General features: G+C 49.5%; 7 protein-coding genes across 11 annotated transcripts; 2 read left to right on the top strand and 5 right to left on the bottom strand.

The window, feature by feature from the left end:
• Positions 1 to 22,774: 22,774 nt before the first annotated feature.
• On the top strand, positions 22,775 to 33,967 carry PICK1 (protein interacting with PRKCA 1). Its single transcript, XM_064155269.1, has 13 exons — positions 22,775 to 22,905; positions 23,872 to 23,961; positions 24,685 to 24,796; positions 25,272 to 25,400; positions 25,524 to 25,590; positions 26,850 to 26,939; positions 27,327 to 27,380; positions 27,464 to 27,526; positions 27,858 to 27,991; positions 28,750 to 28,842; positions 29,748 to 29,798; positions 31,652 to 31,796; positions 32,051 to 33,967. Exons 2-13 carry the CDS (start codon positions 23,921 to 23,923, stop codon positions 32,296 to 32,298), a joined length of 1,227 nt encoding a protein of 408 aa, XP_064011339.1. The 5' UTR covers positions 22,775 to 22,905; positions 23,872 to 23,920; the 3' UTR covers positions 32,299 to 33,967.
• Positions 33,968 to 36,185: 2,218 nt separating this feature from the next.
• Positions 36,186 to 41,789, bottom strand: SLC16A8 (solute carrier family 16 member 8). Its single transcript, XM_064154794.1, has 4 exons — positions 41,561 to 41,789; positions 40,511 to 40,654; positions 39,162 to 40,025; positions 36,186 to 36,961 (listed from the first exon to the last, which is right to left on the bottom strand). Exons 1-4 carry the CDS (start codon positions 41,787 to 41,789, stop codon positions 36,567 to 36,569), a joined length of 1,632 nt encoding a protein of 543 aa, XP_064010864.1. The 3' UTR covers positions 36,186 to 36,566.
• A 5,033-nt stretch (positions 41,790 to 46,822) lies between these two features.
• On the bottom strand, positions 46,823 to 58,517 carry BAIAP2L2 (BAR/IMD domain containing adaptor protein 2 like 2). The gene is made up of 14 exons (XM_064155268.1): positions 58,163 to 58,517; positions 57,186 to 57,261; positions 56,798 to 56,884; positions 55,725 to 55,786; positions 55,069 to 55,140; positions 54,411 to 54,527; positions 53,862 to 54,008; positions 53,284 to 53,436; positions 52,889 to 53,027; positions 51,619 to 51,844; positions 50,699 to 50,770; positions 50,226 to 50,406; positions 48,366 to 48,406; positions 46,823 to 47,616 (listed from the first exon to the last, which is right to left on the bottom strand). The coding sequence occupies exons 1-14, from the start codon at positions 58,199 to 58,201 to the stop codon at positions 47,541 to 47,543; spliced, it is 1,488 nt and encodes a 495-aa protein (XP_064011338.1). The 5' UTR covers positions 58,202 to 58,517; the 3' UTR covers positions 46,823 to 47,540.
• Positions 58,518 to 59,596: 1,079 nt separating this feature from the next.
• Positions 59,597 to 75,885, bottom strand: PLA2G6 (phospholipase A2 group VI). Of its 2 annotated transcripts, XM_064155264.1 has the most exons (16): positions 75,185 to 75,885; positions 74,522 to 74,737; positions 73,558 to 73,738; positions 71,929 to 72,116; positions 69,869 to 69,965; positions 68,758 to 68,940; positions 68,437 to 68,545; positions 67,713 to 67,862; positions 66,006 to 66,096; positions 65,138 to 65,301; positions 64,499 to 64,649; positions 64,183 to 64,319; positions 63,399 to 63,553; positions 62,540 to 62,707; positions 61,352 to 61,425; positions 59,597 to 60,833 (listed from the first exon to the last, which is right to left on the bottom strand). In XM_064155264.1, the coding sequence occupies exons 1-16, from the start codon at positions 75,391 to 75,393 to the stop codon at positions 60,692 to 60,694; spliced, it is 2,415 nt and encodes an 804-aa protein (XP_064011334.1). In that variant the 5' UTR covers positions 75,394 to 75,885; the 3' UTR covers positions 59,597 to 60,691. The 2 variants fall into 2 exon arrangements, with proteins under 2 accessions (XP_064011334.1, XP_064011335.1); XM_064155265.1 differs by lacking the exon at positions 67,713 to 67,862 and having other exon boundaries at positions 75,185 to 75,884.
• A 175-nt stretch (positions 75,886 to 76,060) lies between these two features.
• Positions 76,061 to 79,681, top strand: MAFF (MAF bZIP transcription factor F). The gene is made up of 3 exons (XM_064155266.1): positions 76,061 to 76,444; positions 77,518 to 77,571; positions 77,657 to 79,681. The coding sequence occupies exons 2-3, from the start codon at positions 77,536 to 77,538 to the stop codon at positions 78,068 to 78,070; spliced, it is 450 nt and encodes a 149-aa protein (XP_064011336.1). The 5' UTR covers positions 76,061 to 76,444; positions 77,518 to 77,535; the 3' UTR covers positions 78,071 to 79,681.
• Positions 79,682 to 81,029: 1,348 nt separating this feature from the next.
• TMEM184B (transmembrane protein 184B) lies at positions 81,030 to 111,652 on the bottom strand. Of its 2 annotated transcripts, XM_064155262.1 has the most exons (10): positions 111,476 to 111,652; positions 98,978 to 99,238; positions 96,426 to 96,591; positions 92,304 to 92,394; positions 91,166 to 91,241; positions 88,054 to 88,145; positions 87,588 to 87,757; positions 86,199 to 86,393; positions 85,318 to 85,341; positions 81,030 to 84,295 (listed from the first exon to the last, which is right to left on the bottom strand). In XM_064155262.1, the coding sequence occupies exons 2-10, from the start codon at positions 99,176 to 99,178 to the stop codon at positions 84,054 to 84,056; spliced, it is 1,257 nt and encodes a 418-aa protein (XP_064011332.1). In that variant the 5' UTR covers positions 99,179 to 99,238; positions 111,476 to 111,652; the 3' UTR covers positions 81,030 to 84,053. The 2 variants fall into 2 exon arrangements, with proteins under 2 accessions (XP_064011332.1, XP_064011333.1); XM_064155263.1 differs by lacking the exon at positions 85,318 to 85,341.
• Positions 111,653 to 113,767: 2,115 nt separating this feature from the next.
• Positions 113,768 to 136,581, bottom strand: CSNK1E (casein kinase 1 epsilon). Of its 3 annotated transcripts, none has more exons than XM_064155260.1 (11): positions 136,305 to 136,581; positions 131,517 to 131,604; positions 125,526 to 125,636; positions 125,216 to 125,364; positions 124,302 to 124,530; positions 118,590 to 118,760; positions 117,158 to 117,306; positions 116,458 to 116,650; positions 116,224 to 116,363; positions 115,807 to 115,872; positions 113,768 to 114,803 (listed from the first exon to the last, which is right to left on the bottom strand). In XM_064155260.1, the coding sequence occupies exons 2-10, from the start codon at positions 131,590 to 131,592 to the stop codon at positions 115,840 to 115,842; spliced, it is 1,251 nt and encodes a 416-aa protein (XP_064011330.1). In that variant the 5' UTR covers positions 131,593 to 131,604; positions 136,305 to 136,581; the 3' UTR covers positions 113,768 to 114,803; positions 115,807 to 115,839. The 3 variants fall into 3 exon arrangements, with proteins under 3 accessions (XP_064011330.1, XP_064011331.1, XP_064011329.1); XM_064155261.1 differs by having other exon boundaries at positions 113,768 to 114,597; XM_064155259.1 differs by having other exon boundaries at positions 113,768 to 115,312; positions 136,305 to 136,580.
• Positions 136,582 to 139,630: the final 3,049 nt, after the last annotated feature.

Genomic DNA, 139,630 nt, shown 5'->3' with positions numbered 1-139,630 from the left:
AGCATCCTCTGGAAGACGTGCAGCGGTGTTGGGATGGACTCCTCCACCCTCTCCCTGCTGTGCGTACCACCACCGCCACCGCCACTACCACCGCCACAATGAGCCTGCCTTGTTGTAGAGGGGTTAATGAATGATGCAAGAAAGGAGCTCTTTAATGCACGGCGACCTTTGGCCTTTCATAAATCACAGTGTTGGGCTGAAAGTGCGCGGGGGGCAAGAGGAGGTGGGGGGAGAGGATGGGAGGGGGTCCATGCAGCTGCGCCACGGAGTTGACATTGTTCCCACCATCACTAAAGTGCAACAAATCCCTCTATTGTGTTCCTGGTTTATCTGGTTCCTCTTGTTTATTAGCAGAGGTTGTTTGGCGCTGGCTCCAGCCCTGGGCGGGTGGAAAGAGCGTTGGCACGCACCAGAGGAGGGGAGGGAGGGAGTACGGGGCGGGGGGGGGGATCGGGACGGGAGGACGAGAGTAGTTCATCAATGGCTGTATTGTCCCATCTTTTTTGTTGCTCCTGTAATGATATGTTCGAAAAAAAAGGGGATTAAATTAAAAAAAAAAAAAAAAAGGAAAAAGAAAAAGAGAAGGAGGCTGGTGTGGGGGGTGGAGATGAGAGGGGGAGAGAAAGACAAACGGCACAGAAAGGCTTGGTCAGAATGGCTGGTCCGGGCCCACGGCGGATGCTGCTGCAGCTGGGGAGGATGGGTCGGGACAGAGCCGCGACGGGGCTGCTCTGTGCCTTTATGCTGCTTGTTCAGGCCGGGAGTCGTGAGCCCCAGTGGCTCGGCTCGGGCCCACCCGTGCCAACTCTATTCACGGGGACCACGTGCGCATGGTGGAGAGCATGAGGTGGTGGGAGCGAGGGGCTGGGGCTGGTGGGGAAGGGGGAAGAGGCTATTCATCACGTTCCCCAGAGGCTGAACCTGCCTTGGTACAGAAGAGGCAGCTGGGGGGCTCAGCATCTTCTCAAAGCAATAGCAGTGTCCTTCATCCTGCTTGGTCATCATCCTCCCACATACTCACCCATTATTCAAAGTACCATGGCACCTTCTCAAATTAGCAGAGATTTCCTTGCATTCAGATCTTGCTTAAGCTTGCCTTTTTTTCCCTTGGAGCTGCCTCCAGACACATGTCCGTGGAGATCTTGCCTGGTTTTCACAGTGATCAGCAAGGCAGCGCCAGGAGATGATGGCACTTTGGTTGCCACTTTGCCTCAAGCTATATGACAACACAGGTAAAACTGCCACAGCCACAGGGGCGTTGCTCCTCACTGCTCTGCCCGTTGCTGAACAGATGCAAGCACTCCTAAGAGGTGCACATCACACCATAAATAGCCTCACTAACATATAAGAGTCAAATTCTACCTGGGATCATAGAATAGTTTGGCTTGGAAGGAACCTTGAATATTATCTATTTCTGCCTCCATCCCCACCATGGGCAGGGACGTCTTCAACCAGACCAAGTTGCCCAAGGCCCTATCCAACCTGGCTTTGAACACCTCCAGGGAAGAGGTATCCACAACCTTCCTGGGCAACCTGTTCCAGTGTCTCACCACCCTCACTGTAAAGAATTTCTTCCTAATCTCCAGTCTAAATCTGTCTTCTTCTTTGAGCTTTAATCCATTCCTTCTCATCCTATCACTACAAGCCCTTGTAAAAAGTCCTTCCCCAGCTTTCTTATAGGTCACCTTCAAGTACTGGAAGGCTGCTCTAAGGTCTCCCTGGACCTTTCTCTTCTCCAGACTGAACAGCCCCAGCTCTTATGGCCTGTCCCTATAGGGGAGGTGCTCCAGCCATCTGGTCACCTTTGTGGCTCTCCTTTAGACCCGCTCCAGTTTGATATCCTTCTTGTACTGGAGGCATCAGAACTTGGCACAGTACTCCAGGTGGGGTCTCACAGGAGCAAAGCAGAGGGGGAGAATCACCTCACTTGTCCTATTGTTCACACTTCTTTTGATGCAGTCCAGGACACGGTTGGCCTTCTGGGCTGCAAGTGCACATTGCCTGCTCCTGTTGAGTTTTCCATCAGGTGGCAGCCCTAAGTCCTTCTTCTAATGACCCTTTGCTCAAGAATGCTATTTTCTAGTTCATCTCAGGCTGCTACTTGGCTGGTTCTATCCCAGCCACACCATCCATTTCTGTTCCAGTGTCTCCTTCCCCTCAGAGATGTCACATGGGGACATACTGATCTGGACACACACAGGAGCTCTGCAAAGGACACAACTCAGAGACTGAAACATTCTATTGAACTGGAAATATCAGGTTTGGGTTTGTTGTTATTAAGCTCTTGTGTCTGACCTCTCATCTTTCAGCCCAGGTCAAGTTTTAAATGCAAAATGCTGGTTTTAAATGAAATGTCAGAAATTCCCTTTGAAAATGCCCATTCACAACAGTTTGGCATGTAGAAAGCAGAATAATTCAGGAAGATTGCCTTGAAATTAAGTGTCTTGGTATGTTAAAAATCCCCCTCTCAAACTCACTTTCCAACTAAAAGAGCTTCTTGAATCGGGTCTAGATCTGCATCTGGTTTCATTCCCCTGAAGTCTCATTTCTTGGTAAATTATCTTTAACACAAAATCTTCCCTGGTGCCAGTTGTGCCCACCCTCAGATGATGCCACATCCTTGCCATTCTTGGGAGGGCTCAGGATCTCCACAAAGTGCTGCTGATTCTTGGCTTCCTCACGTCCCACCTTAGAATCATAGAATCAGCCAGGTTAGAAGAGACCTCCAACATCATCCAGTCCAACCTAACACCCAGCCCTACCCAGTCAACCAGACCATGGCACTAAGTGTCCCACCCAGGCTTGGCTTCAACACCTCCAGGGACAGCAACTCCACCACCTCCCTGGGCAGCCCATTCCAATGCAAATCACTCTCTCTGCCAACAACTTTCTCCTAACATCCAGCCTAGCCCTCCCCTGGCACAGCTTGAGACTGTGTCCCCTTGTTCTGTTGCTGGTTGCCTGGCAGAAGAGACCAACCCCACCTGGCTACAACCTCCCTTCAAGTAGTTGCAGACAGCAATGAGGTCATCCCTGAGCCTCCTCTTCTCCAGGCTGCACACCCCCAGCTCCCTCAGCCTCTCCTCACAGGGCTGTGTTCCAGGCCTCTCACCAGCTTCATTGCCCTTCTCTGGACACGTTCCTTGCTGCAGGTGTTCTTAGGACTTGTGGCAGGCCTGCCCTCAGTCTGTGCCACCCACTCCCTGAAGGTCAGATGAGAAGCCCAGAGCTGGCCTGAAAAACTAGAGGCACACATCATATTTGTGAGGCTGCTGTTCAAGGTGTTTTTAAAAGGACTGTGGCAGGGCTGTGAAAATCTGAAGCTGCAGGAGAATTGGGGAGGGGAGAGGAGGGGACAGGATGGACTCTTGGTTATCACAGGGGTGCACAGCAATGCATGCAGAGGGAGCCCTTTTGACCTGAGTGGAAAACAAATTGTGAAAGGTGAGGAATATTGCTGAATTGATTAAAGCTGACATTTTTCATACCCTCTTCTCCCATGTAAGCACAAAATGAGTGAACTATCCCAGTAGCCACACAGAGATGAGCCAGGTGACAGTGACAGGATGATATAGTTGTCAACAGCTTCCCAACCCTGCATTTCAAGAGTGGTTCAGCTCCCCATTTCCTCCTCTGCCTATCACACACCTTTTCCAACAAGCTCTCTTATCAGCATCTCCACTACAGGAAATTCTCAGACTGAATTCTGCCTTCCTCTCATCAGCTACTGCTCCACATTCAGCAGGTACCTCTCTACCAGTGTCAGCCAAAGCATCTTCATGTAACCTCCAAAATGAAAGAATGAGTATCACTACCTGTTCAGATAAAACATCTAGGTTCACCTGTCCTTCCCTTCCTCCAGTCTAGTGAGATGAGACTTCATGGGACTTCTGGACTGCAAACCCAAAGAGATTTCCTTCAAAAAAGGTGGTCACACAAAGCTTAACAACAGCCTGAAAAGAGCACAGTTGGCTTATGCCACCTTGAACTGGTGGCAACATCAACCCTACACCTGAGCTGGACAGTCACAGCAATGTATCAAAGCCACGTCCCTCTTTGAGACTCTCCTGTCTTTCTTTTATCTTACAGGCATTCTTAGATGCCTAACCTAAGGCTAGCTACCAATCTCACATCCACAGCACATGGCACTGGTGGCTTTGAAGGAGATGCTCTTGTCTGCCCAGAGAGGGTCACCACAGAATGTCAGGGGCTGGAAGAGACCTCAGAAGATCATCCATTCCAATCCCCCTGCCAGAGCAGGATCATCTATAGCAGATCACACAGGAACACATCCAGATGGGTTCTGAGTATCTCCAGAGTGGGAGACTCCACAACCCCCTAGGCAGCCTGCTCCAGTGTTCTGTCACCCTCACAGAGTCATATCACACGAAGGGCACAGCACTGGGACCTGCATTTGTAGCAAAGTGCACCCCTACGTGTCTTCAAAGTCAAAGTCTAGTCTGAGCTTCTTCCCCTGAGAGCAGCATCTGGATCACACCACAGATGTCTCCAGGAGCATTCAGTGGGGCAGTGGTGAAGACCAGTCAGGCTGCCTCAAGGCTGTGCCTGCAGAGCACTGCAGTTTGCAAGGAGCATCTCTCTCCATCATCAGGTAATGGAAGAGAAACCAAATTCTCATCATGCACATGAAGAGGCCATCTCAGCCCAGACAGTGTGGAAACTGCTGCTTAGACACTGAGGTCTCAGCTGTGCTGAGGGTGGGCCTGATGACTGCTTTCAGAGGCATCTCCTGTGGTAGTGACAGGACTGTGAACCCCACAGTGTGAAACCTGAGCACAGGTGACCGTGGCTGTGCAGCTCACGCTGCCGCTTTAGACTGGGGGTCCCAGGAGTGTCTGCCAGCACGGTGAAGGACTGCAGCAGGTCTTCTTCTCACAGCCCTTGTAGCTTTTCATGTTTAGGGGCCAGCTTGCAGGTCTCACTGTGGAAACAGGCTTTATGCCAGAACTTATTAAGGCAGTTCACCTTCTCGGTGAGGTAGACAACCTAACTGCAGTGAGCACAGCTGGGATCTGTGGCTGGGTCAAGGATCTTACCATTAGGATGTGCTTTCTGAACCCCATGGAAGTTCAGGGAATCACTTGTCTGCCAGTGATGGCCTGGGAGGTTTCAAATGGGTATCCAGCATTAGGCTGAAAGTTTGCAATAAGCCCAGAACAAGTTCCTAATCCAGAGGTACATCTGGGACAAGTTAAACCCAGGGAGCAGCACAGGCCCTGCACCTCTGCAGAGCTGCACCCTGCACATTTTGCTCTGAAGGAGCAGAGGAGTCAGAGCCTGTCGCCCCCCGGGACGCACCACACGGTGACTAGAGCAGCATGGCACTGCTTGCTGAGCATCCCAGCCCAGATGGCACAGCTGAACCTGCCGGGTGGCAGGACTCCCCGGCACCGCCGGCTGCACCAGTGCCTGCTCCCGCGCTGTCCAGGGCACAGCTGTCTCCCGTGCCCTCCTTTCCCTACCCCCCGGGAGACTGCACAGCATCCGTGGTCCCCCCGGCCACCAACGTGGCCCCTCCATCACGGATGCCCTTGCTCAGTGGTCAGCTCTGTTTGAACCGAGGCATGAGAATTTCTCCCTCATTCTCATAATCATCTTGCCTTCCCCCCAAGCCATCAAAATCCTCCTTCCCTGCCTCCCTCCTTCTCCTTCCCGCCGCCTCCCCCCTCTCTCTCCCTGGAACTTCCCTGCAGCTGCAGAGCTGGCCAGACAATCGGGTGTTTTAGAGAAATACATTTTTGGGCTAATTTGCCATGCATAAGTGTTTCTCTTACCCTTTAAAGGCAGGGAACAAAGAGCACATTCTCCGGGAGCTCTGCCCTGTTGTGAGCAGCCCTGCAGCTGTACAGTGCTGTGCTACTCTCTTCTCTCCTGCTCCACTCTCTGCTGGCTGTGTAAAGAGATGGGGCTCTGCTTTTCCCCAGGACCACACCATCACCTACCCATCTCCACACATCCATCACCTACCCATCCCCACACATTTTTTTTCCAGTTGTTAAAAGCAGAGCCAGAACAAGTCAGCAGGGAAGCAGGTTGGCAGCACTGCCACCTAAACTGACTTACCAGATCATCCAGGTACAGGCTTTTACGTTGGGACATCATTTATCTGGAAACAATCTGAATTTTCCTTTATTTGGGGCTTAACCCCGTGTCCAAGTTAACCATTCATGGCATCTACTTAGTAGCAACACTGTGGCAATGCACCACACACACCATTATTAGTCTGCTTGAAATTTTGTGCTATCAAGGAAACCTAGACTGAAAAAGTCTTGTGCAAGGATTTCAGATCCTGTTTTCTCACTTCAAACAGTGGTAGCCATCCCTAGCTGGGGAATTTCTCCCACAGGAGGCTTTTCCTTTTTCAGGCTAGGATGTTGAGTGCTAAACAGATGTGACCCAGTGGACCAGACTGGGAAGAAGAAGCAGATGTTCTGGCATGAACCACTCACAGGCTGTGGAGAAGGAGGTGGTCTGGAGCAGCTGGACACTGAGGAACCAAAAAATGTTGTTAGCTTTTTGGAGATCACACTTGCTGAATAATCTTTTTCCTATCCATGAGAAGTTGGTCCAGCAAACAGCTTCCTAGACGGGGCTACAGGTCTGGCATAAGCTGACTGAGGTTTTTAAAGCAGCCACAGTGAAGTCACATAGCAGCAGCACTGTATGTGAGGTATCTGGGCAAACTCTTCCCATCAGCTTACTCTCATCCATTGTGTAAATATTAGCTCAATCCAAACCCAGTCCCATTTTCAAACTCAACACAGTCTAAGGCAGCTGCCCTGTCAAATCAAGTCTATCCAGAACAATCTGTCACCTCAAAACTGCATTCAGACTGCAGTCAGTCCCTGTAGGTACAGCTCAGTTGGATCAAAGGCAGCATAACTCAAGCCAAGACAGCCATACCCAGGCCATTCATTCTAATTCAAGCTATGTTTCCTTCAGGAACTAGCATAACCTAGCCTGCTCAGTTGCCCTCAAAGTCTAACCCAGTAAGGGGATGAACCAGGATGTGACAGAAACTCATTTCTGAGATGTTTGAAGTGCATTTTCAGGTAAAAATGTCTTGATCTTTCAGAGGTCATCACGGCTTTAAGAGTTTGTGGCACTCAATTAACAGCTTTTGTCCCTCTGAAATGCCCTGCACATCACACTGAAACAGACACTCCTACTTCGGTTCTCACCCACACCTTGAACCCTATTGTTTTGCCTCTAGCAGATCCTCTCGACTCAAATCCAGATGGATCCCTTGCAAAAGTAAGACTTTGCTTTAAAAGTCTTCCATTTGTTGGAGAGGAGAGGGGAGGAGAGGAACGCAATCAGCAGGAATGCATTTAAGACAACATGTAATTCAGGAAAAGGTGAAGGTCTTACAGACTGAAGACCAAACTTCTGAGTGGCTAAGCTAGGAAAGGCCAACTTGGAACACATTATAGCAGGAGGAATATGGAGTAGAAGAAAATGTAATCAGCAACACCGGCCAAGTGGTGACAGGAGGACAGACTGAGCCTCACCTGGCACAGCTCACTACATCCCTCGCTTTCTTTCTCGCTCCAAACTCTTTGCACTCAGCAGGGTCAGGAGGGATATGCACATAAGAACTTAGTTAAAATAGAGTCTATTAGTGGAGGCAAGGCTGAGACACATGCATTTATTGAGTCTGGTGGCACTTGCTCTACACAGAACCCCATCTGGTCTTAGCTTGGCTGAGATCTTAATGCTCTGAGACTCTCCTGCCTTGTTGTGCTGTTGTGAATGAGTTGTCTGAGGGAGCAGTGGAGAGCTTGAAGTTTCTTAGTTTCTGAGCTTCCTTCAAACTCCAGAACTCTCTCCACTGACCTTACGAGTGTCTCCAGTATGTGCCAGGCAGGTATTAAAACCCTAGTGCGAAGACAAAGTCAATTTCTGCTGGACTCGGAGCTGTGAGAGTGAAAAGCCTGTTGAGCAACAGGTTTAATCATATTTTGCACCCCCTCTGGGTAAATGTCCTTCAATCCTCTTAGAAAACTGAACTTGAAAATTTCCCTGGCAGGGCTGCAGGTGACATCATACAGCGCAGGTGGTCCAAGTGGCACAGGTGGGTTGGAGGCCAAAACCAAGTGCCAACACAAACACCCCAAAGCCCAGGATGAGCTTAGCAGGAGTAAAATTCAGCTCCAGTCTTTGTGGTTACCATCTCAGTCAGACAGAAAGGAGAGCAAAGGGAGGAAGAAGGTTAGGGAGTGGGGGAGGGCTGGGAGCCTGAAGACTCCAGCTGCCACATGATTTTGCTGGCTGTTTGCAGAGTGCTGCCCCAACACACGCGCAGGAGTCCATGTGACAGCTGACTGACGAAAGCTGATTGACGAAAGCACAGCCCTGCGTGGCGCATCCGCTCGGTGCCCACCTGACTGCACCAGCCAAGGGCCATGGGTCACCCACGAAGGCTGGGCACTCCTGCTGTCCCGATGAGGCAGGGAAGCAGAGAGGAGGGACAGATTTCTGTTTCCTGACTTCTCTTTACTTCCCTTTGCTTGGCACTACGTGAAGAGGCTCCAGAGGCAAGGTGCTGCCCCTTCTGCACTGTCAGATCTGGCTGCTTCATCTCCTTCAATTTGCAAAGCACCCAAAAGCAATCTCAGACACAAACTGACCTGGCGTATGCTGATATCCCACATGTGATCTCCAAATAGGTATAGATTCTCTTTCCTTGAGTGGAACTTCTTTTTATGTCATCATCACAGAAGTCCTCTTTCAATCAAAGATCCACTTAATAAAAGAGGAAGCCTCCTTAGAAAGGGCAGAAGGGAGACTAAGGCAGATAGTTCACGACGAAATAATGATGGTTGTTTCTCTGAGGATGGAGGACTTAGCCTGTCTTCACCTCACTGATGTAGAGAACTCATTGATATAGAGAACTGCAGTAAAATGATTATTCTCAGCCAGAGGAAGACCTAAGACATTAAGCAAGAGAGATGAAGTGTGTGAGAACAGAGTTTTCGAAGACCAACAATAGGAACTGAATTCACAGAGGCTGAGATGGGACAAGATTATGCTGTGGGAAATGATATGTTTTAGGCATGGTGTTTTTCTTCCCTTTCTCTACAGTGCTAGGTGCTAGAAAAAGTATCAATGGGAAAGAGTCCATTGCTCATAGGCTGCAAAAAATCCTTCAGTGACCTTTGCCAAAACCAAAGCTCCTATGAAGAAAGGACATCTGACATTTTAAAACTTTGGTATGGTCAAACCACCCAACGTCATCCCTACCTCCTCTTCCCAGACAACCAATCCTCGGCTGAAAGTGCCCAAGAGCCAGAGCTGCTACCTCAGATTACACCTCCCATGGCCATGCCTCCTTCCTGCATGCTCAGCGACTGCCTCCATCAAGGGTTAATTCAACCAGGGCCTTTTACTCCAAGTTGTTTTCCAAGTAGCTGAGAGAATAGGGCTCTTGTTACAAACATGGCTTCTGGGCATTTGGTGATGCTTTCCCTTTTCTCTCTTTCTGTACCACAAAAGAATCTTTTGTTCTTGTCCCTCTGTCTCATTTACTCTCCCCCACCCCGCTTTCGCCTCTTCCCTCCATTGGCTGCCAAGTGACTAAGGAATGGCAAAAAATGACCATAGCTCAGTCATGGCAAATATTTCTTCAGCTATTATCTGATGGAGACCTTGAGCATCTATGCGAAGGGCCCTCTGCCTTCCCTCAGGCTTCTCCTAAAGATGAGGAAAAATGAGTCAGACACAACAGGGCAGGATATAAGTTGAATCAGCCAACATGCTAATGGAAATGTCTTGCAAATGGAGTCATGGTGCCTGTTTCAGGAAAATCAAATGATAGGGACCCAGAACTGGCAGGAGTCCAGTGGCAGCTCCAGTGGGTCTTAGATTCTCATAGGATTTCTGAATTTATTAGAAAATGCATCAGAGGCACCCAAAAAAGAAAATCTCTTTCTTGCCTTCACACGAACTGATTCAGCTGTCTGAGAGCTGCAGCTCTTTGTTGGACGGGTTGTAATGTCACATAGTTTCTCTGCACCATCGCTGCAAATCTTCTTCTGCATTGCCTCCTACTACAGAAAGGCCGTGGCAAATCCCCATGGAAGTCGTGTCTTCCCACACCCCACTGAAATTACACCTCAGGCATTCCCACAGACGTCCTTCCAGTTATAGTCTCCTTGCGCATGCTGCCGCACTGAGTCATTTCGCACGTACATACACAGACACGCAGAAGTTCACATGACACTAAAGTCACAGCCACTTCCACAACGACCTCTCTGCAACAGAAAAAAAAAAGCCCCTGCCAAATTCCCACCTCCCCTGTGCTTTAGAGCATTTGGGCATGTTCTTCACTGATAACTGTCTTCTGCGAGAAAATGCAATTCTCCAATCTCAGCTGAAGCAAAAATGTTGCTCTTTCTGCTTGTCTTCTTCTCTACTGACCCTCTTGAGTCCTCTGAATACCATCTCAGTCCATGTCACGCTTTAGGTGAACGTGGCATATGCTTCCTGGCTCCATCTGCCAAGCTTTTTGCACTCTTCCCCCACTCAGTGTCTTAACTGTTTTGGAAGGCCCTTGAAAGAATCGTTGCATTTCAGCCGCGGAGACTTGCCATGCACAGGCACACGAAGCCATGGACGTTAAGGCGTTACTTAGAGAATTTTTATTGCTGTGGAGAAGGGGCATGGGCCATATGGATAAAAGGTCCATTATATTCCCACATTAGAAGGACTTCTTGTCTGGTAGATTTTACCCAAGCTGGTTAAAACATCATGAGAATGCTACACTGACCAGCTCCTTCCATTCGTATGACTGTGCCCACAGTAAAGATTTGTGCCAAGTCAACCAAATCAGCTCCAAAACTGCATGCAGAGCAGTTTTCATTGGAAAGCACCAAAACCCCATCCAAAATGGAACAATTAAGGAAGATATAATAATCCTCTTCCTGCCTCGTGGCTTGATAGCATCTAAATGAATCCCAATGCAGACACAGAGATCCTTGCTGCAATCCCTGCTGTGCCCCACTGCTCCCACAGTAGCTCTATCAGACAGGGTGCTCGCCAGGAGTGTACGGTCAGCCTTAGTAGATCATCTTCATCACAAAGGACAAAGGGACCACCCTGAGATGAAGAGTTTTACCCTTGTCAAAAAAAGCAAGGCCCTGGCAAACCCAGAAACTCACTAATTCGTATGTTGTCTGCCTGATACTATAATCACAAACCTCCCCACCATGCAATGCCCTCGATGAAGCAACACATTGTTGGATCCTCTTAGATGCCTCCACCTAGCAATAGTGAAACATGGAAAAGGGGTTGCTTCTGCCTGGTTACAATTTCTCTTTACAAGATGGGATCCCACACTCCTGCTGTGGAGCCTACTGCAGCCAAAGGCATTATGCTGCCTAGAGAGCCCCGTGGGGGTCATCTTCGCTCCCTGTAGAGACCAAGAGGTCAGCTGTTGAAGTCTCTTTGGAAAAAAGAATCCACTATCACCTCTTTCACAGACGAGGAGCTCGAGGATGGATTATGGATTCTTACTTAGATAATTTTGGATGAATCAAGAAAAGAGAGAAGGAATAGCTGGATGGCTAAATAAAGCCAATGAGATCACATGTTCCGCCTCTTTATCTGCTTTTCTCTTGCTGCTTTTGGACGACAAAGCTCCCTTTGATATGAAAGAAGGGGGGGGGAGGGTAGGGAGGGTGGGGAGAGGGGGTGCCAGAGTCACCCCAATGGCCCCTGGTCACTTATCCACACTCCTTAATGTGATGTTCCCACTGGCACAAACAGAAAAAAACAGTGATCTCATGATTCCAGAGACGGTTCATGCAAACAACTCTGGGATGGGGGGTGAAGAGGACAGGAAAGAGGGGTAAAGGATGAGTGAGGAAAGGCAAGAAAGGCAGAGGAAAGGGTAGGAGCGACAGGGAGAGAACACACAGGAAGCAAGACCTTGCAGGAGAATTGGGGTTAGAAACCAAAGGTCCAAATATAATGAGGCCGTAGGTAAAAGGCAAAGAAAGAGGCATCTTCAGACCACGGGTGGTAGGACCGGTGGAAGAAAGTTAGGTGTGACACTGCATGGAAGGACTGAGGGCAGGGTCAGGGATAAGAGTTGACTGAGGTGTAGAGTGTGTAGGAAAAGGAGGCTGGGCTCAGAGACAGTGTGGTGGGATGAGGAACAAGGGCTTGATACAAATGTGAGAATGGAAGGAGGGGTTAGGAGCAGAAGGAGTAGGACTTACTAAAACTTGTTACTGCTGCATTCTGCTTACACAAAACCAGGTCACCAAATCTGCCAAGAGAATAATCTTTAGTAGCCCCAGAGCCAACAGGTGCCAGGAATACAATGGGGAGAGAGATTTATTACCTGAAGCATTCAGCCATGTCCAAGGGAGGCAGTGCTGAGGCAGTCGAGCTGGAGAAAGCCCCACTTTGGTTGGGCTGATCTCTCTGCAGGAGGCCTTCACACCTGCACAGAGGAGCATTGTGTGCATTGCACCTCACCCATCAGAAGCCACTTCCTTCAACCTTCTTCCTCGGCTTTCCTCTTGCCCTTTCATTCTTCCTTCCCTCCCTCCATCCTTCCTTGCCTCCTCCCCACCGGGAGACAAGAGCTCAGCACAGTTGGCAGACATCCTACCTTCTTCTCCATCCCTGCAAGGGGATATGCCATGCCAACAGCCCTCTTCCCTAACCAGTGAAGCAGACAGGACTCAGCACTAGGATTCTGAGCCCACAAGGCTCCTGATGGAGCTGCGACAAAGAGAGGGATGAAGGACTTGGGAGAACAACCAAAAGAAAAAGTGCCTATGACCTGACATCTACACGTCCCATGGCTTTCCTTGACACTGGTCTCTCCTGGGGGCTCATCATGTTTCCCTCCTCCTCTTTCTGTTCGGTGGCAGCTAATCGGTGACCCACTGACAGTCTCTGTCTATCACTCCTCTCTGCACACAATAGGGTAATTAAACCCTGACCCTCCACTCCTTTTATCCATTTCCTCTGCACCCTCACTCCCTGAAAGAGCAGAGGAGAGGACCTGCTGTGGAGGTTTCTGCCCCAGTCTCCAGCTGTAATGAAGATGTAAAGCACAGGAAGGACTTGCTGTGAAAAGAAGCATACTGAAGGGGCAGCCAAAGAGGTATTGAGTGGTACAAGGCTTCCCATACACTTAGGCTGAGCTCTGCTGACCTACCTCCATCACAGACATTTGTAAATCTTCAACTGCATCATCACGCACAGAGGTTGTTCAGAATCCTTCCCCTACCCATGCATACCTATGGCAAACCCACTGCTCCTCTATATGTCCTCAAAGCAGCATTAAGAACGAGTTCCTAGCTCAGGTGTCCAGCAGTCTCAACTTGTCCAGCTCTGGGCTTGCTTTTCCCAGCTTTGTTGATGTGCCCCAGCCCAAATCTTCTGCACTCCCTGCAGAACGAACCCATTGCCTCCACTCAGACTAAGCCCAGTGCCTCAGGCTTTCCTTATTAAACTCCTCCTGAAAGGGAGACGGAGCTCACAGTGCCAAGGTGCATGCCACGGACCACAGTGGATAGAGCTAGGAGCTGGCCGAGGTAGGGTGATGTTGCTCTTGCCTGCATCACAGGATGGTGGAGGATGTGACAGACAAAAGCCACGAAGTGCCAGGAAGTTCTTTCTCTTTCTTCCTTTTTGAATGGCTTTCTGGCACTCCACAAAATGTATTACACAGATTGATGAACAGCCAGAAATGATGCCGAACAATCCACATTCTGCTTCCTTCTCCCTGCCCTGAGTGGGGAAGCTGCCTCCCTCCCACGCATGAGCAAGAGGGGCTGGGGCCACCCGGGGAAGGGCACGACGGGTAAAGCAGTGCCCCTGAACAATTAAGCACTGTCCCAAGCCCTGCACACCCCTGTCCCCGGAACAAAAGAGTCACACACAAGAGACCTGACTGTGAAGCCTCCATCCGCTTTCATCACTGACCCCCGGGGCAGTCAGGGCACAAGGTCAGCCCACTTAAACTCCCAACTCGGACAGAAATAGAGCTGGGAAGTGGGCAAGGGTGGCCAAGTGCAGGGGTCCCCAACCATTTGAGGGGTTCTTTGACTAAGCCATTTAATTTCATCAAAGACACATATTTTTCTGGAAGGAAAATGGAGAGCAGCGGGTGTGAAGGGAGTAAGGGGGAGGCAGGGTGCTCACCGTGAATTATGACCACTCTCAACAAGAGTCTTTCACATCATGGAGGTGAGGAGAGGATGGGGTAATTGGGCATGTTAGACCCATACATAACGAGGGCAAGTCTCTGCCCATTTCTCTTTCTCTGCTCTGCCACTGCTCACAAGATGTGGTCACCCATATGTCCTGTCGCTGCTCCATTGTGAGGCTCAACACTCCAAGGGCTCAACCCAAGGTCCACAAGGTTTTATAGCACCTTTGCTGTTTGGCAGTCCTCCTGGGCTGTTCCCTTGTGTGTGGTCATAACCCTGGTGTAGAAAGGCTGAAAGTTGCCTTATCAGCCAAGCCGAGGCTCATATTTTCCACCTGCAGGGTCTCCAAAAATCCATTAGACTTTAAGTTGCTGAGTTTTGAGGCTGTAAATGCTGCCTTTGTGTGTGATGCTTCATATCAGTAACAGCTCTACCTTCTGAGAGTCGCCACTGACCACTGTAATTGTGGTAGGTAAGAACAGATTACATTCTGGGCTGCATCAGAAGCATGGCCAGCAGGCTGAGAGAGGTGATTCTGCCACTCTGCTCTGGTAAGACCTCACCAGGAGTACTCTGCCCAGTTCTGCAGTCCCCAACACAAGACACAGGGACCTGCTGGAGCTGGTCCAGAGGAGGGCTGGAGCACCTCTCCTGTGAAGACAGCCTGAGAGAGTTGGGGCTTTTTAGCCTGGAGAAGAGAAGGCTCCAGGGAGACCTTATTTCAGTATCTGAAGGAGACCTGCAGGAAGGCTGGGGAACAACTATTTAGAAGGGCTTGTTGCAACAGGACAAGGGGCAATGGTTTGAAGCTGGAGCAGGGTAGATTTAGGTTGGACATAAGGAGGAAGTGCTTTGCTAGGAGAGTGGTGAAATACTGGCACAGGTTGCCCAGGGATGTGGTTGAGGCCCTCTCCTAGGTGACATTCAAAGATCACTTTTGATGTGGCACTGGGCAGCCTGATCTAAGTGGAGGTGTCCCGGCTCACTGCAGGGGGTTGACTAAAAGGGCTTTTGAAGGTCCCTTCCAACCCAATGCAATCTGTGAATCTGTTATCTCCTTGACCAGGAGGAGAAACCTGTGGGGACCAAGTCAAGCGGAGATGAAACGTGATTGGTGAATGCAGAAGTAGAATGCGTTTATCACAGAGCATCGTTGATTTCATCAGGCTTCTTCCCTCTGGGTAAGCTTCTGATAATCCTAAAAGCATGAAATTTCAGAGGAAGGACAACAGAAACACACAGCAAGGAAAAACAAACAAACAAATTAACCAATGTTCAAAAATGCTGCTGTTCACCCCCAAAAATATGGATTTTTCACCATCCAAACTAACTCAGCCTGAACTCCAAAGGACAGCAGCACTGTGCTCTGCTGAAACTCCTGTTTTGTTGGCCCCACAGGATCAGCTGCAGACACACCTCATTCTGGCAGGAGTCTCAATACAGCAGTGAGATGTACAGGTTAGGAAATAAGCAGACAAGTCATTTGTAGCCATGTTTTCAATGTTTCTCTTTGAGTAGTAGCCCCAGGATGCAAGTGCTAACAGCAAACACATTCTGGAGTGTGATAAAGCACCCCTGCATATGACTGTCACCTGTTCCACATCAATGGGGTCACCCCTGCCTCACACCTGCAGTTTGCAGAGGCCTCTCCATGGGTCTGGAGCACTCAGAAAAAGCAGGGACAGGGAAGGGCAGGCAGGTTGTGAGCCAGCAATACAATCCCCAGACTTGCCTGCTGGAATTTCCCCCAAAACCAGACAACACAGCTCGAGGAACAGCAAGGAGGATGTTAGCTCAGCATCGGTTGTGTTGATGGTGAGAACTAGAAGCAAAGCAGCCAGAAACACGAGGTTCAGCACTGACCCAGTACAGAGCAACGTTTCTGAGTGCCAAGAAGCTAACTAGTCATGTGATGTGTGATCTGCTTGCAGGCTCCTCATTACACATGATGAAAGACAAGCAGAAGGGAGTTTAGCTCTCAAAGCCTGGGCTGACTTTTCATGAGTTGTCTATTTGGGGGTGGAAAAATGTCTGTACTTGCAAACTTAGGACTCTTGACCCAAGCTGTACTAGTGGGCTGTAAGCAGTGAGCCCACATTTCAGGGTAAAGCTGCAAGCCAAACTTTTGATACAATAGTTAATCAGATGTATTTCTGATAACAAGAAGCTTCCTGGGACTTCTTTATATGTTGGCTAGCCTTAGGGTTTTTTTGTTAGGGTTTTGGTTTTTTTTTTTTTTTGTTTGTTTCAATTTTAGATAACAATTTTCATCAGCATTTCATTACTTTTTCCATTGGCAGGAGGTGATCAGCTGAATTTCTGCTATTGAGATAGATGTGGCTTCATGAAGAGTCGATCTGGGACATATTGGAGCAAGTGTACACAGAAGGCAGGGTCAGACAGCACACGTGTACAAAGGCTGATGCTTCAGGAACATGCTGGCGGACACACACATCACCGGAGAAGTACAAAAGCAAGGTGTATCAGACCTACAGATTTCTTCCTTGTCAGTGTCTGTTTTGTATTTTTTTTTTACCTCAGGCCAGATCTGCCTCCTGTGTTTCTTCCTAACAGCAGAAGCTGCCAGAAGGGACACGTTCGCTGCTTGTTCTTTTGCCTTTGGGCTCTAGGAGTGGATGCAGGAGAATCGAGGTCCCACGACCAGTCTGTTACCCAGCCATGCAGAAGGCCTTGAGCAATCCCTGAATTATTTACATTGCGCAGGTGTGGGTGAAAGCACACAGTTCCCCTGCGTGGTGGGGAAACCTTTCTTGCCCCTTGCAGCAGAACAGGAGAAAGAAAGATCGCAGCGTTGCAAACTCAGGGCGCCTGAATCCAGGCTTCTCTCCTGCAGCATTTCCCCGCAGTGTCCACACGGTGGCGCTGCCCCCTCAGGAACGAAGCCTGCCCGCAGGTCCGGTGCTCGCCTCCGCGGTGACCCTGCACAGCTCACGGCCAGCAGCCTCGCTGAAGTCATAGAATCATGGAACCAACCAGGTTGGGAGAGACCTCCGACATCATCCAGTCCAACCTAGCACCCAGCCCTGTCCAGTCAACCAGACCATGGCACCGAGTGCCTCATGCAGTCTTTTCTTGAACACCTCCAGGGACGGTGCCTCCACCACCTCCCTGGGCAGCCCATTCCAATGCCAATCACTCTCTCTGCCAACAACTTCCTCCTAACATCCAGCCCAGACCTACCCTGGCACAACTTGAGACTGTGTCCCCTTGTTCTATTGCTGGTTGCCTGGGAGAAGAGACCACCACCCACCTGGCTACAGCCTCCCTTCAGGTACTTGTAGATAGCAATGAGGTCACCCCTGAGCCTCCTCTTCTCCAGGCTAAACAACCCCAGCTCCCTCAGCCTCTCCTCATAGGGTTTGTGTTCCAGGCCCCTCACCAGCTTTGTCGCCCTTCTCTGGACACGTTCCAGCACCTCAACATCTCTCTTGAATTGAGGAGCCCAGAACTGGACACAGCACTCAAGCTGTGGCCTGACCAGTGCTGAGTACAGGGCAAGAATAACCTCCCTTGTCCTACTGGCCACACTGTTCCTGATGCAGGCCAGGATGCCATTGGCTCTCTTGGCCACCTGGGGACAGACAATGTCCACTGTTCTCCCCTCATCTGTCCATCCACTCACGCCTTTGTAGAGGGCTATCAGATTAGTCAGATATGAGTTTCTCTCGGTGAATCCGTGCTGACTACTTCTGATAACCTTCTCCCCCTGCACACGCTTTGAGATGACACCCAGAGCAAGCTGCTCCAACACTCTCCAAGGGATGGAGCCTGACAGGCTTCTTGCCCTTTTTGTAGACTGGAGTGACATTGGCTTTCCTGCAGTTCTCAGGCACTTTGCCTATTTTTCATGACCTCTCAAAGATGATGAAGAGAGGCCCAGCAATGACTGCTACCAGCTCCCTCAGTGCTCACAGGTGCATCCCATCAGAACCCATGGGCTTGTTTAACTGATCTCTAATTTGATCCTGCCCAAACAAGAGAAAGTCTTCCTTCCTCCAGGCTTTTTCTGTTATCTCCAATGTTAGGGAGTCCTGAGCAGTGAAGACTGAAGCAAGGAAGGCATTCAGTAACTCCACCTTCTCTGCATCCTCTGTCACCACGGCACTGCCTCATTGAAGCCCAAGCCCTTTCCCTTTGCCTCCAATATACTTGAAGAAATCCTTCCTGTTGACCTCGATGTCCCTTACCAGGTTCAGTTCCAAGGAGGCCTTGGCTTCCTTGTTTCATGCTTCTGCACACTCTGACAGCATTCTTGTGATCTTCCCAAGTGTGACGTCAGTCCCTTCCTGCTCTGTACACTTCCTTCTTCCACCTGAGCTTTTTCAGAAGCTCCTTGCTCTGCAGGTCTGTTGCTTCCTTTACCTGATTGCTTACTCTTAGGGATGCACTGCTTCTGAGCTGGGAAGGAGTGGTTCTTGAATATCAACCAGCTCTCCTGAGCCCCCCTACCTTCCAAAGTTCTAACTACTAACTGTCAGCTCGGGGGAGGGCGATGCAGGATTTCCAGTGTTGGGCACTGCCCCACTGGCCAGGGACTGGACTTCAGTGGGGGGCCCCAATGTAGCTGCATCACAAATGACATCAATCCCTAGCTGTCAACAGTGAAGTTCCATGTGCTGAGGAGGACAAGGGACAGACTTTTTTTTTCAAGTGTGCACTTCAGAGTGAGGGTTCTAAAACAACAACAACAATAAAGAAAGATATTGGCAGTTGTTTTGATCCACGAATTTGAAAGAGAATTAGACAGAAAAACATTTCCAGATTTTCCAGGTTCTCTTTCAGGATCCCAGCATTGCATAATCTGTCCAGTTACATTTTCAGCTCTCTGGGCTCCTGCAGCAGTGCTTGCCCACTCTCATAGTCCCTCGGGTTGTTTTGGTTTTTACCTTTTATCTGACTGGAATTTCTATGTTGCCACTAGTGACCTCTTGCCTTTTGCTTTTTGCTGTGCAAAAGCCTTGGGAAGAGACTGGCACTGTCTCTGTCATCCTCAGCCACAGCCAAATGCCATTGTACTGCTAAGCCCCAGAAAGCTCCTTCAGTACAGAGATCAGGGCTCGGCTCATCAATTCTAGTGCTTCACTGATGTAAAACTCCTGTCAATGTCCAGGGTCAGGATGTCAGCTTCCCCTCTTCAGAGAGAGCTCCCACTTGAAGGATAGCATTTCTCATTCAGCTCCTCCTCATAAATAAATCTCCTCTTAGCTGCAGGACTTTGAAGTGATTATTAACAACATGATCTTGCCCTCTCACTCCAGCATTGTGAGTTTTGATGTCTGCAGTCAAGAGGTTCACGGCAATGCAAGTCGCAAACACTAACCAACCTCTTAGCCAGCAAGAGAGGTCACTGTCATCAGCCAGTTCCTGACTTCTTGTTCTTAGTCACAAAGGATTTTTCAATTCAAAGACTGCAACTTTTAGGGTTTCTTTCTCTGCATCAGTAAGTCAGGTTTGGCAGCCTGGTAACTGGTTAGAAGCCAACAGCAGCTGCAAGAGATGACACATAACACAACTGGCCATCACATTCTTCTGGGAAATCAAAGCATTCTCTCAGTGATGGTGCTCTTGATGGAGGCAGAAAATTAATTTGAACACCTAACCACTACCCACAGACATGCTGCAGAGCAGAAAAATGCATGGAAGCTGGGGGATCCTGCCACACACAGGGCAGCATGGTGGGTTTGCATACAGCTGCGCTGACGGGCTTCCAAGTCACTGCTTTCACAGGTCGGCAGTAGGGGAGATTGTGCCAACAAGTTTCAAAGCTCTCTGTGTCCCTGCTGTCATCTGAATCATCCAGCCAGGATGTGTGCATGTTCACAAATGTCTTTCTGAGATATGGCCTCCTGTGGGAGGCTGGTGCTGAGTGTGTTTGTGCAGGGCACATCACCTTCCACAGGTAACACTCTGTTATTTTTCCAAGTGACAAGCACAAGAGTGTCTTTTCCTCCCAAAGGGCACACTTTGAGTGCCCCTCTTGGTGACTGAACAGCCAATAGCTCACCACAAGCCACTAATAACAGCAGGATAAGACATGGTGCTTCTGTTTCATGCTGTACCATTAAGCCTGCTCAACTCAGTAGCTCACATCCTCTTCTTCAGGTGTTGCTACCACTGCAGTTCTCCCTTTGTCACTTAGTGACCCAAAGGGTCTACTTCCCTTGCAGTGCTGGATGTCCTGATTTTAATGGGGCAGAATCATTGGCTAGCCAGATCATTGCCAGTTTCAAGTCAGCCAGGATATCATGGAATCATAGAATCAACCAGGTTGGAAGAGACCTCCAAGCCAAGATCATCCAGCCCAACCTAGCACCCAGCCCTGTCCAGACAAATAAACCATGGCACTAAGAGCATATCCAGGCTTTTCTTGAACACCTCCAGGGACGGTGACTCCACCACCTCCCTGGACAGCCCATTCCAATGCCAATCACTCTCTCTGCCAACAACTTCCTAACAACATCCAGCCTAGACCTACCCTGGTGCAACTTGAGACTGTGTCCCTTTGTTCTGTTGCTGGTTGCCTGGGAGAAGAGACCAACTCCCACCTGGCTACAGCCTCCCTTCAGGTAGTTGTAGACAGCAATGAGGTCACCCCTGAGCCTCCTCTTCTCCAGGCTAAACACCTCCAGCTCCCTCAGCCTCTCCTCATAAGGCTGTGTTCCAGGCCTCCCACCCAGCTTCATCAGGTGGGGCACCAGCCCCAAGCTGGTTTACAGATATATCCCATATTATAAGCATGCTGCTCATGATGAAGGGGTAAGTTTGGTGAGGATAAAGGCTCCTTTCCTCAAGAGCTGCTATTCCTGCAGGATCTTGCTTGCCTAATATTGTGATTGCCATACACTCTTCTCTTTTTCCTCTTGTCTAGGGAGGGATCATAAGGTGATAGAAAGACTGTTATAGCTTAACCCCTGATAAGAGGTAAACATGGCCACTGGGGTGTATTGGAAACCACAAGTGGAGTGGGGAATCTTCAAGGTCTTTGCTAACTGAAGCAATTCCTCAGCAAGTTTGCTGAGCACACCAAGCTGTGTGGTGCAACAGACAGGTTATAGGGCAGGGATGCCATCCAGAGGGACCTGGACAGGCTGGAGAGGTGGGCACAAGCCAACTCCGTGAGGTTCAACAAGACCAAGTGCAGTGTCCTGCATCTGGGTCAGGGCAATCCCAAGCACAAATCCAGGCTGGGCAGTGACTGGCCAAAAAGCAGCCCTGAGGAGAGGGACTTGGGAGTGCTGGTGGACGAGAAGCTCAACATGAGCCAGCAGTGTGCACTTGCAGCTCACAGGGCCAACCACATCCTGGCTGCTGGCCAGCAGGTATAGGGAAGTGATCCTCCCCCTCTACTCTGCTCTGGTGACACCCCACCTGGAGTACTGCATCCAGTTCTGGAGCCTCTGTTACAAGAGGGATGTGGATGTGCTGGAGTGTGTCCAGAGAAGGGCCATGAGGATCATCAGAGGGCTGGAGCAGCTCTGCTATGGGGACAGACTGAAAGAGTTGGGGCTGTGCAGGCTGGAGAAGGCTCCCAGGTGACCTTCTTGTGGCCTTCCAGTATCTGAAGGGGGCTACAAAGAAGCTGGGGAAGGACTTTTGAGGCTATCAGGCAGTGACAGGGCTAGGGGGAATGGAGCAAAGATGGAGATGGGTAGGTTCAGTCTGGATGTGCGGAGGAAGCTCTTCACCATGAGTGGTGAGAGCCTGGAATGGGTTGCCCAGGGAGGTGGTTGAGACCCCGTCCCTGGGGGTGTTTAAGGCCAGGCTGGATGAGGCTGTGTACAGCCTGATCTAGGGTAGAGTGTCCCTGCCCGCGGCAGGGGGCTTGGAACTGTCTGATCCTTGTGGTCCCTTCCAACTCTGACTGATTCTATGATTCTGTGATTCCATAACTCTAACACATGAGCCTCTCCGCACGCCGCGGTGGCCGAAGGTGCCCAAAATCCTCGGAGCGGGGACACACAACACACCCAGAGGGCATCTTCCGAGAGCAGCTTTCCGCTGCCCCAACTCCCTGAAGCAGCCGCCCGGGAGGCCGCTGGCTAGGCGGTGGGAGGGCGGCCCCTGCCCCTCAGGCTGAAAAGAGCCGGGAGAGCAGGAGGCGGCAGCGGCGCCGACACCGCCGCCTCGCCGCCGACACCGCCGCCTCGCCGCCGACACCGCCGCCTCGCCGCCGACACCGCCGCCTCGCCGCCGACACCGCCGCCTCGCCGCCGACACCGCCGCCTCGCCGCCGACACCGCCGCCTCGCCGCCGACACCGCCGCCTCGCCGCTCCCAGGATGGCGTCGGGGGGAGCGGGCGCAGCCCCCAGCGCCATGGCAACCAGCGCCAGCGGAGGGGGCGGGGCTCCGCCGGGCGCTTCCGGGCTGGCGGCGGCGGTGCCGTGTCCGCGGTGCCGGCGGTGCCGTGTCCGCGGGGCTTGCGGTACCGTGTCCGCAGAGCTGGCCGTGCCGGCGGTGCCGTGTCCGCAGGGCTGGCAGTGCCGTGTCGGCGGGGCTGGCAGTGCCGTGTCGGCGGGGCTGCCGGTGCCGGCGGTGCCGTGTCGGCGGGGCGGGCGGTGCCGGCGGTGACGTGTCCGCGGGGCTGGCAGTGACGTGGCCGCGGGGCTGCCGGTGCCGGCGGTGACGTGTCCGCGGCGCTGGCGGTGCCGGCGGCAGGTGGCGGCAGGGACCACGCGCGGGAGGCCACTTCCGGTGAGCCGCGGGACCCCCCCCGGTCTCACCCCCCCACCGCGCCCCTCGGGGCCGCCGCCCCGCGGTTGCCCTGGCAATGGCTTCTGTGGGAGCAGGGGTCGGGGTTGTGCCGCTTTCCGGGCCCTGTCAGGGAGACTCCCCGCAGACGCTTGGGCTGGTGCCCCGTGCCCAGTTCCCCGCGGCTGTGGCTGAGGCCTCGGCTTGCCGGCACACTCCGCTGTCAGGGCCCAGCTAACCTCCCGTGCCAGGCCCTCTCCCTGTCGCCCCCGGGCCCAGTCCAGTGAGCGAGGGGGAGGGCCCGAGCGGGAAAGGGCTGTGTCCGAAGTGCGAAGCTGCTGCCGTGAGCGACGCGACAGGGCGAGTTGTCTGTGAAGACCTCTCCCGTCTGTGGCTTGTGAAGTCAGATATGACGGTAACGACCTCAGGAGGCTGCCACCGCGGCGTGGGCTAGCCTGTGGTGCTGCCGAAGCTTGAGTGAAGCCAAAGCGTGTCTGCTAAATGCTGTCCGAAATCAAACAGAACACCAAAGAGGAACTTGTGCATAGGGAAACATAGAATCATAGAATCAACCGGCTTGGAGGAGACCTCCAACCAGGGGGAGTTTCGTGAAAGTAAGGTGCAAAAAGTTACCTGACTTGCTATGAAATGGAGGGCAAAATGAAGATGTTTAATGCTCGTGGGGAATAAAAGTTCAAATTAGCAGCCATTTAGCAGGTAGAGTGTGGGAAGAAGTAGCTTCCAGAAGGGATCACATTTTGGTGTGTGCCTCAGAAACAGTGCGTGTGGGGGGTTTGAAACGTGCAGGAGGACTTTCTCCTGTCTCATGCAGAGAAGATAATCAGACATTTGATGTGATTTTCGTCTTGGATATGATGAAATGATAAAGGATATTGACAGGGGTGGCAGGTTTTCTCTGCCGTTTTCTGTTGAGCTCACTGGTTTATGTGGGGTGTTCTTTCCTCCCAGAAACTTTGGTAGAAGAAGTATCAGACAAAGGCTGCACCTAACTAAAAGAATGTTTGCAGATTTGGACTATGATATTGAGGAGGATAAGATGTGAGTATTTCACTTGTCTTTTCCTGCATTTTGCTAACAACAGAATTAGTCTTTGCAGCCAAGACCTAGTGGGAGTGGGAGATTTTACCTGCTTCTGTTGCTGTGTGATGAAAAGTCAGACCTCATTTGTTGCTTGCTCTGGGGGCTGAGGATGAGGCATTGCTGTGCTGGTGAGCAAAGGAGAATGCTTTCTGTCACTCTGCTGTGACTACACTGCAAAACAGTGCTCTCAAGTCTGTAAATCAGTGACTTTAGCCAGAGTTAAAAATACTTATAACAGAGGAAAGATAATAAAAGGCAAGACTTGGGGAAAAACGTTGGACTCCCTAAGTCTGTAAGGAGGAGAACACTGGCATTTCTTGAGCAAGTGAAAGATTTTATGAGATTAGCAGTTAATTTAACATGGAGCACTAGTCTTGCATCTCATTTATGCTGTGCAAGTTTTCCTTTCACTCCTTCACTAAGAGTAAATGAAACACTCTTTAAAATATGATAGTGCCTAAGAATGGATGAAGGTGTCTCTCTCTCTCCTCTAATCCTTGTAATCTCTGAAGTGATGTCCCAAAAGGTGTGTGCTAATAGACTCTTGTCGTGATGATGTGATGAATTGCAATGTGCAGTGCCTGTTACATTTTCAATTTGTATTGACATGGATGCTGGAGCTGCTTTAGACACTTGCAGCTCTGGCTGACGTGTTCATTCATTCCTCTTTTCTCATCCTAGGGGGATCCCCACTGTACCTGGGACAGTGACCCTGAAGAAGGACTCTCAGAACCTGATTGGGATCAGCATTGGGGGAGGAGCACAGTACTGCCCCTGTCTCTACATTGTCCAGGTGGGCTCTTGGGGAGGAGGAGTCAAACCATCTTTGTAAAATGCCTGAGAAGTGGGAAGTGTGGAGAGTCCTATGTGTTTTTGCTTTCTCAAAGTGAGAGACATCACCTCCCTTCGCAGTCAATAACGTTTCCTTACCCTAGTGCCTAATAGGTGTGGAAGAGTTAAATGAAGGCTTCTGAAGTTACCTTTGTCCTTGCAGAGCATGTTAGAATTTACAGGGCAACAGTGTGACATTCTCAGTATCAGGAAATCCTCTGCTTGAGGAGGTGTATCCTGGAGGCAAGGACTTCCTGAGAGAGCAAGGTGGTCAGCTCACCTTTTAGCTAGGAAAGAGGAAGAGCTGTGGCTTCACCATGAACCAAATACAACTGAGTTAAATTGGAGAAATATAATTGTTGCTTTTTTGCTCTTTAGCCCTGCATTCATCTTTCTCTTGTCTGGAGACTACCTGTGCTCTTTCTCTTCTCTGGTAGGTATTTGATAACACTCCAGCAGCCCTGGATGGCACCATAGCAGCTGGTGATGAAATCACAGGAGTGAATGGGAAGTCTGTCAAAGGAAAGACCAAGATGGAGGTGGCCAAGATGATACAGATGGTAAAGGTGAGAGGTAGGAGGGGGCCACTGGAACTTCTGGGTCATAGTTTACACTTTACTGCTCATTGGTAAAGGAAGCCACCGCTACTTATTCCCAGCTCAGTGGTTTTGGATCTGCCCTTTCTGCAGGGAGAAGTGACCATTCACTACAACAAGCTTCAGGCTGACCCAAAGCAGGGCAAGTCGCTGGATATCGGTAAGGCTGATTTCCTTCTAAGGAGTTAAAAGTGACAAGGAGGCGTGAAAGATTTGCCCTAGCTGAAACCAAAGTAAAATTCTGTGTCTGTTCTTCCTCTTAAATCAGTCATTTTCAAATGGATTCTGCCAAAGAGAATTGCAGGTTTAAATAAATCCTTACCTGACTTGTATAGTCTTGGAAGTTAAATAGAGGCTTGGCTGTTGTTGTTAAAAGCTTTTCTGCACTGTGTTTAGCATAGATGATGAAACTCAACTAGATAATAATTTCTCTACTTTTAATACATATGAGTTATGCTGACCTACTGAGAATTTCAGCTGTACACAAAAATGTGGCTATCAAAAAACACTAGTTGCATTTCCTCATCTTGGAGAGCAGTGTTAACATGTCTGTCTACTACTGAGTTTTGCACAGCCATACATTTTATAGGAGGCAAAGATGTTTTTTTCATCAAAAAGTGTGCTTTGAACTAAGAGTACACAGCTGTTTCTTTTATATGGTCTACTTTTCTCACTTTCCTAAAATATCTGTTCTTTTTGCTTTCATTTCTGTTCGTGGCAATTAAGGGACTAATAACAGGGGCTCAGGAAAATCATGAGAAGTGAGATGAATTTGTGGGGAAACAGAACTGCAGTGAGAATATGTTGTCCTCTAGACATGCTGAACACTGTGGCTCCAGCTGAGCTCTTGTGAGCTGCAGGCACTTGGCACCCCTGCAAGTTTGCCTCTAAATAAATGGAGCTGAATCATCTGATTCCAAAGAGAACATAACTGGATAGTAATTTGCTCTGTACGATCACCAAAGATAGAAACTAATTCTATCAAGGGATAACAAAATTGTTTAAGATTCAAAAAAAGATAAAAACAAACAAGGGGATAACCTTGAGCATTTGTCTTGCTTTCAGCTTCATCTCCTGACTTCAGTTGAAGTAACAAAGCAAGTAGCATAAGCAAAATGTAGTTCCAGACATTATGGGTAGCTGAAAGAAAGTGATGTATTGGAATAGTCTCGCACAATAAGTGCTGGAGCTCTGTTGATTGATGTGAAAGCAGGACAGACAGGCTAAACAGAAGATGTGCTATGCACCACTGGACCAAACGTCTAGTTTCTGTGGTATTCTTCTGCTCACTGCCTCAACAGCAAGTCAAGTTCAGCTTTTCAGTGCCTGAGAAACCAGTGAAGTATGCTGGTGAGCTTTTCTTACCCATAGAACTGGGCAAACCTGATCCTGGTTTGCAACTTTTCTTTTTGCCTTTAGTGTTGAAGAAGGTAAAGCATCGACTGGTAGAGAACATGAGCTCAGGGACAGCAGATGCCCTGGGGTTAAGCCGAGCCATACTTTGCAACGGTAAGTGTCCAGGAGGACATTTTCTTAAGGGGACACTTATCCTCTTGTGCTTACCTGCTTTTTATAGTTACCTGCCTGTTCCACATTATTCCTCCCTAATTCTTTCCTTCTGCTGTGCCTCACTGTTGCGATGCCCCTGCCCTTCCTGGGTGATATATCCTGTCACTGGTGCCATTTGAATTAAAGTGAGGACACACTTAATGAATGCAAATTGCTGATGATCCCACACTATAAAAGTAAACTTACAGTTATTTTAAAAGCTTCCCACGTTGGACCAAGGAACAGGCATTGAGAGGCAAGGAAAATTGGAAGCAAAGAGGTGAAACTGGTGTTTTTCCAGACAATCAGGTCTTAACCATATCCTGTTGTAATTCTCGTTCCATTTAGATGGACTGGTGAAGAGATTGGAGGAGTTGGAGAGGACTGCAGAGTTATACAAAGGTAAAATGTGTCTTGCATCAGACAAGGAGGGAGGGATGCCTGCATTCCAGTGAAATCACTTACGGGCTTTTTCTGACTTCCAGGCTTGACAGAGCACACCAAGAGTCTTCTTAGAGCTTTCTTTGAGCTGTCCCAGACACACAGAGGTAAAGAGTCTGAGTGAAGAGAGTACAAATCTTTGGCCTCCATCCTCAGGAAATTTAGTCAGTACTTAGAAATGTGATTTCCTCATGCAAAGAAAACTTAAATGTTGCAGAAATGAGCAGGGAAGGGCTACCTACCAGTCATGGTGCTGCCCCCAGGCTCTGTCTTTCACTTGTGAAGTTAAACAAATGCCCTGCCAACTTCTGGTCTTTAGGGAATAGCATTCCCAGCTGAGTGCAGGGTTATGGGAAGGAGATGTAATATCAGAGGCACAATATTCTCTCCAAGGCCAACTTCTTCTTTCAGCTGTCTGTGTTTCTTGCCCTAATCCAGCATTTGGAGACGTTTTCTCTGTCATTGGTGTTCGGGAGCCACAGCCAGCTGCCAGCGAAGCCTTTGTGAAGTTTGCCGATGCCCATCGCAGCATTGAGAAGTTTGGGATTCACCTTCTGAAAACAATTAAGCCGGTAAAGAATTCAACCACGGGAGTAAAGGGTCTGCAGAAGAGGGGAATCTAGAAAGACTGTCTTTGAAGGTGTGCTCTTATAAATCATTCACTGTGGGAAGAAGTCTTTGTTGTCTTTTCTTTAGGGAACTCTCTTCATAAAGAGCCTCAGAGGTAACGTTAGTGAACGCATCAGTCCTGTTCCTTTGACTTTTGCACACAAATGTATCCCTCTCCTTACCTTTCAGGGTTGAGGGGGATCGGTGTAGTCCCTAGAGCACTTTCCTTGATGCTGATACCCATCATTTAAAAAGTGTTACTAAATTTAAAGGAGGCAACCCAGGAACGATTTAAGGCTTCTGATAAATGTATTTGAGAGTGTCCAGGGAATGTGCTCAGTTTGGCAAAGAGAGTATTAAGTGCTGATTTGGGCACCACTTTCAGGGGCACACTGGAAAAGGTTGGGTAGTGGGGCCATTGACTCAGGGAGAGTCATTTCCAGGGCCAACTGAAAATCCAACAAGATGAGCTGAAAGAAGATGACTTCAGTCTAGAAGCAAGGCATACATTTCTAACACTGGAACCACTTGTCAGTGACAGTTATGGATGTTCTAACCATGGCAATTCCAAGTCAAGATCAAACACTTCCTTTCAGATTCGCTCTAGTTCAAAAGAAGAGTTAACTTGAGGCAGTCTCATGACTGGTGCTGGTTAGAAGGTAGCAGTTGATGAACTGTAGTCATGCTTTTTGCATTCAGCAGCAGGATGTTTCCCTTGCAGATGCTTACTGACTTGAACACATACTTGAATAAAGCCATTCCTGACACAAGGCTGACTATCAAAAAGTACCTGGATGTCAAGTTTGAATATTTGGTAAGTTGCTTGCCTTTTTAAAGTATCTTTCTATGTCCATCATCCAGGTGAGAACACTTTACTTTTCCCAGTTCTTTGCCTCCTGATGGATCACTCAGATTCAGACACCTGCAATTAACCTTATAGTTCTCACTGGTAAGAAAGAGCTCCGAGAACCCATCCTACTCATTTCCTACCTGACCAAATTAATGTCCTTATTTATTTGTAAAGAGTTCCTATGGAACTTAGGTTCTTGAACTCCCTTAAGTAGCTCTCCAGTCCATAGTTTTCAGGTAGTTCTGGATAGTCAACTTTCTTTAGCCAAGTTAAACAAGTGTCAAATCATACTTGTTTTCATTTAGACCATGATTTTATCTTTCCTCCTCCATCCCACTCACCCTTTGTTTTCTGCACCCAAAGAAGGGTAGGGTTCTTCAGTGCATCTCTTCTATAACTGTAGGAATCAATTTCCTGTTACCATTTGAGAAGAGTGTTTGGAGCTGCAGTCCTAAGGGAAGGAAATATGGCAGCATCTTATAAATCTTCCTTCCCCATCGTGTATCTTCCCTCCCACCTTTATTTATTCCCTCCTAATACTTTCCTGGTACTGTGCTTTTCCAAGCAGTAGATGAACACAGGATTTTTCTCTTACTAGGTTATATTTTTCTAAATATATATTAATATATAAATGCTTCTCTCTCCCCCACCATTTTCACTCCCCATCTTTCTCTAAATAGATTTTCCTTCCACCTGGTACATTTTATATTACTCTGGTCCTGCTATACTTTCCCCGTTACCCCTAGCTGCGGCATTGAAAGAGGGTTTGAAATGGTGCAACCCTGTGGCTGTGACTGATGGTGAAATTGCTTCTAATTCTTAATATTTTCTTCTTCTTTTGGTCTTTTTTCATTTAAAATCCTATGAAGTCTTACTGCCTGAAAGTCAAAGAGATGGATGATGAAGAGTACAGTTGCATTGTGAGTACCAGTGCTGTGGTAATGACAGCTGCAGCCTGTTTCTGCGGCTTCCCCATGCACGCTGCCTTACAAATGCAGAAGTGCTTCTGTGCCTGTGTGCACTCAAACTGGTGAATAGATCCTAAGAATTGTACATCTTTGTTCTTAACATATTAGAAATGAGAGATCCTTAAATACTGCTTAGAAAATACTGCCAGTAAGTGTCACAAATCATTGCTGCTGTGGAATGGTAGAGGGACCAACCATCTCCTCTGCAGCTTGTTTGCCCAGTGACTGCCTGTCTCAGTGTTCAATTAATATTAGCCTGTGTAAGGAGGATTAAGGTGTTATCTTCAAAGATTCCGTTTGTGTGTGGTGTACAGATTATCATTAATTCTGGGCTTGTTTCTGAGAAAGGCTTAGCTTCCCTAGCAAAACATGTGAGAGCTGCAGCTGTAGTTGAGGAAAATTAATTGAAAGATCTATCCTAGTAGGGCATTTTTTTTTATAAAAATAAGCAACTTTGAATCAGAAGACTTAAAAAAACACCCCAACCTGTGGCTACTTTCTCTAGTAACGGTTTGCTGTCTGATTTAGCCTTTTACAACTGTAACCCTTAACTGCTCTGCTTAAGATACCAAAGGTGTCCCTTACAGGCCCTGTTTTCCTGCAGGGGAGACCTCACTGCAGCCCTAGGAAGATCTTACTGCAGCCTTTTAGTACTTAAAGGCTACCTGTGAGAAAGATGGGCACAGTCTATTTAGCAAGGCCTCTTGTGACAGGACGAGGGATGATGGTTTAAAGCTAAAAGAGGGTAGATTTAGACTAGATACAGAGAAGAAATTGTTTATAGTGAAGGTGTTGAAACACTGGAACAGGTTGCCCAGAGAAGTGATAGAAGGCCCATCCCTGAAAACATTCATGGTCAGGGCTCTGAGCAACCTGATCTGGTTAAAGATGTGCCTTCTCCCTGAGGGGTTGGACTAGATGGCATTTAAAGGCCCCTTCCTACTCAAACCATTCTATGATTCTCCAGAAGTAAGATCTTTTTTATTCAAGATACTGATCTTAAAGCAGGGATTTGAATTTTTGGAATGCCAAATTCCCAGTACCAGGAAGGAATAAACTTTTCTAACACAACGTTTAATGACATCTTTCCTGCTAAATAGGATGGAAAGAATCTCAGTCTTGCCCAGCAGAGTGGGATTGGGTCCATGCAGCGTGCATTACCAAGCCATAGGCCCTAAGATGGACTTTATGGAAGTCATGTTTGTGGGTGCAAGAAAGGAATGTTGTTCTGCTGACAGACCTCACTCCTCCCTCTCCAAACTACTTTGTGCAACAACGTGCAGGTCCCTCCCTACTGGTCTCCAGAGTCATGTCTGGATGATGGTAGCTACCACAGGGTGCCCTCTGTAGATGTTTGCTGTGTGATGTAATCAATATTGACTGAAGCTTGCAGAAGAGAGGGGAATTTCTGGTGTGATTTAGTATATCCCCCAAACTCTAGTCGTCTTCATTCCTAGTGCCTGTCATAATAGCTCAGGTAGGAAGCTGGATTGAAAAGTTCCTGTCCTGTCTCTGCTCAGTAGTGATGCCTTTCTCTACCATGGTTGGTGTGTACTTTCCCTTCACAGTGACCCCATTGACTGCCAGTTGTTGGCATAGCTCTACTTAGCCTTCATGGTGGCCCCATCATCTGGCAGTTGTTGGCATGGCTCAGGCAGTCCTCATGTTTCGTGCTTCCTGCCTGCAGGTCCAGTGGGCTTGAGAGAGCTGTAATAACCCAAGGTCACTGTGAGTCTGTGCCAGCAGGTAAATGGTGCGTGCAGGCAGTGCTGTGGGAGTCTAACATGGGTGCCTGGTTTTGGCAGGCTCTGGGTGAACCTCTCTACAGGGTCAGCACAGGGAACTACGAGTACCGCCTGATCCTGCGGTGCCGGCAGGAGGCTCGCACACGCTTTGCCAAGATGAGGAAAGATGTGCTAGAGAAAATAGAGCTCCTAGACCAGAAACATGGTGAGTACCACTGCTGTGTCCATCACCTGACAGGGCCAGGCAGACATGGCTTTGGCCTTAATGTTCCTCCTTCATCTCCAGTCTTTGCTGAAGAACCCTTCCGTGTCTGTCTGAGACATCTGCCCTCAGGGGACAGAAATGCCCTGTGTAGGGGGCTCCATCTGTAGGAGACTGTGTCTAATTGGAGGGAAGCTTGGTCACAGCCTTCAAAGGAGGAAGTGGCCTGATTTGTTCCCAACTTGTCCCCACTACAGTGCAAGACATCGTGTTCCAGCTCCAGCGTTTTGTCTCCACGATGTCCAAGTACTACGATGACTGCTACGCTGTGCTCCGAGATGCAGATGTCTTTCCCATTGAGGTGGACCTTGCCCGCACTACTCTCAGCTATGGGCAGAAGGACACATACACGGATGGAGCAGAAGAAGAAGAAGGAGGAGGAAGTGAGAGAGAGCATAGTGGGAAGGAGGACACCAACGGTGAAAAGCTCATTGACGATGCCTGAGTGTGCTTTCAAGGCCAGAGACTTTGCAGACAACTATAAAAACATGTATTTCACATGGCAGTTCATCCTCCCTGACTTCTGTGTATGTCCAGCCTGGGATTCCTCCTCTGCTTTGGGTGAAGGTGGCTGGTTGGGACCAACCTCTGCTTTCCTTTCTCTTCTCTTGCTTGTTTGCCTGCATATCTCCTTTTTCCCCCTACAGACTTTTGCTGCCAGATTTGGGTACCGAGGTTTGGCTTGTACCACACCATGTCACTCTGTGTACAGACAAGGTACTGCTGAGCTTGTGGGGTACACCATTCCCCTCTGGCACGTGGAAGCCAGATAAACACCTGCAGATGATTATGAATGACAAGCACAGCCCCCTTTTGTCCTGTCCTTGTGCTGTGGGAAAATGTTGGCACCAGCATTGTTTTCTTCACCCCACTGCTCGCTGTTTTCAAGCTTCCCATTCTCAGGCCTGTTTTATGCTTCCACTCTTTTCCATCTGTCCCTGTGGGCTGCAGGTTTTGTAGGATAATGACTCCCACCACTCCCAGCTCTGCACCACTGCTTTTTAAGAAAGCAGCAAGCCCACACAGATGTCTAGAGCCAGTGGAGGTACATTTGATCTGACCATTACCCCCAGGCAAGGGGCAGGGCAAAGCTCTTAAAGCAGGGCTGACCTGCTGCAATGCCGCTGCAGAGATTTGGAAGGCTCTTACCCTGACCACCATTCTCCTCATAGTCCCCAAGCTCCAGCACAGCTGGCACCATCTGCAGACTCCATAGCTACACCCCAAGGCTGGAATCCTGCAGGATGTGGCTGGCTCTGCCCTTCTCTGTGGGAAGAAGGGACCTGGAGCAGGAAGGAGGCCTCAGCAGGGATACTGAGGTGAACATGCTCATGTAAGGCAGATGAGTTCTGGGAATGACAGCAAAGCTGCAGACATTGGCACTGCTCTCATCTTAAAACTCCTTGCAAAGGAGAGTAACCAAATGTGCTTTTTAAGGATGTGCAGCCAGTGCTGCACTCTTTCCTTGTGCAGGTGCCAGAATGAGTCACCTTAGAACTGCAAAGGATGTGTCCTATCCTTAAACCAAAAAAAGAGAGAGAGGAGGCCCTGTGGAGAGAGGAAGGTGTGGCCTGTAGGCAGAGGCGCTGGGATTCTTCAGTACAAAGTGACTTAGTGTAACCAGACACTGCTCTTCTGCACAACCATTTGGGCTGCCTCTGAGCCAGCCAAAAGCAGTAGCTGATGTCCCATTCCCCAGCACAAGGGAAGGGGGAAAAGGAAAACAAAGGTAAGTGAGGCTGCTTCTTTCCTCCTTCTTTTTCTCTCCTCCTCCCACCATCCCTGTGGGCTGATCCCAGATGCAGATGGCACTTTCTTTATCCTTCAGTGGGTAGCACAGCTGCCAGGAGTGGTGTGCTTCTCCGAGGCAAGGCTTTTTCACCTCTCTGTCATTACATTCTCATGATAGTGAGATAAGTTATTTAAGGGCATTAATTTATGGCTGAGGTGTTTGGGTTTTCTGTTTTGATTTTTCTTTGATTTGTTCGTGGAGCTTTGTCATCTCTGTGGATGCTTGGAAGAAAACCATCCACAGTCGAGCTGCTCTGGAAGGTTTAAATTGACTCTGATGTACTGACTGTTTGTGGTCTAATAAAGCAAAATGTGACATTTTGCTTCCTGTCCTTCATGGCTTTCCTTTAGAGATTTGTTAGCTCATGCTCCGTGATTTTACTCATCTTCCAATTGTTGTATTTTCAGATTGTCATGTGTGGGGCCTTTTGATCACACTGGTGGGTAATCTTTATGCTAAGCTGTGCTGGTCACTGCAGCACAAGCTTCCAGAGGAATAGGCTTGTAAACTGTTGTGGCAAGCCCAGTCCTCCATGGAATAGCAGCTCCTCTGTATCTTGGCTTCCCAGGAAGCACCAGCCTCATATAGCTACCTGTTGTCTCGGTCCTGCCTGGTGGTACCCTTGCAGCCCTTCAGGGCCGGCTTCACACAGCTCAGCTGTTGCATCACAAGGTTGAGCTGATGCTTAAGTCCCTGATCCTCTTTCAGAGCTGTTCGTTGTGCCAAAATATGGAGCAGTTTAAGAGGAACAGAGAAAATGCTTCAGCAGAGCCTGCCTGAAAGCAAAGAATGCAAAATGGAAGGTATCATCGCATGGTTTTTGGCAGCCTGGCTGGTGGAGGGGCAGGAAGAGGCCTGGGCATCTCACAGCACTCTGTAGCTACCCTAAAGGCTTTTATGTGCTTGTGTGAAAAGATATAAGAGCAGGAGGCTTAGTGGGAAATGTTGACTAGTGAGAAGGAAACAGAGGGGACCTTGTTCTAGTGACCTGCCTGATGCTGACAAGGGCAGTTGTTTTCAGGCTGTGACCTCTGGGGAGCTGTAGGCTGCTTCTTGGAGCAGATATTGGTGAATCAGGAAAACCTGGCCTGGGGGATGGGGCTTTGGGGTTGCTGAGCAAAAAGCTGCAGAGCAACTTGGTCAAGCAGAACAGAAAGAGCAAACTCAGCTTGTGGGAAGGGCAGAATATGTTTGCAGGGCATTGAATGAACAAACCTGCAGTGCTCCATCACCCTTCCTGCTGCTCTTGTTCTCCCAGAGTTTTGCACCTGAGGATTGTCCTGGTGATGAGTCTTATTTGGGATGTTTCTAAGGGGGCATTGAATAAGAGAAGGGCCAAACTCACTGCTGTGGCCAGCTTATGATTCACAGCTAACAACAGTGTTAGCCACAGTGAGACAGGGCAGAACCCCAGGGGCATTTACCTTCTCCCCTCCAACTACCAGTTCTTATGTCACTCAAACTGACACCCTTCAGCAGCTTACTTTTGCTCATCATTTACTGCTCTTTGCTTGGAAGCATCTACAATGAACCCATTCAGGTCCCACCCACACCCAGCAGGATTTCAATGGCTTTATGGGTCCTGCAGGCTTCATCCCTTACCCCATAATTTGTAGCCAGTCCGACCTGGAATGAAACATCTATTATGATGGTCCCATGAGCTGCCTTTCCTGTAGCCCTCTGCTTAGTTTTTGATCCCTGGGTACAGTCACAAGTTCCTGCAGGGCCTCTGAGGTGAAGCAGTTCAAGAAACCGGAAGAAAGGGCTTTGACCAGAGGTGTTTATAAAAGATCCAATCCTAAAGCAGATTAGGAGTGGTTTAAGCATGCCAGGGAAGGTTGGCCTCTCTGAATCTAGAAATCCACCACTGCAGTGGGGGTGAGGAGGTCATGCCTGCCTTACCACGTGCCTCACTCCAGCACCCTCTCCAGTGGCACCCAGGGGCTGTGGCTTGTCCTTCTGCCTTACCTTTGATTCCTTTATGTAAGGGGGTTTTCTCTATTTAAAAGGAAAACACACATGCATCGAGTGACATTCCTGCTGAATGGATAATCACTTGAGGCATGATTACTTACCTGCCCTGCGCCCCCAGCCCCACAAGGGCCAAATTGTTCCCTTCACACATCAGCAGGACCCACTTCACCCTAGATAAAGCTGGCTCACTTCTATTCCTGTCAGCGAGGCTCCGTCTCATGGTTGCCTGTCTAAGGGCATTAGTCCTTCTGAGATGGCTTCTTCTTGCACCTTAGCAGCAGCCTTCAGCCCAGCACTTCACTACTTGGAGAAGTGGCAGCATGTGACTACTCTGGCTTTTATTGCCCACAAAAGGTGCTCCAAACAGAGGCGGTCGGAGCCAGTGTCCCAGGAAGTCGGCAGTGCCTGAAGGAGGTACTGTAGGGAATGCAGCGTCTACCCCCACACTGGCTGGATCTGGAGGTGGCCCTGATGAATTACACCACCTCCTAAAACTCCTGCCAGCTGGGCTGGTGCTATCCCAACCCTGGAAATGAGGCAGAGGAACCACAGCAGACCAAAGCATATCAGATCTGATTACAGAGTCTCTAACTGTTTGTATTCTGTGTTGTGACAATGCAGAAGGAAAAGCAGAGTCCTTGGCAACCTCTTCAAGAGACTTTCTCCAGGGCTGGCTTGGAAGTGAGGAAATATTTGTTTGTTTTTGTTTATTTTTGTTTTTGGTGTTTGGGCTGCTCTGAGCCTGTGCTGTACCAGCATGGGTGCAGGATGCAAGTGGACAGATCACTAGGTAGGTGTGTGGACATATGTACATAAGGACCGACTATTCTTATACCTCTCCCTCTTCCACCTGCTTTTGTCTCAGCCTTCTCCACCTCACCTACCTTCCCATGCTGATGTGCATGTGAACAAGGCCAGTTTTATCCATCCCTGTTCCTCCCCCCTGGCTAAAACCTGTCCCTCTCCACCGTCTGGTCGGTGTTGCAGGCGTCCCGTGCCAACACCTCCCCGTCCCCCTCTGGGCACCCACCTCCCTCCCTGCTCTGCTCCTCTGCCACGTGGTTGGCTTCCTCGCTGGCAGCTGCCATGGCATTGTCAGTGCTGTGGGCCAGCTGGTGGTTGTCGCTGTTGTGCTCCTCGGCTTCCTGCACGTCCGACTCTGCTTCCTCGGTATCGCTCCCACCACCTGCGGAGGGGTTCTTCTCTGGGGGAGGTTCCTTTTTCTTCCCTCGGTTCAGGCAGCAGTAGGTGGCCATGGCCAGGAAGAGAGCAGAGAGCACCACCTCTGAGCCCGCCAGGTAGAAGATCACCTCATAGTTCTTCAGAGCGTCGACCAAGCGTCCTGATGGTGGAGAAGAACGAGACAGTCAGCCTCAGCCTCTGCCCTTCTGCATGAACATCACAGGCAGGCAGCACTTAGCAGAGGACTTATTTCTCAAGAGAAGAGCAGGAAGCCTGAATGTCTGAAAATCATCCTGGGTAAGAGCCACACCACACTGTACCTTCAGGAGAAGGCTGGAAGGGTGCAGGGCTGATGTTCCACCTGATATGGGCAAGGTTAAATAATTGTCATCACTGACATGACTGTCTCATGTTGTGGTGAGCCATCCTCTTGCCAAGGTGAGGTCTTGGCTTGCCCAGTGTCAGAAAAGAAACAAAATTGGAGAGGCATTGCTATTTCTTATGCTAACATGTCAAGAAAACGTGCAGAATGGGGAGAAGAAACATCTCCTGGGCAGAGAAATCCCATTGGCTGGCCCACACCTGGTGATTTCTCTGCCAAAAATCTGTTCTCAATGTATGTTCTGAATGTTCTGGACCTGGCAATAGAGGGAGGGTTCCTAGTCCTTGGTGCTAGGAAGGCTGAGCAGCTGCCCTGCTGCGGTCAGGATGGGGCAGCGGTAACCAAAGACTTTATCTTGGTCCTGCATACTCCTGACTGTGCATGTGACTCCCAGTCCTTGCTGTGCATGGCCTGGGACTGTCCCCAGGGCGCACTGATGTGCCTCCTGGAGCAATCACAGGAGGTAGAGTGAATCCTTGGTGGGCAGATGTGCCCCTCTTCGTTGAAGCTGGATGGTGAGCAAGGAGCCTGTGTGCTTGCAGTTTATCCTGTGCCAAAAGCCCTCAGCCCCATGGAACAGGAAGCAGCTCAGGAGGATTACATCAAACAAAGCCACTTTGTTCAGCCCCCTCCTCCCAGCCGAGGCCCAAGCACATTCAAGCTTCCCATACCAGGGCAATGCTGCAGCAGTGTGCACCCAGGGAGAAGGTGGGAACCACAACTTGGCTCCTGCTGACACTGTTCTTCTGCCAGCCTGCACATCTGTGTCCCACTGTGTGTGTGCAAGGGACCAAAGCAGAGCTGAACCAAGAGAGAACTAAGGCATGTGTCCTATCACCATCCACTGTTGTGCCCTGCTCCTTGGCAAGCTCCTTAAATCCTCTGCAACTGCCTCCAAGACATATTTCTTGACCCTCTCTGGGTGGGGCCTGCCATCTGCCTGGCATCTTGTAAGATGAGCCATGACTGTTAGCATCAAAAAGGTGTTCCCTTGGCCACCAGTGTTTACCTGAGACCTACCTGGAGTTGCTGAGGGCAGTTTTTGCTCATAACTGATGTGTGTCGTGGAGAAAAGATCTTCCACACACAGATCTTCACTGATGAGCTTTAGCCCATGTGTTGCAGCTCACAGAAGGGATTGCCTGAAGCAGTGGAACAGTTCCTACCCATGGTCTGTCCTTGACCCTTCCTCACAAACTGCACATGCAGGGAACTGCAGTTCACTTATCAATGAGCCCTGATTCGGCTTTCTCAGACCTTGTCAGACCCTTAACTGCAACCTACACCAACCACCTGGCTGCAGAGTCTCTCTGCACTGACAGCCTGTTTATGGGCTCTTTGTGGGGCATGGACCTTACCATGGACTCTGGCCTAGACTGGACTGGTTGAGAAGCTGTGAGTGTCTTCATCTTCTTTCAGAAAAGTAACAGCAGCTGCCTGGGGTGGGTCTACAAACTGGCACCAAAGTGCTTCTGCCTTGCAATTGGCAAATCAAGGTCACTATTCACAGTACCAATGGACACCAAGGAGAACGTGAAAGACCTTTGCCTTGTCCTACTGAAGACACTCAAAGGTTTGCCTGTAGCATGTACTTGGCCCTACCCATATCATCATTTCATGCAACATTCACATTGGAGGCAGAGACCTGGATCCCAACACAGAACAGGGGCAAGTAGCACTGATTAGGATTGAGAGACCCTGGAAGTCATGCCTCTCTGGATGGCTCTACATGCCTGCCATCACTCAGGTCTCTCAGCAAACCAGAGAGAGAAAAATATCATTTCCCATCTTCTGCCTCTGCTCAGCATCATGGTGCACAGATTGGGACCAGGAGCTCCCACACTAGATCTCATCTTCCAGAGGAAGAATGAAGTTGATAAACAGAGTCTGTCTTCACCTGCTGTGCTCATGCCCAATAACTACAGTACCATAAGATAGTAACCAAATTAACCATTGGTCTTTGGAGCAAGTGACCTACCTGCAGAGGGTGGACCAATGAGTACAGCAAAAGCCTCAATAAGCAGGACAAGGCCGATGGCGCTGGAGAACTTCTGGGACCCAACGATGGCCATCAGCACCTCAAACTGCAGCGCTCCCACCATGCCATAGGAGATGCCAAAGAAGACACAGAAGATGACCAGCCCTGTGTAGTTGCTAGCCCTGGCACTGCAGATGTCTGTCATGCCATTGAAGAGCATGGCAAAGCTGAACAGGTAGGACACGTGAGGGCGGACCCACTTCAACCCTGCCACCATGCCACAGGCTGGGCGGGCAAAGATGTCTATGAAACCAATGATGGAGAGCAGGAATGCAGCCTCTGTGTCTGGTACTCCTGTGTCCTTGGCGTAGTTCACCAGCAATATGGGGGGTACAAACAGACCCAAGACCAGGATGAACTTTGAAATGGTGTAAATGATAAACCCTCGGTTGGAAAAGATGCTGAAATCCAAAAGCTTCTTCCCTTTCTTGGGCTTTTTCTTCGCTTTCTTGGCTTTCTTGTTCCCTTCACTGGTACTGATTCCCTCCTCTGATTTCCCCCCTATAGGAAGCATCTCCTTTGCTTCGTATTTGTCCTGAGTCTTCTCCATCTTCCGCTTCATGCCCGTATCCAGAGGTCTCATGACTGCCCCACAAGTGCAGCAGTTAAGCAGAAGGCCCCCCATGATAAGGAAACCTCCACGCCAGCCAAACTTCTCCATCAGCACCTGCCCCAGTGGAGAGAGGGCAGAGAGGAAGACAGGGCTCCCAGCAGCAGCCAGTCCATTGGCAAGAGGCCGGCGCTTGTCAAAGTAGGCGCCCAGCATGATCAGTGAGGGCTGGAAGTTCAATGCCATTCCCAAACCTACACAGGGTGAGAGGGAGGGCAAGAACATGAGATGTGGTTTGCAACAAGATGAAAATTCCCCTCAGACTATTCTAGTCCTTAAGTTCCATGGTGGGATTCACACAGCAGCCTCTGCTGCTTTATGTTGGTGGGCTGCCCGGGAGATGGGCTGAAACCACCTCTTTACTTGAAGAGGATTTGACTCAGGAGCTGTGCCTTCAACTGGAGCTCTACCTCTCTCTCACACCACTACTTTGATACCACTCCCATTGCCATGATCACCACTTATGTTTCTTCTGTCCTTCTGCCTCCAACCACAGGCCCTGCCTGTTAAGATCCAGCAGATGCATCTCATACAGGTACAACGTTCAGGACCTGTAAGCAGGTGTGAATAGGAGAGGGGAGACCAGATGCTAGGCAAGGCAGTGCTAAAAGGGAGATACAACATGGTCTTGGCTCTTCCCCAGGTAAGCCTGTGTCCCCCCAACTTCTGGGGCTCTCACCTGTTAGCACACCAGCTGTTAGGTAAAGTTCAATGATATTGGTGGTAAAAGATGCCAGGATCATGCCAGCAGAAGCCAGCAGCCCACCGATGAGCATCACGGGTCGGCAGCCAAACTGGTTCACCATGATGCTGCATACTGGTCCTGAGAGAAAGCAGAGGAGACAGGAGGTCAGAAAGGACAGCTGGGGGAAGGGGCAGCCAGCCCGAGCAGAGCACTCAGTGAAAACGAAACACTAATGACATCTTCCTTATGAGGAGAGACTGAGGGAGCTGGGGCTTTTTAGCTTGGAGAGGATGAGGCTAAGGGATGACCTCATTCATGTTTACAAATACATAAGGGGTGAGTGCCAGAAGGCTGGAGCCAGCCTCTTCCCGGTGATGCCCAGTGACAGGACAAGGGGCAATGGGTGGAAGTTGAGGCACAGGAGGTTTCATGTGAACACGAGGAAGAATTTTTTCACTGTGAGGGTGACAGAGCACTGGACCAGGCTGCCCAGAGAGGTTGTGGAGTCTCCCTCTCTGGAGATACTCAAGTACCATCTGGATGCTTTCCAGTGTGATCTGCTCTAGGTCATCCTGCTCTGGCAGGGGGGCTGGACCTGATGATCTTTGAAGGTCCCTTCCAGCCTCTGCTATTTATGATTCTGTTACAGAGATCACTGCTTGGCATCTTAGCTACACATCTCTCAGGTCTGGCCAAGGGAGGGAGGCTGCAGCATGTAGACCTCTTCTTTGCCATCCTTTTAGCCCCTTGTTACCTGGGAACAAGATGGGCTTGGTTTGATAGGGGCAGCACTTCAGCACTGGGAGCAAACCCCATGTCAACTGTCTGAGAGACAGGTGGAATGACCCCCAAGGTCTCCTGAGGCAGAGGAAACCGGAATGTAAAGTGCAGCACTTTCTAGAAGAGAAATGGTGGGACAATTGTGTTCTGCAGGTGGATTCAGGATCAAGCCAGTGAGCATGAGGAGACCCCATGGGCACACGGTCCAGGCCCATAGCAGAGTTAGGAAGGCACAAGCTGGGGAGGGCTGTGTCCGAGTTTCACCTGTCCCATAGAGCATGGCCAGCATGATAGAGGAGATCCAGGCTGTGTCACTATAGCCCACATGGAAGTCTTTCATGAGCTCCTTGAAGTAGACACTGACGGCTTTGGGGAAGGCATAGGAGAAGCCAGTGATCACAAAGCAGCCGAAGAGCACGATCCAGCCCCAGCCACCATCCGGGGGCTTCACAGGAGCTGGGAGCTGCCCTTCCTCTGGGTCACGTCTCCCCATCGTCTAGCCTGGGAGGAGGTAGGATAACACAGAGAGAGGGGGAGAGAGAAAAGAAAATTCCAGGCACTGCAAGAAGAGAAAACCACAGCAGGCAAACATTTAGTACAATATTTCTCTCCACGGCTGCCATCTCTGGGCTCTGAGAGCCTCACCGGGGGACCACATTATCTCTCTGCACCTCCATCCTGCCAGGCAAGGCAGGATTACTTCTGAGTGTGAGGTCAAGACACAGCTGGGCTTCCTCTGAGCCTGAGGCAGCCCAGAGCTCCGAGGCCCTGGTCAGATGCAGCTGCAGAGCGCCAGTTCCCAGCTGAGACTGGAAGCTGCATCTGCCGTGATGGAGCATCAGGATCTACAGCATCTCCCTTGCTCCATATCCAGCCTTGCCTGCGGGCTGCTGCAAGGTGAGCCTCTCCCATTCCTGTCTGCTCCACCTGGGAAGCCTGCAGAATGTGCCCTCCTGCAGAAGCCTCCATCCAGCAGCGAGGCGCAGGGTATCCCTTAACCCCGCGGTGCTCTCCTCCGGGAGGCTCCGGTGCGCGGCTCTCTACCTTGCCCTGCCGTGAGGGGCCAGGTTTGTGCGAGGAGCGAAGGGGGAGAGCTGGGCAACCCGCGGGTTGTTTGCGTGCCAGAGAGATTAGGGCTCTGTACCTACACGGAGGGGCCGGAACAAAGCCTAAGCGGGGAGAAGGAGGGAATTAGAGGGGATGTCTTGTGAGTCGCTCTTGGGGCTCTTAAGCCGCCCAGGAATTCTGCTCCAGTTGGCTGATGTGGGCATGTTTTTCTCATGCCTCCCCTGGGCACCAGGTCTCTGCCATACCCCTTCCAGCAGCACTGTTCTCAGTTCCTTGGTCAGTCAGTCTTCTTCTCACAGCTGTATGCCAGACCATCACTGGGCTTTATTGTAGGTGGTCCCAGGTGGTACCAGAGAGGTCTTAGAAAGCATGGAGCCTTTCTCCGTGCCTGACCTGGGCTTTGTTAGGTCGGGTTTGCCCTGTCACTATCCTGCTGGTAGCACATCCTCAGCATGGGTCCTTTCTCCTTCCCAGTTTCCTTTGCTGAAGGACTACAAAATGGTGGCAGTGTCCTCATCCCCTGGAACTGGCAGTCGTGGGAAATGCCAGCAAGTCACATACTGCCTGGAGACTGCCAAGAGGACAAGGACAGTCCTATGGGGAGGACACAAAGAGCTAGCATGTGGGAGTTTTGGATCTGGGTGTGCTTCTTAAGGCAGTTCCTCTTCTTCATGTCCTCCAAGCAGTAGGGCTGACTTGACCTGATTCCCATAGCTGCTGCTGCTCTGCACGTTAAACAAGTAGGAATACTTTAGGCAAGAGCATGAGTTGGGCCAGAAAACAGGTGAAGGGCTCCTGCTTGGCAAGAAGTGGTCCTACCCCAGACACCTTTGAACTGTACAAAAAAGGGGAGCCACTGGTCATTCTCAGTCTGCAAGAGGTTCTGCATGCAGAGGCAAGACTGGAAACAGGGCTGGGAATTGCTTGAGAGGAATCTGAAACAGTAGCTTAGGTGGAAGAGGGACTTGCAAGATAAGACACCTAGATCAGTTCTGGACCCCTCAGCAAGGGACATGGCATTTGCACCCGTAGTGCATTAATATGGAGAGGCACAAAATGGTCTTGGCTAGTTGATTTTATTCAGGTGCCCAAGCCAAGGTTGACCTACAGAGGGGAAGGGTGGGATAAAAGTCACCAGGCAGTCTCAGTGGTATCCCTCCTCCTCTCCCTGGGAATCTCTTGCTCCTGAAAATGCAGGGTCAGGGGAATGTTCAGCACCCAGGCATCTGCGCCCAGCATGGGTCCCTGAAGCACGGGCTCCCCAAATCTCCAGAACTCCATCAGCCATGGGAAAAGTGAGCTGAGTCTGGCTCTGAGCACAGATTTGGGCTGCTCTTCTGGGTGGCCATATCCTAACAGCTCTCAGGCTGAGCCACAGGGGCTCTCTAATCTGTGGCAAGGGGCATGGGCATGACCTGAGAACGGGGTGCAGTAAAGACAGTTTTAAGGCAAAGAATTGTCTCAAGGAAGAAAAGATAGATTGATCACACATGCTCCAGATACCCAGACCCTTACCCTAACTCCCTGGAGTTCCCTGGCACCAGGACAGCCAGACAGAACAGATTCACTCAACTTGTGCCATCACTCAGCTATTGCTCCTCTCCCAGCCTCACCTGACTGACAAGCTGGGTAGAGCTGTACAAAAGGTGACCTGCTGCAAAAGTACAACGATTTCTCAATCAGTGCTGGTGCTTTGCCACTGCACCATCTGCTACACACAGCTACCTCAGATGAGAATGGCTACCACCAAACATAACCTCAGGCTTTTTTTTTCAAGCTCCTCTCCCAGCTCCACTCTTCTTGACCTTATTCACCACCATAAATTAAACAAATCAACCAAACCATTGCAATTAATCTTCCCTCCCCCCCTCCAGCTTCCTTGCAAGAAAATATTTGTCCATTTGTGGCATGCTCCTCAGAGATTTCTGTAGCATCATTAGACAAATATCCATCACTACTGTTTGAGTTTAGGGCTGGATGGGTACCTCTGCAGAAGCTGCTTGCATGGTGCTTGGTGCTACAGAACTGCACAGCAAGGCATGAAAGGGCTTTGACCTGCAAGCAGCTAGATTTTGGCTGAAAAAAAGATGAGATGCACCAGCTTGGCTCACCTGTGGGGATGTGTCCAAGGCAAATATGCTACAGCAGAGCTCCGTTGGAGATTTATTCCAGCTCTTCTGCTCACGACTGCACACCGTGTACCCTGCACCTGCTTTCACACACTCTACAGCTTGCTATTAATTTCTCCTCAGTTAAGAAGCTTTATTCATGGTTAAAAATACCACGTGTGAATTCACATGCACCTAAAAGCTCATCAGCATGGGTACCTGCCCTTCCCTGGGCATCACAGGCAGCTGGCCAGAGCAGACACTGCCACAGAGCTAGCTGCAGGTGAGTGCCGAGAGAAGAATTCTGTCTACACCAGAAATCACAAGCCCAGGTTGGGAGGATGAAGGCCACAGCAGGTTCAGCTGTGGCTGCCAGTTCCTAGGTGCACACAGAGCAATTGGTGCTGGACAGTGCCCAACACAGCCCCACTGTGCTGAGAAAATGGCATCCAGGAGGATCCATACAGGTACTAGGATAGCTTCTAGTGTCCCCACACAGCACAGATTGGAGAGGGGGTGTTTATTAAACACAGGGGCCATCATTCATGCCATCAGCCTCCCCAGCCCACGGACAACAGCCTGAGAAAGCGTTTGGTAGAGAATCAAATGAGTGCAGGCCTGGGACAAGCTGCCCCATCAGAAGCCAGTGCCAGGCTGCAAGCACCCCCTGTGTCACTGACCTGCACAACACAGCGATGACCTCCCAAACACAGGCCGAGCCTCTGAAGGTTGAGCAGACCTGTCAGCAGTGCTCCTTTCTCCCTCTGCCTGGCGCCTCCCAGCTCTGAACAAGGGTGCTCAGTTAGATGGCCCTGCTGGCTCGTTGCTCCATGGTGGGCACGCTGTCAGCCATGCACAGAGTGACGCCTGCAGGAGTCCAGTGCCCGTCAAGTGGTCTCTTGTGCCCCACTCCTTCCTTCAGGGCAACTATGTCCTCAGTAGAGACCTAATCCCCCTCTCAGCTTGCTTCCCTCCAGCTCTGATGCTGCCCAGCAAGGCTGCCTGTGGCCAGTCTGGGGGAGGACCACTTTGCTTCCCGTGGGCGCAGGCAGTGCTCCACGGCAGTGCCAAGGTGGATGTGGGTCAGCAGCCGCTTATGGTTGCAGGCTGGCAGAGAGCAGTGGGTGCTGAGCAGGCAGAAAGCACTTCTCCACTTTTAAGAGGCTTTTCCAGCCAATGGGGAGGTGGCTGCCTACCACAGCCTGAATCCCCCAGTAATCCTCCTGCCCACGGGCTCCTGCTCTCCCCTCCAGCAAAGTGGGGTTAGGCTGGCAGGGGCACATTTGGAGGGGCTGAGGGAGGAAGAAGTGGGGCAAGGGTGGAAGATGGTGGTGATGGAACCCATCCAGGAGGGATCATGCCAGGAAACAGGGTTGGGGAGGATGTAGGCACACACCCATGCTTTAGTAAGGGGCACAATGAGGGAAAGGGCTGTTCCCTCAGACACTGGCCGGGGAGGGTGAAGAAGCACCCCTGTGGGTTTGCAGAGTGTGTGCTCAGCAGAGAAGGAAGAGAAGGTGAACTGGCCAAGGAATTGCCATGCTTCGTGGCTTGAGGTACCAGATGCAGCCCACCCCTGGCAGCTCACCAGTGCTCCTTCTCAAAATAAACTCCCTCAGCAGCTGCCACCTGAAAGGGGTCTGCCAGGTGCCAGGGAAGAGCCAGTCTCTGGCTACATATGAGAGAACCTGGTTTACTTCTAGGCTCACCCCAGGTAGGGGTTTGGTGAGGGGATGGTCCAGGATGTAAACCCCTACAGCTCCTCAGGCTCCTGGCAGTGGGGAGGAGCCTGCGGGGGGGGGGGGGGGGGGGAGGTTTGCAGCACTCACAGCCAGGGTTTAATTTCTATTAATAAGGCTAATCAGCTAAATCCCTGGCTGCTGCTTCCAGCCCCTCCTTCCCCCGCTGCCACGGGTGCTCCCCTGGCACACGTAAGGCATCCCTAGCAGTGGGGCTGGGCTGGTGGGGCCCCCACAGGTGCCAGGGGAGTGTTCACACAGGCACCCCCGCCCCGAGCTGCCCAGCAGCAGGCAAGCAGAAGTCGGCTGCCAGTCCTTGTCCCGCCAGGGCAAGGCTGCCCGCACATGGCAGCTGGCAGGTGGGGCCTTGCTGCCCCCTAGCGGCAGGACAGACAAGGGGGCTCAGGGGGTGGCCAGCAGTGGGTCGTGCAGCCCTCCTGGTGCCTTCCACGTCCACTCTGGCCCCCTGGACTGGCAGTGGCCTCACTCAAAGCTACAGCACCATGATGTGCAATACCCCAGCAATTCGCAGCCATGATGGGCCCAGTGCTGACAGGAACCCCTCATTCTCCTCCCCCTGCATCCTCTGGCTGCTGGGATGGCTACAGCAGTGGCATTCTCCATTTTATTAAAAACAAACCCAAACGTTTTGCACAGGACAATAGGCAAAGGAAGAGGGCAGCAGAGCTGGGCACTGTCAGCAGTCCTTACCCTGCCCCAGGGCTGCCCAGCAAGGGAAGGGGCCACGTCAGGGGTGTGAAGGAGAAGATGCAGCTACAAATAGACACAGCTGCCAAAGAGGCAGAGAGCAAGCTGAATGCTGCAGGCCTCATCAGCAGAGCTGTGTCACTAGAAGCCCTTCCATCACCGCCTCCCTTTAGGGCTCATTTTGCTGGTGGCAAAGGAGCTGTCCAGTGAGCATCCTTCTCTGCCCACAGCAGGGCTAGCAAAGCTTCACCTTTGTCATCCTGCTTGCACTGCCCCATGATGCAGATGATCTTACCCATCTATCCCTCCATCTCCCAGAGCAGCAGCATTCCCTTCCCAGACCACCAGCACCAGGAACACCAGACTTCTCCCACTCACGTACAGTAACGCACAGGAGGTGGGGTGGAGGGAATCCAAGAGAGCAGCAGGGAATTGCTGCTGGCCAAAGCATGCCGGACAGCCCGGTGAGGCAGGTCCTGATGTCCCACGGGTAAGGGAGATGAAGAGAGAGGCTACTCTGTGAGTGGGAGCAGTAGGCTGCTGCCCAGATGGGAGTTGCAGCCCTTCTCTTGCATGCCTCCCCCTTCCCCACTGAACTTCTCTGCCATCTGCAGCCCTGCTTCATCGGATGATGGGAGCGGAGCGGTCGTTGGTGACTGTGGGACGCAGTTTAACTGTGGCAAAGGGGTTGGTACCTCTGGAACGAGAAAGGAAATGAGAAACCATCAGGCAATCTGCAAAGACCATGCAGGGGTCCTGCTGGTCAAGCAAGGGCTTTTCAGTCCTGCTGAAGAGCTACCTCCATGCCAAGGAGGAGAGCATGGCAAGGCTGGCTGCTGGGCATGTTTTCTCCCTCCTTAACACACCCTGCTGTAAGTTCCCAGGCAGTTCTCTTGGGCTCTTCTCAGGGGTTCTTATCCTCATTCCATAGGATGAAGAAAGAACAGCAGACTAAGGCTGTCCATTGCAGTACCACTCTGTACACTTGTGGCCTCTGATGCTCCAAGCAAGGAGTCAGGGAGCAGGCCACAGCATCATGCCAACAATTTGGTGACCCCAATGCAGCTGCAGGGTCACTTACACCTCAGCCCTTTCCAAGCAGGCAGATCTGCACAGATCATGTAGCTCTGTGCCTAGGCTACAAGCTGCTATTGTGGTTCTTCCAGAATGGATGATAAGGAGCACACAGATCTGGCCATGTGCTCAGGGTGCTCACAGGCCCTACCCTGTGTTACCAAAAGTAGCAGAGAGCATTCCCAGTAAGCAGAAGCCAGGATGATTCACCTCTGCTTTCTGTCCTGGAAGGCGGCTTGTGCCTTGCTTTTCTCTCCTGCCCCTCCCACATTTGATAATCCAAAAGATTAAATAATAATAATAGAATTGTGCCAATGCTCCCCCCCCCCCCCGACCCCACGGCTCCAGAGCAGCACTCCACACCTCACTCACCGTGGGAACAGTTCAGGAGGCTGCTGAAAGACTCCTGGTTTCTGCAGTGAAAAGAAATGCAGTGCTGAGTGATCTGGGACGAGGAATGGAGAGACAGAAGTGGGGCAGGAGACACCACACAAGTGGAGGAAGATTTCAGGAAAGACTTAAGTGAGTTAGGAGCCTAAGTTCTGTTGACAGGGCTCTGACTTCTTATTCATTCAAGCTTTGCAGAAGCCCACAGATTCACCACTGCAGGTACACTGATGTCTGTGGTGGAGGGTTGTCCCTACACCACAGGAGGTTCCCTGTTCCCCTAGGACATCTCCCTCTGTCCTGAGGAAGAAAGGAGATGCCTTGGATCCCCAAAGCATCACGCCTGAAGAGCACAGCAAACAGTGACAGTCTGAGCTACATTTCACTCTGCCAGCACAGCCAGAGATGCCCCCCTCATATTGCCCACACACCCTAGCAAAGAACTTATCACCACTGCTCTCACTTGAGTCCACAAGGAACTCAAGAGCTGTAGCTACTTCCTCTGCACCACATGCCACTCTAATATGGACCACCTTGGTGGTGGTGGTGGTGACTGTTCTTGGTCAATAGATAGTGAAGGATCAGCTTTGTAGCTGGGGGCAGATAAGAAAGCCACGTGTGGCTCTCTGTGTTCCAGCTGGGAGGTCAAACAAGCACACAGCCATTTGCTCCTGGATCAACTGGAGGATGCCTTAGTTAGAAGTTTAGAGCAAGGCTGAGTCTTTCCAAACTTCTAATGAGGCTTGGTCTCTCTGCTCTGGTACTCCATATGCTTCACACACTTTGTTGCTCAAACCCAAGTGGATCCTTACAGCCTAGCCTTGGGGCTGGATGAAAACCAGTGACCCAGAGCAGAGGACAAACTGCAGAGATTGTTCACCTCTCTTGTCAGCCTTGAGGTTCCCTGAAGCCACAAAGCAAGATGTGAAGGAAAAAAAAAGAGTAACAAAATGTTGCATTTTTCAGTCCTTTTAGCCATCTGGTTGCTAGCAACTTTGCACTGGCCTGGATCCAGTGACCAGAGATGAGGTTTCCCAGCCTCCTATGAGACTGAGCAAGTAATGCTCCACAGGCAGCACCCTTCTTCCATTTCCCAGGCTGTAGTGGTTTGGGTGTTATTTACCCCCCTCACCTTGAACTGTCCTCAACTTTAACTTTGTCCTCACCAGTCAATTCCCCACAGCTGAAAGCAGTTGCAAGTGAAGGGTTTCCTACTCGGTATGCCATCCCTGAGCCATGGGTTGGACACAACTTGTTCTAAAGCTCCCCAAAATGGCTGTGTCCTCAGCCTTTGTTCCTACCCCAAGTGTAACTTTAACCCAATCCTTGGATGAAATTAGAAAAGGAGCCCTATGAAATTCCTCTCCATTCCCTGAAAGGAGAAGGATGGCATCTCTGTTAGCTGGTCACCCACTCCCAGCCCAGCCTGATCACTCAATGGTCCTACTATTAGCAGAAAGAGGTGCTGCCCTGGAGCCACCAGAAATCAGGCTGGGAGGTCATGGAGAAAAGGACTGAACTGAAGGGTCCCTGGTGAGCAAAAAGAGAGAGAAATGAGGAGGGCAGGGTCAGGAAAGCAGTTCCCTCAGGGAGCAAAACCAGTCACTGAGGATCTGCACACACAAGGCTGACTGGCAGGGTCCACCGTGGACCCAGAGCATGCTGCTGGGGTGTGCACAGACTGGGTGAGAAAGGCCAGTGCTAACAAGATCTCTTAGCTCAGGTCACACACCAACATCCAGAAGGTGCTTTTCTCACCAGGCCAATGCAGAAAAGTGTGCCTTGGATGATGAAAGTCAGATGTGGCCCATTCCACATGCACCCACCAGCCACTGCTGCACTCACCTTGGAGCCAGAACTGACTGGGGTAGCCACTCCACTCTGGTGACTGCTGCCACCCATTGAGAGGGGAGGTGGGTTTGGCAAACTGGGCTGGGCAGCAGCAGCAGGCCTGTAATTGCTAGAAGGAGTGCTGGGACGGTCAAGGATGTCATCCATACTGTGACTGCTTCGCAACGGGAAGGACCTGAGCAGGAGGAGAAGACAGTGAGAGCCAGAGAGCAGGGAACAGGGAGCAGCACAAGTGCTAGCCACAACACATGTCTGTGGAGCAAATACACATGGCTTGGACTGGCCCAGTCACAACCAACTTTGAGAAGATATCGCACTTGTCAGGGGAGTCTGTGAGGCATGGCAAGACTCTCAGCAGATGCTCTAGAATGGGAGCACTGCAGCTTGCCATGGAGCACACCCCAGACAGGTAGCACTGGTGTCAGTGACCTAGCAGAAGTCACCCCAGCCTATTGCTTTCCTGTTACCTGGTGGCTGGGTCCTCCATCTCCCTCCCATCCTCCAGAGGCTTGACATAAGCTTCGGGGAACCAACCGCATCTAGGGCACATGAAGAGAGACAAATGAGGCCCAGGCAACCAGAGTTTGTGGCTTTTCAGATCCAGATTCCTGATCTAAACCCTTCCCACAGATTAACCAAGCCGCTGCTGCTGCTATCACATGGGACAGGGTTCCAGCACATTTTTCACCTGTAGGCAGGGCACAGCGTCACTGGCACAATGCTTGAGGTTGGACCAGGGCTCACTTATCTCAAAGGCTGTGGAAAATCCCTGCTCCCAGAAACAATGCTGGGGCAATCCAAGCTCAATCACAGGGAAGGTGTGGAAATCTCCCTAGAGAGAGGCAGCTTGCTCATCTCACGTCTGAGTGCGAGCTTCTTTGCAGAGCATGGTACAAGGATACCATGTGGAAGACAGCAGGCTTTGCACACAAGTGTTGGCCAGCAGCTCCACAGGCAGTAATTCAGTAAGTGCTGGGTGCAGCAGTTTCCATGCTCTGTCTGTGCTGGAGGCTGCAGCAGCAGTTGTGATGTGAGATGAGAAATGTCAGGCCTCTCAGGTAACTTCAGCAGTTCATGGCCCTGAGCTGGGTCCTGTGACAGGAGTCACTCAATTGTGCAAGCTGGGAGGGGGTCACTGCATCCCTGTCTCTTCCACCCAAATCCCCTGGAACTTTCTCAGGCAGGCAGCTCACCCACACTAGTCCTGCCTCACCGCATCTCCTCAGCTTGGGAAGCCTCCGTGCTAGGAGCAGCCCATGACTGAGATCGTGGTGACGTCCCGCCCAGACGGTGTGTGAGCCTCGGTGCCCAGACCACAGCAGGAGGGAAAGAGGGAGGTGATTTCAGGCTCACAGCTCCCATCTGCAGCCCCAAAGCAGGCACGTACGTGGAGGAGCCCTCCAGCTTGCCGTAGAGCCAGCCGTTCTGCGCCTCCGGCATCAGCACCCTGATGACATCCCCAGGCTCAAACCGCAGCAGGGTGCGGTTGGTGCCCGTGGTGTGTGGCACGATGGCTTGCATCCTCGCCATGCCACTCCTCCTCCTGCCCTCACTGCTGCTGCTGGCCTCGCCAAAGGAGCCCGAGCGGGAGGTACGGCCTGAAGGGAGCAGACCTGCAGAACCACAGGATCACAGAATGTCAGGGGCTGCAAAGGTCCAACCCCCCTGCAAAGCAGGATCACCTACAGCTGATCACACAGGAACACATCCAGGCAGGTGTTGAATATTTCCAGAGAGGGAGACTCCACAACCCCCCCCCGGGCAGCCTGTTCCAGTCTTCTGGCACCCTCACAGGGAAGAAAATCCTCCTCATGTTTATATGAGACTTCCTATGCCTCAGCTTCCACTCTCTGCCCCTTGTCCTGTCATCAGGCATCACCGAGCAGAGCCTGGCTCCATGCTCTTGGCTCTCGCTCTTTACATATTGATAAACATTGATGAGGTCACCTCTCGGTCTCCCCTTCTCCAAGCTAAGGAGCCCCAGCTCCCTCAGGCTCTCCTTGTAACAGAGATGTTCCATTCCCTTCATTATCTTTGTGGCTCTGCACTGGACTCTCAGGCAGTTCTATGCCCTCCCTGAACTGGGGGACTCAGAACTGGACGCAGTACTCCAGATGCAGCCTCACCAGGCTCTTTCCAACCCTGCTACAGCAACTCAGTATTTGAGTAATTTTTCTCCCCCCTTGCCCTTTTGGTTTTTTTCCTTAACATTTCAAGCTGAAATTTTTCAGAAGGGAAGAGCAGGTGAGACATGAGGTAAGTGGCTGGGCTTTGTAGAGCAGAGCAACACTTAATTTGGCAGTGCAAGGGAAGGTGCATTACCAAAATGGGAACTCCAGTAAGAATCAGCCCTCATGGTTCAAGGACCTTTGACAATTTCATATCTGTGAGTTTTCCCTCACCTCACATAGCCAACCAGGAAGTTTGCCCTTGTCCTGGCTGGACCTTGCTCTGAAGATTGCACTCACCCCACCCCTATCTTAATTCAGCCTTGCCTTCCCCACTCCCATCTGTGCTGTCCTCTCACCATGTCCTGAAACATGGCTGAGGAGTCGTGGTCTGATAGATTAGTGGTCCCTCCCCAAATCCAGCCTGTTCCCAGAGGGACCCAGACTCTTGTGCCTCCCCAAAGCATTACTCCTGGACATGGATCATACTGGCTGATGGTGTCCTCCGCAGTGGCTGCCTAGGGGGCTCTGGCTGAGGAGACAGTCTCATTTCTGAAGGCTCCGGGGAGAAGATGCTGGATCTGCTCCCAGTCATGGAAGAAGGAAAGTCCCCAAGAGGTCTCTGAGGCTGTTGGAAAGAAAGGAGGCTGAATAGATATTGGCAGGGTCTGCAGTTAAGCAGAAGATGTTCTGAGAGAAACCCAAGTCCTTCTCAGAAAGTCAAATCCAACCCTCTTCCCCAGTGCAGCCCATACACACGTCCCTTCATCCTGGTCAAGAAAGGCTATGGAAGCTGGACAAGGCAGCAAGGTCTGCAGACTGGAAGGGGCAACTGCAGCCCCACTAGTGCCAAGGCAGAGGCTGTCCATGGGCTGGCCCCTTACCATGTCAAGGTGGGTGGGGGTGAGCCGGCCTGATGGATAGCCTTGGCTGTGGGAGGCTGTGAGAAGCCCCTGTGAGTGACTGTTTAGGGGGTTCCGGGTGGCCTCCAGCTGCTCCTTCCACTGGGGTGCCTTGGTCTGTATCATGCCCCGAGCCTGAGGAGAGAAAGAAGAGAAGGTGACAGGCAGGGCAGAACAGCTAGAGAGGAAGCTAAGGACTGGCACACACATTAGATTAGGGACCAGGTTCTCCCACCAGTATCTTTGTGGGAATGCCTCAGTAGAGCCCTACAAGAGTGGATTTCTAGGACAGCACCCTCCAGCAGAGACCTTGTGGTTCCAATGACTGTGCCATAAATGCCTGCATCACCCTTCCCATTGCTTCCACACCCAGCTAGCCCCTGCGGCACAATCCTCACCCCCAGCCATGCCCTTCCAGCCTTGTATGCTCAGCTGGACTCCCACAGCAAGAAATTCATCACTTCCTGCCCAGTCTCTGCACAGATGCTGCCTTCACCCAAAGGGCAGCTCAGCCCTGGCTCCCTCCTGTCTGCCTGCTCGTCAGCATGCCAGAGCCATACCCTGCTGTAAAACTGGAGGAGAGTGCTGTAGAGCATCTGGTGCTTTTCAGCCAGGAAGCGGTAGCGGCGTCTCTCCTCCAGCTCAGCCTCCCTCTGGCTCTCAGATACAAATGCCTGCATCTCCAAGCGCAGCTGCATCACATTCTCCTGGGCCACAGAGGAAAGAGAGAGGAAGGGATCAGTGCAAATCCAGCAGAGTGGGCTCAGGCACAGCAGGGGAAGGGTTGAAGCAGGTCGTTGTGTCGATCAGCTTCCCAGTCCACTCGCAGTGCTGGAGCAGCACAGAGCTAGAGCAAAGTGCCAGGAATTAAGTCATTGCATACTGGGGCTTGCTAAACGAGGCAAGGGCTTGGCAGGCATGGGCACTGCAGGTCAACAGCACCCTGTAGAAAGGGAGCTTCCTCCTTTCCAGATAAGCTTGCTGCCTTTTGAACACTGGGGATGAGCCCAGGGCTTTTAAGGAAGGACAAGGTTGCTCAGAAATCAGTCTCGGCTCCAGATAAAGCACCTGGCTCTTTGCCAGCTGCCCCCCCTGCAATCACTGCTCACCTTCATCTCCCGGGCGTTTTTGTCACGAGCCCTCTCCATTCTCCACATGTTGGCTGTGCACAAATCCAGGTTGGATGCTCTGCGCTGGTACTCCAACTCATACTGCTTCTGGCTTTCCTGCCAGGGAGAAACCAGGCTGGGTGAGGAAATGGAGACCCAGTCACACTGTGATACAGCAAGGGTACTGCTCTGACAGGTGGTCTGGGTCATTCTGAGATCAGGCTTCACCTGGACCTCTTATAAAGAGTTTCTTCACCTTTCTCTTCATCTTAACGGGCCTCAAATTACTAACAAGCCTCAGGACCTCAGGAGCTAAAGCTGGTGCCCAGCTGCTCTGGCAAAGGGAACTAGTGCCCAGGCTCCCTCCTCCATCACGCTACTCATCACCTGGACCACCCAGGCCATAGTGGCACAGAACCCGCATCCATGCAAAGGCTGTGATTTGGGAAGCTGGGAACTCTGCTTTTGGGATGCCCCACTGAAGGATTTGCAAGTCCCACTGCACAGTCACCTGCCCTCTGTCATCAGCCAGACCAGGGCTTTTTTCTTCAGCTGAGGAAAGTCAAGGAAACACCTCAAGCGCTCAAGCAGAAGTCCTTGGCTGAAGGGGAGAGGAGAACAGGGAAGGCTGAGGAAGAGAAGAGAGTTCATGACTCACTCTGATGAACTGCACATCCATTTTGGTGTTCTTTTCCATGTGCTGCAGCAGGTCCACATGGAAGGTTTGAGCCTAGAATAAGCAAAGGATCTGTCACCTTTTGTCTCTTCACTATATGGGCTGAAGAGACAGCTTGCAAAATCCAAATTTAGTGACTCCTTTGCCACCTAGACCAGACACAGAGCCAGAATGGACACATCAGGGCTAACAGGGAGCAGTCCTGCAGCCTGGGGGTTGGCACTCAGCACCAACCCACCAGTTAACCCTGAGCTTTGGCATGGGCACTAACAGCAGTGCCTGAAAAGGTCAGCAACTCCTTCACTGCTATCCCACCACTGCCACCCTGGGAAAGACAGAACAGTCTCATTACATCTCTAGAGCCAAGCATGGCACAGCTTAATGCACACCTGACATTGTGCTTGCAGAGAGATGGTGATGGTCCACCAATGGCACCACTGAACAACAGCCAGGCTCTGAACGTGCCACCTCTGTAGCATGCCTCTGTCGCATGCAGCTTGCATAGCAAGGAGGCAGGCACCTGCCAGCAGGCACATGAGAGGGCAGCAGATGGGGAAAATTGTGCAAACATCAGCATGCTGTGGTTAAGGAAGTCCTTCTTGTCCACACCTGCATGAGCTCCCAGGAAAACCACTCACCACAACTTCCAAATCAGAGCTTAGGAGTCTCTGCATGTCAGACATCTGCATCAGAATTTCACCTTTAGGGAAAGGGACAGAAGAGGGTGAGAAAAAACAAACCCTGCTGCCATTTCCTTATGTGTCTAAGCTGTCAGACCAAGTAGTGTGCACCTCAGGCTCATGATATATGGGTGTGAAAGTCCAACAGATATCTCAACCTACTGCTCTCTGCACCCTGAAAGACATCAGTATTCTTCCTCCCCCAGCTCAGCTCCAGCATTATTCCCCAGGCACTGCCTATGTGGGGTTGGCTCCAGGCCATGAATCTGCAAGTTCAGTGCTCTCCTACAACCTGTGGTGCCAGCAGACAGCTTTGGCTCTAGATGCTGGGTTTCACTCTACCACAGCTCTTCTGAGACCCATTTCTAAGTCTGGTTATGGCTGTCCTACAAGAAAGTAGCTACAGCACCTGCCGCTGATGCTGGTCACCATCCCACTTCACTGTGAAACCAGGAAAGGAAGAGACTGATGTCAGAGAGCAGAGGAGCAAGCTGGGTGGTGCAGCTGTAGAAGGGCCACAGCTGTGGAAGCTTTTAACTAAAACGTTTAGCAGTAGAGCTGTCCCCTGAACATATATTCAACAGCTGTCATTAGGATGCAGAATTATTTGTGCTGCTGAGTGTGAGCCTCTCAGTGCTAAGCTGCTGCAGGCTCAGAAGGACAACAGCTCATCAGATGCTGTTAGTCCATGCTCCCCAACCTTTTCCTCACACCTACACGAAGAACAAAATGGTTGCTCCAAAACAAAAACTTCAGCACTCAAGCCAGGATATCTCAACGAGGACTGACTTTCATAAGAGGTTCACTGTTGGAGGTCCATACCAGAGGTTGGGCTCAGTCACTGATCCCAGAGTGATACAGGAAAGAGTGCTGGTCCCTGGACAGGGCCTGATGCTGAGAGACACCATTTAGTGGAGCTGTCTCACTTCCCTCAATACCTGGAAAGGGACTAGTTAAGGGGGTGAGGGGAGACCAAAAAACCTAGTTGTGGCTTGTCTCAGGGCAGAGGATGGTGAGCAGAGAAGCCTTACCCAACACATGGGAGGTGGAGCTTTGCAGCGCTTGCTCCGCAATCTTCTCAATCGCCTTAAAATACACTTCAGCTGCTTTGGATAAAGCTGTGAGGAAAGAAGAGGTAAGGTTGTGGCCCACCTTCCCACCAGCCCCAGCCCCAGCAAGCAGCACACAGAACAGCTGCCCCCTGGTACCTTTGCCTACAGGCAAGGGCATCCCACCTCTCCCCATCTGTGTCTAACAGCAGCAGCAGGCTCTGGAGCAGGAGAGGACTTAGTGCAGCTGAGGACATGCCATGGGGGAACAAGCAGCCTTGGCCTGGATGAAACCAGTCCCTCCTGATGCACAGTGGATCCCCAAGGTAGACACAGCAGCATGATCTGGGCCATGCAGAAGCCCACTCACCATGGAAGGCACGCAGGTAGTTGTTCCCCAGGTACACCAGGTTCTCCAGTGCAGGGTTGAACTGCTCCAGGATGCTCTGTGGACAGGCAGAAGCACTTTAATACCAATCTTCCCCATGCCCCAGAGACCTCAGCAGGTCAGGGTCTTCCTGTACAGTTCAGATGAGTGCAGAAGAGACACAGAACGCTCCCCCAGCCACGACTCTGAGTGGCTGAGGTGATGTACAGCTGGGCACAAAATCAGCTCCCTGCACTGAAGGTAGCTGGGACCTTAAGCTGCCCTGAGTCCTCTTCAGCTAGAAGGGAGAAGAGCAATGCCAGAGGGCAAGGTAGCTCACTAGAGATCCAAGTGGTCACCTGAACATGGCTTTTTCCCAAGGCCTCACACTCACTGCAGATAAGGCAGTAACTGTAGCAGCCTTTCTCCCCACTCTTGAGTCTGCTGGTGTGAGGACCACCACTTCATCACCCAGGCATGAACAAGATCTTTTCCTTGCCAGGCTGTGGTGCACTGCCAGAGCCATCAGCTTGCTTAGGAGAAGCAATGGATTGCTTCTTACCTGCTCTGTTTACCAAAGGTTGTTTATTGCCTACAGCAGAGCAGACCAGAGGCTGCAATTAGCAACTCCCCCTTCTCCCAGCATTAACCACTATGGTGCAGCAGTGATGTGTGTAGGGAAGCATCCATGAGATCAGACTGCTTCCAGCAAGGGACAAACCAGCCGATTGAGCTCCTTCCAAGGCACGTAACCCTCTATAAACATGCTCCATGTCCAAACCACCCTGGTTGCCCAATTCCTTCCTTCCTGGATCTGTCAGCCCTCTGCCCTCAAAAAGCACACAGAGCCCACAGGAGGTGCAGCAGTTCCTCCTGGGGACAGAGCTAACCTTCAGCCTTCACTAGAAAACAAGTTCTTCCCCTCCCAATAGTGTGCCTCCCTTAGGCAGGCAGGAGCAGCCTGCAGCGCTGGCACTCACCTTATAGATGGAGATGGTGGTTCTGTAGGATTGTTCCATCTCTGGAGCCTTTTCCTCTCCCACAGGGAGGCGAGGAGCGAAGGAGAGCAGGAGATGCTATGCTAGCCCCGAGGACGCTCTTCTGCGCAGCCGGCAGGACGGAAAGAGCCTGTCACCGGCAAGGTAAGACAGCAGGAAGACACAGACGCGGTACAAAGGGAACGGAGCACTGCTGGAGTTTAATAATTCACCAGCCGAGAGGCTGGAACTTGATCTCTGGAAGTAACCAGACTCTGGGGAGAGAGGAATCCTGCGACAGCCAGCAAAGACATGTGACAGCCTCCTTGTATTATTGATGGCCGCCTCGGTGCCCAGCTCTCCCTGCCCTGGCACCTGTGGAGCCAGCCACCTGCCGGAGTAGCTGCTTTATGGCTCGCTGCCTGCGTCACTGCCACCGCTCGGAGGTCGCTTGCTCAGCGTCGCGGTGTCAGCAGAGCATCTTCAGGTGCCTCGCACACGGCTTGCAACCACAAGCAGCAAATAGCAGGGACTGGGGGGAAACACAAGGAAGGCTCAAAGCCAGGTTTCACCTCTTCCTTGTCCACTGTGCCCTCACCCCAGGCCTCATGCCTCTGCCTCTTAGCCTCCCTCAACTCTCAGTCTCAGTGAGTCTCCCTAATGCTAGGCATAAACTTGCACCTGAATCCTTCTGCATGTCCCTGCCTGCATGCATGAAGCCCAAGCATGGAACACTCTGCCAAGTCCCTGAAGATGGTGCAGGCTTATGAAGATGGGGGAAGGGTGCAATATGGGAGCAAAAAGCAGAAAGGAGCTCATATTCTCTCCATCCCAAAAGCAGAGGTTTGTTTTGCCCCTCTTACACAGGAAAAAAGAAAACCTTGGCTCCACATCAGAAGTCCCCTATATCCACCAGCTCATTTGTAAAACTGAAGAAGGTAGATAATCAGGTTTTAGCCCTACTGGCAACTCAGCACTCACATTCCTGCCAGTGGCGTCCCTCAGGAATCAGTGGGGATCAGGTACAGCATGTTTGCAAGTTACTATGACCTGGAAATCACCTGGGGATAGCAAAATTAAAGCCTCATCTCCAGTTATTTGCAGCCTGAGGATTTTCCATGTTCCTTCTTTTAGGATAGACCAGCTCCAAGGAGATTCTCAAACAGAAGCCGGTCCAAAGCCTCTCCACTGGTTGCAACTGATAAGCCCAACATGCAGTGCTGTGCTTCACCAGCCAGCCACTCACATCACACCTACACACCCAGGGTTTGCTGCAAGGACAGGCCATTCACTTCTTCAGCCCATACAAAGGCTAGAATCCTCACTCTTGAGGAGCCCATCCCTGATTTTCTACCTCCACACAATTCAGCATCTGCAAATTCAGAAGCCCTCTGGAACCACACAGGATGGCAAAAGAAAAGACAACCATGGACTGCATGAGAGTGGTACCAAATGCAAACCTCTCTTTATTTCAGGTCATGTCAGTTTTGCATAGCAGCACTAGTCACAGCAGCAGCCCAGTCTATAAAAAAGACATGGTTAAGAGTTCAGTTTTTCAGGTTACTCCTCAGAACACCTCCAAACAGATACATAATTTATTTATACATACACAAAATTTACTGCAGGAATACTGAGTGGCAGAGCAGTCATAATGGGATCTCCCCAAAAAGGTATAACTTAATTGTCACTGGGTCAGCTTCTTCGCTATGAACTGACCTCAATATATTTCAATTCCACATTAAGAACAAAGAGAAATGATTTCTCTACCAAACCAAGGCTGCTGTCCATCTTGATCCTGCTGTGACTCAAGACAGGCTTTCACATCTTAGCCCTTCAGCAAAAAGCAGCACAGCAAGTTGGGTGGCACAACACAGTTTCTGGGGGTCTGCCCCAACCCTGGGCTGCCAGTCCATCATGAAGGGGAAAAAGGAAGGTGCTACAGGAAAGGTAGACCCTTCTCCCAAGGCCAGTCACAGCATTCTGCATCGTATCTATCAAGAAAGCTGCAGCATTTCTGAGAGCTCCACTTCAAACAGGGCATGCTGAGGGAGGAATTAACCCTTTCCTCTGTATTACACACTCTGAAAACACCTTGGCCTCAGAGGCCCAAATAATCCCTGAAGCCTTATCTGTCCTTGGCCCATCCTGTGACGTGGGAAGGTGCACGGTGCTTTGTCAGTAGAGATGCTGCACAGACAGAAGACAGACTCAAAGTGCTACAGCTCAAGACAAGTAGGTGAGGGCTCTGGCTTCTGGGGAGGGCTGTACAGTTTGAGAGGAGTGCAGCAAAACCAAGCACAGTAGCAGAGCTGGGGCTACACTACAGAGGTAACCATCAGCATCTGCAGCCATCCAGAAGTACATTGGTTTGGCCCAGAATACACTACAGTATGTGCACTGCTCTATTACATACAGTTAATCCCTTAGTAGTAGTAATAGTCCCTCCCCCCACTCAACACCTTAGTCCAAGGGCAAATCCGAGGCATTTCAGTGTCTTGCCATGGGGAGGCAGAATGGGAACCTCCAGGTCAGTCATCGGCAGAGATGTTGCACCAGCTGCTCAAACTGCTCCCGCTGCTGGTAGATGTAAAGCTGTGTGTCCCAGAGAGCGTTCACCAGCACGGCATCATTCACCTCATCCAGCATCACCTCTGTGTGCAGCTGAGGGCTAAGCCTGCAGACAGCAAGACAGCATGACTGGCTGGGCACAGACACAAACATGACAAGGCAGTGAGCCTGCCAAGCACAAGGCTTGTGTCAAGTGGCTCAAGTTGTCCTGGGTGTCCACTCGACCTTATCTAGCAAGCTTCCAACACAGAGGCCTTGCCCTCCTTCAGACCCAACCACACTCAAGACTGAGCTGAAGTTCAGCAACTGCACCACCTAAGGCATGAGTCTTGAAACATGCTTTGCCTGGTAGAAAAGGGCAGGACACATATCCTGGAAGGGCTGTGTTAGACAGCATCCCCCCCACCCCCAGTACGTGACCCCAGACAAGGTGCGCTCAGTGCCTCAGCTCACACAGTGGGCCATAGTATCCTCTGTTACACCACTGAGGCACAAGCAGGGGAATGGGTCTGGGCAGGCATGCTTCTGGAGGTGCCAGTATTTGGGATGACACATGCCACAGCCAGGTCTGAAGTGAGAGGGCTAAGAATAGGTCTGAGCAGAGATAAGGAAGGAAGGTCCTACCGGAAATATGGGACATCTGTCATCTCACACCAGGCCCTGGCACGATCCACAGCTGGGCCATCTGCGTCAGTGCACTGCAGCAGAAAACAGGCCCACAGTTAAGAGCCCAGCTGCCACACTGCTCTCTCCTGCCTGCAAGAGGCTCCCCTGGCATCAAGTCAAACTGCACAAACCACAGAGGAAGAGGGAAAACAGGAGCAAGTGCATCCTGGACGGTGTTGCTTACCACCAAGAGTGGGGTGGCTTTTGTTTGCTTGTTTTGATATAATAGTGCTCCTGATCCTTGGGACACAAGGAATTGCAGCCTACAGACCCTCCATCGACTACAGCATCAGGCAGATTCCCTTAAAGAAAATCATCCCCCCAGGATGATTTAATCACAGCCTCCTTGGGATTTTACCTCTGTCCACTTCTACTTCTATCCAAGTACCAGCAAAGCCTGCAATTACTGCAAGGGTTTCTGGGCTACCCTGGGACAGCTTCTATGCAAGCTCTCAAATAAAAGACAGGGGAAGCAGAGGGACCTCTCTGAGAGTTTTCTGACTGTAGGAAGCTAAAAGTTGATAAAGCAACAGAGTTAGGATTGTAGTCAGAACATTATTTCTCATCTTTCTGGCTTTTAGTCACTAGGAATGTTTTCATGCACAGCACTTAATGACTTTCTGAAGCATGGAAGAATCACACACTCCTAACCACAGGTTTGAGCTACCACCTTTTAGTGATACTCCCACTTCTCTGGCATTTGCTAACTTCCCCTGTGGAGATAACAAAGCCTCTATAAAGGAAAAGGAATTACTATTTTCTAAGGCATGATGGGGTTTTGGGTTTGTCTTGGTCCAGGTTGCTCAGATGACAATCAGTGCTTCCTGGAAAGACAGTGAGTTTCATGAACTCACATCTGCAACTATTCCTAAAGGTCTTCGACCACAGTTCCTATCCTCAGCTCTTTTCAGCTGCAAGAACCTCCCTGGACACTCAAAACCCCAGGGGCAGACAAGGCTTCAGACCTGCTTGCTCCCACAATTCTTGTTAGCTACTACATCCACTTCTTGATCTGACCATGATCAGAGCAGTCCCAAGAAAATACAATTTTCTCCCAAATGGAAGAGGCTGAATACTGGAAATGTTTGCTCTTTCCCTGCAAGCAGTCTCAGGAGTCTTCCACCATCCCCTCCTTTCGGTACTCACACAATCCACCACCATCTTGCCAAGCTCTCTGGCCCCGAAAACAGTCTTTGCCAGCTCCCAAGGGTTGGAGGGGCGGAAAACATCCACAGAGCTCACTGGGACCTGTGGAGGCTTCCCTGTTCCCAAGGATACCACCAATCCCAATCTTCTTACTTCCTGCTTCCGACCCTGTGGACAAACAAATATTTTGTTTGCAACAATGAAGGTTGTTGGTCTCTTACAGCAGTCCTGCAGTCTTTCACAGCTCTGAAAACCAAGGCAAAAGGCTCAGCAGCCTTTTGTCTCCTCCAGCCCCCCCTTTCAGTGCTGCCTGGTGAAAAAGCTATGACCCACTTGACTTCAACAGTTGTACTGTTCTATCCCTTACATCTCGCACGTACCCAAATCTATGTGATCACCCCCAAAATGAATCCTAGGACAAGGTGACTGTGGAACAGTCCAGTTCCTTCACTCATTTTAGCAACATGCCTCCCTTTTCAGATGCAGGGAGCAGTAGCTGCCAGTAGCTAGACAACTTTGAGAGCAACCTGCCACACCACAGAAGGCATTCGCTCTTCAGGCTTGCAGACTGCCCTCTTGCCATTGTCTTCTCAATTTAGTTTTGGGCAGCCCTTCAGAGCTGCATCGAGGGCAACACAATACCATCAACTGAGTCAGCCTTGCTCAAAGTAGCCAGGACAAAATAATGGGGATGCCTCCACATCAGAAGAGGAATTTCATCCCTCTACTACCATTCCCAAACCATATCCCCTTACGGGATGCAACACTGCTAACTTGTTTATCCATTAGACAAATTCCCAAATCCTATCCACTTTAGAGAGGTAGCTCAGTTACCAGCAAGGGCCAGGATTTGCCTCACCTTCTTGATCAGGGTCTTGTTGTACTCATGGATCTCTGCCATGGCATCGAGGGTGGGGTTGTTGGCCAGCAGCCCGCCATCCAGGAAGCGACCTATCGGCCGGAAGTAAGTGGGAGCCGCGCCGCTGCAGCGGGCAGCGCGCCACACCAGCTGGTCTGGAGGGAGAGAAAGCAGACAGCCTCTTGCACCAAGCTTCCTGTGTGCAAGAAGCACCTTGTCCTCACCAGCATGAAGCAGGAGGGCCTGCAAACCCCAAAGACCCTGCCCTAGATGGTTGTGTCTCTTTCACCCAGGAGCAGGGCCCCTGCTTGGACACAGAGGATTATTTTGGGAAGCTTTAAAAGACATCCTCACCACTTTCTACATATCTTGGGTCAAATTCACTCTTAAACAGCTTCACTGCAGCTATTTCGATGGCAAACCAGTTATGTTTGCTAGACAAAGAGAGAAGCAAGCTGGAGGGGGCTGCATGCTTCAGCTTTTCCATATCAATCTGCTCCTGAGAGCCCAGGGAAAGGTATGGACTGTACACAGGACTGCTCTAGCAGACCACTTCTCATGAACCTCGCTAGCCAGCCCCTAATGCTGGTATGTGAGAAGCCAAGAGAAGGAGTGGGCAAAAAGGAAACAATCACTAAGACCAAGCCACAAGTCAAGATCAGGAATGAGGCATTCCTTGGACACCTCAGGTTTTAGCACAATGGGAAGAAGAGGAGGAAATCTCTCTCTGATGAACAGCTATGCCCTCTGCCAACCAGCTGAATTGCCGTGTGCCCACATTTACCTTCTGGGTGAGTGAGTGGTTTGAAAGTTGCACTTGTCTTGTACTCAGTGGAGGTTTTTGTCTCTGGTACGGGGTAGTTTCGGAACAGGTGGAGCTCAGCTGGCTGCCGGTCGCACAACGTCCCTGTCACCATAACCCTGGGAGAGAGGATATGGCAGAATAAGCACAACATGGAAAACCAGCAAACCTGGGGCTTTAGCAGCCTGCACCTCACACTCCTCCAGATCTGCTCTAAGGAGAGCCTGAGCATCTCTGCTGAGAGGTCTAAAGCACAGTCAGGAAAGCGTCAACCAACAGAGCCCCAGGCAGGACTTACTTGGGTTTTCGGACATCTGTCATTTTGGTGTTTTCCCCAAACTCCTTCTTCAAGAACTCGTCCAGGGGCTCCGACTCGTAGGGCCGAGAGCCCCGGAACACCATGTCCTTCATGCGGAAGTACAGGCAGCGCATGTAGTCCATGGGCTTCCCTGAGGCGGGCAACGGCGGCAGCGGGAGCGGGGCCGGGGAGGAAGAGCAGGCAGAACAAAGAGCATATCAGAGCTGGGACTTTGCAGGACCAGCGGGACCTGGGAGGCATCGCTCCCGACCCCATCCCCCTTCCAAGCTGCCTGTCATCTGCTCAGACCTCAGCAGCATGACTGGCAGGGATTGAAGAGGAAGGGCAAGATTGAAGCGTAGTTTCCTGCTACCAGGAAGCGTGGAGCAGCACCTTGCTGTAAAACCCCACCTGGAGAGCAGGAACAGCAGAACATTGCACTCTACCACCACACGCCCCCCAGAACCCAGAAAACTGCCAGATGACATGAGAAGCAAGCACAAAGCAATGCCCAGGCTTTCCTTCATTAACAAACAGCCCCTTCCTCCTTTGTCAGGGACAACAAATCTCCACTAGGACTCAGAGAGGCAGCTTGCCTCACAGGAGTGAGAGGGGGCCCATTATTTCCACCATCCTCACCATGTACAATAGCCAAGGCCAAGATGCCTCCAGTGCTGGTCCCTGCAATCCAGTCAAAGATCTCACGAATGGGACGGCCTGCAGCTTTCTCGATGGCCAGGAGGAGCTGGATGAGCACCAGGCCTCGGATGCCTCCTCCATCCAGGCACAGGAGGCGGTCATGACTGGAGGGAGACAGACACAGGTGACTGGGAGCTGTGGGACAGTTCACAAATCACAGCATGGGAACATGGATGGGAAAATGTATCAGTAACAGGCACGCTGCAGCAGTGTAATCAGTGAGCAAATAAATCCAGTGGTGCTTCCTCAGATGCAGCTGTGACAAGACTTGGGCAGAGCTGATGCAACACCACTTGCTCTTTTAGCCATCCCTAACCTCTACACCAGAGAGACTTTCACAAACTGAAACTGCATCCAAGTCCTTCACTAGGCAATAGCAGGCACTGTGTCAAAAAGTAAGAGCAGACAGTCCTAAGCTCCTGCTAGCAGCACTTCAGTGCTAACCTGCAAGGTGAGGGGCAGGCACTGCCAAAGCAGTGCACAGCCAGGCAAAGGAGCTGGGTGAGCATCAGAGCAGCACGTGGAGATGGGGAAATCACAAACCAAAACAGCATTGGTGCCCAGTGGCAGAGGAGACAGGGCAGGGGTTTCACCTGCTGAGCTCCAGGGCTGCAAACAGGAAGTGGTGGTGGCTATGAGAACAGAGAGTTGTCACAAGGTTCTGGCAAAAACTGCTAACACCAACACACATTAATTAACATCAGTCCTGAGGATGACACACTCAGGGGTGTGGGTGGGAGAATTCACACACACAGATTTCACCTTCAAGTTGAACAGGAGTGTGGACAGAAGCTCTTCCCTCACTTACTTTCTTCTACCCTCAGTGGGTGAGTCCACAACATCAGGAGCCTTCAACAACTGTCCAAGCGTTGCAGAAACATACAAGAGGTCCTGGTACCCTGGAGGGCCATGAACACACAAAAGATAAAACAAAACAATTAAAGACTGCCCTGCTACCTGACTCCTCTGATGTGTGCCTCGCAGACAGCAGCCAAACAAATTATGCTTAATCAATTAGACAACCTTATCTCATTCTTTCTGCTTTCTCTCTGCCCCTAGAAAGCTTGGTCAGGGTACCCAAACTTCCCAGTAGTGCAGTAAACAGTTTCCACAATAAAAACACAAAGAACATCCAATTCCCTTCCCAGCCAAATAAAGCTCCCTGCAGGAGACAACAGGCATCCTACCCATGGCCACTAGGTACCCCCAGATTACACTCTGCACCACAGATGAGAAAACCCATCCCTTACAGCAGAAGCTGGGGGTGCACTGGCAAAGATGAAGAACTTGTAAAAGCAGATGATGGGCACAGCAGGTAAGAGAGAAGGCAGAGCCCAGTAGCATGGCTGCTACACAGCTTACTGTAAGCCATAAGATAAAATCTAACTCTACTCCTTCGAGGTAACCCAGGCAGGAGAGCTGTGGGGACAGGGTGGCTTGTCATTACCCCTGAGCTGATGTACACCCAGGCTACCCTGGGTGCAGGACACCAATCCAGGCTAGGTGAGAAGCCAGCCTGTGAAACCAAAAGAAGACAGAATTTAAATACTACTGCCAGTATGCAGGCTGGAAAGCTGCTGTAGATGACAATGAATGCAGTGAGGAGTTTCTTCACAGCTCAGAGTCCATGACAATAAACAGCCTTGCTCTGGCACTGCAGAGCTGAAACTGGGGGAGTCACCTTCACAAGGCCACAGTCACAAGAAAGTTCTCTATGTCACCAACCAGAGGCTTGTGGTGACACAGACACATCCCAGGGCCACAGAAGGGCCTTTGCAAAGGAAACCACCAACCTGAGAAGGGAAGTGGACCACAAGCAGTTGTTACCTGTCTACACGTCACTTTCACAAGGGTCAGAGCCTCTCTCCAGGTAAATTCACCTACTGCTTACTCTGCAACTCCTCCCACTGCCTCTGCTCACGCTCTGAAGCTCCCTGGTAGAGGAAAGATGAGCACCTAGAATAGACCCATAGGCTAATTCACAGCCTGGGCAGTACAGAGCACAAACTATGACAAATCACATGTCCTAAGGTAGGCTTTTCCTATGAGTAATGTAAACCCCGGGACCAGGGTCACCTCTCCTTGGCTTTCATCCCTTCCCTCTCCCAACTGCTAGCCTCCAGGACCTGAACAAACAATGCTTTTTATTTCCTTGTGCTGAGCAGACACTGAAAGCTCCTGAGATCAAACCAGCAAGTATGTGCTCCTCTCTATATGACTCTGTGGATAAAGTACATGCAGTCAACTACATCCTGAATCTCTTCCAGAGGGGAGAAGAGACTCTGTCTTCCCGTTCCTTTTTACAGAGCTGCACTGTGTCAGATCTATGAAACAAAAGTTTAGAAGACACACAGACAGGAAAAGCAGACGGGATCCTGCAACAGCTGAAGTGAGGACAGTGACCAGAAACTGAGAGCTAGGAGAGTCCAGAGAGTACAGCCCATCTGAAGAAGAGATCTGAGAAAGCACTGTGAAGCAAGAAGGGAGAGCAAGGAAGGGCCAGGGAAGGCTTTACCTAAGCCGTTGAAGCTGCTCCGAGAGGAAGGTTGGCCCTCCAGGAAGGGGGCAGCAGATGGTGCCAGGCTTGGGGAGTCAGGGTTGGGTGGGTGGCAGCGTTCAGTCCCTACAGTTTGCAGCAGGTCTAAGAGCACTTTCCGGTTCGCACCTTAGGTGACGAAGGGGGAGTCACAGATCAGAAAGAGAATCAGTGCAGGCACACACCAGGGGCAGCTCTGCCAAATTCTCAGCAGTCCTGACCCTCGCACAACCTCTGGGATGATCCAGGGAAGGGGAAGGCACATCCTGGGTTTCTCACTCCCAATGCCAGGCATCAGAACTTGTGCACAGCAGAGCTACTCAAAGCTATGCAGCTTCAAGGGTGAGTGTGCCACACACTTCTTGCCACTGAAGAACTGCATGCATCTGCTTATGCCTGGGTGGTTCAGCAGCACTGTGTCATCCCACTGTGACTCTGCAGTGCCCAACATCATGGTTTGAGAGGTAACATATGCCAGCTCTTCCTCTTTCATCTCTGCTTCACAGAAGAAAAATTCATCAAGGGCTACTAATGCAAAGCCTATGCCACCAGCTCAGGAAGTGCCTACCCTGTGAGTGACTAGAAGCTGGGAGAGCACATTGGAGAAGCAGCGCTTGCACTTGGCACATTTTCACCTCTCACCAAGATGCTGTTTTGGCCACCAAGGGGAGACAGGATGCTGGCTGCTGACATGCTCCCTCACCTTTGCTAGTCCTGGCTGCCAACAGACCTGCTGTCTCGCCAAAATCGTTGGGGATCTCAACATCTCCTCCAAACACGATGATTGCTTTGATCATATCCAAGTGGTCATGCTAGGGGACAAGAGAAAGCTCAGTCAATGGCCAGCCTCCCCTTGGCTACATGATTTCTCATTTCCCTCTCTCCCTTTTCATTAGCCAAAGCACCCACAAGGGATCATCACCTTATGGAAGATGACAGCCAGAATTCTAACCAGTCTATTCCTGCCTCAAGCCTTCGCAAAACTCTTCCCTATCCTTCCCAGCAGCTTCTGCACAAAGCTCACCTTCATGGCCAGATGCAGTGGTGTGTTGCCATCCTGACCTCTGGCGTTAGTGTGGGCCCCGTGCGTCAGCAGCACCATGGCGCAGTCAAAGCGACCCCTCTTGACAGCAATGTGCAGAGCCATGTCAGCTGTCCTGCTGGTTACATTCACCTCGGAGCCATAGTCAAGCAGCAGCCGTGTCATCTGTGCCCGAGAGTGCATGTGTCAGATCAAGAAGAGAGGAAGCAAACGTGAAGGCACCTGAGCGTCCAAATGATCCAAGTCTCACGGCAAGCAAAGCAGAGGAAAAGGCAGGACCTGTAACCTCAATATGCTGCTGGCAGAGATCAGCTGCATAGTTTCAAACACTGGAGATGGGGTTTTTCTGTTTTGCCATAGATGGTTTCACAATCTGGCTAGAGCTTCTGGCTGCGTGGGGACTTACATACAAAATGTAGCAACTGGTTGAGAGCAATGGAGGAAAAATAATTCCCCCTCAGGCCAGAATCCTTGCAGACTTGAGGGGCAAAGTTTGATTTTGTCTTTAAAAGCTTAGAAGCTTTATGTTTCTCCAAAATGACACAGGACGTTTGTGAGAGGGATGTGACACTGCAGGAAGGAAAACAGTCCTGCCACACAGTCTTCTCTGCTTGCAATAAGCATTACTCAGGCGCTCCAGCACGGCATACCACACCACTGATCCGCCTGTCTCTGCAGAAGGACAGACCATAACCCACAGGCCACTATGCCGTGCCCAACTCACACTGTCTGTGTGGTCTGCAAGGCATCAACCTGCCTCCTCTGGTGAAACCGTTAGTAATAAGGGAGCTCCCCCCAGGGGTAAGTGACACCGCTGCGATTTCCCCAGCAAAACCAGACAAGCTGGCATCAGCGCAGCCAAGAATGCCATACAGGAATGAGCCCACCCACTTGTTTCACGGCAAGGCTCCACTGCTCTGACCCCCATGGCTCAGCACAGGGCACAGAGAATCAAACACCAGGCTGCTGGCTGGGCTCTGACACTCCCAGAGCTCTGTACATGCACAGAGGAAAGGGAGAGGTCAGCAGCAGAAGGAACTAACTCAGTGCTGAGTGGTAGCACAGGCCCTCACCACAGACTGGCTCCATTTACCTCTGCCGTCTTTGCCCAGTGCAGCGGAGTGGCTTCATAGCGTGGGTCTCTGGAGCGAACTTGATTGGCATCCACCTCGAGGATGGCCTGGGCACACCTAATAAAGATAATGTGATGAAGGGATGGGTGGCTGCCATCTTGACTCAAGACCTCCATTCCTATCAGTCCCTGCCTCCCACTCAGGGCCTTTTGGGAAACCCTTCAGCAGCAGCAGGCTCTTTGCAACACCTGCAAGCTCTTCAGCTGCAGCTTTGTTTTGCTCTTTTTAGAACGGAAGGCCACAAGAGGAAGCACAGCATTTGGAGGAGGCAGGAGAATCCCTTCCCAATTCCAAGTTGTGAAGCAACATCTGGGTGCTTCTGCAATACAAAAATGAGGCATTTCTGGACACTGTCCAGACAGAAGGGGGAATTCTTCACTTCTCCCTCTCCCTCCATGGAAACAGGAGGACAAAACTGAAATAGTTCAATACTTGCTGAAATTAACAACCCGCACACGTTCCTGTGTGTGAAAAATCATGCCTGCTGTGAACAAACATCCAGTGCCTAGAAAACACGGGCAGGTAGACTTCTGAATCAAGCACATGCACTCCACTCTGAACCAACACCACCACAACTGTGCACGAGAGATGGACTCCCACTGCAAACTGAAGGGCCTAAGCACATTTTTTGGCTTATGAATATGTCTCTAATGCTGGAAAGCACTTTTCAAAGTGCTGGAAAATTAGCTAGCAGCAGCCAGTGTTGACTTGAGAGCCCAAATTGCAAAGCTCAGACACTCTATGAAAATCATATGCAGTATGATAAAGCAAAAAAAAAAAATCCTCTTTCTCCAGGGAAAACAAAAGAAGGCATAAACATTGTTCCTCTTTTGATTCAGTTCCAGAGTGTGTTATTGAGTCAAGAGTCCCTTTGGTCCACAGGAGATGGGAATAATTGAGCTTTCAAACAAAAGTTTATTAGGATCAGAGCACTCTAAGGCTGAGGTGCAGCAATTTGAAATGCTATTTAAGCATCAGCAAATCATCTTCTCACAGCTCATTCTGAGAAAAAGTATTTCATAAGCAGTTCTTTCAGTAAAATTCCTGTCTTTCTTCAAGTGTCTAGTACTAAATACTATAGGAAAAGCAAATGAAGGAAAAACTGGTTTGTTTGTTTTTCCTGGAAGTGTTTCTTTCAGTAGAGATTAGCTGCTGCAAAGCAGCTCCATGGAGAAGGACCTCGGAGTCTTGGTGGACAGTAAGTTATCCATGGGGCAGTGACATACCCTTGTGGCCAAGAAGGCTAATGGTACCCTGAGGTGCATTAAGAAGAGCATGGCTAGCAGGTCAAGAGAGGTTCTTCTCCTTCTCTACTCTGTCCTGGTGAGACCACAACTGGAATACTGTGTCCAAGTCTGGACTCCCCAATTCAAGAGGGACAGGGATATACTAGAGAGTGCCCAACAGAGGCTACAAGGATCATTAAGGGACTGCAGCATCTCTCTTGTAAAGCAAGGCTGAGGGACCTGGGGCTGTTCAGCCTGGAAAAGAGAAGACTGAGAGATCTTATTAATGATGATAAATACCCAAAGAGTGAGTTTCAAGAAGACTCTGCCAGTCTCTTTTCAGTGGTGTCCTGTGATAGCACAGGGGGCAATGGACACAAACTGGAACACAGAAGTTCCACCTCAACATGAGGAAAAACTTCTTACTGTGAGGGTGATGGAGCACAGCAATAGGATACCCAGAGAGGTTGTGGAGTCTCCTTCTCTGGAGACATTCAAGATGTGTCTGAATGTGTTCCTGTGTGACCTGCCCTATGTAATGCTGCTTTGGCAAGGGGCTTGGACTCAATGATCCTCAAAGGTCCCTTCCAACCCCACCATTCTATGATTCTACAACTCTTTTCCACGTCAACAATCTCTGATCTTTTGTCAGCTTCGTGAGGCAGCAGACAGCACAGGACATTTTCCTCCTGAGCACTGCCCTGAAAGGCTTCTGTCTGGGACAACTCTGAGCTAGAAGAGAGATTCCCAGATTGGAGGAAGAGCCCTGTTCTGGCAGCCCAGCAGTTACTTACCCCTTCTGAGAGAACTTCAGTGCTGTGTGAATGGGATAACCCAGGGTCCCCATGATGCTGCACCTGGCACCACATTTCAGCAGAGAACGAACCATGTCCTCTTTGCCCAACTGACAAGCAAGATGCAGAGCAGTCAACCCTTCATGGTTCAAGTGATCCAAGCCAGTAGTTGGGGTTTTGCCCAGGAGCTGGGAAGAGGAAGCAATAGATAAATAGACACAGAAGAGCACCACCAATCTTCCTGAGCTCCAAGAACAGAATCTGGAGCACTGGGCTCTTCACGATGCTACAGCCTGTTCTGTTCATCCCTGCTTCCAACAGAGTACCTATGGAAGAGCTCCTTGTTTCCTCTTCCCAAAGGGTTTATCACTGCCCTCTGTCCCCGTTTCTTCTGGCCTGGGTGCTCTTGAGACACCTCAGCCAAAAAGGCTTCTCATCACCCAGAGTAACACAGCCCAGCAGACTCCTTTTGTCTTGCACTGCATGAGCCAAACAAAGCCCCACTGAACAGAAGCACTCCCCAAAATCAGTGTTTTCCTCTCCTGCTGTAGCCCCATCAGTTACCAGAGCCAGGCAGGAGCTCAATTTCCCCTGCAACTCCACCATTGCTTTCAGATACAAAGGAGATTCTATTTAAAATATACACATGGGGAGATGTTTGAAGGAGTTTTTCTACTCTCCTCTGTTACCTTGTTTGATACATAAAAATATCCCACTGCCATACTGGGGAAGGCCTGCACACAAGAGATGCAGGAATTTTCTCTGCTTTAGCAAGGAACCAAGAGAGAAAAGAAACAAACAGGAGACAGCCCAGATCTGGAGGAACTCCTTTAACAAGCCAAGTTGCTGCCATCAGAGTAAAAACAAGAGGTTATCTTTTTAATCCATGATTGTCATCTCTCCTCTATCATGCATTAGGAAACTCCAGCACAGTCTGGCAGGCAGAGGGAGAGCTGTCACAACAGGTATTGGGCAAACGGGAGGGCTGCAGCCATAGAAGAAAGCTGATCTCATGTTTGCACTGGGTGCTTGGGAGCTGATAGACCTGAAGAACCCAGGTGGAAGGCCACCCACAGCCTTACGAACCCTGTCACTCTGCTCAGCCCATCTCAGCAATCGAGAATGCCTCTGGCTTCAGTCTGTCTCAAGGCTCTGATTGCTGTCCTCCGTGCAAGGTCACTCAGTTCAAACAGGTTCTGCAGCTCAGGAGAACTGAAAGAGGCTCTGAACTGTCCTTCAGTCTGTGGGTAATGCACACTCCCTCACAGCAGCCTAAACAAACACTTCCCCACAGAAGCACTCTGCCCAGAATCACATACTCTGCTGGAAGAGGCAGATAAGGGCCTGAAGAAAAGCAGGACAAAAGGCCTCAAGCAATAAAGAACACTTTCTGTGGAAATCTGCCTAATATACTTGTTCCACTGCAGGATGGAATCTGGAGCAGGCTTACAGGAAATGGCACTGGTATAGGGAGAAGAAAGAGGTCAAAATCAGCCTTGAGCATGAACTTGGTGCTGCAGCAGAATGAACTGACTTTCTCTTCCCTTCTCTCCAGCTCTTTTTCCATCTCACAGCATAGACAGGACCTATACCAGTATCATTCCACTTCTACTCTGAAATCACTCTCACCTCAATGATGTGGGGGCTGTTCCCTCGCACAGCATAGTGGAACACAGTCTCCCCATTCCTGTCGGTGGTGTCCACCCGTGCGTGGCACTCCAGCAGCTCCAGCAGACACTCCATGTCCCCTTTGCGGCATGCCAGGTGCATCGGGGTGCAGCCATTCTCACTTTCTGTGCTGTTCACACAGCTGCAAGAGACAAGTCAATGTGAGGTCAGGGAAGGAATGTGAAGACAAGCATGTGCAGCTGCCCTGGGAGCTGACACAAAGGCACTTTCCACATCTGCAAAACACTCAGCTGGTGGGAACCACAAGGTTCAGGAAAGCCTGTTCTTTTGCCAAGGAAGGAGCACGGGGAATGGCCACCAAGCAGCCCTGACACAGACTCTCTCCCAGGCACACTCCTCCTACCTGCGCCCACTACATAAAGAGCAGTCCCCCCTGCCCAAAGGAAGGCAAGAGAGGTCCTGCCATTAGGCTCCCAGCCACCTCATTCCTCACTAATGTCTCTTATCCTCAGAGAGCTTCCCTGCAGAAGAGCAAGGGCTTGTGGCCAAAAGCTGTTTCCAGAAAGACAGTCCTACTATATCTCTCTTCTTACGGTTTACAAAATCATCCACAATCTCCTCCCAAAAGCTGCTCCACGAGGATTCTAAGAATCTAATCAGTTCTCCTAGCAACACTCAAATCCCATAGCTCAAACACCAGAGCTCCAGGCTTTGATGCTCACAGCAGCAGGCTGAAAGCTTACCAATACACAGCGACCATCAGACCCCCTTTTCTACCACATCCATCACACAGACAAGACACACCAAGGCTGACGCTACAAAACTCAACCCTTGCAGTAACCACAGGTGTTAAGCTCCCCCAAGAAGCTGCCCCCATTGCTGGAATCCCCTGATCTGGCCTAGCCTGCCCTCCCAAGCTCATTCCCAGCACCAGAGCCACCAGAGACCTCTCTTCGCTACTTGCCTCAGGACGTGGTTGTGCCGGAAGCTCTCACGATGGCCGATCTCCACTGCGACGTGTGCCGGGGTCCAGCTGGGGTGGCTGCGCAAGCAGTCGCTGAGCTGCTGGAGCTCCTCCAGCAGCAAGGGCTGGCGTGAGCTCTCGTAGAAAGGCCGCAGCTGCCCGGCATACTGCTCAAAACGTGCCAGGGCATCTGCCTCGTTGTCGAGCTGGAAGAGCCTGGAGGGGAGGCAAACACAGGCTTGGTTCTGCTTAAAGAAGCAAACTCCACCCCACGTATCTAAGAGAAACAGCTCTTCTCTAAACATTAATGCTGGGGACTTGCATCTGGATAGAATGGTGTCAACTTCATCAGCAGAGCGCACCTCCTCCTCCTGAGGGCTCTCATCAGCAGAGTGAACTCTCTGCTCCAGATGCTAAATCAGCAGTGGCTATAAGTGAACGTTCTGGCCCAAGTACTTATTTCACAGCTGACTGTTCTCACAGTGTTTGCACTCTGCCCTGCTCTGACACGCTGCTCCAACGACCACTCTTCCCCCAGCACACACATGGGCCATTCACTCCTCCCGAGCCCACCTACTGATCCAGCAGATCACCCACACCGGGCAAGCACTGTGCTCCTGAGATTAGCTTTCGGAGTTTCCATTTCACGCATCCGTCACTTACCGGAAAGCAACCTGTGGGTTCTGGGGGTTCACCAGCAGACAGTCCCACGAGCGAGAGAGGCTGTTCTTATAGAGGACCACCCTGCCGTCCTTCTTCAGACACACGTGAGCAGCATACTCTGCAGCTGGCACCTCCTTCACCCGGTACGGGTTTGTGAATATTTGGGTGACACTGCTAATAGTATTCACCAACCGGCCAAAGAACTGCATCGCTCTGGAGCCTCAGGTGGTTCTCCCTCTGCGTACTGAGGGAAACCCAGGCACAGGACACGTCTGCGGCAGCCTTCCCCCTGCCCTTCCCGGAACCCAATGCAAGGAAGGGAGAATCGAAAGTGGCCAGGTCGACGCGCCAAGCGAGAGGAAAGCCCGGCACCAGCCGCTTCTTTTCTGGCTCTTCCAAGAAGAGCAACCACTTCTCCTCAGCGACTCACAGTGACCTCTGACCTCCCTACAGAAGGCCTTACTCTGCTGCCCAGGCGGGAAACGCCCCCTCCGCGGCCACCCCCGGCGCTCTGCCGCCTGCTCGCGTTAGGCGGAGCCGCTTCGCTGACGAGAGATAGTGGGGGAGTGGGAGCGGAGTGGGAGCGGAGGCGGAGCGAGATCCAGCGAGCTGGGGGCGGACCCGCGGCCCGGTGGGGCCGGGCCTGACGCCTGGCGTGCCGCGGCACACGCAAAGCCCGACGGGCCCCCGGTATCCCCCGCGCCAGGCTCCGGTCCGCTCGGCAGCGCCCACCAATTGCGCACCGCCCGCCCCAGAACGGACCAATCAGTGGCGCCGCGCCCGGGGTGGGGCGACGTGGGCGGGGCAGAGCGGCGCGTGCCCCTGCGTCACGCCCGCCGCTATCCCGAAAAGGGCGGGAAGGCAGCGGCGCCATCTTTGTGAGGGGCTCCTTAAAGCGGCAGCAGCCCCTCTCGTCTGGGCTGCGGGTGTTCAGCTCCCGGGCAAGGCCCTTCCCCGGCGTGCCTCATCCTTAAAGCTGGGGAGCAGCCAGCCGCAGAGAAGCGTGGGTGCATTCGTTTAATAAGCTTGTTGGTGTCTCAGGCGGTGCTGTCCCCCCGGGAGCTGTAAGGGATACGGTCACTTTAAGAGCAGGGATCGCGTCGAGCGGCAGTGGGGGCGGGGCGGGATGACGTCACCGCATGACTGTGTTTTTATGAATGAAAAGAATCCGCGGGTGAGTAATCGCGGGGAGTGGGGTTGGAGGCGCCGCCCGACGGCCCGACCCGGCAGCGGCCCCACAGGGACCAGCGCGGCTACCCGGTAAGCACTGGCGGGGCAGACGGGGTGACCCCACTGGGGTGGTCCCTCCGCATACACCTCCGTCTTCTGTCCCCGCGGAGTGGTCGGGAAGGAGGGTGGCGGGCTTCGGCGCCGGCCGGAGGCTACTCTGCCGTCTCCGGGATCGAGGCAGGGTGGTGGTGTCCGTGATTGGACCGCCGTCTGCGCTTCCCTCCCGAATCTCGGCCACCGCCCCGGAGGGAGCCGCCGCCGGTCTCCCGGCTCGCCGGCGGCTCCCCGGCTCGGATTGCATCAGCTTTGAGCCTTCCCGGCTCCACCTTCCCCGCCGCCCCCCTCCAGCCCCTCGCTTCTCCGCACAGCTCTTTCGGCCCCGTCTTGGCTCCCCTCGCGTCTCCAGGAGTCCTGTATTGGGGAGGAGGCTTCCCGAGTTAGGCAGAGACTGCTGTGCTGCAGCCTCGGCTCACGGCTCTCTCCGAGTCCAGGGACGGGGAGTTACTGGCCATCGGCGAGCGGGCGGGCGCCGCTTCGGTGCCTTTCTCCCCTGGGGTGCTGAATCACGGGGCGGCCACTTCTCGTCCCCCTGCGTCGCGTGGTCACAGCCCCTACCCATGGCCGCTGGATCCCGCAGGCACCTGAGCCGCGATGCCCTCTCCTGCCGGGCATGATGGCATTAGGGTGGCACCTGCACGCGGGTCTCAGCTAGGTGGCTTCGCCGCGCTTTCGCGCCATGGTGCTCCTTTTGCTTTCCTTTCACCCTCGTGTGGGTCTGACCCGCGTTTTCTCCCTGCAAGAAGGATTTGGTCTCCCGGCAGCTGGGCTGGGATATTTCAGGTCCCATGGGCAGAGCAGCATCACGACCACCTCTGCCTGGCATGAAGGGGGACTTGGAGGGCCACCCTTCCCCTGTTACTGTTTTAACTCTATACTGCTGTTACTGTTACTACGTACGTTTTAAAGGAACAGTAGTGAGTCACTTTGCCAGCAGAGGAGGACGTGGGCACCAGGCAAGGGACCAACAGGGTCATTGCCCTCTGCGCTGAGGTGAGAGGCACACAGGCTGGCAGTGACCACCTTTTCTCTCTGCTTTTTGGCAGGGTCAGCATCAGGCAAGAATGGCTGCAGAGGGGCTCTCCAGCAAGGCCCTGAAGGTGAGCACCAGTGGGACCTGAGGGCTGAGGGGCAGGGTTTCTGGTTTTGGGGGGGGTTTCAGGTGACCACCTCTGTCCACACTAGGTGAAGCGGGAGCTGGGGGAGAACACACCGCTGCTGTCAGATGAGGAGCTAATGGGGCTGTCAGTGCGGGAGCTCAACCACCACCTGCGAGGTCTCTCCAAGGAGGAGGTTGCCAGGCTGAAGCAGCGTCGGCGGACGCTGAAGAACCGGGGTTACGCTGCCAGCTGCCGGGTGAAGCGTGTCTGCCAGAAGGAAGAGCTGCAGAAGCAGAAGATGGAGTTGGAGTGGGAAGTGGACAAGCTAGCCCGGGAAAATGCTGCCATGCGCCTGGAGCTTGACACCCTCCGTGGCAAGTATGAGGCTCTGCAGGGCTTCGCCCGTACTGTGGCCACCCATGGGCCCTCCACCAAGGTAGCCACCGCCAGTGTCATCACCATCGTCAAGTCTGGTGCCAACCAGGCTGCCTACTCCTAGTGCTGGCCTCCATCCCCTGGGTGGGAACAGACCACCTGGGGTGTCTTCCCACATGAGTTGTTGCCCATAACCTCCCTGACCTCTTTCCAGATGGGTCCTGTGCCCAAAATCATCTTCCTTTCATCCCTTGACCTCCAGCTCCCCCATGTGGGCAGGGCTGCCACAGCATGGGTGCTGGGATTGGAGGAGAGGACCCCAGCAGTGGCCCAAACAGCCCCCTTCCCTCCAACCCAACTCCATCCCCTGCTGCAGCCTCCCTGGCTGTGCACTCCTTGACTTAGTGGGGTGCAGGCAGGAGAAGGTGACCCCATACAGGCAGCAGTGGGAAGCATTTCATGGCTCCAAGCTGGCAGGAAAACCCTGAGTGCCTCTTTTCAAGGAGAGCACAAGAGGCCTGAGTGTGTGCCAGGCACTCCAGGAGCACATGGCAGGGAGGGAGGAGAGAGCAAGGGGGCAGAAGGGATACAGTGAAGAGAGATGTCAGCATTGGCCCCAGAACTTGGACCATGGCTAGAGCAGGGTGAGAGGTGGCAACATGGCTGGAGTCTCCAGAGGTTGAGAGGGCAAGGGAAGGTGGCAGTGGGAGAGAAAGTGGCTGCAGATTGGTAGGTGGTAAGGATGAGGGGGATGGGAAAGTGATGTGAGAGCTTGTGGTGCTGAGGGAGCCCGGAGGTGATAGAACTGGGCATGCGAGCAGGTCAACCCAGGCTGTTGTCCACAAAGGAGAGAAGCAGTGGTGCTGTTTTATCTCTCTGCATCACACACATCCTTCACGCCTCTTCCTGCCTACAGGACGCTCAGCCTGGCTGGCTGGGTGGCTCTGAAATGTGGCAGGAAGGAAACGGAGGCAGCTGGAGCAGAGATAAACACTGTTTTGCTCCACATGGGCTGGATTGTACAGCCCCACCAAGCACTCCCTGGCGCCCCGCCGCCTACAAAGCCCATGGAAAGATGCTCCTGGCCCCCAGGAGCCTGAGCTGCGGAGGCAGAGAGAAGGGTGAATGTACAGGAGGTGGGAAATAGGGTGGAGAGCATCCCTGCCCCTGGGAGTTGCCTGGCAGACAGGTAGTCTCCTCCTTTTGGTTTTCCTCCAGTTTGGACACGTGTGTGACAGCTGGCTCTTCAGCAGGCTGAAATGCTGGGTAAGAGTTGGGTTTGCTAAATACAAGGGGAGGTAATGGGAAACAGACCCTTCTTGCATCTGCTGCTGTAGATGATCCCCCCCACACCCCTTCCCCACACTTTGCTCCTGCCTGAGTTGCCACGCCAGCCACCCTTGGCTGCAGCCTCCAATCCCTTCCTGGAGAGAGGTGCCTGCCACTTGTGGAGAGGCACTGTGGTTAACATTCCCCCACCCCAGCTCCTCTTGGGTTTATTTATTGCACGAACATAAGTTATTTTCACGTCCTCTTTGCCATTCTGCCTCTTGGCACAGCCAGGATGTTGGTACAGAGCCGTACTTTATATTTTATATATGCAAATCACATTTTATCTTATATAGAGAAAAAGAAAAAAAACAAACTTATTTATTTTCTGACTTATGGTATGTGTCCTACCTGAATCCTCTGTATTTTGTAGACTTTACAAATAAAGCAAGTTGTTGGAGTTGTTGGTTTTTTTTCCACAGTGAGAGTGTGTTTGGTTATTCATCAACTCCAGGACAGAGCTGTGGCCTCAGACCAGGTTTTCTAGCTCACTCCAACTATGCTTCAGGGCATGTGCATGAATGTGCCCAGGGAGAGAGTACAACTTTTTAGGACAAACACAGATTCAATGAGGTCACCTCTGAGCCTCCTCTTCTCCACGAGAGGCTGAGGGAGCTGGGGTTGTTTAGTCTGGAGGAGGCTCAAGGGTGACCTCATTGCTGTCTACAACTACCTGAAGGGAGGCTGTAGCCAGGTGGGGTTGGGCTCTTCTCCCAGGCAACCAACAGAACAAGGGGACATAGTCTCAAATTGTGCTGGGGAAAAGCATAGGCTGAATATTAGGATGAAGTTCTTCACAGAGAGAGTGATTGGCATTGGAGTGGGCTGCCCAGGGAGGTGGTGGAGTCACCGCCCCTGAAGGTGTTAAAGAAAAGACTGGATGAGGCACTTAGTGCCATGGTCTAGTTGATTGGACAGGGCTGGGTGCTAGGTTGGACTGGATGAGCTTGGAGGTCTCTTCCAACCTGGTTGATTCTATGATTCTTACAGTCTCTGGAGGAAAAGAGATCATTCAACAAACTTAATGCAGAACATCACGTCCCAAAAATGTTGGTGTGTGCTGAATCTTTTCCTAGGAATGAATGCATTTTGCTGGAAAATTCCCTGCAGGCTGCCCTCTGACTTGGTGCAGGGAGAGAAGCAGGTGCAAATAGAACAGCTTCCCTGGTGAGCTCAGAGTCTGACTCAGGGACATCAAGGAGGAAAGCAGGGAGCTGGTGGCTGTGGCTGGCAAGGGAAGGAAGTGTGACAGGTTCCCTAGAGGGAAAAGCCACCCTTCCTTGGAGCTGGGGTGGAAGAGGTGAGCACATTTCCTTGAAGCAAGTGGACCAGGTCCCAACCTCACAGCACGCGGATGGTTATTCTGGATTTTATATTCACAGGTTTTTTTACATTCATGGTCCCTCTACCACTGCAAACTGCCCCAGAGCAGAAGAAATCAGTTGCTGCTTGCTGAGGCCTGTCAGAGAAAGCAGGCCCTTTTCCCCCACAGGTGTTCCACAGCCATGATCAGGACTCCCATTTATTTCAAGTTTCCAGACAAATGGATTTCACTCCTGCCTTGGGCCCTCAGTGATGTCTTGGCCCCAGGCTGCTGCAGCACTGCTTCTCCATCAGCTCCTGAATACACAGAGGGCACAAAGCTCTCCTCCTAAAGACTAGGAAGACAGGACGCACCGATGCACCACGCCTCAGCAATGATTAAAGCTGAAAAAAAAAATCAGCCAGACAACAGCACACAGAGGCAGCTTAAGTACAATCTATATTATCTCTATAATTTTATTTGTCATCATATTTGCTCATTTCTGCAGAGTATAACGTCACAAAGACCAAAATAGAGAGCGGCTTGTCGCTGAGCTCACATCAGTTAAACACGATAGGTACAAAACTAGGTGACTCTGTCTTATTTATCATACTTCTTTTTTCAGTCATTTATATACAAAGAACTACCCTATATGGAAAAATAATAAAGTCCCCTGGGTATGTTACATGGTAAACAAAAAGGAAGGAGAAGGGAAGCAGGTGAGGGAGAGCAGCTCCAAGGGCCTACTCCTAGAACCAACACATTGGCTGGGGCCCTGGGCTACCATGAGCAGACCTGCAAGACCACAGATGCCTTGATCTCCTCAGTCTCAAGCTCTGGGTCTTTGATATTTGTTTATCTGAGCCAGAGCAGATTGAGAGCCAGTCCTTGCTCTGGCACTTGCCTGTCATAAGGGAGAGCAGGAAGCTCAGAGATCATTTGTGTGGTGTTAAAAAATCTCTATGTATATAAAATTATAACGCATGGCAGCTGGCTGTCATTCGGGCACTGGTTCTTCACCAGGCTTCTTCGAAGGCAGCTAGTGCAAAAGGGTTAGACTTGAAACCACAAGCTACAGGAAGCTTTGAGAATATCCAGATCCTCTGCACAGCACAAACATATGCAGCATAAATTTCAGAATAATGTCTATAAAAAAAAGAGAATTGCTTCCCCAAGCCTGCATCACCTTCGAGCTCAACGAGACAACCCCAGAGATTTCAGATCTCTGCCACCCAGCACAACAAAGCTTGGGGGCAGTCACCTATTAAGTGACACTGGGACATCACCAAGGCCTGCAAATTCTATGATTAAATGCATGGAAAAGGGAGGAAGGGATCATGTCCCACGCCCCACTTTACTGAGAGAGCGGGAAGTGTTTAACATAAATACCTCACACTACAGGACTATTAATTGAAGCGGTGGAAGATGGAAGGAAAGCCCACTCAATCCTCAGCCCTGCTTTCCAGGCAACTTACAGTGTGAGGAAAAGGAGTTTTTACACCAAGCCCACACAAAGCCTGGCTGAGAGCATGTGCACGTCCATTCAAGCAGCGACAGATTTAGGAGCAGCAGTAGCTGCATGGCATTGCAGGATGTGTGCAATTGGGGAAACCCAGCAGCAGAGAAGCTGCTGGATTCACTGACTGCCTTCAGCTTTCTCAGGAGTCAGCACTGCTGCTCCCACCTGCTTCACCATCTTCCCAAAATGAAGAGTATGGAAGGAGACACTGTCCTTAATTAAGCTTCCCCTCACAGCAGGGAACAAACCCAACTCTCTTCAAGCCCATTTCCCCCCCGCTCATGACCACATGCTTCTGAGGAAATGAGGAGCATTTTGCTCACAGTTGCAAGCACATAGATTAGGATACAAGAGGAAAGGTAAACTTCAAGCAGTAACCAGGCTGCAGTTCTCCTAGTAGAGCAATGGGAAGAAATCTGGAAATGCACAGGTCTGCTGATGGCAGTGGGCACCAAGTGGGAGAGGAAGAGAGAAACTACAGCCAAGAAAACACCAGCCTGCTCCAACGTCTCCCATTTTGCTTCCTGCTTAGGGTTAGTGACACCTTAGTGTGCTCACCCCTCCTCCCCTCGACAATTTTAAGCAAGCAAGAGACATTTCCTGGACCCTAGACAGACCTACAGAGGAATCATTATTTTTTTATCCACTAAATACTTATGGACCAATCCAAAATCAAAGGAAAACTTCTTTTCCTGCTTCCATGGGTGCTGGCTCCACCTTTGACAGCACTGCAGCTGCTGCAAGGCCTGTGAAATGTGCAGCAACTGCTGCCTGGGATACTGAGGGACAATTCTAACCAGCCACATCATGTCAGGTTTCAAGTCTGCTCCAGTTTGGGCCAAAATAGTTATGGAAATAAAACACAAAGGAGTGTGCAACATCCCTCCCTGAATACTCCAGCCTAAGGGCAAAAACATGTGCAGCCTGCAGGGAAAGTGAGTGATGACAAGCATGGTGAGAGTTACCTACAAGCAACCAGGACCTGCTCTGGAAGCTGCCTGGTCCAATTCGCACCTTTAAGAGGAGCAACTACAGCAGTGGGGGACAGCAAACATCAAGAAAAATGTTTCCCATGTTTACAGATCTTCCTTTCACAACGGGAAATGAAAGGGCTCTACACACTTCCACCATTAACAAGGCCAGTCTTCAGTCTTGCTAGCAGGAGACAGACACTGCAGGGAGGCTTCTTGCCACAGGAACACAGGAGAGATGGGAAACTGACACCTGGTGATTAGAAAACACCACTCTTGTGAGACAGTAATTCCATCCCTGCTGAGCTTCAACAAGCATCAGCTTTGATGGAGAACAGGATGGGATACAGAGAGCAGAGGAACAGGACTAAAATCCTGTCCTTTTCCTCCTTGCTCACTCAAGTACAGCACAATCAGGTGCTTAGGAGGGTGGGGGCAGATGTTCCTTACTAAGCACTCAAGGCAATGGTTATAGAGAGACCAATCTCCGATCTGATCCTCAGGAACACTTATCACTGCATCCTAATCCCAATTCCCAAGGATCACAGAGATGTTAGTACCAGAGAGCTAGGAAAGAAAACTGTGCCTATGTCAGCCATTCAGGAAGAGGAATATAAAGCAGTCAGGTTGTCCAGATGAAGGGAAAAAAAAAAATGTTTAGCCAGAAGTCCAGGCTCAGGCCAGTTGCATTCAACACCAAGCTGGGCAGGTGGGGGAAGCCAGAGCCCCAAATCCAGGAGCTTTGTGTCAGTTAATTCCAGTTGATTGCTGCCTGCGTGGAATGGGCTGGAGAATGGAGTCCTGGCCGTTCCCCCACCTCCACGCTGCTCATTGCGTCCATATACACCAAAGCTACTGGAAGTGCCCACTTCTGCAACCTGCACCCTCTAGAACTGATATGACCTGCGTGGTTCTGCTTCAATAAATTAAAAGAAAAGAGGGAGGAGAGCAGGAAAAGGACAGCCTGTGCTGGCAGCTGTCCCCTCTAGAACTCGTCGTCGGAGCTCAGCAGGAGGGTCTTCTCGGTGTCGCGGGCGCCCGAGCAGCTGTGGGAGCGCGAGATAACCTGGCTGCCGTTGCGCCAGGGCGGACCGTGCTCCAGCGTTGACTGCTGGGTGTACTGCTGGTAGGCTGGGGAGAAGTTGTGGATGGCATCTTGGACGATGTCATGGGGATTCATGGTCTCCTTGAGGCTGCTGGAGATGCTCTTCATGGGAGCACAGCGACCTGTTGAAGTAAGGTGGGGAGGGATAAGTGAAGAATACTGCTGCCTTCCCCCACGCCCCGGAACATGAAGGTAAGCAGAATGAGAACCATGCACTCCTAAGGTCCTGCAGAAGGTACAGACTTCCTTAATCAGCTGCTGGGAAAATCCCACACATAGTGTCACATTTTAACAGTAGTGCTCCTCAATCCAGATACTGCTAGCCAAGTGAATCCATCTCAGCACCAAAATGGGACACATGCCACCAGAAAAAACCTTCACTACACACTACATGTGCTGGCTTAGGTATGCAGTGAAGACAGGTGGGTAGAGAGGTGCTCCTATAAAGGGTTTCAGGAGACAAAACTCAAGGAAATTCTAAAAATACAGGAGAAAAGGCATTGCCATTCCCACTTACTGCAAATTAGACTCATGGGTGGTATCAAAATGCCCACAAGAGATTATAGAAGTGGAAAGCAACATAAAAGGAGGGCAACAGGCAGTACTAAGAGGCAGAACCACTCCATATGTGTAGAGTGTCACAGCAATACTGTGAAGGAAACAGCTCTTGGAGATTGCCCTGCCCAAATGCTAAGCACAGAAGAAGGTTGTGTGTCTTTCCAGGAGCTGCCATTTCTCACAGCTTCTAGTTCCCATTTCCAGTATGGGCTTCTGGCTCTACTCAGTCCCAGGGATGAACTCCATGAATGATCAAAACATGCTAATCATCTGTGGCAATCACGAATGTGAAGGGAGGCTGAGGTGGGACAGCAAACCCTAAATCCTTTAAGAGCCTGTGCAATTCTTTGGAGAGATTCACACAGTCCTACCAGAAAGACTCTAAATCCAGGTTTTATCCCACTGCCCATGGGGGTCGTTTTATAGCTTACGATCCAGAAAACCCCAAAGTGGCTGTAAGGCAATCAAGTAACAGACCTACAAGGAAAGGGGAATCAGGGACAGAGCAGGCAGGAAGGGAATCAGATAGAACAGTATCCCGGTTAAAAACCAGTGAAGACAAACACACAGAGCATGCTGTACCTACCGTATGGCCCATATGATGGAACAGCTGCACCAGAGACGAGTGGCCAAAGCAAGGGAGAGAGAAAAGGGAGAGGAGAGAGAGAAAGAGAGAGAGGAAATAACAAGGACTGAACAAGACCCACCACCAAAACATATCCTACTGTACTAGCCAGCAGTTTACTCTTTCATCATCCACAGATGTAACCTTGTCTAGCTGCAGCCGGTGTCCTGCCAAAATCTCTAGGGCTGGCTGGGATCACCTACATGAACATGGCTGTTGTTTTCTCACACCTAAGCACAGATTCTCCCCACTAGGACAGAACTCCCTTATTTGGGGAACACTGAACGTACTTGCACAGACTGGACACAACAACCCTCTTTTCCCAGAGAGAATGTCCACTTCCCTCTTCCCCAGAACAAGACTCATAGCAGCTCAGAAGTCACAGTGTCATTACAGGAAGATTCTCCTCCTCCAAGCCAAACACATTGCCAAAGTATAGCTTCATTCTCATGAGCCAGACTCAAAACAGGACCTGTTTCAGGCCCTCTCCCTCCTGCTCTAGTCTGTTACACAATCGGGAGCAATGGAGTTCCCCTCTGGGGAGACAGGAGGAAGGACAAACCCACTCTGCCAAAAGCATGCAACTTCTTGCAACCCTCAGGTCTGCAACAAGCTTTCGTGGGTGGCACACTGGGGAACTGAAAAGGGGACGATGCAATGCAGGCAAGGTCTCTGCCCTGCAGTGCCATTGCACAATTGATCTGCTCAGACACCACGGAGGAGAGGATACAATGTTTTTCCAGGCGCTCAGGTTGGGAGTCATACGAGCGTGTTGGTTGCTAGAGGGATCAGGTCCCACCCAGTCCAAACAGACAGGCCACATGCACTGGCATATTTCCTACCTTGGGCATCAAGTCTCTTGTCCACATACACCTTGTATGTGAAGGCATGGCGCAGGGCGATGGCTGCAAAGAACATCTCCACGCAGATGATGAAGTCCTGATACCCAGCAGCTACAGTGCCTTCACCCACAGACACGTTGGCAGAGTGGATTTTGGGGATGGCACCACATTTTTCCAAGATGGCCAACAGCATTCCTACACAAAGCAACAAGCTCATGTAAACGTGCAGAAAACATGTAAGGAATGGGAACAGCTGTCTGTGCTGTGCTGTCCTAGGTGCAAAACCACCTACAGAGAAGCTACAGAGTGGGCTAGATACACCCATCTGTGATCACCTCGATGAAAGAGAAAGGAGTGAGGCAAATTATGTTCAAGCAAGGAATGTTCAAACACTGACCCTCTTCTAATCTCAGATGACACACAATCGGTGGAAGTCACTGCTGCAGGACTTAAGTCCAAAAGAGTAAGCAGCAGTCAGATATTTCTCTTAGCACTTCCAGTAGCTAGAGTAAAACCTGAAGTAAGAAACATTTTCCTTTAAGCACAAAGTGTTTTTGACACACCATTGCAAGAAAAGTATTTCTCCCTGTCTGTAGCTAGATGGCTGAAAAATTCCAGTGAAGGCAGAAAGTGTGTGACCAGATGTCTCAAGATGATAAACTAGACAGCTTATTAGTTTGTCTGTAGACAGGGAGGATGGGCCATACTCCAACTGTCCAAATTCCACTTAAACTCCTACTCAATTAGTCTTTGAAGTACAACTCAGTAAACTTAAGTAGAGCATTGAACAGGGATAATGCTTTGAACCAACTAGTAACAAGCACTAAGCTCAGGTGGAATTTCAGCTTTCTGAATATGCCTCTGCATCACATGCATGTTCTCTGGACATCATTCCAATCAGTGGTGCTCCTGTGAAGCACATGCTGCATTCAGCCAGCTTGCTGCATTCAGCCAGCCTGCTGCTTCATGTGAATCACAGACACACCATTAACATCTTATTTATGGAACATTCATTTAAAAAAGAGTGGTAACGTTTTTTAGATGTGCCACTTCAATCAATAAAATAGCAGGATGCAGATAAAATGTTAGCAGCTTGTGCTTTATTATTATTCCAAGGAAGGCACTCTTCATCCAAATAGATGATTTTGCCTGGGAGATGTGTGTGCACATGCACACAGACAGAGAGATAGTGAGGATTCAGAAGCACAGAAATGGATGAAAATGAGCAAAACAGGTTTTTCAGAGAAAAGCAGTGATAGATTATAAACCAAATACAGTAACACAAAAAGACATTCTGGATATTAATCAGTATCTGCTCTATCAACTCTTGTGTCTAAGACCCTGCACAGAGCAATTTGCACCTACCAAGGGAAGAGAAAAGCATCTTACCTTGCCAGAAGGACAGGAAGATTACAGACTTCACCATGAAGAATTTGAGAACTGGGCTATAAGGACTGAGCAGTTCACGTGTGGCGAAGTAGAAAAGGAAGAGGGCATAGAGTGCCAGGCTGACAGAGATGTTGTAAATGATCGTCACATAGAGGTAGCCGCTGGTTACACTGCAAAGAGAAGAGACAGAAACGCCTGAGATTTCAGCAAGATCTTTTCCCCTGCTGTTGTCACTGGGGAGTTCTAAGACTCCGTTTCCTTCCTGCCTTGCTGTCCTATTCCCTCCCCGCAAACCGAGGTAGAGAAAACCTGAAACCAACAGGCTTATCACTGCCCTTTTCTCCCATGCACATTCAGCCTGTGTTGTCTCCTGTCTTTTCCCACAGCTTAGTACAGACATGAACCATAAGCACAGTTGGACAGAGAAGGGGCAGCTGAGGCATGTATGCTAGGAAAAGGAACTTACTCAAAGTCACCATCCTGGTACTTGCCGAAGGCCTGAAGGATGACTGTGCTGATCGCCATCAGGGGCTTCACCACACAAAACTGCAGGGTAGCCTACAGGAAGGCGGGAGGCAGAATGAGAAGACAGAAGGTCCAAGAGGCCAAGTTCCCACACCAGCACAACAACAGTGTCTCCACTGGGCAGCACAGCAATGCAATACAATCCAGCCCCACAAAGACTCAGACCCTACTGCTTGCTAATCAATTGTGCTTGAAGACCGAAGCACCCAACAGAAGAATGTTCAGAAGAAGTATGTGTACCATCTACTTGTCCAGGACAGGAGGAAGAACTTCTCTGTAGGTTGGTCCTTATACCCTGCTCACTTGCTCTCTTCCAGAGCTGTCTTTCATAGGCTGTGCTGCAGCACATTTATGCCCAAGGGGAAAAAAAACCCCAACCTACAGTGTGCTATGGCATGGACACAGCAAGTTCAACAAAGGGATACCAGGGAAGGGAGGCAAACTCAAATCCATTGCTGCTACAAAGCAGCAATTTTCCCTTCTGGAAAACAGGGGAATGTGGCTTTCTGAGGAGGAACTCTGACAACTGCCATCATACTAAGGCATTTGACATACACAGCAATGCATGTTGCCAGACAGAAAGTGAGAGCTATTCAGCTGTCACCCATAGGGCCTTTACTGAATCTCCCAAGGCTCCATAGCACTCGAGATGAGCTCTATCCATTCTGACAGTATAAATCACTACTTCTGTTGGGACTGCTCCTATTGTGCTTCATCATGCTGGAAACATTGAAGTTCAAGGTCCTAAGATGGCAGAGGTTTGTGACCCTAAAAAAGTCACACATATCTCCCTGAAGTAGCATGGACAAGCCTGGGCAGGTGTTGATCTGTGCACGTGTTGGGAGGGCTGCATATGGGAAGAAGTCAAAACCAAACCAGAAATAATTGCTTTGGATACAATGCAATTTGTTAGTGGTCATAAGACTTCAAGGAGATTAAAAACCCCAGCACATGCCAGTTAGTGAGTCACTGTAAATATGTGAACTGGAAAAGGTCAAGCTAATTCGTAAACAACTCTGTCCTCTGAGCTTCCCTTCCTTCCAATCTGGGGATGTTTTAACCATTTCCTTGCAATCCAAACCACTATGTCCTATTTTTAGTTGCTTCCCTAGAAGATGCTACAGCATACAGGAAGCACATGGCTGGTGTGTGACCCATCTGTGAGGGTCACCAGACAGATCCAGCAAAGAATCTTTATCAAGACATCTTCAAGGAAATAAGCTTCCTAGATTTTACACCACAGCCCCCAGCACACAACCTGGCTGCTGAAAGGCTGCAGGCAACCTAAGAAGACCAACCCACAGCAAACATTTGCCTGAGAACAGCCTGGGGTGGGAGAGTGAAGATGTAATGGTTATAGCACACGGATTCCTTCAAGATGAAAAGGGCAGGAAAGAGCAGAAAATGGGCATGTAGTGGTGGGAAGCAAAAGGAATGCTGAAGATACTGAGAACAGGGATAACATGGGAAAGATGCTCCTTCCAGCACATTCTTCCTAATCATCACAATAATGGATACTGAGCAGAGCAGCACTGAGATGTGCTCTGTTGCCCTTTCACACTATCCTTCCCAGGAATTTGCCTTGAAAGGTCTTGTGCAGCAATCCTGGAGGTCTGAAAGCACCAGAAAGCAAATCCTGGTGTCATATATGTCTCACTAAGTTAACATTAATCTCAAGCCAAGAATGGTGGCAGTATTTAAACATCCCTCTCTTACAGGCTCCACAGCAGACTTAGTTTACAAAATGCAGGCCTGACCAGGACTGCTGCTAGATAGCAGCAATATCCACCTAAGTCAGATTTACCAAATGAGCTGAGGATCTGGAGAAGCCACCAAAATGACCCATTCACCCCATCCCCTGAAAAAGAAAAAAAAAAGAAAAGACAAAAGAAAGAAAAGGGAGGGGGAACTTTCTGGTTTTCAATGTTGTGAAAAAAATTCCCAAACACAGCCAGGGGTAACCCATGTGGAGATAACTGAGAGGCTGTGGGACATGAGAAACAAGAGGTCTAGGGGAAATAATTTCTTCAGCATTCCTTCACCTTGATGGTTGTTACATTTGCTTGTGACATTTAAAAGGTCTAAGTTAACATCAGAAGCAAAAAGAATAGGTGGAGCATCAAATGAAGAGTGTACAAATGAAGCCCATGAGAAACAAGTGAAGCAGTATACTGGAAGCAGATGAGGACACACTACAGGACAAACAGAGAGAAAAGAAAGATGTGGTCCCTTGAAAAAGGTCAGTTGTGCTGCAGAGATCAATAGTGAATAGTACTTTGAGGCTGTATTGTAACTTCGGTGTCCCTGCATATTGCTGAAACACAGTAGATGGGTCATGATGTGAAGGAGAAGCCGGGGCAGCCCCAGTAACTGGAATTACAATGACTGAGGCCCTTACAAAGAACTAGATCTGCTTTGTGTTGTCTCCAGTGAAACCTTTTGTGTTCAGCTCAGCAAGTGAGCAAAGCCTTAAAAATCACCTGCTGTTTCACCTCCAGCCAGAGGTGACTGACCTGGGATGAGCAGACAAGGACTGCATCGAGGTTCAGATCTCCATGCCCTCCCTCTCAACATACCCAGTTCAGTACAGACAGGCAGACAGGGTGAGCAACTTTCGGTTCCTCCTACAAAGCATTGTGTCATGCTTAATCTCCACCCCCTCAACTCCAAACCACATCTGCTGCAGCGGTGGGAATTCAGGAGGCCGTTACACAACTGTGAGGTGTCTGCCACAAAGCACTGACACCAATTTCTTAGTCAAGGCCTGTGCAATCCAGGAAGGGAAGAGGAAATCAGAATTCCTTCCCAGGTCTAATATCAGGTGTGGAAGATAAATTAGGTAACTTTCTAAGGCTCTCCTGATGTGGGCTCCAGTAGAAAATGTTATGAACTTCCAAAACAAACAAACAACCCTCAAAACACCCTCTCTTCTCAGCATTCTGCAAGCCTCTCAAATCAGTGTTTATCTCAGAAGTTCAGTAGCAAGAGGCATCATTGGCACCCCAATGCATTTCATCACTTCTAGAGGATGGCAGAGCTCCTCCAGCCCATACCTGTTTGCAGAACCTCAGGAATCCAATCGAATAAGTCTTTCCCCACAGGCAGCAAGTTCCATACACACAGCTGGATCTGAAAGAGACAACACAAGATGACAGAGTTCAAAAGCAAGATTTGGGTTAGAGTGCAAGATTTCCACCCTCTTTGCATGCCTCTCTGTAGCAAACTGGAAGGACTGGTACTTTTTCTGACCATGACTCTCTTTCAGAGATGTTCTTAGAGCAGCATCCAAACTCCAATCTTTTTATTTTTTCTCTCCCCTGCACCCCCACTTCTTTTTCTTTTTTTTTTTAAGTTAACAGAGTAGAATGGGGAGAAACACAGATCCCAGAGGAAGCACACAACCAACTGAAGACAGAGAACATTTAAAAGAAGATAATAAGAAAACAAATGAAAGAGTAGGCAGGTGTCCAGAAAAGCTGTGAATCAGTTCAACTTTCCTGAGATGATGCATGCAGCCTGATCTGTCTCACCACCATCATCCATGCTGCTCAGTCCTGTGCTAGTTTGAGCCTACCTAGAATGTTTTGGTGAGAAGAACCAGATTACAGGCTGTGAAAAGGAAACAATGGTGATGTTTACTTCACTCATAGGCTTGCTGAAATGTATAAGGACAAGAACAGAAACATAGATAACACAGTCGCTGTGTCTGGGCTTTGCAGGCTGCGGCTCTCTAACCTAACTTGCTGTCTTTGTGACTAATCCATCTGCTTCCTAACCCCCCTGGCCAACCCTCCAAACTACCTTAAACATAAGGCAAGATCTTGGGTAAGGTTGAGGGGTGGGAGGAAGGTGGAAGGGTGGTTGAGAGCCTCTCCTGGGGACTCGGGTTCCTTGGGGGGGTGTTGTGTTTCTGTATTGCCTTTTAACTGGTATATTTCTGTTTATAACTGTATATACTGTAAACATCTGCTTGTATGTTATGCTAGGCTGTAAATATAAAGCTTCATTCAATTTCCAGAGCCTCTGAGTCTAGTCTGGGTGATTTTCCAAAGTGTTGGGAGGTCGGGTAACACCCAAACCACCACAAGTCCCAGCAGACATTTGTCACCTGACAGAATTTTACAAGGCAGGGACAGAGGCATGGTAGATAGACATAGAAGGAAAGCATCACATTGTAAGCACAATACTCACTCAATTGGTTTCCCTCTGATCTCAGACATGATGGAGCTCTCCCCTCCCAAGTATTCATAGCAGAGGCTCAGAAAGTTGTATATTACAAAGGCTGCAAAGACATCAGAGTAAAATGACAAATGAGAAACAACTTTAAAACAGGTGCAAGGCCCAAGAGCACAGGCAATAGACCAAACACAGCAGGGATTGCTTATGCAGCATCTTTCCCTTCAAAGCACTCCAGATTATTTTCACCACATTTATCATCCTACCTCAGCACTCACAAGACTGTGCACTGGAGTTTGGCCAAGGTCCCAGGCCAGTTCCATGGCTTGTGCCAAGAGGGTCACAGGACCATCTAAAACTGCGGTCAGTTTCTGTTTTACTTGGCACCTGCCATTCTTTACAGGGTTCCTGTGCATTCCAGGAGACTACACTGGCATTAAATAATTTGGAAAAGTTATCTCTGATCCATCAGCCACATCTTATCTCCTGTATTTAACCAGTTAGGTGACCAGCAGAGGTAACTGGACTACAGACATATGAGTTGGAGGAGCAGAAGGTTTTTACCAGTCAGTGAAAATGTCTTCATGTCTGGTAGAGATTGCTGAAAAACAGGCTCTGTGCTTCATTTCCTCAGAAAGCTGAAATCTCTTGTGCACTTGATAGCCTTCTCCTTGGCCTACCTCTTCTCTGACTTCCTCAGCAACCTGGTTCAGTTGAGGAAGTACCTCCTTGTGACTGACTGCTAATACTTTGGCCTATTTCAGTTCTCTTTAAGGCTCAGATACATATAAACTGAGGCAAAGACACTGCAGGGATGGCTCTCCTCAGAGCTACTTATGCCTTTATGTTTCACAGGATCCAAAACCCATCTAACTGTGCCTGGAGCAGGCCTGAACATGTCTCACCTGTCCCTCCCTCAACTTAATTATAATTACTGCTGGACCCTCATATAGTTGTGAGACTTTTAGGGCAAGCATTGTATTCCTAAATTTGGCACATACAGCCCTAGAAGAAAATGACAGACTGGGTGACCCATCTTTAAATGGTATTTTCTATGGCAGTCTGTATCTGGGTGTTCTCTGGAATGCCAAAACCTAAATCCTGGTTTTGGCTCTCAGTGCTGATATACTACAAAGAGAAAATAACTTGAGATGGAAACAGAAGTCCAAAGGAACTTAGAAATGATCAAACAAATATGAACAAACACCTAACAATGTAGAGTGCTGAGAAGCTAACCTCACCAGGGAGTCAGTTATCAGAAATAACTGACCTGAGGTCAATTTCCTCATGTGGATAAGTTCCCCAAGTCAAAAGACAGTCATCAACTCTAATTCATCTACAGGCATCCAAACTATGCTCAATGCTCCCCAAAATGCTCATAGTCTCAAAACATTATATTTATGGCTTCTAAGATGTGCCTGGATGGCAAGAATACTACAGCACATAAAAGGCAGGGCTATACCTGCTTCTATGTATGCAGTTGGGATATTCCACCTGTTATTCCACCTGTCATCCTTTTTGTTGAACCAAGTTAAGTATGTTCACATGGCTATGATTTTGCAAACTTCTTAATTAGGAAAGAAAACACAATGAAAATCTTATTAATGTAACTGTGGTAACTCCTTTTGCCTGCAGTTTTCCTGCAACTTAGCTGACAGCTTCCAACACCCAGAGGAAGAAACGCTGAGTTATTCCTATTGTCCTCCAGTGACCCCTGCCCTCCGATGTTGTCATTACAATAACAGCTACCCATTCAACAAGCGCTGGGGAAGGTATCAGAGAAAGAAAACAAAACAAAAGGGCTAGGAGAAGGAATATCTGCCCCACAGTCCCCTTAAAAAATGAGTGCAAACTGTCGAAGCTCACCACACCAGCAAAGGACTCTTCTCCCATTCCTGATCCATAATTAATCAGATGGTACTCATGACATCCGCACAAGAAGAAATCTACTTGGGTATTGATGATGCCCAGGTTTGTACAAAATCAGTAACATGAAAGAGCCACAGCAAAATATGCTACTCCTAATGCACACTACGAAATAGTCCAATAAATGGTCCAAGATAGCTTTAAAAATCCATTAATAGGGTCATGAAACAGAATCAACCAGGTTGGAAGAGACCTCCAAGCTTATCCAGTCCAACCTATCACTCAGCCTTGTCCAATCAACTAGACCATGGCATTAAGTGCCTCATCCAGTCTTTTCTTGAGCATCTCCAGGGATGGCAACTCCACCACCTCCCTGGGCAGCCCATTTCAATGCAAATCACTCTCTCTGCCAACAACTTCCTCCTAACATCCAGCCTAGACCTCCCCCCAGCAGAACTTGAGACTGTGTCCCCTTGTGCTGTTGCTGGTTGCCTGGGAAAAGAGACCAACCCGCACCTGGCTACAGCCTCCCTTCAGGTACTTGTAGATAGCAATGAGGTCGCCCCTGAGCCTCCTCTGCTGCAGGCTAAACACCCCCAGCTCCCTCAGCCTCTCCTCACAGTGCTGTGTTCCAGGTCTCTCACCAGCTTCGTCATCCTTCTCTGGACACATTCCAGTACCTCAACATCTCTCCTGAATTGAAGACCCCAGAACTGGACACAGGACTCAAGGTGTGGCCTGACCAGTGCTGAGTACAGAGAAAGAATAACCTCCCTTGTCCTACTGGCCACTGTTCCTGATACAGTCCAGGATGCCATCGGCTCTCGTGGCCACCTGGGCACACTGCTGGCTCAGTGTCTTCTCCCTCCATCCTCCAACCGAGTTTCTTCTCACTTCATAACCTAACACCTTCCCAGAAAAGAAAGGATGAGGTGGATGGCAAAGGAGGGAAGAAAACGAGAATGCTTGTTCAAAGTGATCCCCAGGAAAAGCAAGGCAGAGGACCTGCTGGCTGAAGGTGCTTTCATCTCCACCGGTAGTCTTCTCACACAGCCCAACAATGTGCTGAGGTAAACCCCAGAGCACAGGTTGCCACCGGAGCGAATACTCAGACGTTTGCAAACTCTTGGAGAAAGCAAGAAGAGGGATACTGGCTGTTGCTAGGAGAGGAATTTTTCAGAGCAGCAGGCTTCCTGCTAGACCTACACACAAGCACAGGGCAGGGAAGGAGAAAAAAACAGACCCAAACAAAGATGCCTCCTTTATCGTGTGTGTGTGTGTTCACCATCTGCTGCTGTATCTCAAAGCATTGTCATGGATGTGAAGGAGGGCCTGCTGGTCCCTGCAGCTGATTAACTTGTTCACATGGCCAGGCAAGCCCCTCTGCAATGCAGATCTTACCAAAACAACAGCACCAACAAGTTATGATTTAATGAGGTTATGGTGATAAGCTGTCCTCAAAAATACACTGCCAGAGTGCAATTTCTCCTGCTGGGTGGGTAGAGGCTTCTTTCTGAATGAGATCAGGAGGGAAGTCTAGATAACATTTACAGTAAAATAACTGTTTCCTCTCACAGAAAATGTTAGCTGTTATCATCTGCAGCAGATAACCTAAAATGAAGCAACTGGTAACTGATCCTCAACACTGCACCCTTTCTCCTGCAGGACTGCAAAGCACTTTATACCTCACTAACCCCAGCATATGGTGGCTGTGCTACCCTGTGTGAGCACAAATGTGGCCACACGATGGGACCAGAAGAATATTTTGCTAACAAGATGCACCAGAAAAACAGGATGAAACAAGTGTCTGGCTGCTGCTAAGTGCTGTTAGAAGAGTCAGGAGCTAACCAGTAAGTTGCTATAAATACCCAGATAGAATCAGATTTTTTGCTTTACATCTTCCTGAAGGAAAGAACTCAAGAGAATCATAAACTTTGTCCCCACAGAGCACTGAAGGAAAGGCTCAACACATCACATCATGCTCATGTCCTTGAAAGTGAAACTCAGGTTGGATGGAGCTTTGAACAGCCTGATCTAGTGAAACAGGTCTAGCCCATGGCAAGAGACTGCACTAGATGATCTTTAAACCATCCTATGATTTCATGACATTCAGTCACTGAGCAAGCTCGTGGTCATCCAGTGAGGCACAGCCTATAACTTTATCTTCCTGGGTGACAGTGATACTTTCTTCATGTTTCCTAACTAGAAGCAAAAGTTTTCTCAGGACACAGACTTCCCACCTGTTCTGTGTTTGGTCTCATCCTGCCTTACCTTCATAGCAGTCCCGCACCGTGCCAAAGTAAACATAGTACTGGTCATTGGTGAAGAAGAGGAGGCTGAGCCATGAGTCAAAGGCGTAAATGGGCACAATGAAGAGGATCCGAACAATGTAGCGTTGTTCATTTGGGCAGCTATAGCAGCGAAGATGCATATAGATCTGCAAGGACAGAGAGGGGAGACCAGGATCAGTGCTGTATGGAACAGAGAGGAGAAAGTGGAACTGGAGAGTCAACTGGGGCAGGAAAACCAAACTCAATAAATTATCTTGATTGATCCAGTAGCTTGAAGGCGACAAACATTAAAAAAAAATCAATCGCATGGCACTGATGTAGCATCCCTTAGTTTGCAGAGAGGAGGAAGGAGAAGGAAAAGGAAGTGAACACATTTATAATCTGGTTTCTTATAAGGAATTCATTTACTCTTATTATCGCTACCTTGCCCATGTTCTTTTGTTCACATCTTTTTTCCCCAATTATCAATTCTATATTCCTGCTTTCCTGTTTTAAGTGTCTAAGATTCACAACACTGCAGGCTGTTTTTCTCTGAAAAGGGAAGGAACATGCACTTAAGCTCATGCTCGCTGTAAACACACTCGCTCTCTTGGCAAGTTTGGATGGTTTTGAGCCTTTCACCTTAAAAAAACGAAGAGAGCCCTTCACAGCACTGCCAAGAGCTGATTAAGCTACAGGCGGTGTGCTCAGAAACCACCATCCTGAACACCGGTGGAATGCCCAGCCAGAAAGCATAAGCCACCAAGTGAGCACCCAGCTCATGAACTGTGCTCAAAGGAACCACGAGGCCACATCATTTGCTCTGACTGCACACATGCCAATCTCCCTAAGTCACTGGCTGAGGGGACTGCGATGCCTACACCCTTCCCACTCCCACTGCTCAGTTTGCTAGCCATCATTAAACCCCACACCTAAAATGCTTGTGCACAGAATACTCACCTCCTGTGAAAGGTACTGACCACAAGCTTACTCTGAATATGAGCACCACTGCAGCAATGGTCTAATAACACAGCCAGAGCTACAATCTGCTGGCCACACAGTCAGCAGAGGGCATGTTCAGCAGAGTCAAGGCCTCCATATGGCTGCTACTTTCAAGCTGTTGGGATTAACAACAGCTAGTTTATTACATATGTGCCTCATGACTGACTGATTTTGCCATCTGAAGAGGCACAAACATTTGTCTGAAGCTTCTTTCTGCATTTTGGGGGTGCTGTGGGGATCCTCCTAATGATACTCTCAATTTTCCCTCATATGGCAAAAGGGGTTGTCTCTTCTCAGTCTGGCCTCTTGGCCAAATCTGGTCAAAATCAACTGAAGGGCTCAAAATACTTCTGTTTCCTGTCCCTACCCCACAAGGAGATCGCAAAAGCCTCATTTCCTGAGGTGAACAGATTGAAAAATAAACTAACAAATCTCAGGGATATTTTTTCCTTGTGACAATCCCAGTGCCACATCTCACCCAGCACAAGGACAGCTCACACTACAGTTCAGATGACTCTAAGCTTTGCCCATGGGATGTTACAAGGGGCCTGCGATCCACACACCTACGAGAGCACAGGAACTGCTGCCATGTAACAAGACAACAGCATGCTTCAAGCAGCAGTGTTTCTCTGGCCTTGACCTCCATTGGTTTTTTCAGAGAAGGGCATTAGTGCCTAACTGTGCAACGCTATACTGCAGAGGAAAGATTTCTTCCTACCCTCAGGAGAAAATCAGTTGATATTCTGAAACAGGAGGATCCATGGCACTTGAAATTGTTACCCAAGTTGGTGAAACTGCAGGTGTTCAACTTACTCATCAGTGACTAAGCCATTTTAGAACTTCATCTGCCCCTGTACTCTATCAATAGGCTGTAGTTTTCTAGATCCTAGTCATCACCCTGGAATTTGTGGACCAACAGGTACAAAACACAGGTTGATAAATAACAGGGCTTGCATCTCCCACTGTGTTTTTCAGTTCACATGACAACTGCACGAAAGAGAGGTACAGAACAGGATAGAGTGTTTGAATTGTTCTGGGTCTCAGGACACCTGCCCCAGAAAGAGGAGAAACATTAAAATAAACCAGTTCCTGCTACTCCTTTCCGCAGCAGAGTTCAGCCTGTGGAATCTGCTGGCACAGCAGATCAAAGGAGCTATGTCAAACAACAGATGACCACAACCATTTAACAGCAGACACAACAATAAAATGGCCAGATTAGACTGCAAGACCCAAGAAAGAATGGCTTGAGATAACACACCTTTCTGTAACCATTCAAGAGGTGGCCCAGTGTATTACAGTGTTTAAAGAGTTTGCTTCTTCTCCATTCACAACACAGAAATGGTCTGAACCTGGGCAGAAAAAGGCCTTCATATACAAGATGTCATCTTGATCACCACGGATAATACATTAGACCCCAGAGAAAAGGTCCTGACACCACTCGAAAGTCTGCAAACTCTCATACATATATCTAGCAGAAGTAAACCAGAAGATCCAATCATGTGCTCTTTCATGCAGGGAAAAGGATGAGAAGTACAAGTGACAAGGTTTTACCTGATGGCAGGTGATGAGCAAAGCTGTCCATACAAAGAAACCTGAGATGGCCTGAGCAGCAGTGGTCATGAGGAATATTGGCTGCTCCACAGCCGTGGGGCTGCCATCCTCCGGCATCCAGGAGAAGTTGGGAGCCACAGCTGGAGTGGTGGCAGTTGAGCCCAACTTGGGGGCTGCAGTGATGTCAGTCATCACTATCATGGTGCCTTTTGGTGTGAGGTTCCAGTTGCAATTGCTAGAGAGCCACCCACGAGCCAAGACCTGTCAAGGAAGAGAATGAAAAAAGTAATTTAACCCATCTGAGAGGACTTGGGAGCATTACAGTGCACTTTGCATCTCTCACATGCCTTTCACCAGGCTGCTCACATGCTTTACAAGCAGGGCCTGGGTAAGTCTGCCACTGCCACTCCTTGTGATATGATAGATCATGTGGCACTCTGGAACCTCTCTGGCCCTCACGACACAGCCTCTCTAGGATCATGAAACATTGCTACCACCATCACCACCACCCTTCTGCAGTAACAGTGCTCAAGAATGAAACAAATGCCACATTTACCTGAGATCAGAAGGAAGTATCTAAGCAATTCGATACTGGAAGATGATGGGTACTGGAAGGTGACGTTAAGCTAACAGCTCTACTTTCCACAACAGCACTAGCAATTCTGCTGTGTCCTAAAAAGCCAGTCTTAGTTTTACAGTTTCATCTGGAAGGCAGTAGAACAAGCAGTAGCAGGCAACAACCACATGCACCACACAGTGTGTCACTGCACAGCAAGGGCAAAAGAAGAGCATCCTTATTCCTCCGGTGAGTAATGCTCACCTTTACTACTGCCATTTGGAAAACACACTAAGCCCAAAGAACCTTTACTGGAAGGATATGCACTGAAAGCTCTCTTTGCCAGAAAGAAGAGCATGTAAGTGATGCTTTTACCAAATGTTGCACGGCATGGTACATTTAGTCATTAATTCTACCAACTTAGCATTGTTTTCTACATGATCTGAATTTAACCCAACTGGCTTTTAAAAGCCAGCTGACCAATGAAAGCACACCCAGAACACAAAGATATGCAAAATTTCAAAGCAGCATGATCTTTGGCCATTTCCTGAATGAAAAGTATTTTCTTTAAATGGAGCAAACTCTTGAAGGTCCAAGATCTAAAGCAGCTATTATTTTCAGTGTCATTGTAAGCAGGCTCTGATGTGACCTCTGGGTTGAAGAAAAATAACTCAATTAAATCAAGATCACAAGCAGGCAGCCATTGGTTCTGTCCACTGGAAGAACTGCTTCTGATGTGATTGTAGTAAAGACATGGTTATAATGGTGTAATACTGACTCCCTCTGATAACCTCCTCATAGTTTTGGGGATATTGTCTCTAAAAGTGCAACACTTAGCTCTCACATGAGTCTTTTATGATCAGCAGATGGAAAGGCCTTTAAAAAGGCTAATGATCCACTGCCACAGTTCACAGCTGCAGCAAGGATGGACACATCTGCCACTTGCTAACAGGTCACAGCAGAATATAAAATAGAATATCTGCAGATGAGCTGCCCCAGCCTTGCTTCACCTGAAGTCACAGCACAAATCAGGGAACAGATAACCAGTAAGAGCTGAGGACCAAGTGTAAATCACTTCCATGTGCATGCTACAGCATGCAAATGGCCCCTCCACATGCTATTTATTGCACACTGCACACCTGCACCAGTGGTGTGTGGCACTCGTGTTATTTATGCCACATTCCTGCTTTCTTACACAGGGGAAGAGAACAAATACAAATCCCAGGAAACAGCCAGATTTGTTCAAGCAGATATTATCTTCCTACAGAGAGAGCTGCACAACTGCTGCAGTTTAATTTACAAACTAATCTTTGACCTTGCCTTTTCTTCATTCTTTCCAGTCTTTCTTTTTCCAAAATATCCCTGCCTGGACTTAGAGCTTTCCATAACTACACATACCAAAGGGTAATGCCTTTGCAGTCCTGATCAGTACAAGAAATGGAATTGCTAAGTTTTAAGGTTCAGAGCACAGACATTGCATTATCTATATTGTATCTAAAAATGTGGAGGGAAAGGGTGAAGATGTCACAATGTAGCAAGATTTTTTTGCTTGAAGAAGAAAGGGATTTCCACCCAAGTGACTTCTGCAGCAACTAAACATTCACGGTGCTATGAGGGCTTTCTGCTAAGCTCACGAAGGGCACATCTGAAATTAAATCAGAGCAGATCCACCTGTGGTTAATCTAGCTCTAAATAAAATCCAGCTAGCTGAGATCCTGTTCATCCCAGTGCACTTTGGGTGCTATGCAAGAGAGGAAGCTGCTAAGCCCTCCCTAAAGTTCATGGGAGAGAGAGTCTCCATTGCAGACCATCAGTGGCAGATGCAACAGGATCCAGAGCTTCACACTCAAGCTAATCAAACAGCATAGATCAAAATGCAGTGCCAATAACATCAGCAGAACTGAGGATCTGAAAGGACTCCCACTGCTTCTCTGCACTTGTTTTAAAAGCAGCTGAAACAGCAAAAAGTGATCAACAAGCATTTTGGACATGACAAGGGTCATGTATTCAGAAGCAAGGGCACTTACGAGCTCAAGTTGTGTACGTAAACCTTACCACTGCTCCCTTGTGATTAGACATCAATTACATGATTATGCATCATTCTTCACCTAATGCCCTTTAATTCACACAGTCATTGAAACTAATAACTCTTTGCAGCACCGCGTCCTGAAAGAAAATAAACACATTTCCTTAATCAGAGCTCCACTTCTCCTACCACAAACCACTTCACCCACGAGCATGCCCCTGTCCCTCAGGGTTGCCCCCGAAGACAATTTTTTAATCACTTGCTACTGTTTATTGGTTGTAAGCATCAGTTTTCAGTTCCTTCTCCTTGCTAGTGAAACACAAAGGAACACTGTACTCTTAGATCTGCAAAATTAAGAGATACTTTCCTAATTATCCCTTCTAATCTCCTAAAGTCCCATACACCATTGCTATAGTGACAGGCATAAGCAGTGCACAAAGCTATTATAAAAGATTACTATATGGAAGAAGTTGAAGCTGTAAGAGCAATTCTGTACTACATTTCAGAAATAGATAAACCCACAGATGTTTGGAGCCTTTATCAGGTAAGTGGATTTCAGCCCATTCACTACCACCAGGTCAGAGTCTGCTAGCCCTCATTTTGCCTCATTAACAAAAGCACCATGAGGGCAGGCAATGGTAACACTCAATAAGCCTTGTTCCCAAGATGCCTCTTCCCCACCACCCAACAGGACACATGTCCAACACACCATTAAAACAAGCTTCCAGAAAAGGTGATGCCTGGGAGCATGCCACAGCAAACATGCCACCTTGGCGAGCTACAGATCAAGCACTCTGGTGTAAACAGCTTCCCTCTTACCTGACATAGCAAATGTGTTTTCATACTTGTTTCTTGGACACCTACCTCCCTTGCAGCCCATGTCAGTGCCAGAGTACATAGCTTGCTGCTTCTTCTCAGGCCCAGGGTCAAAGGTCCTTTCCAACAGCCACAAAGCTATTTCATATTTACCTCTATTTTCTCCATTCTCCCGTTTTGCTACCACAGCTGTGCCACAACCTGACAACGGTTCTGCTACCAGCTCTGATGTCTTTTCTGTGTACTCCCCACAGCTGGCCACATTTCTCTGTTGTTTCTTGCGCATTTTAAGCTCCTTAGGACAACCATCTTTTTGTTCTCTGCCAGTACAGTTCCCAGCACTGTGAGGTACCAAACCATGAGGAAGGCACTTGACACTACAATATTGCAAATTAGAAGCATTTAGAAACTTGAATTACTGATGTAATAAGAACCAAACAATAAATTTTGAAGAGTTTCTTACTCTTCTGCCATGTCCTGTTCTCTCTGCCCATCTCCTTAACCTTCACCTCATTGCTTCCGTTTCAAGGGAGAGTGATGTTACTTGCACACTTACTCTCCCTCTCTCCTAAAAAGATCAAAAGGAAACATTTCAGCACTTCCAAAGCTCACTCTTGAAGCCGTCCCCATCTCTGACTAACTACCTTGCTCCCCTAGGAGGTAACTTGCATTAAAACACTTCTCAAGCAGGATCTGCATAGCCAGAAAAAGCACGAAGCCTTGGAATCTGGAAACATGCACAGAGAAAAGTACATCTGGATAAACACAGAAGACTCTTTGGACACAAGCTTCCCTGTATTTCAGGATAGCCACAGGAAATACCTATCGGCTGGTACAATTCCTCTGTGTGGGCTATATGAGCTTCAGGCAGTGGTTAAGTCTATAAGGTCTATACCTAACAGCCCCAAACACAGAAGGCAAAGATAATACCCTCGGTTGTATGGTTGTATGTTCCTGCACAGACACCATTACAAAGTTATGTACATCACAGCAAAACGGGACCTTGTACTGCCTGGACATTAGCTTAAACTCCAGCCAAGTACCACCTTAAACTTATCTAACAGTTCTTCTGAAAGCATCTTAGGAGCATTAGGAACTGTTCTCAAAGCAAGTAGAAAATAAAGCCAAGTATGTGTTATTTACATCACAATAACTATCCTGATAAAACAAGGAGAGCTACAAAACACTGTGCCTGAGATTTTTATAGGAAAAGGGCTCCAGTCTGCACAGGGAAGCAGCTCTGTTAGAGACACTGCACCGACTTAAAGCCAGTGGGGATGTATTCACAGGGTCTGCAGCCACAGGAAAACACCGGCACAGAAATTCTCAATCTCATTCCTGCATCATGTGGAAACAGACGCCTTCTGTCTCCAGAATTAACGTGGCGGTTTCTTCTACCAAAAATAAACTCAGAACAGTAAACAGAAGGGATGTGGCACAAGATAAAACAACAACCAAAAAATTCAATTTTGGCTTACATAAAGGCAGAGAAAACATTACCACTGAGGAGGATCTATTTCTACAAAAAGATAAGCAAACGTAAATATGCAGACCCCATCTCTGGTGCAACAAACATGGTGTAAGAGAGGAAGAAACCTTCAGGCTTGGTTCTTCAGTCACTTGATGGATTTCTGTAATCACAGAGTCTAGTGAAAGATGAGCAGGCTGCCAGCTCCGAGCAAGACCTCTGTTGTGCTGTTGATGGCAGTATGCTCGCTTTGCCCTGGTGCTGGTAGGAAAAGAACCCCAAATGGCATGATTCTGAAGCCATTCCCTGCCATCTGCAAACACGACCTGTGATTTTAAAATAGATCAGCTCCTCTAAAGCTAGAAGTATTTAACTTCTAAACTGCTGAGAGAGCAAAGAATGATACACAAAGCTATCCCATGGAAGAGTCTTAACAGTTAAGCCTTCTTCTTACTGTACGAGACACAATCCAACAAAACATACAGGACCTGGCTTCAAGGTTCCCCCAGAAGCCATGAAGCAAGAATTGTTCCTTCTTAAAAGCTACTCCACACATGCTGTAATTTCAAACACCCACTATGCTGAACTTTGTTTCTGTTAAAGCACCACAAAAAAATTTCCACTCCCCTCTAACTCTTCCAAGAATTTCTCTATTAAATTATCCTTATTCTGGACCCCAAAAGACCAATGTATTACTGCCACGTGGTAGGTGATTTAAAGCCTGAATTTTCTGCATCTATTAGGACACAAGCCAGAGCTTTATACCAGTAAAAGCAGGAGCTTTATGGTTTTTAGAATACCCCCTAGACTTACAAGGAGGGTAGGAACATATGACAAAATGGTTCCACATTTATTTTAGATTATGTTAATTACAAGAATGCCTAGCTTTGCCAACTGGGATCAGCTCTTTCCATTGTGCTAAGTATATATTGCAAATTCATAATTGATTTAAGGTCTTTTCAACCCCCAAAGGCATGGAATCACCAGCTGATCTGGCAAGAGGTAGGAAAAGGAGGAGGTAGCGAGTCAGGACAAAATAATGTAAGAGTATAGTAAAAGTCTCAAAGGTGCAGCTCAAACTAGTGACAGCAATAAAAGAAAATAAAATGCTTTTACATTTATTAATTCTTAAATTGCTTTTGCTCTCTGGGGTGGCATCTAGTTTACTTAGCAATGAGACATGAAAAGGTCCCAATTGTGCATTTCTAATCTCTCCAGTAGCACTCCTAAAACAATCTGTGAGCTAGGTATGCAACCTGCCATGCGATTTGTACTAGTGCAACTCACTATTCACACTGGGCAAAGCTTTCTTAATGTTAAGTCACTGAAAGCCATCTCAGAACAGGTGCTTCAGATAGACACATAGCCCCAAATATATGGAATGGTTATCATAGGATCACAGAATGGTAGGGATTGGAAGGTACCTCTAAAGATCGTTGAGTCCAGCCACCCTGCCAGAGCCAGACCAGTTAAAGCAATACACGAACAACAGTGTGCTCAGCTAGAGGATGGGCATTCAACAGGAGTTACTAAAACAGTCATGGAATCTACAGTTACTGAGCTTTGCATCAATGCATAACTTGTCACCTTGCACCAGAAATGCAGGTCCAAACGTAGTCCTTCACAACATTATTTCTCCAGAGAAGTGAGCAGTCTGAACGCTAAAGAGATTTTGCCCGGTCATGGTTTTCAAAACAGCTGTCAGTACAGCAAATGAAACAAGAGAAAAGTGTCACTGGGCCATAAAACCAGTAGATTGAGCATGAGTGGAGCAGGAAGACCAAGAGCCTCTGAAGGAGATGGTAAAGGAGTCAGCACCTAGGAGGACCAAACCGCAGTGTAAAGTACACACCCACTAAGCCATGTTCAAGAGATGATCCAACGCCTACATACACGTAAGAGCATACCATACACATCAACAATTTAACCTTCAACGAGGCCATGCAACCTCTTTTCTCATTTTAAGGAAATTAAATACCACAAAATCTTCTCCACTCCCAGCTCTTACAGCCCCCACCCATTTTGCTAATCCACAGAGTCATCTGAATAGAGAACAGCTTCCCCTCCCCACGCACCCATTTAAAAACTCAGAATCAACAACAAAACCCTTTTACCCTGTGCTGTGTGCTCCTCTTTCCAGAGTTTTTTTCTGCTCTATTAATTTCTGTTGTCTCGCTGTATTCACAGCTCTCCTCCCCCCATCCTCCTCCTCTCTTTTTTTTTTTTTTCTCTTTATGGACTGACCCACATTGTGATAGGTCAACATCCAACATCCAGTCCCTTTTTTGGAAGGAGACAGGAAAAAGAGAAAGGAGGAGGGAGAAGAGGAGAAGAGAAGTTCCCCAACCTTTCAACTGATACTCTGAGAGCAGGATCAAACACACCTGGTCTATATCTTACATCCCTTTCCCACATTCCCAGCAGCCCCACTCCACACAAACCAGTGAAGCCCTTTGCTCCCAGAGGAGAAACACAGAAGTTTTACAACTAGCAGAGGCGAAAGAGACAAGAAGAAAAAGGATGTGTTGTAAACACATATCCTGCATGGCAGAGGAAGCTTGCATTTCATTTTCACAATCTCAAAATCAAAGTCAAATTGGAACTTATTCAGCCGCCACTTGCACTCACCCTTCCCTACCACCAAGTGCCAAAATAGTGATGACAATAGTTTTAAAGTTGCCACAGGGTATGGTTGTTCTTAAAAGTGTCAGAAGTCAAACTCTACAGCTGGATCAAAAGCCAGCAAACCTGCCATGCATGAAGAGTTTGGGTTTTTTTTTAATGTAGGAGCACACTTTTCAAGCCAGGTTGTAACATATAGAATCTATCAGATCACATCCATACTTAAATATAACAAGTCAACATGCTGGAAGAAGCCAGGCATCTTAATCACAAGCCCAGGCACTTGTGCAGCAATGCATATGAGTGAGATAGCACATCTGACTTTCCTCACAACCATCTCTGCTACAAACATTGGAACTAGATGATCTTTGAAGTCCCTTCCAACCTAAACCATTCTGTGATTCTGTGTGTAGCAGTGGTGAACACTGCAGAAGTTAAAACAGCGATCATAAACCAAGCACCTCAAGCCATGATGCAAAAATGCTTCCTTCTCTACCCCAGAGGCCAGCAACAGCAATGCATTTTCTCTAAACAGCAAGGGGCACACCTCAGCGGATGTGTCCTTACAAAAAGGCAAAATGTCAACCCATTTTTTTTCAGACATCATAACATTGAACTACCCAGTTGGATCAAGTTGCCTAAATAGGAATTTTTAAGAGTTCTAGCTCAAAATTCTGCTGTAAAATCAGTCCCATCACGAAGCCATGGGGACAGAGGAAAGGAAGCCTGAAAGTCAGGAATGTTTGGAGGAGAGAGGTCACTCCCAGTTCCCAAGGGACAAGTAGCTGCAAATAGCTTCACTGAGGACTAATCAGACTTTCTTAGCAAAACTGGCAAGAGAAAAGACGTGGCAAGCCATGAAGAGAAATTCACTCTAATATGCCTCCTCAGGCGACTGGCTTGTCCAGGTCGATTTCAAGTGACCTGGACAGAGGTACAGCCATTTGCATTACTGCAGCCTGGGCTTTATCTGTGCTGGAGATGAACATGCAACTGCAGGCTCCCAAGTAATCAGCTCAGCAGCCTCCAATAGCATCCATAGCATGTTCCACAGCCTAGGGAGGGAACAATGGGCCAGCAAGGTCAGCTTTTAAAGTATTATTTCATCTTATCTCCTTCTCAAAGCCTCCCTGCTGCACTAGACAGCATGTTGCAGTCATTTTCTTGGCTGGACTGCAGAGATCTTGCCACAGAGTTGATCTCGGGCCAGATGTACAACATACCCAGACAGAGAACACTTTTGGGGTAGACTCAAAAAAATGTAGACCTGACACCATTTCTCTATGCTCTTGGTCACTCTCCATTATACAAAAGCTGATCCCCTTTCAGTATCCTCAGACTCTCAGGCACTGCGTCTGTCAGGTAATAGGGGCAGTATTCCCATCTGTCAATCCAGAGACAGACTCGAGGGTAGGGAGACTAATAGCCCAGTACTCTATGGGTTAAAGGATATTCTAATGCTGCAGGTGAAGTTAGTTCCTTCTCCAAGCTTCCTGCAAATTATGCCCCTCGGGGGCTGTAAAGACCTGGTCACACCCAGATACAGCAAGGTTCCCGGGCAGTCTGCCTATACACTGCATTTCCCCTGGACACAGTTTGCTCTGTTGCCATCCCAGGCAAATTACATAAACCATCACAAACAAAGACCCCATGGAGTGTGAGGTGATTTTTAAAAACTAGAGAGAATCTGGATAGAAGAAAGTACTCCACTCCCTTGCTTCTTCCTAGAGGAGGAAGACTCTGAGGTGAGATTCCTGGAGGGTGGCTGTAGCTCACTGCTTTAGCTGGCATTGTTTCACCCGCAAAGCCCTGTGGGGAGTTGCTGCTCCAAAAACATGTCCAGTCGCTCTTTCCCAAAGAACTCCACAGTGAGGCAGAAAAAAACCCAACCACCATCAAACAAAAAACACTCCAAAGACCAAAAACTTCTTCAAAAGGATCCAGCTTCCAGTCTAAGCACTATCATAGTTTACAGCTATTTCAATTATGTCTTCTAATCCATCTTATCACAGTGTCAAACCACTACTGTCCCAAGTGTTCTGGTAGGATGCAATATCTTGGCAGGAAACCGCTCTTCCACCACAACAAAGTAAGCCCCAAAGAGTTTGGGAAGTGACAACAGCACACAACACACACCGCTTCAAGAGAACAGATGGGCAAGTCAGCACACAAAACCCAAACATGACGCTATTCCCTACAACACCTCAAATTTCCAGGGCCTCAGTGAGTGCAATCAATCATAAGCTCTCAAATAAAGAAAAGCTCTCTGCAGCCCTGGCTGTTCAACACGCAGCAGCTTTGTTACGCAGATAGCTAGCAGCAGTCGTGTGCTAGGAAAGCTCTACTGTACAAAGGCCAAATGCAATTTCTCTCTAAAGCTCTGCTATTCTCCCGATTCTCTGTCCAACACGCACATTCACCACTGCTTCTTGGGAAATAACAAACACCTCCTGAGGGACTCACTGCTCCCACCACCTATTGCTGCCAGAGCTCAAAGATACCCTTCAAGCTGCTGGAAAATGAAACAGGCACTTTGGCTAAAAGGAGCAGGCAAGAGCTCATCTCCATTGCTGCAAACATAAGCCAATTAAACACAGACACAGAACAAGAGAGAAGGAACAGAGGGTAAGTCCCATCACGTGGGAATTAGAAAATTGTTGTCTTAAGTCAAAGCAGGATTATTAGATACTTTAGTTAACTCAATAAAACTGGATAGAGGACTTTTTGTTTGTATGGTTTTTCTTATGGGGAGGTTTTTTTTAAGTTATTTTAATTATTAATTGAAGTTGGGTTTGGTTTGTTTCCCTGTAACACCACAATCCACTCCTCCTTTATCCACAGGAAAATAACCTAATATCACAACTGAAAACTGCAAGAGCTCATCTCCCAGACTGCTACAAATAAACAGGCAAACAAGGTGACAGAGAATAAGGCAGATTTCTAGCTGGATTCTGCCGAAGCAAGCAGCCAGCTCAGAATGCTTTCGTTATGCCAAATCAGCTTTTCACAATGAATATTTTCTGACCAGCTTGTGCGTGTCTAAGAACCCTGCCCTCCTAACTGCCACGTGTCAGACTGACAAACAGAAGCACAAAAGATGCCCGAGCGATTGTGAGGCGTTCTTCCCCTTGCCCCGCATTTCCAGAACACAACCCCTTCAGCACTCTGAACGGACTGCAGAGACCTGAAGAGAATACAAAGAGAAACATCTTCACACATCACCAAACTGGTTAGAAATGCTGACTTCAGTAGCAATGCTTTCCTGATCGCTTCACAGCGTGACTGAATCACTTCTGCTCCAGATGCAGAGGTAGCCACCTGCTGCATACATGCCCCTTAAGGTTTACAGCACAACCACAACAATGATGGTATTAAGGACTTTTTAAAAATGCTCTATTAGACCAGACCAGATTTGAAGCCCATTTTCTTGGGGACAACAGTGAAATAAAGCCTGAAGTAGGCCTTTGTGGCATATCTTCACTGTAAGAAAAGCTATCCCTATAGCTCTGTTGTTTAGTACTTAGCCAACATCCTAAAAGCGTGAAAGATTATTTTTTTCACAAGTACGAACCTTTTAGTACTGGAAACCTGAATATCAGGAGCATTTCTGAAGAAGTTTCTGCTGCCTTTTAGGGAGGCTGCTACACTCAGACTCAGGGGTAACTTCCATCCACACGAGCCCCAAGGAACAGTTAAGTATTGTGTTCAAAAAGCTGTCTTTGTTAGTGGGATATATGCCTTATTACATTTTCATCAATTGTTGCCTTTTTCTTGCAGGACAGGAAACAGCCATTCCTATTCATCCTCTACTACTGATCAATAGCTTCTATTTTTCTCAACAAAGGTAAAATGTCCTCCTTCTAGGGAAACCTGTATATGTTTTCAACAATTACTCCTGTTCAAGTTCCTAATGTAGAAAGAATGGTTTCAAACATTCTGTAAGAAAGAATCATCTCCAGTATTTCCTCTAGATTTCCCACTCCTCCTCCTCCCACTCTTGACAGCTTCGTGGCGTTCCAGGCAGCTTTCATAGAGCTGTTCCTGAAATCACTCCAGTCTCTTTCCTGGATCACAATTCACCAGAACCCAGTCACGAACATGTTCTTCCAAAGCCCTCCTTCTGCTACATGCTGCAGTTGCTATGACCTCATGGAACAACTGAAATTCTAAGACACCTTGAGCATCCAAACAAGATCCATCATAACTCACCTGTGCCATAGCAGCACATGGGCAGAGTAACAGGTTCCTCAAGCATCTACCATATCAGCACATACACGTACACACGGTGGCTGTCAGAACCAGAGGAGGCACAGCAAACACAAACCCGATGCCTACCACCCCTCTGAGGTTTAGTGTGCTCCCAGTCCACCTGGGGCCAAACACCCTGGCAGACTGTGGCACCCACCCAGTGCTACGGAGAAGCCTGCCAGCAGCAGGGGGTGCAGGACTATACTGGGGCAGTTGAGGGAAGACTGGGTGGGCTGCAGCAAGATGTTGGGGGGTATGCAGAGCGGAGGAAATCGCGCGGGCTGCATCGAGGTGAAGGGTTGCAGGGGGTGCACTTTGAGCTTGCAGGGAGACGCGAGTGGGTGCGTGTATGCTTGTGTGCACACGGAAAAGGAATGTGCATGGCACGAGCAGGCTGCGGGGGCTGCGGGGGTGGAGCAGAAATAGCGGGGGCCGCAGAGAGGGGCAGAGAGGCGGCACACCGGAGAACGTGCGTTGGCTGCAGTGGAAAACGAGGAGGAGGGCTAGGGAGGCCGTACCGGGTAGGGGGATATGGGACTGGGGGGCCGCACGGGGGAGAATAGCGCAGGTCACATAGGGGAACGAGAGGAGAGATTTGAGAAGGTAGAAGAAATGGAGATCGCAAGCCGTGAGTTTGAGGAGGCCTCAGTGAAGACCCCCCACGTCCCCCACAACATTCGCCAGCACGGCCCCTCAAGCCCGCCCTGCGCGCCCATAGCCGCCCCCAGCTCCGCAGCCATCCCTGCCCCCGCCACGTCTTACCTCCTGGCGGGCGGGGCTCAGCTCGGCCCAGCCCGGTAGTGTGAGGAGGGGTCGGGTCGAGCCCTGCCCCGCTGCCCCGCGGGCGCCGGCACCGGCGCGGGGGCGCTGAGGGCCTCAGGAGCCCATGGCGACGCCGGGCCCAGCCCAGCCCCTCTGCGCCTGCGCACGGCGGCGCCACACGCCCCGCCCACACCCCCGCGCCGCGCGGGCGGGGCGTAGCGAACTGATGGGGTGACGTCATCCGCCGCTTTTAAAGTGATAGCGTCACGGGTCGGCGAGGGGAGCGGCTACCCGCGGCGGCTGGACGGCAGCCCGAGCCGGGCCGCGCCGCCCAGCCCAGCGCTGGGCACCCGCGGTTTGCAGCACTCCAGCGGCACTTCTTCCCGCTGCTCAGCCCGGTGAAAGGCAGCAGTGGCCCCAGGAAGCTCCATCTCAGCGCTGCTTTCCCCCAGACTCCGAAACAAAACCAAAGCTGTACTTGTACTCGTGACAGAACACAGGATTTTATACCTGAGAAGACAAAATGCCCCAAAGCAAACCCTAAAAAAACTTTAATCCACAACCTGCGACACAGATGATCTTTAAAGCATTCTATGATTGATATATTAAGTCCTACCCTCCCTGCAGCAAGCAGAGACATCCATCGAACCTGCCCTAGAACGTTTCCAGAGCTGGGGCACTGACCATCTCTTTGGGAAACTGTGCCTGTGTTTCACGCCCCTCACTGTAAACAATTTCTTCCTCGTGTCTAGTCTACATCTACTGTCTTTTAGTTTAAAGCCGTCATCCCGCATCCTGTCATGACAGCCTCTGCTAAAAACAAACAAACTCTCTCCATCTTATAGGCCCTCCGAGTCCTGAAAGGCTGCAGTAAGTCACCTCAGAGCCTTCTCCAGGCTGAAAAACCACAACTCAGCCTTTCTTCAGAGATGTGTCCAAGCCCTCAGTCTCGCATGCTTGGTGTGACTTTATCCTGCTTTAGAGGGACACTTGCCCTTTTCTTTAGAAACACATCTGTACCCACGGACTCCATACCCTCTATCTCCCAAAAGGGTGTGTATGGGGTATTTCCTTTCTGTCCCCTAACAAAACGCTTATCCAGACCACAGCAATCCCTCCAGAAGCCAGCCAGACCGAGGCACTGCTGGCTCCACCACACTGCCATGAGGCCACACATTCAGTGGTGCAAAGGCACCAAGGAGAGAAGGTAGTGTCTTCAACACCAGCAATATTCCTCTTTCCCACAGAGAACAAGATTCAGAAGGGAACAAATGCAGTTTAATTTTGACCCCTCAAAACCATACTCAGAACAGCAGAACTTCATCTTAAATGTCTTTTCCAAGCTAAACGTTTCTATGATAAACTGGAGGCAAGGACCAACACAGGGGTAACAGGACAACACCTCATTATTCCTGAACTACCTCTTCACTGCCCTCCTATTTATCTCCCATCTGAGGTTCTGGAAGCCCCATGCAGCAGACAAGCAAAGGATCAGTTCTTCCTGCTCAGCTGCCAGAGAATGGGCTTGGAAGGAATTTGCAAAGCCACCAAGATCCATCATGTATTCCTGGTAGGTGTTTCTGAAAAAAAAAAAACTTTTAAAAATTAAAAATAAGTAAATAAAAATCAATTACAAGTTTTACACAGCCTGCAAGAAACAGGCCTCTCCCTTGTGGATAATGTGGGGAAGCCTAACTATAAAAGCAGCAATCTGGAAAGAAATCAGTATTAAAATTTAGTCTGCCAAGACAAGTCAGGCAACTGAAGGAGAAACCCAAACAAACCACACCATCACAGACAGCAAAGCAGCAGGTGCCACTTTACAGGGAGTTCAGCATATTTGCATCAGGCACAGTGCTCTTGTCAGGTTTTCAAAGGTTGCTGCTCTGATCCTTCTCCTTCGCCTTCCACCATGATTTGAGAAACAAAAAGCATGAAAAGACAAATCCTTTGCCCCACCTCTGTCAAACTCCGTGCACACCCAAAACCAACAGCGTGGAAAGGTCCCTCCTCCTGAAGGCCAAGCAAATGGGACACTGGAGGCTCAAATCCAGGAACTGTGAGATCCTGAATCAGATTTCACATAGCTTGTGCTGTTCCGAGGTTGCAACTGCAGAGCTCAGCTCAGATTTATTTTTAGGTGCTCCAGCCCTGTGCCTTTTTTCCAGTTATTCTGATCAAACTCCTTCCTGGAACTCAGGAACAGGTTCAGCTACAAGACAGTGCTTCCTGCATATAAGATGTCACTCCTAGCAAGGATACCAGGCAAGGAAGAAATGACAGATACTGGCATCACTTTATCATTTTCTACTTTATTACTTCAAATTAACAACCACGATAAAGCTCAAAAAAGTTCAATATTTACACAGGAAAAAAGTACAAAATCCCCCCCAAAGTTCTTCAGGTTTTTTTTTGTTTGTTTTTTTAAATTACAAAGTAATAAAAAGTTTTGCTCTTTAATTAAAAAAAAAAAAAAAGAGAGAGACAGTAAGAGGGGTAAATAAATTAGGAAAAAAATAAGGAGGAAAAATAAAAGTGTTAAATAGAAAGGATAAAAACAAACAAAAACAAAGACTAACCCCACCCTCCCCGCCCTGCCAACAACCCATCGGCTCCACACTACAGTGACAGTGTGTCTGCTACAGGCCATAGGTCGCAGTGGTGATCATTGTGTTTCAAAGCCTCAAGTGCCACAATGCAGCTTGAGTATTCCTAAATTATATTTAAAAACAACTAAAGGAGGGGGGGAGGGAAGGAAGAAGGGGAGACAGCAGGGAGAGGGCAGGAAGGGATTGTGCATGTACGGTGGATCTTACTTGGGGTTGCATGAGTGAAGAAGAGAGCAAGAGCTATCGCTCTGAAAGAACACCAAACTCCAGTTTCTGTGCACCTCTCTCTGTCTTCTCCTCAAGTCCCACACTCTCTCCGCAGGAATTAAAACAAGTTGTAATTAAAAAACAAAAATAGAAAAAACCACGCACAGCCAGACAAAAAACAGACCCTGCTGCAGGGATGGGAAGTGGATTTCTCCCTGTATTTCAGCTCCGGCCTTCCCATCCTCCATGGGACCAGGTGCTGCTCCAGGATCCCTCGGCGCATGAGGACCACTCAGATGTCTGGCACTTTTCCCAACAGCCAAAAAAACAAATGCAGAGAAACCACCCAAGGAAAGGAAGCCCAAGTCATTGATTAGGCTGTTGCCACAATTCCCCTCACAGCTTAAAATTCAACTAATGCTTGAGAAAATAAATTCTGTTATAGTAATAAAAATCAGACTTCTACCATCCAGTGTGGCTGGAGTCTGATTCCCTCCTGGCTCACAAGGCTCCTGAAATAAGAAAACAACAACAACAACAAAAAAACCAACCCTCACATCCCCTGCCCTCAGGAAAAATGGAGAGCAAAGATAAAATTTATATGGCTAGAAACCATATGATTTGAAAATTAAGAAAAGAGAAAGCAAGCAGGAGACAATATCCAGGAAGAAGAAAATAAAGAGAGAAACCAAAACCAGGAACAGAGTCAGAGGAGGGAACTTGGGGATAATCAGTGAGGGTGGCAGCAGGGCCAGGGTGAGACTGGAGGGGCAGAGGAGGTGTTCCCGCACAGCTCCCAGGTCGTCAGCTTCTCTGAGGCGCTCAGGCTGGGGAACACAGGCAGCCCTCTCAGCAACGGCTCACGCCAGCACAAGGGCACAGCTCGACTCCTTGTCGTTGCAAAAAGAAATTCACTTGGGTTTGTTGGTTTGTTTTTGTTGGGTTTTTTTGTCTTTTCTATTTTTTTTTGTGTTTTTTTGGGGCTTTTTTTGTTTTTTAAAAGAAAAATACAGTGAAGACACTAGGAAGAAAATTAAACAGAGAAAAAGGAAAGAGACGTTAGGAGAAGAGGCTCCTCCCAGCACTTCCAACACCAGCTGGTGTGTAACAAATAAAATCAGCCTTTTCTTCGACACCCCTGCCACCCCTCAGAACTACATTGTCCAGCTACTGCCCTTTCCTCTACAAGAGGCACTGGCTGTGCAAAGTCTCTCACGCTTGATTATGTGCTCAGCACCCTCCGTCCCCCCCCCACCATCACACTGCCAGGAAAGCATTCATTAGGAAGCAACAAAATGTCTCCCTGGGCCAGCACCTTCTTCACCCTCTACCCGCCTGGAGAAATGAAAGCTACCTTCACACTCCAGATAATCCATCCCCTCCATGAAGTAAGGCAAAGGGAAAGGAAACCTACCAATTCCTCCCCTGCCCCGAAGAATATCAAAGCCTTAACCTAATCCCTAATGCTAGCAATTCCCTTCTTGGGGGGGATCCCAGGCAGGAGGACAGGCTCACCTAAGCAAACACTGGTCCAGTGGCAATTGCTCCTCACTTCCCAAGGTGATCAAATGGCACACTTGTCTACAAGAAGAAAAGGAAGAGTAGGTAAAGGATAGACAGGAACAAAAAGGCATGAAGGGGCATCCTTTGTTCCAAGAGTTTACTGTTTCACTTCTCTAAACCATTGTGGTCTGGAAGGCAACCAGATGGGGACTTCCTTCCAGTAAAGCGAAGATAAAAAGACAGTAGTGAGCACAGCCCCCAGAAAGTATGTAACTTAAGAGTCAAGGTGTAACTTGGTAACACTTTCTTCACCACACTGGAAGCTTTAATCTCGTCAGCTCCAGCAGACCAGGTTAAAATCAGCCTATAGGCTCCACAGCATTCTGAGACATGCAGACCAAGGCCATGAACATCACATCAGAGACTCACCTGTGATGCTGAAATCCGTGACACTTCTTGCCGCCCTGTGAGGTCAGATGAGGAGACATTGGCAGGAGCTCCTCGGTGTAACCTCATGCTGACCTTCCGCTCCCTGTCCACTCTCGAGATTGCTCTGGGGGACGTGTTTCCTTTTGGGGCAGAGAAACACCAGACAAGAATATTAGTCAATAGCTTCTGTTTGCAGCTAGAAAGAGAGGTAGCACCATCCCCCAGCCCACTCACCGGACTGCTGGATTCGGGAGGTGGGAGTGGAGGCCATGGGCTCAGTGACATTGCGAAGGCGATTGGCAGTGGCTCCAGCAGGTGGACCTGGGGGCAGCGCTCGTGTGGCTGAGCCCCGGAGCTGCCCCATCCTCTCTTCTCGCTCATGCTCTCGCCGTTCCCGATCCACATCCTCAGGATTCCGAGCTGCTCCCTGAGGAGAGAACCCCCATGCTACACACGGCTGTCAGACAGAGACAGCAGCAAGCCCGGACAGAAAACTCACAGTGCTCCATAACACCAAGAAAGCAGAGCTTTGACCCCAAAGTACATTCTCCCCAAACCATTTTCCACTTCACCCAGAGAGGACCTCATTCTCTTCCATGAAGAAACAGAGAAGCCAGCATATGCTGTTAGAACTGTTAATTGCAACCTATGTCTGTGTTCCACATCCAAATATATGCTGTCTTCTGAAAAAGTATCTCTATCTAACCATAGCTATAGATCTACTGATACATGTGCTCCATCAGATACACTCACTAACGGTAGCTATACCCCTCAGTTAGCATCACCAAACAACTCCATCTCTTTTCACTCTACCTGGACCCCTGTCTCAAGCTGCTCAGCAGCAGAAGTACAACTATCAGGCAGTTTCCAACTTTCCATCTCTGTGACACAAATCAACCCCTGTCCCTCCAGCCCTTTCACCACAAACACTCACAAATTTAAGCATGTTCCAGTCAAAGACGTAGTCGTAGGAGAAGCCTTGGCGGTGGAAGAGGTTGCGGAAGAGCTGCCGAAGGTAGGAGTAGTCAGGTTTATCATCAAACCTCAGTGAGCGGCAGAAGTTGAGGTATGTCGAGAACTCAGCTGGAAGGAGTAGAGAACAGTTGGCTGGTGCACACCATCCAACCCCCCTGGTCTCACCATAGAGATGCCACAGCCTTTCAGCAGCACCATGCTGGACCAAGACAGCACAAACACAAAGCTGTGTAATGAAAATGGAGCATGCTGGTTGCAGTGCTCTGGACACCAAGAAGATCCCATCCCTATTTTTACCAGAGGAAATGCTCATGCATCTCTTTTCTGGCTGCTTTTCCAAGCAACAGTAGTAAGTCACAGAGCCTGCTAAAGGACAGTAACAATACAAGCCTAAAGAATAAAGGCTGGAGGTGAGCCTTGGGAAGTTCAGCTCAGAAGAGTGGTCCTCCTCATTCAGTAGCCTGTCTCAAGCAGCAGCCAGAAGTAGACAGCTACAGAGGAGAAAGACTGGAGCAAGCATGCCTGACTTTCACTGGCATTAGCCCAGCTTCACCCAAATAATCAGCTCCCATCCAAACTTGGAGGTACAGCAAGAACATAGACTTCTATCATCTTTCTAATCACCTCACTTCCAAGTTCCAGCAAACCCATTGCTGGTACTGAAAGCAGCTCATCTCTGAGCACCCTCTTGGCCCTTCCTGGACTTTTTTCAAGTTCTAACCATATCCTTTCTGGAACGGTGGGAAGGACCAGATATGCACTGTGCATGGAAGGAGCAAGTGGGGCATGGGTTCATGCACACTGCCTGGCTTTCTTTTGTTTCTTAGTAATGTCCAACACCCAAACCATTCTCCTCAGCAGACACTAGCACAAGGTTGATGCTTTCACAGAACCACCTATTCTAACTGTAACAACCTATCTTGCACGAGCCATGAGGACCAAGACTTACTCTCTCCACTCACATACATTACTCCACGTTTATCTACAAAGAACTGCATTTGCCACTTCATTACCTGGTTATTTCTGGGATTTGTCACAGTCAGTCCTTACCCTCATTACCCAGACTAAGTCAGGATCATCATCATCATAACCCCTCTCACCTCACTGCCCACCCCCTTCTCCAGACTGTTTCCGAAGTTTTAAAGAGCCCTCTGCACCCTCACATTCTTGTTAACACAAGGACTGACTCTACACAACGACATCAACATCTCCTATGTTTGGACCAGAACTGTATGGCCACCAGTCTCTTATCCTCCACATCACTGGTGTCAGCAGAACATCCTGGTCCGAGGCACTGGGCATTGCTTTTCAGGACTCAAGACTCCATGGGGTTTCAGCAGGAAAGCAAGCTCTGTACCAAACAAGACAGCCATCAAGATGAGATTACTTACAAGGGTACCCTTTGCAGAGCACCTCAATGGGCGTTGACATCTTCTTCTCACTGATCCTCTCATACTTTTGGCGCTTGGTGGCAGCCTTGAGGCCCTGCCAGGGCAGCGAGCCCAGGTTGAAATACATGAGCACGTAGCCCAGGCTCTCTAGGTCATCGCGGCGACTCTGCTCTGTGGAACGAAGTTACAAAGGGGCAAGGAGTGAGCAGCAACCAAAACTATTCTGGCAATCACACAGCTTTGTAGGTGAAGATGGAACAGAAGAACCAGCCTCTCTCTCTTCATGCACAGATTTCTATGGACAGACAAACTTTTAGAAGACACTCCAGGACAGATTCCTGCAGGGATGCTCACACTGCAAAATTGCTCCTCCTCTCCCCACACAGTCCAGCCTCCTTCACAAATGAATGCTCTGACTGCCTCCTCACTTGGACAGGCCTTAATTCACACAAGAATTCAAGAGCTCAAGAACTGCTGCAGTGACACTGCCTACTTTGTTCTGCCCAGTCCCAGGGGAGGGCACCTACACTTTCCCACCTGGAATGATACCTCATCCTGGGGATTAGTCATGGCAAGACAAAGCTAAGAGAAGCCCAACATAGCCCTTTCAAACACATCTTCTAATTAACCTGCAGATACTCTTTACACAAGGCAGAAACAAGGAATTAGTGACCTCTCATCAACTTACACAGGTAACAGAGAAGCACAATATGGCTTAGTTCTCACTAAGGGTTAATTCTTGTTATCAGTTACATGCTACCACCTGCCCATCCAAAGGCCAGTAGATTATCACAGCTCCCCCTTACTTTGCTATCCGAACTGAACCCTGAAACCTGGAAAATGTCCTTATGAGGTCTCTTTAGCTTGAAGAGAAAACTGAGAGGTGACCTCATTTATGTTTATAAATATGCAAAGGGCACTGACGGGAGGACCAAGCCAGGCTCGTCTCAGTGATGTCCAATGAAAGGACAAGGTTCAGTAGGTGCAAGCTGGAGCAAAGGAGGTTCCACGTAAACATATGGAAGAACTTTTTCACTGTGAGGGTGACAGCACTGGAACAGCCTGCCCAGAGAGGTTGTAGAGTCTCATTCTTTGAAGACTGTCAAAACCCATCTAGGTGCATTCCTGTGTGACCTGCTCTAGCAGGGGGGGGTGGACTAGATGGTCCTTATAGGTCCCTTTCAACCCCTAACATTCTGTGATTCTGTTGAAGGAGTGCTTCTGGACCTGCTACAGTTACCGACAGAAGCTGAGAGTCACCATGGGCCTTTCTTCTAACACAGGCCTCTCACTACCTCATAATGGGTTTTTTGAGGACTAGAAGGTTTGGCAAATTAAAAATATTAGGGGAAAAAAATCCCACTGTGTTTGGAGAACAAAAGGAGAGTGATCTCACTCCACAAATGAGAGGAGAGAGCCTTTGGTTGAAAGCAAATGAAATACCATAAAAATGCCACATTCCAAGACATGAGCAGAGGAGAAAGCAGACCTGAAGATCTCCTAAGTGTTTTACTTGGAACACACAGAAATAACAGCTCTTTTGTTTACCTCATCAACTTACTGCATCAACTTGTCCAATTTAAAGGGGCTAACGCTTTCTAATCTGATCAGGCTGCTGACAAAGATGACTACACGACTGGCTGGGAGATGCTTAGATGCTATGAAGGAAGAAGGGAAAAGATGCCCACAGTTTTGCATTTAGCCTAAGGCTGGAATACCTGCACCCATGGAGTGCTGCAACTACACGCCATGCATACCAACTAAGTGAAAGTAAGCAGTATTTGATAATGACAGGAGGCCTGTGGAAATGGAGACTCAGAATGGACATCCAGAGTCTGAAAGCACTGGTGGCAAAGGTAACCTCCTCAACCCCACAATTTGTCAGCCCTTGACTTAGCCATACTGTAGCTTTAAAGCCTGTAGCTGTGGGTTCCCTGCCTGGAGCATGGGGGTGCCCATCAGCAGTAGATGACAGCAGGGCAGGAACCAGAGAAACTACTGGACAGGTGAGTCAGCTTTTTAGAAATAAATCAAGATCATGTCTCCCAAATTGTGCTTGAACTCCACACTGCTTAAGGTAAGGTAGACCACACCTCTCCACTTGCATGGAGTACAGCAAACATACATCTAGGCACAGCCCTAGAGATTTCAGGAAGGCCAGAATTAGAGATCTGAGGTTAGGGAGACTGAAGTCTGCGTGGAATGCTGCATGTCCTTACTAGAGGTAAGGAAAGGAGTTACAAAAAACGAACTGGCAGCTCACTAGTATCCATCACATGCATGTAAACAACTGTGCTTCAACACAGCAGCATGACAAGAGGAAACATAACTGGAAGCAGGACATGAAATTACTAAAAAGCTGAATGATATGTGTCTGACTGTGCTGCATCCATGAATAACAACTTTCAGGTCATTGTAGCCCATAATTTCAGTGATATTCAAATCCAGGAGGAACATGAATGCAGATAGGTCACAGTAGTCAGGCTACCTCAAAACACTGTAGCTATCTTTGACCTGTAACCCTAACTGCAAGGTCTTCAAGTAAACCCTGGATGACAATGAAGAACAACAGAACAGCATCCCAGTTCTTTGTAATTGTAACTGAAGATGAAACAAATCCCCAGGCTACCTCCAAATTTTTTATTATCTGTTTTGCCTGGCCCCATATACCAAACAGCCAAAGGATATTAGATAACATTAGACAGCAAAAGTGGAGTAATTACTGAATTAGAAAATAAGTTCACCTTTACACATCAAAGAAACATTATTTGACATCACTATTCCTGGTTTTAGAAGCTTACCAATCATTGACTGACTCTCACAGCATGCCTGGGACACAGGCAAAAGATCTCACTTTACAGTTCAAGAAGAGAAACAAGTGACATGAACGCATGCCCAGAGTGAGACAGCCCAGAAGCAGGATTGCAGCCATGACCTCTGGCACCATATCTTGCTTCCTCTCTCCATTTTATCTCAGCTCCTCAATTCTCCTACAATAGATGGGGACGGCTACTCTTGTAAGACAGTCATCCTTGCCTCCACTAGCTCATAAAACCCCTTCCAACATAAAACACATGACCTCTCAAACCCAACCCACTCCGCAAGCAATCTGGTAACAGTTCCCTCCCACTACCAGGGAGGCTCCTAACCAGCCCACACCCTCAGTCCCTTCCCAAAGCAGGGTCCTCAGAAGCAGCTGAGTCAGGCATGAGTAGCAGGATGAGTTTACTTGAGGAAGACATGCTTGGACAAAAGACAAGAGACTGAGGACTGGTTGCCCTGGATGTAAAGTATGTGACAGGAACTCGTTTCTCTATAGTGCCAAGTGCCTCCTGATCTCCAAGGACAGTGCTTCCCCCAGCACTGGTGCTACCCATGGGAGCAGTCCTCTCTAGAAGTCAGCCAGGGCCAGCCCAACTGCAATGAGTCTTAAGCAACATTTTCCTGAGTACATACTCAGATCTGACTTTGTACATGCTGGGACTACACTTCCCCTTTCTCTCTCCACTGCATGGCAGCAACCTTTAAAAATAACACAAAACTCCGGAATGGTGACAGAGAGCAGGATGAGCAGAACAACTCTGCACAGCTTACACTGAGGACAAACATCTGAGGAAGAACTGTGCCCTGCCCCCTGCCTCTAGTCATCCAGACAGAGCCCACCAGACTTCTTCCAAGACTGTCTCCTGGGCACCCCGGGCATCTATTTCCAACTTTATAAGCTCTGGAGGGTGCAAGGGACTCTCATCTCCAGAGCATGTGAAAATTGACTGGAATGCATGAGCCCAAGCCTGCAGAGTCCCGTGGCTCCCTCAGCAGCAAGCCTCCAGCTGTGGAAACCCTCCTCAGTCTTGCCTCCTACTTTTTCACCCGGTCACTGGGAAAAGAATGTGTTTCCACCAGACACTGGAATGCCCAACCCTTAGCTTGCACATTCAAATAAGGCATTTATTCATTTGCTATTCCTGTCACACGAATGCCTCCTGGTTCCTTCCCTCTCCCTAAACTGCATTAATGTAACATTAAGACAGAGAGTTTAGTCACAGAGAAGCAAAATTCAGAATGACAGTTCCCATGGCAATGCTGCTAACTCACAAACTTGTCTGTCACACACCTTGTGGCAAGGTCTTGACAACCAGGAACTCCAGCTGAAGCACCAACACCCCCATCCCCTTTCCTTCAGGCAAGTCATGCAACCTTTATGCCATTCAGGAGAGCTATCTGTAACATGGAGATAATACACCCGAGACCTGTTGCACAGAGTAACTCACACCCAGACTTTCCCAAAGCAAAGGGCACAAAGAGAGCAGCAGCTGTGCTGAGGTCGATGGCATATGCAATCTGCTATTGCATTAGCGTTCAGATATTGTTTGCTCACCCTGACACACAGGCCAAGTACCAGCAGTACAGGGCTAAGTTGGAGTAGGATGAATAATCAAGCCCTTCAAATAAAAGACCCCACAACCCCATAAGCAGACATTTAGCCTCTCATTATGAGTTCAGACAGAGCAGGCACACACAAAAGAATCAACAGACATAGTAGTAAGAATTATTTTGTGCATGTCTCCTTGTGGCAGTTACCATGGTTGTGGAAATCTTGACTGAGTACTCTAAGGAGAGTCAGTTATATATAAGCAGGTCAAGTCAAAACACAGAAGATCAACTTGGAAAGCTACACAACAACTATTTTTAATATGTGGGAGTTCAGGAGCTCACAGTCCACTCTCAACACACAACACTCCCCATTCTGATATAAATATATTGTTTTCAGTCTACCATTATACAGTATTAAGCAAGAAAGACTGTGGGAAACTGCTTTACTTTCTGCAGGTCAGATCTTGGGACTCCAGATTTCTGAGAAACCATCTGCAAGAGGGGAGAATGGGAAGCCTTAGAATCATAGAATCAACCAGGTTGGAAGAGACCTCCAAGCTCATCCAGTCCAACCTAGCACCCAGCCCTATCCAGTCAACTAGACCATGGCACTAAGTGCCTCATCCAGTCTTCTCTTCAACACCTCCAGGGACGGTGACTCCACCACCTCCCTGGGCGGCCCATTCCAATGCCAATCACTTTCTCTGTGAAGGACTTCCTCCTCCCAACATCCAGCCTATACTTCCCTCAGCACAACTTGAGACTGTGTCCCCTTGTTCTGTTGCTGGTTGCCTGGGAGAAGAGACCAACCCCCACTTGGCTACAACCGCCCTTCAGGTAGTTGTAGACTGCAAGGAGGTCAGCCCTGAGCCTCCTCTTCTCCAGGCTAAAGGACACAAAATCCCACGGAAGTTGCTAGCTTAAAAAGTTTTGAGTTCCATGCTCTGATTTTCAAATTCCCAATTTACACATTCAAATGTAAGAGCTTCCCAACAAGGACTGAGCTCTGAGGACAGAAGCTACTTTCCTGGGCTGGTAGGCAGCGCAGCTTCAAAGTTTCTGCTCTTCAGATTTGCTACTTAGTGGCAATACAGTCAGGATGGTCAGAGCCTTGCTGATGAAACAGCCTCGTTGCACTACGCGGCACACAAACACATAGCAGTAGACAGTTTGGGAGCTCAGAGTGTTACAAAAATCAAGGTAGTTATGGCAGGAATAACAGTTCTTTACCCAGTCTCCACACAGTCAGCAGCAGAGCCAGGCACAGAACCCAAGCCCCTCCTGGGGACACACTGCTTGTCCTGGAAAGCCCCACCAAGGGGCAACAGCAATGCTCACCTATTCCCAGGTGGGTGTTGATAGAGGCGTAACGAGCTGTGCCGGTCAGGTTCTTGTTTTCCCGGTAGGGGATGTGCTGGTGGGTCCGGGCGTCTCGGTACTTCTTAGCCAAACCAAAATCAATGATGTATACTAGGTTGCCTTTTTTGCCAAGGCCCATAAGGAAGTTGTCTGGCTTCACATCCCGGTGGATGAAATTCTTGGAATGAATGTACTCGATACGGCTGATCTAGAGACAGGGGAATAAACAAGTAAATAGCGAGACAAGCGAGAAGGTAACTCAGCAGAACTCTGTTTTAAAAAGAGGACCCTGTCCAGGACTCTGGCCTGTCAGAGCAGGGAAAGAGACATTTTGCAGAGAGTATCAGAGGGAAGTGCCAAGGAAAAAAGCAGAAAAATCTAGAGACAAAGAACGGAGAGGAAATTCACTTCTGCACACCAGCCCAGACCTCCCGTGGGGGAAGTCACCGTTAGCACTTCAAGGACAGGTGGGAAGCAATTTTATATAGGTGAAAACTTTCAGATTCAGTATTGACACTAAAGCATCTTTTAAAAATTCATCCAGGCTGGGAAAGGAGAGGGTCCAGAAGAGCTAAGGGTCTTAAGACAGGGCACAAGCAGTTGAGTCGACATCAGCAGCAATGCCAGTCATTCAGCACCTGTGCTGAGGCATCCACGCTCACAGCACATGGGCGGGCAGCAGGGGAAGGAAGCAGGGATGGAGACCAAGAAAAGCCAGCAGTGCCTAGGGTTCCAGGCTGCCAGCTTCATCAAGAAATAGAAACCTGGCAGCCACTTCCTGCTAAATCAAAAAAGCCTAGCATATAGCATTCTTGAGCAGAGGGGATATGGGGTGGGGGTGGGGAAAGGCACAGAATAGGAGAGCAGGCACAAATGCTTCGGAGGAAACTCACCATCTGGTCTGCCAGGAGCAGAACTGTCTTGAGACTAAATTTGCGGGAACAGAAGTTGAAGAGATCTTCCAGGCTAGGCCCCAAGAGCTCCATCACCATCACATTATAGTCCCCCTCTGCTCCACACCACTTAATGGAGGGGATACCCACTGGGGAAAGAGAAAGACTAAATCCACAGAACGGAAGAAAACTGCTGCACCCCCACTGAGACGATCATATCTAACACCACATAATTTCCCTTCTAAGCCTCTCCAGAATAATTTCCTCCTTCAACCACTCCCCCAGCTCCATCCTTTCCTCCTCATCTCACCTCCTCCCTGCATCATCTTGTAGAACTTGCTTTCAATGTGGAGCTGTGGATGCTTGGTTTTGACACATTCCAGTTTGATGGCCACCTCTTCACCAGTTGCAATATTGGCTCCTGCATAGAAATGAGGGTGAAATGAAGATTGAGCAAGCTTCCACCAAAACTAAACACTTTTACCAAGACCCATACACATGCCAAAACCTTGAGATTTGCTCTGATATTTCTTTTGTGGCAGAAATGAGAATCATCCACTTTAACTTCATCCAGAGTTTCCAGCATTGCCATTTCTAAAGGAAGGCACATGAATAGGAATCCAGCTCTGATTCTGCAGCCAGGCTAGAACAGTCCTATGATGTATTAACAAGCTGCTCATCTCAAAATGTGCCAGACTTTGGGAGGCCAGCCTGTATGCAGCAGCAGTACCTAAACCAACACAAGTTTTAGCTGTCTCTCTGATCATGTAACTACCCTTTGAACCCAAGCCAGCCTCTCAGACAAGGATATGGAGCACCTATTCTGGAGAAAAATTACTGGGTACCTCAGGTGCATCGCTTCAACAGAGCAAATTAGTTCAGCAGAAGACACTGCTAACATTCCCAGCTACTTCTGGTTTCTCCACAACTCTGACCTGCTCAATACAGACAATTTCCAAATCTCCAGCTTCTCCCTCTCCTGAGGGTTTCAATAATACCTTTATCTTCTGCCAACACAGAAACATTTGCTATATTCTGAATTAGAAGCATGAAGGAATAAACTGAATCTGGTACCGAATTAAACTACTTTGTTGAAGGTATTCCCAGACTGTTTGTGACTACACAAAACCATCACCTCACGCACTTCTTTCTGAAAAGAACTGAGCTGCCAGCCACAAAAGCAAAAGCCAGCACTCTGGTCCCAAAGGGTGCTGTCAGAGGAGGAAAGGGACAGTCTCTCTCTCATACTAGCCATGAGGATTCCAGATGTTTCACATCATCCTAAAATGGAAAGAATTAAGATCTGTACACAGGTCACGGGAATGACACTCAAGACTTTCTCCTCTCTCTTATCCTTCTACGCTTGCCTCACACAGAGACAAGCTCTTCCTTGTATCCAGAGCTACTAAAAGTTGCACTCAAACACAATTCAGAGAGCAGCTCTAACCATCAGCAGCTTGTGAAATTGCCAAAAAATAAACTACTTTCAAACACAGACGCCAAACGTGAGCTGGAGTGATGTGCTGTAGATATTCCATAGCTAATTTTGGTAGGTCTGGTTCACTTGTGCCTCCCAGTCTCTGTGAAATGACTTTCAGAGTCCACAAAGACAGATGTAGAAAGAGCTTTCCATTCATATCCCTTCACACACCACCTCTGGAGGCAGAGGCCAAAGAGAAAAAGGAAGTATTTGTACAAGTGGATCCCTCTGGATCCTAAGAAGATCCATCCCCTGTTGAAGACTTCTGGCTTGTACATTAAGTTAGCCAAAAGCTGCCTGGTAGCAAAAAGATGTCATCTAGATACCACTGCACTGGGTTGAGACAGACAAGCTGCTAGGAATTTGTATGAGAGGAACAAAAACGATCGGGGCCTGGAGGGATTGATTTACTAAGAAAGATTAAAAGAGCTAAATATGTAACATAGACAAGAGATACAACTAAGGAGGGTGGGGAGGAAGAATGGGACATGACAACAGACTGCAAATATTTGAAGACTGTAAACACTAAGGAGGGAAAGGAATTATTTAGGGTGCTCTGTGGGAGGGGAAGGAGGGATGAATTTAATAAGGGGTTTTTACTCAAGAGCCAGGGGAAGGGAAATGAAAGAAGCCATGCTGAGAGCTAGAGCCATTTGTCCAATGGCTACTTCTGGAAACATGCTGATGCTTTCCACTTAAAAACTGTTGACCAGTAAAGCAAATCTGCACATTTCCTTAACTCCATGAAAGGACTCCAGCAGGACTGCAAGGAGGAAGAGAGCACAAAAAGGAGCTCAGATCACAGTAAGAACATGGCCCTGGACTAATATCTACCTTTTTTTAACCGGTGTTCAATCACTGGCCTTCACTCAGCATGGAAGCATCCACAACATCCAAACAGATATGAGTGCTTCCTTCCCTTTTCCCTTTCCCCTGCCTTTGTGGAGACTTTCCTCCAAATGCTCTGCAGCATCTCTCTTGTCCATTCCCTGGGGGAAATTCTCCCTGTCCTAGTCCATCTGCTGACAAACATGCAATGGTAAGCCTTGCCGACTTTCGGCAGCAGTAGTGTTAGCATTTCAAATGAACCCAAAAGTTGAACAGTGGAAAGATGAATGAGTTCTCATCTCCACGTTACCCTCTGTGTTCAGGAAGAGGATGATGCATCCATACACTAGGCTTTCTGCAGTTGAGGATGCTACCTGTGAGCATGTAAAGCAGGAAAAGGGCAAAAAAGAGTTAAGTGTAAGGAAAACTTAAGATTCTGCAAAATGTGAATATGCTGTTCAAATAATCAATGTGGTCTTCAACCCCACACTCTCCACAGCCCAAACAAGTGCTAGTCTCTCAGAAAAAAAGACTAAACAACCCTGCAGCCTGGATAAGCAAGAGCAGAACCAACTGGACCTAATGAGATGGTGCTCTTCACTGAGAGGGTCACCATCTGAATGCTTATTCCCTCCCCAGACCCCCAAGCATCATCAGGTTGCTTCCTCTACCGCTTTTTGGCTAGAGATCTGCCCTGACAGCATCACAAGCAAGGAGGGAATTCAAGGGCAGGAGTCTCTCTGATCCTTTGTTCCATGCTTTAACCACCATCTTTCTCAAAGATACGAGCACAAAAGCAACAGTTCTCCACTGCCTCTCCAGACTAGAAAGCATCACATTCCAGACAAACACAGCAGAGCCTGCCTTAGCTTCAGCCACTGGAGAGACGTATGTAGGACTGGGGATAATTCCTAACATCCACCCCCAGTCTTGCTCCGCTGTGGGGGCTGCGCAAATTCAACTCATTCATCACGAGCTGTTTGAAACAGGGCCCCAGGGACAGAGGATGTCACCGGCTAAACAGGATCTTTTCCGAGTGAAAGCCCTGCTGCATGTCTGATACAATAACCACCACCCTCCCGGCACACCGCGCACGCCGCCGGGCACAGCTCCCACCGCCCGCTCCCCTCTCCGCAGGCTGCCGAGGGAAGAATGGAGGGCTGGGAACAGATGTAAGAAGTCAGATAGGGCGAGAGAGAGTTAACAGGCCGGGAAACAAAGGGAAGGCACTCCCCTCCCAGTAAGGGAGGAGCCTGCCACCAGGAACTGTCCCCAGCCGAGCAGGTCCCAGCATGCTTTGTCTGCCGAACCATTCCCAGCTCCTCTCCACCGTCCCCTTCAGTGCATCCTGGCCCCAGCGACTCCTAAGCAACCCTGCCCTGCCTCTTGGCCAACACCTCTGACAAAGCACCTCTCCTCCGACGGCCCAAAGGTCTCAGCAATTCCCCTGCAAACTGGCTTTTGCTCTTCTCAGTGAGCAGTTTTAGAGAGAAATGGGCTTACCGAGGCACACAGGCAGCCCAGTCTCATTTCCCACCCTCCCAGCCCAGAGTGGGAAGAAGATCCCCTTCAGCACATCTATCCCCCAAGGCAGGGCATGGTAGCAAAGCACTATGCTTTAAGCCCCAGCCAGAGATTAACAGAAGTTCATTCTTTTTGTCTGTCCACGCAGAAATTGTAGTTTCCTTCTGACAAGAAAACCCCAAAACAAACTCCAAAGAGCACAACATGCAGCACCCCCTAGCTACAGAGCAGGTGAAGGTACTAACATCCCAAAAGAGAGAAGCTGGGGATAAACCATGCAGCCCATGCTCATCCTTAAACAACAAACAAGGCTTGTCTGCCTCTGCTCTGTCTCTACACCATAATCAAGGCAGAGAACTGAGGCAAATGTGGTACAGGAGAGAAAACTTCATGAATGTGTCCCTCTGTCTGCAAAGCAGACCATGAGAGGATAACATAGGCACAAGCGTCCTCCAGACGTACCATCACAGACTACATGGCTGATCCCTCCAGGCTGGGGAGTCACCCAGGCTCCAAGAAGTCTCGCTATCGCTGCTTCAAAACATGCTGGCTTGCAACTCAATGAACTTCACAAGGGCTTTGATATTGCAGTCAAGTAACTTGGTTGAACTGGGTGGCTGGAGGCATCCCACTGTGCTCACCACACCAGGGCACTGGGGCTTCCTCCACCTCTCATGTTTGCTTACAGGCAAGGCAGGCACAACCCCTTCACCAGGGCCTGTTCTGCATGTAGCCTGTGCACAGGTGGACAACATTATCTGGTGCAGAGGAATACAATAGTATCAGGTCTTTCCCTTCCATACCTCCCTTCTTTCTCCACATGTTTTGCAATTAATACTCTCCTTGAGAGTCTGGAAGGCTTCCCTAGAACAGCTGGAAAATGCTATGTCTGGTCTTTCACTCCTCAAAACCTAGCCCCTGAAGATTTAAAGCCAAGACACTAACTGGCTGGAGAGCCTCAGAGGAGTGGCATAGAGAAGTAGGATGCAGAAAAGGCAGCAGCCAGTGGAATTGGGATCCCAGATCCATTATTTATCAACTTTGTTCACACTCTGGATAAAAGAGGCAATGAAGCCTGTGTCACTGATGATTCCCACAGGATACTTAATCAAAAGAGGTTGCCAACACCAAATCATCAGAGAATAATAAAGAAAGAAGGAAATGGAGATAAAGGCAAAGGGTTTAGAAAACAGAAGGTGATTTATAAAAACAGGGAAAAAAAGTAATCTGAACTTAGAGGTATTCAACACAAAGAAAGGGAGAAATGGGAAGATGTTGCAGAACCTGGAAGAGATCACCTACAATACAGCTGACAGTGCTCCAAGGCAAATTCTGCAACTCGATATAATGTTGGTGATGGGGGAAGCCAAGGAGACCCATAGCAGTCTATGCAGAGGCATCACATTACAGAATCATTCAATGGTAGCCCTTCACTGCCAGGTTCTAGAAATGCCACACCTCGAATGCTGCATAGGCTTTAAGTTGCTCAACAGATGGACAAACTAGGAAAATTTGAAGGAGCAGCAAGATTGAAGAGTGGTGGATGCATAAGGAAGCAAAACACAACTCAACTGAGCAAATTAACAGTTAAAGACCACATGACAACCACTTCCAAGTGCTCAAAAGGTGCAAATACCATGAACAGAGAGGGTTATCAGTCTGCTGGCCTGCAGGACTAAAGCTAAACAGTGGTGAGAACTAGATGACAGGTGAAGCTACACCAGCTCTCACAGAGGGACTGATCAGGCTGCTAGGTAGTCTCACCACTCTGGCCTCACATAGTTTGAGACATCAGCAGGCAAAGCATCAGGGAACATATTTACACATCAGCATGGGCACTTGGAAGAGGTTCTAACCAAGTGATCTGCTGTGGTAACAGGAAATCCAGTGCCTCATGAGCTCTGTCCATTTTGCTCCCAGCTTAGGTCATTCCAGACACTAATTAAATCCCACTACAGATGTAATAGATCTGGGCCCTAGGATTTTAACCAGGCCAAGCCTCTTTGGCCTGCTTTATACCTCCTGGTCACAGAGACTGGACCACCTCTTCTACTATCAGCCTTCCACAAACTTTTATTCATTCCAAGCTGAAGAAATATCTATCTCCTCCTTTCCATCATCCGCTCTTCACAGACTTTATACCCAATCCCCATGAAGCTCAAGAAAAGGAGGTGAGAGAGATGAAGTAGGGTGTATGACAAATATGCCCTGAATATTCCAAACCTAAAATCAGTCTGATGAAACACCACTGTGTCTCCAATATCTGCAAGGCAAAGCTGAGCTATTCCCACTTTTTCAACCATCAAACCAAGAGCAACCAGCAGTATTCCTTGAAGATTTTTTTCTCTCCACCACCTCCAGTTTTACATGGTGCCCACAAGTATCAACAGACAAGAAAAACAACCCCAAAACAATGATGCAATTGAGAAAAACAACTTTGCAAGTGGAAGGACAAAGACTCTCACTTACCTAGGTAAATGTCTCCAAATGAACCACTGCCAATCTTTCTGCCCAGCCGGTATTTGTTCCCCACTCGAAGCTCCATGGTTCAATCGTGCTGAGAAAAGGAGCACAGAAAGCACAGTGTCAGAGCAGAAACAGGAAGTGAATCATGCAGCAGTAGAGAAGAGACCTCCCCACTTCACCCAGACACTGCTACATTTTTTGTTTTGAAATATTTCGCTTTCTGCACGGCCTCTATCCCCTCTCCTCACCTCCTGGATGGCCAGCAATACTATGAGCTAGAAATGCTGCAGGAACAGGACCTTTTCAGGAACATTTTCCCTGTTTCCACTGTGGGAGTGAAAAAGGATTGAATCTCTGCTGTATCATTTTGTTCAGGGACTGAAGGGACAGGAAATTCCTCCTAAGGAAGTTTCATTGAGTGATCACTTCACACTACCACAAAAAGAGACAGGACTGCTCACTGTAATCTACAGGATCTGGCACTTGGACAGTGGCAACCTCATGAGACACTAGAAGGGACAGGCATAGTAAATCCTACAAGGAAGAGGAAGAGTGCTCTCTAATCCCACCCTGGACTAGCACCTCGGTGGCAGTGAAGCACAGGACCCAAGGGCTTCAAGAGGTAGATGGACTTCAAGGAGCAAACGACTCCACCCCTAGGCAGGAGCCAACACAGGGACAGGGAGGAGACATCTCCCTGAACTGAACCCTTCGAGGCACCCACCGACTGGGAATGACACTAGCTTATCTCTACACACTTCTGATGGGATCACAGCCTCTTTTGGCCTGAATCTCTCTGCCTGTTGCCTATCTAGGTGTGCCAGCTGTTTGTTTTTAGCAGCTCAGACCTTTCCTCATCCTTTTACCTGAGGTGATTAGCTAACCCTTTGACCTGCTATACCCCATCAACGTGCTCAGGCTTAGCCTACTCACCTCCACCGAAAACCAACTAGGTGGAAAGACTATGGCCACAGAGTCTGTTCTTCCTGCCAACCTCAACTTCTGTTGCAAACATCTCAGCCAAACACAGTTCTACAGTTTGCCTGCTAACAACCCCCTTGGCCTTGCCTCTTCTGTGGATATCAATTTATTCCAGTAACTACAGCTCTTCCCAAGACAGCCAACACGTCTCCTTTTAGAGGGATCTGCCACATTCCTAATTTATGCAATGCCACATTATTAGCGTACAAAATACAGACACAGAGCCTGTTGGGGACAGGAAAGGTGAGGAATGATTCATGTTTTCACAAGTAGGTGAGAGGAACTTTCCCTTGCTGGAGCTTTGATGGGAATGAAGCATCACTGAAGGAAAAGAGGGACGAATGGCTTTGTGAGACACAGGCACACACAAAAAATAATAATGAAAAAATAATAATCCCAGCTACAGGATTCTGTATAAACCCAGAGCTGCTTCTCCTGCCCCAGGAGATGGGATTACAGAAAGAGGAATGGACGGGCTGCAGAGTACAGGGAAATAATCCTATCAAGGCATTCAGGGGACATTGTGAACCCTGAAAGCAGAGCTCCAGTCACCAGAAACCACACACAAAACACTAAGAGGTGGAGTCCCCTCACCTAGTATTTACTTATGCATGTGGGTTTCTCTGTGTCTAAAGTCTACAAAAGCCTGTGGCTATTTCTGACTTTCTTGCTACAAGGAATGTAGGCAGAGCCTTGGGAACTGAAGCAGGAGGCAGGCGTACCTGGGTGAGGGCGCAGCAAACAGACATGATTTTCATCCGCTGCCTGCTGTTCTGTATAACCACATTAACATACGTCTGACTTGCTCACACTCCTACTCCAATAAATGATCAAAGGTCTCTGTCCCCAGGAACCCGTCACACCACTGTCAGGAACATAGCTCTTGAGCCTCCTTCCTTCATGGCCATGTTTGCACAGGCCTGCGAATCCCAAGCACTTCCACTTGAGTCCATTTCCCAGTTGGGGCAGGCACTGCCAAGCAAGATGAAGAGGGCAGGCAGTAGGCAGCTGAAGGGTCCCCTCTGCACCAAGGCACAACATTTACTGTGCTCCAACACCACAGTCCCAAGCCTAAATTTGGTTCCACCCTTCTGGGACAGGCAGGAGCCAGGTTAAGAAGGGTTTCCTCGCACAACGAGGCAGCAGCCCTTCTAGCTGATTAAGCAACAGGCTCCAAAGGGGAATGTAAAAAATGCTCTGGGACGAGGGGGTGGAAGTGGGAAGCAGAATAATGGAGTGAAAAATCATGGTCTCCAACAGCTGTCATTTTGCCTTATCTCCCCCCCAACACACATGTCTTGGGTTCAAATGCAAGTTCCCAGAGACTCTTATAAATTTGGTAGACCCAATGACAATTTATAGAATTTATAGAATTTATAGAGTGCCCTCCCCTCCTCCCCCTCCTTTCCCCAAAAGACAGGGAGAGAGATAAAAGGTAGGGACACCCCAATAAATCAATCTCACTCGATTTGGAAGTTAAAAAGGAAAAGTTTAACAATAACTTAGAAAAAAGGGATTGGAGGTAGGGGAGTTTACAAAGGATGAGGAAGGGAAAACAGCAAAATACAAAACAGGGATGGATACAACCCGAGTAGTGTGATGGTGTCTCTGCCTCGTGGCTGGTATACAGTATCAGTGTGTGTGTGCGGTCATGAACGCAGGTAGTGAGCAAGAGGGCGAAAAGAGGAAGAGACAGGAGAACTCCTGTCTTTTATACCGCAGGAAGTGGGGGGAGTGGGCTAACCATCACCTGGAGTGTGGCCCACCCCTGAGGAGGGGCCGAGACCCCTAGGGTCAGGTTCAGGGTCACTCCCCCAGGAGTGTTAACCCTATACAACACACACACAAGTGTGCTTAGAAAACCTGCATCCAGGATAGCCAGAGAGCAACAGCCTGGATTCACGGAGAGGGGGCAGGACACACACATCCCACCCCCAACAACTGCTGCTCCAGGAGTTCAAACATCTACCACATTTGCTCCTACTTCACACATGTACCCCCACCATCTAGGCCTTCTGCCCTTGCCATGTGATCTTCAGGTCTACTACGACCAGAAGAAAGAAAATCCCTCCTGCCAAATTCACGTTGCGATATACGACATTTATCTCGCTCCCTCTCCATTATTTATCGGCGCAGGATTTAAAAAGCCCTCCCTCCCGCCCTCCCGGCAGGCTTAACCCCCCCTGCCCTGCCACCCTTCCTGCGCTCTCCAGCCAAGGCAGCGTTCCCAGGGGCTGCAGGGCAATCATTTAGTTAAACCATTTAGTTTTCCATAAGGGATTAGCACACATACAACCTCAAAGCGAGTGTGCGCCCCGCATGAGCGTTTGCATACATGAATATCCAGCACTGCACTGACATCTACAATACACTACACGGCCTCAGAAAGAAAAATACAATACTCTCCAGCCACCAGCACTGTTTCCCCACACACAGACCATTCTGCACCAATGCCTATTTATATAATATAAAATACCCACATACAGGCACAAAGACCATTATATAAACACACGATAGAGCTGATCCCGGACTGCTATATCAGTGCCGACGGCGACCAAAGACACAGGGACCGTCTCGGGGCGGGGGTGGGGGGATACAGGGATAGACTGGGGCCACCTCGGTCCCACCTGAGAGGGTTAGGAACGAGAAGATGCCTTGTCTAGCAAAGGCCACGCAAACCCCAAAGCCACGGCTCAATAATGGAGGCTGCCGAGCCCAGCCACACTCCAGCTTTTGGTGGGAGCGTGGGGAGCGGGGGCTGCTTTGCCCATGGACCATGAAGGTTTTTTACATGGCTTTTTGTGTGTGTCTTCTCTGCGTGCGTGTGCGAAGGGAATAAAGGAAGAGGCTGGCAAAACATTAATTTGAACCGGCTTAAAAATGGGAATGGAAAATAGGGGGGGGAAATAATATATTTTGATTGAAATGCAAAGCATCAAATCCCCTCAGATCCTTTCACACTTACAAAACAAAACAAAAAAAAAAAAGGGGGGGGGGGGGGGGGGGGGGGGAGAGAGAGAGAAAGCAGTAAATAAGATGGGGGGAGAGAAACCCAGCAAAGCGTTTGGTCATTTGAGGAAGAAACAGCCACAACAGGCAAACAGAGGGCGAACAAAAAAATACTAATAAATATGTCACTTACACCCCCACCCCCTACAGGCAAAACACTACGCGAAGACAGCCTTACCCGGGCTGTTATTTTTCCGGGTAGGTAACAAAAAGCAGCCACCCCCGGGAACGGCGCTGAACTTCTCCTCGTTCCCCCCCCCCCTCGCTCCCGGCCGCGGACCCCCGCCCCTACAGCCCCCCACCCGCACAAAAGGAATCATGGAGCCCTCCACACAAGGCACATCCCCTAACAGCAGACCCCGAAAACAGGCAATAATAAAGGCTGGGGAGGCAGACAAGGAGCATCAGTGAGTGGGAGAGGGGGGAGATAAACCACCCCGGGAGCGGCCCCCCGCGGGGACCCCAGCAGCCTTCCGCCCAGAACCGTACGGCACCCCCTCCGTTCGGTTCGGCCCCGCCGGCCGGCAGGCAGGGCCCCGACAGGGGGAGAAAGGGAAGAGAGTGGAATCTTCCCCCACAAAATACACTGCCGCCGGTGAGGGGGACCCCCTCCCCGCGCCCCCACAGAAGGGCTTTTGTCCCCCACTGCCCCCCCCCAGCCCCGGCCCGGCACATCGCGCCCTGCCCTCCCCTCCCCCGCCCCCTCCCTCCCCCTCCCTCCGCGCACACAAAGAGCCGGAGGGGCCGCCTTTCCCCCGGGGTTTGCGCCCCAAGATGGAGGCGGGCGCCCCCCATACCCACCCTGACGGGAAGGGGACCGTGTGGGGCTGCTGCTCCGCCGGCTGTCAGGGGGCCAGGCGGCCGCGGCGGGAAGGATGACGGAGGATTGGGGAGGGCTGGCGGCGGCCGTGCTCGACGCGTCCCTCCTTCGTTCAGCTCCGCTCGGCTCGGCTCAGCGCGGCGCGGCGCTGCCTGCCGCCTCCCGCCCGCTCGCCGTCCCCTCCAGCCGGCGTGTGGTCGGCACAGCCCGGCGCTCACCCAGTTTCCATTGAGCCCCGGAGCCAAACCCACTGATGTCACCCAACGCAGCCCCGGTCCTCCTCCTTCTCCTCCTCCTCCTCCGCCCGTCGTTAAAGGCACAACTGCCCGCCGCCGTTCCCGCTATACTCCCGGTCTCTGTCCCCTCAAAGCCCCTCCGAAGGTGAGACATAACTCGCACAGGTGCGGGATGATTTTGGGGGGCTGTTTGCCCGTAATGGCTGCTGGACCGTCAGATGGAGATTTCTCCTCAGCGCGGGGCAACAACCCACCCGTGGCACCCCATTGTGGTGGGGGCTGTGGGGCAGCTCCAATATGCCACTGTTGTCACCTCAGCAGGGTCACCAGCCGTCACACTTGCTAGGGGATCCTCATACAAGGGGCACTGGGTCCCATCACAATGGCAGCAGATGCCAAGTGGAGATTCTGCATCAAGGCACATCAGGCATCAGAGCCACTCTAACCCCACAGAAGGGTGTCAAGGCTCCTCAGGCAGCCCTTACCCCTTAGGAGCATCTGCAAATACACAGGAATGTCAGCATGTACACTAACACAGACAGAGGTCCACGACGCACCCACCAGCAGACAAGCGAAGCCCAGGCACCCCCAGAGACTGGGCTGCCTGGGGGCCAGGAGGCCACCATGCCCATCAGCAAGCCCCAGGGCAACTCTGAAAGAGGCAGCTGAGTCAGGGAGAGGCAACCAGCACCCCTACAACAGGGCTGTAGGAGCAGTCCAGGCTGGGGAAGTTTTTAAAGGCTTCTGGAAGTGGAAAGTTGGGACTCCATGGGCCAAGGAAGAGTGAAGCACAGTTGTGAGCTTTGGGAGCAGGAGCAGTTTCTCCTGATTGCAGACTGGTTGAGGACTCTCCTTCTCTGAAGATACTCAAAACCCACTTGGATGGAATCCTGTGCAGTGTCCTCTAGGTTGTGCCTTCCTTAGCTTCAAGTCATATCAAGAGGGTGGGCTGCAACAGTCTAAATCCCATCACCAGTGAGTGCTTGCACTGAACTGAGGAGCTGTTGAGACCTGGGAATAGTTGCCTTTTTATGCAGGCCTTTGGGAATCCTGTCTCACTGCCAGGCCACTTCTGTCACAGAACTTTGTCTCCTTTCTTAGAAGTTAAAATTTAATTGAGTTTTTGGTAGTATGACATTTCTTTACACATGCTCCACTGAACCTCTGTAGTTTCACATCTTATATAACAGTGACCAGATCAGAAGGCAGGTAACAAAGTATGCAGCCACTGATAAATCCAGATGAGGGCTTGCCCTGCTACCTTGGGTGGATGAACCTTAGCCACGAGGGAATTTGTGAAGCCAAACATGGCTCATGACTTTGCTGTGAGTGGCAGGCCCAAAGAGGCACCCAGTGAGGCAGGGTCTGACAGAGAGGGCTCCTGGAAGGAGACACCTGAATCAGATCCCAGGAGAGGCAGCTCTCAGAGTGGCTGGTGGGAGCAGAGTTTGGGATGTTGCTGCCTGGCGGATGGGTGCAGCATCTGAGGGGACAATGGCCATGCCAGTTATTCCCCTGTTGCTGGCTGAGGTGACAGAAGGGAATTTGAAGAAATCCCAAATGCAGGCACAACCCTTGGGAATGAAATCAGAATGTGTGTACGGACACTTCAGCTACCTTTATTTTAATCATTTAGGGCTTAAAATAAAAACTCTTTAATTAGAAACACTCCCTTAATTGAATTGTAATCAAGCTTTTAGTGCTGTTAGCCTGGCTAACCATGTGATCTAAAAACACCCACCTTCTTCTCTCCAAGCATTGCCTAGCTACACCTCTTCTTATGGAGTGATTTGTATTAGAGAGCCTGGGCCAGGGGCTGCTGGGTTTGGCCATGTGTATAGCAGCCAATACAGCAGAGACCCTATCTCCATCAGGACTGCCAGTGCTCCAGTGGTGCAACAGGTAGCTCCTACCCCTGTGTCTAAAAAAGGTAGGTGTTACATATAACACAAGCAGCAGGACCCTGACTAGAGAGAAGTTGTCAAGGGAAGAAATTTGAGGGACAGGCAGAATCCACGCTCACAGTCTGTGCTAGGTCATCTCCATTCCTCTCCAGTTATCAATCTGTTGTGCAGCATTAACCTTAGCTTTTCTGTGCACCTCTCAATAAAATTGTCATCCCCTCATATCTGGCCCTGCATTAAGCATCAGCATGCAATAAAAAAGCCACACTAAGGATTTGTTTAAACAACAACACCTGGAAGGCTGTCTAACCTCCCAGGTCTATCAGTAAGACACAGCCCCATTCATAACCCCATGCCAGGAGGCCTCTACTTCATCCCTTCTCTCTGGTTTTCCTGAGGAGGATCACTGGATGTAGAGCATGGAAGAAAGTGGAGGTTCCAATGTAGCCTCTCAGCTCAGCAACTGGGGGATCAGCATCTGGGAAGTCTTTCAAGGGTTTCAGACATGGTCAGAGCATTCCTAGATTGATGCAGGGAGTGCTGCTGCTGGTGGCAAGCACGCAGAAGACGCTCTGCTTGCAGGCCTTTTGGCTGCTGTCCTGTTCACATAGGAAAGTAAGTCTTTGGGTAGTCTACAGTGCTCTCACTGCCACAATGTAGAAGCAACCCATGGCAATGTGTCTTGTGGGCTGCTATATCCCAAGTGGGTTATGCCTTGCTGGGCACCCACCAGCCTCACTGCTGCCCACCATGCCTTTTCTAGGGTAGGAAATGAAAGAGAGGCTAGAGTAGCCCTGTTTATTCACAGTGTCACTGCCAGGCGACCTTCCAGGGTCACCATATATGGTATTCATAGCACCTCATAAAACTCATGGGAAAGCTGAGCTCCAGTGACCTAACAGACCTCAGAGAGAGAACTGCCAGGTCACACTTGGAAAGTCTGCCTGATCTGCAGCAAGCAGAATCCCATTTCACTTCCTATCTGGAGAGGGACATGCTGCTTTGAGGACCAAAGCCACTTCTTCACAGAGAAACTTGCCAGTGCTAGGAAAGTGCGAGGAATCAGGGGAAGAGCACAGAAAACTTCATCTCTGTGCTGAAGTCCTACTTCTGCGAGGCCAGTGAAAGCAAGAAAAGATGAGAGGAGAGAACAAACACATTTCTACC

This window comes from Pogoniulus pusillus, chromosome 15 (genome assembly GCF_015220805.1).
Source record: "Pogoniulus pusillus isolate bPogPus1 chromosome 15, bPogPus1.pri, whole genome shotgun sequence".
Taxonomy (NCBI): Eukaryota; Metazoa; Chordata; class Aves; order Piciformes; family Lybiidae; genus Pogoniulus; species Pogoniulus pusillus.
This window is presented reverse-complemented; position numbering and strand designations above follow the sequence as displayed.

Coding starts and splice junctions, on each gene's coding strand:
- MAFF (XM_064155266.1), top strand. CDS start 77,536: ATGGCTGCAGAGGGGCTCTCCAGCAAGGCCCTGAAG. Junction 77,572..77,656: donor TCTCCAGCAAGGCCCTGAAG/GTGAGCACCAGT, acceptor TGTCCACACTAG/GTGAAGCGGGAGCTGGGGGA.
- PLA2G6 (XM_064155264.1), bottom strand. CDS start 75,393: ATGCAGTTCTTTGGCCGGTTGGTGAATACTATTAGCAGTGTCACCCAA. Junction 69,966..71,928: donor CTGAAGTTCTCTCAGAAGGG/GTAAGTAACTGC, acceptor TATCTTTATTAG/GTGTGCCCAGGCCATCCTCG. Junction 68,941..69,868: donor ACTGGGCAAAGACGGCAGAG/GTAAATGGAGCC, acceptor TCTCGGGCACAG/ATGACACGGCTGCTGCTTGA.
- CSNK1E (XM_064155260.1), bottom strand. CDS start 131,592: ATGGAGCTTCGAGTGGGGAACAAATACCGGCTGGGCAGAAAGATTGGC. Junction 118,761..124,301: donor CAACACCCACCTGGGAATAG/GTGAGCATTGCT, acceptor TTCGTTCCACAG/AGCAGAGTCGCCGCGATGAC. Junction 115,873..116,223: donor CACGGATTTCAGCATCACAG/GTGAGTCTCTGA, acceptor TTCTTCTTGTAG/ACAAGTGTGCCATTTGATCA.
- SLC16A8 (XM_064154794.1), bottom strand. CDS start 41,789: ATGGGGAGACGTGACCCAGAGGAAGGGCAGCTCCCAGCTCCTGTGAAG. Junction 40,655..41,560: donor GGCCATGCTCTATGGGACAG/GTGAAACTCGGA, acceptor GCTTTCTCTCAG/GACCAGTATGCAGCATCATG. Junction 36,962..39,161: donor CATTGGTCCACCCTCTGCAG/GTAGGTCACTTG, acceptor CTCCACCATCAG/GACGCTTGGTCGACGCTCTG.
- TMEM184B (XM_064155262.1), bottom strand. CDS start 99,178: ATGATAGTGATGACTGACATCACTGCAGCCCCCAAGTTGGGCTCAACT. Junction 92,395..96,425: donor GGTGCGGGACTGCTATGAAG/GTAAGGCAGGAT, acceptor ATGTCTTTGCAG/CCTTTGTAATATACAACTTT. Junction 86,394..87,587: donor CTTCCTGTCCTTCTGGCAAG/GTAAGATGCTTT, acceptor TGCTTTGTGTAG/GAATGCTGTTGGCCATCTTG.
- PICK1 (XM_064155269.1), top strand. CDS start 23,921: ATGTTTGCAGATTTGGACTATGATATTGAGGAGGATAAGAT. Junction 23,962..24,684: donor GATATTGAGGAGGATAAGAT/GTGAGTATTTCA, acceptor TTCTCATCCTAG/GGGGATCCCCACTGTACCTG. Junction 29,799..31,651: donor ATGAAGAGTACAGTTGCATT/GTGAGTACCAGT, acceptor TGGTTTTGGCAG/GCTCTGGGTGAACCTCTCTA.
- BAIAP2L2 (XM_064155268.1), bottom strand. CDS start 58,201: ATGGAACAATCCTACAGAACCACCATCTCCATCTATAAG. Junction 51,845..52,888: donor GCGGAGGACACCATCAGCCA/GTATGATCCATG, acceptor GTGGTTCTGCAG/GTCTGCTCCCTTCAGGCCGT. Junction 50,407..50,698: donor ATGGAGGACCCAGCCACCAG/GTAACAGGAAAG, acceptor CCTCCTGCTCAG/GTCCTTCCCGTTGCGAAGCA.